Here is a 141024-nt window from a genome sequence, read left to right as displayed (position 1 = left end):
TGGCCATGTTTCTAGAAGACTTAACAAGACGATTTGTTGTGGGGAAAAAAACTTTCCGTTTATCCTGTTTCAACAGCGTCGTAGATAACCAATGACGGATTTGGTGTATATTTTGCAGCTCACACGTAAAAGTACTTTTTTTTTTTACAGCGGCCTCATGTGTAATGAACCATTCAGCCTGGTGTGCTGTCGGCTGTGATGTGATGTCATATGTTAGGCCAGAGTTGTTCAAAATGTATTTGAAACGTATTCTGTTTTTATAGAAATCCATTTATTCAGCAGAGGGAGTAATCCAAAGTGGCACGGGGGATTTGAACCTGTGACCTGTTCATTTGTCAAAAACACTGCCACCGAGCTACACCCATCCTCTGTTTAAAACAAAGTGACATTCGACAACCACATTGGAACTGGAGTGCAAGTGTTCCCAGCCATGAAATAGTCATTCTAAATTAGCACTGGATTTGAATTCATGTTTATTCACACTCCGTGTTAACACAGTGACCCTTTGACACGGTCTCGAGTTACGAGTCGATGACAAAGTGTTTATCCTCCGCACGATAGTGTCTCACGTCATCAGAAAGCCTCTGGCCCAGTTGAATCGGCCTTCAGGGTTGCCTCTGCACCGTTCTGCTCTGCTTGGTCATGACGGCCGGATGGCACCACTGGGGCGTGACTCATCGCACATCAGATCACGCGGGTCGCCTTCCTGTTTCGCAGCTGCTGAGTTTCAAGCCCCTGGTTATGGCGGTGCCTTTCTGTGGCTCTGGTGTGGTCTGAGGCTGGTCAGCAGCGACGGCCTCCAACTCCCATGGTTCCTTGTTGTTTTGGAGGAACTCTGCAGTGTCTGTCCTTCACCAAATCAAACGTACACGTCTCACGTGTGGACATTCCCGTAACGACACCTCTTCGGGCCGTGTCGTAAATGTCGCGCTAATGAAAAAGACTCAGCGCAGTTTCACACGTGACTCCCACCAGCGTCCTGCCGTCTGGTCACATTAGCCAACCGTGTCCTTAACCCACGTCATCCATGTAACGTCGCCTGAAACACCCTGAAGTAAAGCAGTCAGGACGACGAGCCCTCTTGCCAAGCTGTACCGGCAAGTGAACGTTCTAGCAGGCGTTGACAGATTGGGGGCCATTTCGCTTTCATCAGCCTCCTCTTGGATTGCTCATGTTCAGCTTTGTCTGTGATCTTCACCCCCAGCAAGTGTGTTACAGATCATGTCTGACAACGGCATTCTCACATGAGTAGGTGAAGACAAGCTCTCTCACGCAGAAAACGCTGTCAGCTTTATCGCAGCAGGCGGGTAAACTCGTATTCCCCGTCAATGTGCGAATCACATGCACTCACCTTTTTAAACCCCCCCCCCATCATCGTCTACCTCCACGAAAAGCACCCGCACGCAAAAACACACACCCGCAGACAACCCCCCCCCCCCCCCACAACCACTCTCAACAGCACCCGCACACTCCCAGACGAACAAACAAAGATCCACGGCTCCTATCGGATCTATTGTCATAAGCTCCTGCTTGCGAGCTTGGGGCGAGTGAGTGACATGAATACAAATGCACTCCGGGAGGAAGAGGCAGTACTCGATACCCTGACCTCACTCGTGATTAGCTCCACCCCTGTCAGCGGGGCCACGGCTCCATAATGAATGTGCCGGACTCTGTGCCACGGCACGGGCGACCAATCAGGGCTGTTTTTCACAGGAGACGGTTAATGAAGACACTGAGTCGACCTGTCGGGGTGAGTCTGCCGATAGACTGATCGTCCGTTATGGCCGTGCACGTCCTTTGAGTTAGACCCTCGTTTGAGAGATGAGTGTTCCCAAACGAATTGTGCCGCTCCGATCGGGGTCAGCCTGGCAACCAATCAAACGAATTAGTCGGCAGAAAGAAATCCAGTTTTATTTTGTTCCTGTGAAGCCAATTGGCTCCTTGGAGCCTCCCCGATCTCAGCTGGAGGAAACTTTTTTTTTTCTTCCCCTCTCCTCCAAAGTAAGTTTGAAGAGCGCCACATCACTCCTAGGATGGACAGCCACTTGTTCGGCCCTCGAATGATTGAATCGGTCCCTAGGGAAAATGTGTTTTCTCCGGGCCAGCTTTCCCCTGGCAAGACAAGATCTGGTAAGGCTGTGCTATTGTCAGTAAAACAAACGAAAGGACAGAATCACCTGATGTGCTCAACCAAGCATCTAAGCACTGTATTCGTGTCTGTGTTTGTGATTTCTCATATCTCCATATTATAGTTGTTACTGTATTACAGTGTCAAACTCCATCCATGTATCAGACAAAATGTTCACATTTCTGTCAGACATTGAACTATTTCAAAAAGATATACGTGTTTTTATTTCTGTTTCATTATAACACTTTACTGAAGACGGTTATGTCACTGCTACATACTGCCGAACCACTGTGCGTCATACGAAATGTGGCAGTGGTCAAGTGAAGATGAAGCAAAATCAATCAAGGTTAGGTGGAGTCAAGATATGATGGAACTTGTCACTGTCACCGACACTGTCCATGTAACGTATTCAGTGAGAATGGAGTAGTCCCCCCAGACGTGTAAACAAAATCTATTTCATCAACTGTGCCCTCTGGAAACTCAATGAGCTCAATGAGAAGCATGCTAATTCTTCAGACGGCAAAGTCGGATGGGTTGTTGGGCCGGCCTATGCCCTCGGTGTTCCAGGGATGTGAGCCTGTTGGTATTTTGGAGACAAACAAGCAGTGACCTCTTCAGTTCAAAGCTTCTCTCCCTCTCCCACTTCCCCCCTCAGCGACCTGACAGCTGTGCACACCAAGCCAGACGGTTATTCGACCACGTGGTTTATGCCCCCCTGAAGTCCCGAGTCTGCCGAGCATAGCAAAGGTCCTGGCTGGGAAGGGTGACTGCTGTCGCGGGTCGGCAAGGCCGTCTCCATGGCGTATGGAACTCGCCGCGCAGTCGTACAGACTACACTCGTGTGCACTTCAATACCTTTACGAATCCATTCCCGATAGCTTTCCAGCGTCGAGTTCCCGACCGTGATCATTTGTGCAGACCGTGGTCAATTACCGACATCGAGGATATATGCGAAAGGTCATTGCGAAGGGGATTTGGCTGGTGTTTAGACTTACAGTTGTGATTCATTCTTTTGTTGCAGTGAATATGTAGATATTTGCTGAGTCATTGCAATTATTGAACCCCGATTGAACACTGAAATACTGAAGAACTATCAATTTCTAGTCCGTGGTCTTCTGCTGTACCTTCTGAACAGCAGAAAGGATGTATTCGCTGTAAGTCGTATTTGTATGTTGGTTTGGATCAAAACGTCCACGAAATAATTGGGCCTCCATTAAACATGGAACTGTAAGGATGTTACAGAATATTAGACTAGACCACCTCCTATCTATTCCTAATTAAAACCAGAGGCATCCATTTCTATTCCTACCTGTGGTTTTTTTGGTTATTCATGGACCCCCCTCCCACACTCTCGGGTGTTCACAGGCCTCAGAGTTCAAATCTGAAACTGGAGCTGTTCCAGACACTCGCCTCCCCCCCCCCCCCCCCCCTGCACCTCCCCCTACTGAAACCCTGTCTCACCTCTTTTTTGGGGTATAACCCTGTTAATGGTGACTGACAAAGGAGTAAGACCAAAGCTTGATTGGGTCTCCAACAGACCGCAGTGATGTATGATGGACTGTTTTACTATGTCTGACCAAACCAGAGCTGAGAGGACTAGCTGTCACCACCTCAGTCACTACAGTATGAATGATAATGTGGTCATTACGGGTTCTGCCCCCCAGTCCTGGAACTCCAGGGTGCTTGGAAATAAGATATCACATCAGCTTTGATTCATGGTTTCAATTAGCCACTGTTCTTTCATGACCTGAGATCACAAGACAGAGCTTTTTAGCTTTTGCTTCTCCAAACTGTTTGAAAAATGTGTTTGAAAAGGATAAAAGCGGGCGGTTTAAACCGTGAGAATGAGATGAGGGCTGAATAGAATGCACAGAGTCTTATTCAGAGAGACAGTATAAAGGCTTTATCTCTCTGTTAAAGACCTCATTCAGTGCAGAGAGAGCAAAGCTAAAAACATCTGACTGATGCCTGTATCTCTCAAACTGGTATTTCATCTATTGTATTAATCCATAATTAGGCAAATGTATTCACATAAAGACGCCACTGGTGGCGGCATTGAAATTGTGAATCCAGCTCCTTACCGCCACATCCTTACCAGGGAAAGAAAATCACAGTTTAAACTACAAATACCAGGGAACAATCAACCCAAAGCCTGGGTTGCTTCACTCACCCATCTCATACTGGTAAGACTTGCTTGCTGGTCACCAGTTGTTACAAATGTTCCATTTCCATCTATGTGCTGGGACCATACAGGCAGGACTTGTTCAACTGCAGCTGGGGTAGAACGCTATCTCTCAATTGTCTAACCCAGCTGCCATTTCTGAGCTGCTATAAAAAGCAGAAAGGTTATGCGAGCCATGGTTGTGGCCCCTCCTTCCCCAGAAGACAGGAAGTGACATACCCCCCGTGTCTGCCCCCCCCCCCCCTGGGGGGAGCCGGCAGGTGAGGCAGAGCAAGCCCTGGGAGGATGAAACACAGGTGTCACGTCATCCTGTTAACGAAGGGGTTTGACTTGCAGCGCCCCCATTCGTTTACAACCTGACATTTGGCAGCTCCTGATTGGTCGTGACTCATGCTGACTGGGCCAGTGGCAGGTGTGAATGAGTCGGCTGTTCTACCTGTTACACCCCAGGGCTGAACAGAGGAGGATGTCTCGTGTGTGCCAGTGGCTAAGAACAGGATATCAGGTGTGAGAACAAACACCTGGGAAAAAGGTAGAACAGGAGAAATGTCTTTTGAATACTCCTGGAGTTGTGATCTCTGGCTGCCAGACACTCTCACAATGTGTGAACATGAACTCAGCCCTGAAATCGGTAGTCGGAAGATTGCGATGGTGGTGGTGCAGGGTTAGGGACCACTCCAGACACAGATACTTTGAGGATCTCTTGGGTGGTGGTAAGGGTTTTACGAAGACTGGAGTCAATGGTAAGTTTGACTCAATTGTTGAGTGGGCAACAATGCCCGCTCTTGCAACTGCGAAGCAGGCTAATTAGAGGAATATATGTTGCCTAGCTCTGTCAGTCTGTTTTACACCCTCTGAAGGGAGCTCATTCGTATTCCCCCACAACCTTCTCTTGATGTTCATGTTTTGGAAATAAACACAAGTCATACTATCAGGACACACTCCTGTGAATATAATTGGCATGGAGAGAAATGTGAATAAAGACTCGTAGTCTCGCAATGCACCAAAGATTTGAATTGCTAATTCAAATCCTAATTTGCCCTCTCTCTCTCTCTCTCTCTCTCTCTCTCTCTCTCTCTCTCTCTCTCTCTCTCTCTCTCTCTCTCTCTCCACCACTCACTCTGTCTCTCTCACTCTTGCTGTCTCTACCTCTTACTCTCTTTGTCTTCACTTTCTCTCTCCTTCTCCCTCTCCCTCTCTTACACACGCATGGAGACAAATGCAGTCTCTGAATCATCAGTCAGGGTTAAGGGGGTAATTCCTACTTAATCTGTTTCCTTTGTAATTGTTTCCCACAGTTTTCCTGAGTTAACTTCTTAGCACTGTCAGGAGTCAATCAAACCATTCACCGTTAAAGACGTCCTGCATTCCAATGAGAGACACAAAGAATGTGACCTGTCCTTCCGACCGATCGATCATCATTTGGTGCCAGTCCTTTCCTAGACTGAATGTGACTCTGAGCTGAAGTGTTTAAAAAGACAGCCTGGAATGGTTATCTGGCCTCTTCAGTTATCAACCTCTCAGCATGAGAGGCAGGACTCTTCTAGTGTTCATCTCTGCCGTGCTCCCTTGAGTCGGTGATTGGCTGTGGCCAGGGCTTGAACCCCAGGAGGATTGACCTGCGATGGGCTGTTTGCTCCCTATCTTTCACTCTTTCTCCTCGCCTCTTTCTCTCCTTCCCACCTCTCTCTTTCTCTCCTCTTCACCCCTCTCTTTCCCCACCTCTCTCTCTCCTTCCCACCTCTCTCTCTCCACCTCCCCTCTCTTCTCGCCTCTCTCTCCTCCCCACTTCCCTCTCTCAGCCACACCTCTCTCTCACCTCTCTCTCCTCCCACCTCTCTCTCCCCTCCCTACTTCTCTCTCCCCTTGCCTCTCTCCCTCCTACCCGCCTCTCTGTCCCTTCCCCACCTCTCTCTCCCTCACCTCTCTCCCCTCTCCGCCTCTCTCTCGTCCCTCACCTGGCTCTCTCATCTGCCTGCTCCTGTTTGTCTGTCTGTCTGCCTGCTCTTGTCTGCCTGCCTGCCTGCTCCTGTCTGTCTTTGTGTCTGTCTGTCTGCCTGCTCCTGTCTGTCTGTCTGCCTGCCTGCCTGCCTGCCTGCCTGCCTGTCTGTCTGTCTGTCTGTCTGTCTGTCTGTCTGTCTGTCTGTCTGTCTGTCTGTCTGCTCCTGTCTGTCTGTCTGTCTGTCTGCCTGCTCCTGTCTGTCTGTCTGTCTGCTCCTGTCTGTCTGTCTGTCTGTGTGTCTGCCTCGGTCCAGACTTCCAGCCCACAGCCCTCCACACAGCACGCAGCACGTCTCTCTGACACGGCAACAATCTCCGTTCCCCTTCCTAAACCATCAAACAACAGCAAACGCGACGATCGTGTGGCGCCGCGAGCAACCGCGTGAGCGTGTCACGACCAACACGGCTGTAAACAAAGCCTTTCGTGAGGGACAGGGCCTGGTTGTGAGCGTGTCATTGCTCATTGCCTGAGTACACACCATGATAATCCCCTCATCCAGCATGACTCCTCAGGAATGAGAGCTGTGGTTTGCGGCACACCTCACCTTTCTGCTAAGTACCAGAATGCATTTCTGGGAGATAAAGGAAACATGTGTCGCTCACGCGCACTCCCACAAACACACGCACGCACGCACACACGCTTTCCCATGCCCGCCATTTTTGTCCTGGTAAGCTCGGAGACGCGCCTTCCTCGAACCGCGCTCTCGCGGACTCCGACCGAGCGTTGGGTGGAAATGCGACAGGGGATGCGGAGCCCGGCAAAAGGCTAAGCTCCTCCTTCCCCTGCGAGAGAGCCGCCCCGGCGCGTAGGTGAAGGGGCTTTGTGAATGCCGGTGTGCTTCCATCACAGCAGAGCAGAGAGGGGGAGACACGTTGCCGAAGTGTTCCTGTCATCCCCCCCCCCCCAAAAAAACCTCTTCCTTTTCTTCCTCCATTTCCTCTTCCCTCCTCTTTCGGCAGTAGTCCCAGGAGGACCTCTTTAGCGAAACCCCGGCGCTTTCAAGATCAGGGGCTGCTGAGCTCGACGCAGGTGTAAACAGCGAAGCTCTCTGTGTCGTACAGAAGTTATCAGCCGTTCGACGTGGAGCTTGTTGACGTTAAACACTATAATCCCGGCCGCCGAGTGAAAGCTCAGCGCGGTGAAGTCCGTGAACAGTAACCGGTTCATTGTCATCTACCTCGGAATGTTCGTGATAATCTGTCATGTCCACTGCGTTAAATAGATTTGGTTTCCCTTTGTGTCAGGATGGTTCGCTTGCCTACTAGGGTCTCCTACTAGGGCCGCTGCAGGATAACATCACATGATGTTGTATCACATTAGAATTTGGAAACAGACATTCCAGGAACAAATACAGAGGGTCCCTCAACTAAAATGGATTAGCGTGTTACATTAGAGTGCGAGGACAGTGAGACAACAAGAGAGAGAAACAACGATTCATCAGAGAGGGCTAAATCTCTTGGAGGAGATTCAGTGGCACACAATTCCACCGAGAGTAGCAGTGGGAGGGCAAAACATTCTCAAGTATTTTCCTGGCTGGTCTTCGAGACGACACTGTTCGAAAATGCGTTTTCAGTGTTCTCACGCGGCGTCGCCGAGGACCCAAAGCCTCCATGTTGTTCTTATGTAAGACAAGTGATCCAAAGAGAGAGTGGCAGTCAGAGTGTGTGATGCAAGAGTGTGTGATGCAACAGCTACACGCGGCGTTCCAGAAGCTTCTGGTACATCTCTGGGATAACGGGTTGAGTAATAGAACCAAACGACATCACGGCATGCCAGTTGTCCAGGGTGACCATATTCTGAACACCCTAAACAGGACACCTCTTTGTACATCGGGGAGGGGGTGGGGCTTGTGGTGGAATAATAGGGTTCAAAATGGTGTTGCTACGAATGCAAACTTTAATACAGTGAAACATATGCTCTATTAGCATAGCATACGTTATTATATATATAAAAATATAGTTTGGATATTGTTTCCACTTAGCGGTCGTTTGCTGCTAGTGTCAAGCAAGAGAACAGACAGGAATTGGGCCAATGGTTGTTGCAAGCCTCTTATACTAGTTGGTGTGCAAAAAGGCGGGACTTACAAAGAGGGGTTAGGGCAATGCAAATATGTACGCACAGACAATATAGTATTAGACTAGATTCACATCATAATACAACTAAAGCCAAATCCGCAAACTTTGAAATCACAGCCGGACACTTTTTAAAGGTTCCAAAAAAATTCCAGGAGAAAGAGGACACAACCTTACAGTTGTCCCCCCCAGAGAGCGCAACCGTCAAGACGTCACCGGAAGTCCACCCAACTCCGGAAGCTTCTCTAGGGGTTTCTCGGGGACCCAGGTTCACTGGTGTGAATTGGGAGCTCCCCGTGATGTACGGTGTGACTTCAGCTCCTCGAATATCTTGTTCCCCTTCCGTTTCCCTGCTCTCCGTAGGCAGCGTCCAGCCTCCGTGTCTGACAGCTAGCTCTCGTCCGCCCGTCTCTCACAGGCTGGGGCCGGAGACGTGTGAGACACGTGCAGATGTTCCGCGATGATCGTGAAACCGAGATGAAGTCTCTGCCGAGCCGGAGACCCATCTCAGCGGTGGGCAGGGTGTTAATTGGCCGGGTCTGTGCGGGGTGTCTCCCTAGGATGAGAGGAGGAGGAGGAGGAGGAGGAGAGGGAAGGGGGGAGGAAGGGAGAGTAGGAGAGACTGCCGCAGGAGCCGAGAAGCTGGGTGTCGACCGCAGCATCGATTCAGCTGTGTGCGATCCCCTGGGGACGCCATGCAGCAGAAAGAGGCTGTGTTTAAAGAACTGCTCCAAATGCCGTCGCGCCTCCAAGGAGCACGAGGATGTGTGTGTGTGTGTGTGTTATCGTGTGTAAATATATGTGTGTGAGAGTGTGCAAGCGTGTGTGAGCGACTGTGACTGTGTGGGCGAGTGTGTGCGTGCGTGTGTGTGTGCTAGTATTAAACCATTTGTCATGTGTTCTGTTGGTATCTAAACCCCCCAGTACTGCCTTACTGTATCTTCCAGGTTACCATGGCCCACAGGAAACCTGCTCCCCGCCCACCATGTGATCTGCTGGCCTGCAGGAAATGGATTATCTTCATTTGTAATATCTGCAGGGTGACTGTGCTCTCCCTTAGGGGCTCTGTGAGTGCTCTATTAAAACTGTCCATCCTCCTGCCTCTCCATACACCTGTCGCCTGGGCTCCTGCTCTGTACACATACACACACACACACTCATGTGCACACACATGCACACTTCACACAGAGATTTCTTGCTCCACCAGGACCTGCTTGTTAGCCAGCCTGATACAAATCCAGTATATGTATTTTGTGTGTATTTTTGCCTTTTGGAAAACAACGTGTGAGCTAAAATAGCAGGCGGCATTCTCAGTGTGCATCATCCTGAAATCAGATATTAAGTTACGCAACCCTGGGCCGACAGTCCTTTTGTGAATTCTATACGTCCAGACAAAATAATGTTTTTCTCAGTCAAAAAACGATATGAAATAGTTCATTTATGTCTAGGTAATCGTTTAGTTTCATTCGACATGTCTGAAAACTGAAAGGTCAGCTAGCGAACGCATGGGGCAGTCTTCTGTTCTGGACCAGCACCAGGACAAGCCCAGGGTGAGCTCGGTTTCAGCTCTGCTCTGGAGCAGCCCTCGGCTCTGGACGCTGCAGTGAGCCTGAATTAAAGCTGCTGTTTCCTCTTCTTTGTCTTTTTTTTTTTAATCTTTTTCTTCTGCTGCTGCTTTTTCCCCGCCGTTTCCAGAGAGTAATGGATAACATCAGAAGCTCATCTATAACTCTTGCCGCTGCCCTAAAACTGTCACGGTGGCAGCATCCGCCGTCCCTGAGGCCCTGGAAGCAGCTTCTCCCCCCCCCCCCCCGCCCCCCCCCCCCCCCCACACCCCACCCCCCGCCCCAACCATCCTTTCATCTAGTGCTCACAACCAAGGCTCGGGAAGGCTCTCGCGTTTTTAACCAGCAAAACCGTCGCGCCCATGTCCGCCCTATCGGAAATCTTGACGGATGATGCATCGCCGTCGTCGAAGAGCTGCTGCGTCGTAGTGAGGGTGCCCTGCACAGCCCGTTGTCCGGGCGTCAGACGCGCGCTGCGCCACAACGACAACTCGGGTCGCAACGTTTGGTTTGGATCTATCGTTCGTTCACAAGCTCCCTCGTTGTTTTCCCGCGGATCGACGTCAATTACCATTAGCGATGAAGTGTCCAGGTTCGTATGCGTTCACAAGTCACAACCTCCACTACGGGATCCCAGCATTAACAACCAACCATGACACCATCCCCCCCCCCCCCCCCACCACCACCACTGAGGCCTGTATTTTGATTGGTGTTAGGGGGCTGCAAACTCAGCGGGAGGCTACCATTGGCTGAGCTGATGCTGGAGCAGGCGGGTGGGCGAGCCCTCGTCCCCAGGACCACCCTGGCCCCGCTCAGCGGGACTCCAACCAATCAGACGGGCGCAGCTTGCTGTCGCAGCTCCTCCAGCAGCACAGGAGAATGAGTCGAGCGGGACTGAGTTCATCTTCACGAGGGGACCGTACGTACACCACACTGGATGTGTCTTCTAACTAACCTCGATAAGAGAGAGAGAGAGAGAGAGAGAGAGAGAGAGAGAGAGAGAGAGAGAGAGAGAGAGGGGAGGGGGAGGGACAGAATAAAAAATCATGTATGAAGAGAGACAGACCGAGATGAGAGAAAGAGGGGAAAGAAGAGAAGGATGGGACCGTAGGAAAGATCGAGGGGAGACAGGGAGGGGAGAGGGGGATAGGAGGGGAGAGAGAGAGAGAGAGAGAGAGAGAGAGAGAGAGAGAGAGAGAGAGAGAGAGAGAGAGAGAGAGAGAGAGGGGCGGGGCTGAGGGGGAGAGAGGCAGAGGGACATGCAGCTGCAGGATCGCCTCTGTGATTCTGATGTGTCTCCTTCTCCCCCAGGAATCCCTCCGGACACACTGTTACCGCACTGCACATTTCCTGTCTGTTCTCCTCCTCCCCTCTCTTCTCCTCCACTCCACTCCTCTATACCTGCTCTTCCCCTCTCCTCTCCTCCTCTCCCGTCCTCCTCTGCCTCTTTCATCATCATCCCCCAAGCACCTCTTTCCCCCTCTCCTTATTTACTATCCACTGCATTAAATAGCCATATTTCAGATACCAGGCACAGTGAACAATCATTTTTATGCTTTCCTTCCGGCATACTATTGTTATCTCATTTCCATATTATTCTTTTATAGATACCCATCTAGATTATAGATAACTCATCTCACAGTTTTTTATGACGTCACAAACCGGCACGCTTTTGCAATGACCACTACTAACATTGCAGCGTTGTTAAAATATTACATTTACTGTAACGCAGAGGTCCTTCCACCACCGCGGAGCGCCGAAGGAGAAGCGTCGCTTCTTCCGCGAGTGCGAGGACCCCCGTTTCTTCGCCCAGGAATCGGGAGATAACTCGCTGTGGCAGAGCGCAGAGCCCGAGTCTGTACGTACGCCTGGGTGACCACCTGGAGGTAAGCATAGGTCAGGGTCAGGGGGTTTTGAGCCTGATTTGAAACCCATGCACGCAAACATTGAAATGATAAGGAGTTCTAGATGTGCAGACTTGTAGATGCGACTGGGAAGTAATGACTTTGAATGAGCTCTCATAATTCATTGCATTTAATGACGTGATATTGGAATTCACATTTACATTTATTCATTTAGCAGACGCTTTTATCCAAAGCGACTTCCAAGAGAGCTTTACAAAGTGCCTAGGTCACTGATAATAACAACAAGAAAGCCCCAAAAACATTGCGGGTAGCCAAAACATTAAGCACATATTGGGAACAACCAAAATAAGTGCCAAAGGGAAGAACCATAAGAGCATGTAGTTAAGCAAGTTACGATTAAACAACAATAATCGCTATAAGTGCAAGTGTACCTATAGTAAAACAAATATTTCAATCCCCCCGGTCTTCGAGAAACGTGAGAACGTGAGAGTACCTGGGGGACCAGGTCACACTCAGCTGTAAAGGGAAGGCCACATTCACATGGAAACTGACCAGATGAACAGGGGTGGATAGGGGTGAACATGGAGACCTTCTCCAGGGTCCAAGGTTCCAGGCTGGGGAGCTCCAGAGGAACATCTCAGGATGTGTGACGACCAGACTGAGCATGTCATCGTGAGCGAGATACATGGCGGTGTTGCAGTAGCTGGGCTTTGTTTAATTCCACTCGTCAAGCTTTAGATGAATGCTTGCATTACATTTACATTTAGTCATTTAGCAGACGCTCTTATCCAGAGCGACTTACATTAAGTACAGGGACATTCCCCCCGAGGCAAGTAGGTTTAAGTGCCTTGCCCAAGGACACACCGTCATTTGGCACAGCCGGGAATCGAACCAACAACCTTCTGATTAATAGCCCGACTCCCTAACCGCTCAGCCATCTGACCCCCTATTACAGAGACCTCTATCAGACCCAGGGTCTCTTCCCCCGGAGAGATCCTGGAGAGCATGGATGTTAGGGCCCATTGAATAACGAATGAAGCCAGAATGCAGGCAAGCTCCGTTCCAAATCTAGTCACCTCTACAGGGGGGGGGGGAGCACATCTGACAACGACGACAAAAAAACGTCTCTGCTGAAATGGAGTGACTGTTATGCAATCCTGCTTTAATTGTTCTGATTGCAGAGGTCAGACCAAGACACGCGTTTGAAAGGATTAGTGGTAAACTGCTCCAGGCAGAGAACATTCTGGTGGTTCTTGTTCATTCTTCTAGACTGCTCTCTGTGTTTGGGGGAAGAGGATCACTGCGCTGACATGATTGGAAGTAGTTGGGCGAGTGATTTGATCACAAGACAAGCACACAACATAACACTGATGCAGCAACCCAAGCTAATGACTAGCTTCAACATGCCTCCATATGAGCCCAATTTGTTTTTATCGGCAAAATCCAACTGTCAAATGTATTGGATTTGAAAATACGCTGTAACTACCACGGTCTAGCTGGGCATTCAGAGGAAGCTTGTGCGAGCTTTGTCTTTTTATTTTGATTTCATTTTCATCGTTGTCTTTAGTTTGTATAACTTGTTCAAACAACCCCAACGCTATTTCTATATTATATTTTTGTTTCAGTTTACAAGAAAGACATCAGAGTGAAGTATAATGTTGTACACAGCCTACAGTGTTTTTAGATGTCACTGTTGATGTCACAGCCCTGTCAGCCATCCCAGAGCTAGCCTGCATCAGTCTCACGGTTATTCATTTGGTCATTTATCAGACGCTCTCATCCAGAGCGACTTACAGTAAGTACAGGGACATTCTCCCCGAGGCAAGTAGGGTGAAGTGCCTTGCCCAAGGACACAACGTCATTTGGCATGGTGGGGAATCGATCCGGCAACCTTCTGATTACTAGCCCGACTCCTTCACCGCTCAGACTCCTTATTCAAATGAACCAGGTGACTCCCCCAGCTCCCAGGCCACACACACACCAAGGGCATGGTAATGGAGGCAAACCGGTATCGGATAATCGTCTCAAACTGAGACTGATCCGGACCAGTGCTGTCTTCCCCTGGTAGGGACCGATGTGTCCTGGTAGGTGGAACAGGCTGTGCTGTTACTACCGGCGGGGTGTTGCTTGCTCCATCTATTTCGAACTGGATGGTGATGAAAGTAACAGAGAGAAAAGGTGGCTATTCACGTTTTGTTGGTGTTTAATTAGCCGGTGGGGAGCTGGAGTCTTCAAAATGGATGGAATAATCTAGAAGCCACATTTTAAGATGGCGTTTTGTTACCAGACTGAATTCACTTTCTAAAATCCATAGAACTGGTCCTCACGTAGAATAAATACATGTTGTGCTGAAAGACGGAGATACTAAGACTTTGTTCCGGCTGGAAGCTTGAAAGGTAGATCTGTGTTGTTAGCCACACACTTGTTACGAAAGAGCAGGCTGTCATTTCCCACAATGCATTGTTTCTGATGATAAACACATTTCCTTGAGGTATGGATGGACACTAATGACACTTGCTGCCAGCAAGTCTCTCTCTCTCTCTCCCCTCTCCCTCTCTATCTCCCTCTCTCCCTCTATCTCTCCCTCCCGCTCTATCCTTCTCTTCTGCCCTCTCTCTCTCTCGCTCTCTCTCTCTGTCCACCTCTTTCCTTCTCCCTCTCACTACATCTCTCCCCCCCGCTTGTTAGCTTGTGATTCAGGCGCTGGTCTGCCCGGGACTGGAAGGAGGCTGGGCTGATAATGGGGGAAGAATGACACCTCCACTCCCCAGAGTGCTGGTCACAATAAGGCATTGTCCCCCTCGATATCCTCCCGCTGTCTACCGGAGAGATGGCCCGAGGAAGTCGTTGTAACGACAGTCAATGTCTCCTAATTTCTATGCATTACGATAAATGGAGGAGGAGGATTCGTCGTGAAGACTTGCTTCTGACAGTTAGGCTGGGGATCCATGTCTCATTGTCATTGACTATTTATTCAGTAAAAAAAATAAAGAAAATAATGAGAAAGTGTAGAGCGACCTGAGATCCATGGTTCGGTTTTCAGTGACACGGGCATGGGTAAGAGAGCTCGGATGAATCAAATGCGCCCTCCAACCAAAGTGGTCAATTTATGTGTGTTTATGACAATAGCCCTACATTTACGCAACTGGCCACCCATGTTTTTCTACCACCCGAAAGTTCAAAGATGTTTTCATGTCTCCTTTGTGTGACTGATGGCTCACTTCGCACGCTTTATCAGTGAGGTTTGCACGGCTGTGAGACCCGTTTCCTCAAAGGTCGCCGTTTTGATCGAGGCAACCTGTCTTCGGCTGCGCACAGACACAAACGCAAACACACACACTCCCCAGCGTGCGCACACACACACGTGGACACTGGCACAGGCACGCGCGCTGGCACACAGAGAAACACACAACCCCGCACAGTGTCTACCCTCATTGACAGGCATAGCGGGAAGTGTGCCCATCCACTGCAGTTGTGCCATGATTAATAGTGGCAGGTCCTCCCAGTGCCAGCCAAGTCACAGTGGAGGGCTTGTTTGCAATAAAAGCACCTCCTCGGGCCTCGAGGTTAAATACCCATTTAGATAGGGGGATTTCCGTCAGACAGAGATGACACTTTCCCAAAGCCTGTTCTTCAGTTAGAAGGATGTCTGGAAATGTTGCTGGCCTTGCATGGCCAGTGGGACATCGAACAGACCACTCAACACTGGCAGAGTAAATACAGTAATCACCTCCCACAGTGGGCCAGAACACACTGCTATTTCGTGTTTGAGATGCTTTTTACTTTGGACAAACGGAAGCTTTGGAAGTCAGACTGGGTAAATAATGGATGACGCTGAATTGAATGGAGCTCGAGATTCCTCATTTGTTTATATTCTCGGAATCCGTGTGGTTGTAAGGGCTTGTTGTTTAGCGTTCTGCTTTTTTGTTGCTGTTCCTGTCTCTGTGGCTCATGCTAGAGACTGTTTAGTTTGCCGGCAAGGCGCTTTCTGAGCAATTCCTCTTCCCATCGCCCCAATCCCTCAGAGCAGCCCTCATGAAACAGAACACCTACTGGGCCTGTTCTTGGACTTGGTCACAAATGGCAAACACACACCTGGAACTTGAAGAGCTTCAAACGACTCTCCACGACTCTCGTTCTTGCCGCGGGCAAGGTCAAACAGAAGAGGAGACCTTTCCAGAAACCACACGTCACTCTCATGGGACGTGGAGCATGATGGCACCTGCACTTCAGAGAGCCCACACACACACACACTTCAGGGAACTCCGAAGCACTTTGAGCACATTGAGGGACGCCTATCAAGAAGACAGCGAGCACCGCCATGAATAATTCATGCCGTCTGTTACAGCGGTCGATATCTTCCTGCCCATTTTGTTTTGCTTTACATGGAAACGGACTGAGCCTCGGATGGGATTCTGAACTCACATAGCAGCCCCAAACTGCGGACAGGGCGTGTTACACTACAAACCGGGGGGCGTGTTACAACTCTTTTCTTCTTTGATGAGGCGGGTTGAGGAACAAAAGCCCCCACAGCAAGCACAGTCAACTCCCAATGAGTAATTGGTGAAACTGTAATCATGTCTAATCGTTCCTACTTCTCGTTGCCGGCAGTGCGGCACCATCCATCACACGCTGAGTAGGCTGGGTCTCGAGGGCAAACACAGACTAACTTCCGACATCTCCGAGACCAAATTATTCTGAAGAAGAAGAAGAAGAATGCGTTATAATGCAGCTTAACATTGTGTATATGTTGATGAAGGCAAGCGCCGGGTCAGGTGACTGGGTTTGAACAAACGGTGTCATCACAAAGGGTTCCATGTGATGCAACCAGGGGTAAGTAGAGGTACTGTATCTACTGTCTGGGGTAGAGGCATCTACCATCTGGGGTAAAATTCTACTGTCTGGGGTAAAACTCTACTGTCTGGGGTAGAGATTCTGCTGTCTGGGGCAATAGATTCTACTGTCTGGGGCAGAGGTATCTACTGTCTGGGGTAAAACTCTACTGTCTGGGGTAGAGATTCTACTGTCTGGGGTAGAGGTATCTACTGTCTGGGGTAAAACTCTACTGTCTAGGGTAGAGATTCTACTGTTTGGGGTAGAGATTCTACTGTCTGGGGTAGAGGTATCTACTGTCTGGGGTAAAACTCTACTGTCTGGGGTAGAGATTCTACTGTCTGGGGTAGAGATTCTACTGTCTGGGGTAGAGGTATCTACTGCCTGGGGTTGAGATTTTCACTGTCCTGGTACCCAGGCTAAATGTCTAGCTACCAATGCCTGTGAAGCTCTGGGAAGAACTTATGCCGCCAGCACCTTCATGATGATGATCTACATGTAAAAATGGATGGCTGCCGTGATATTTTCAAAGGTTACATGGCTGTCTTGCTCAGCGATTGTTTTCGCAGATTTATATTTGTAAAGAGGGGGGTTGTGGTTGTCAGTGATAACAAATGCACTGACAAATAACTGGGCAGAATGCCATTTGGAATCCATTCTCCAGACCAGGGGAAGATAAAGGAATCCGGCCCGGCTGCTCCGCTCGCTAAATCAACCAGCTGGGCGATGAATCACCGAGGTAAGGAGGTCTCCTTTGAAGGACAACAACACTGGCACCGTCTACTGAAGACGACCTACGCAGAAGTTCATGGTGCAGCCCCCATGCTAGCCCACCTCACTCACCCACCAACACCACCTCAACCCCCCCCCCCCCCACCCCCACCCCAACAGCACGCGCCTACCTGTTTCTGCAGGCACACACAGAACACCCCAAAGATAGACCAACGACCACACAGACCCACCACACACCGGAAGCACGCACAGGCACACGCATACAGTACAGGCCTTTAAAACCCCACTGACAACCTCTTGTCTAGGCCCCACCCACACACACATACAGAGGTCCACGTGCTCCTGGGGGCTCTCGGGATGGGTGTACGTTCTGCTTGATGGCTCGTACAGGCCTGACAGGTGAAGAGTGGTTTCATGGGGCGCACGGCTGGGGCCTGTCAGCCGAGTCGCTGCTCTGCCTGCCTCGCTCCGCCTGCCTCGCTCCGACTGCCTCGCTCCGACTGCCTCTCTCCGCCTGTATCTCTCCGTGTGTCTCTCTCCGCCTGCCTCTCTCTGCCTGCCTCGCTCCGCCTGCCTCGCTCCGCCTGCCTCGCTCCGCCTGCCTCGCTCCGACTGCCTCGCTCCGCCTGTCTCTCTCCGCCTGCCTCTCTCCGCCTGCCTCTCTCCGCTTGCCTCGCTCCAACTGCCTCTCTCCGCCTGTCTCTCTCCGCCTGCCTCTCTCCGCCTGCCTCTCTCCGCCTGCCCTGCTCCGCCTGCCTCTCTCCGCCTGTAGCTCTCCGTCTGTCTCTCTCCGCCTGACTCTCTCCGTCTGCCTCGCTCCTGCCTGTCTTTCCTGCCTCTCTGTGACTATCTCTGTGCCTTGTCTCTCTCTGTGACTATCTCTGTGCCTTGTCTCTCTCTGTGGCCATCTCTCTGCCTGTCGTTCTCTGTCTTTCTTTCCTGTTTCTCTCTTTGACCATCTCTCTGCCTGTCGCTCTTTGGCTATCTTTCTCTGCTGGTCTCCCTCTGTGGATCTTTGCTTAAATGACAAATTAGGGATGGGCCAGACGATCACACAGCCTCTGTGTGGCGCGGTGCACCTCCAGCTGGAGGAGACGTGGGGAGACGCTCCATGGATCTGCTGCCTAGAAGAACTCCTATCTGTGTCTGGAAAGCTCTTTTCAGTGCCCGGAAACCTGCTCTAGCATTAGAGCACTGTCTGCCTGTGTACAGCCTTCTCCTCCACCCTCCCTCCCTTTCTTCCCCAGCCCTCCCTCCCTCCCTCACCCCTCTTTTTCTCGAACAATATCCCTCCAGAAACCGCTGCTTTGCTCATCCTCCTTTTTTGTGCTTTGCAATCTCTCTCTCTTCTTCCTCTCTCCTCCTCCCTCCTCTCCCTCCCTCCCTCCCTCCGCCACCTTCCCCCTCCTTTTCCTCCCCCCTCTCTTTCTCTCTCTGTCTCTCAGAGGAGTGCTCTGGCTGCCCCATTTCTCAGAGCAGTGTCCCAACTTCTTATCTCCAGCCTTCACGACCAGACACAGGCCCTGGCCTGGCCAGCGTCCCTGGCTCAGCGTGGGGGCCAGATGCCCCTCCTGACTCCTTGATCTGGACGAAGGGTTTTCTCTCCTTACATGCGTCGGCTGTGGGAGAAGACGTCACTGCTTTGCATTGGTGGAAAGAACTGGTTCCAGCAATCATTCTGTTGGGTTCCAGCTATTATGATGATTTTTTTTATTGTGTTCACTGTCAGACACAACAATGAGTGTGGCTGCAAGGCTCGGAAACATCTTTGATGCACTCGGGCGCATCATTCACCATGAATCCTTTACGATTAATAACATAACTCGATTATTAATACATTGAAGTGATGCATAAATGATCTTATCTCACAGATCCCTCAGTCAACATGTCATTAGAAATGAGCGAGAATGTGGCTCTGGCTGGATAATTGATGATACCATTTCAACGAAGCCCTGTTATCGTTGGAAAAGTTGAAGATGTAACTGTTATCCTGTTTGAGAAACGATTCTGTGTTCAGTATTCCTTGGGTGCAAAGAGAGGCCTGCCCCCAACTTTGAATTCTGGGTAAACATACGAGACCCTTATCTTGGGACTGAGGACTAAGAAGAGGGGGGTTTGACCTGGAAGCCATACGGGGGCTGCAAATACGTCTGCATGTGAACCAGTGAAGGACAAGGATGTGGAGAATCCCGTCTGCAGAGAAGAGACACAGGCAGAAGAAGTGTTCCTGAGCAGAGCTCCCCTGATCCTAACCACCATCCCTCAGGGAATCTGGTCTGTATCAAAATATAATTATGACACCCACACAGTCATATTGTTGCTACCCCGGCTTTCTATTATACCTAAACAATGTGAGCCTCGGAATGTAAATCATCAACAACAAACGAGAACAAAACGAAAGAAAATAAAAATAAAACATATTTGCTCTGGAAGTGCTGAATAATTGAATTTCTGGGATGAGCCGGGGTAGCTACGGCTTTCAGCAGGGGCTGCAGTGCCATCTACAGGTGGTGGAGAGCAGTGCAGCGGCCATGCGTTTAACCTTGGGTGCTTTCCACCACACCAGCCTCGGCCAATCTGCCGCTTGCTGTCTGCAGCTGAGTGAATGTCACTCCAGGGGAACGTGCCAGAGTGCCGGAGCAGGGTCAGGTGGCGAGCCAGAGGTCCGTGCCCTCCCCAGCTCTGCACGCCAGTCCCCGGGCTGGATATGGGAGAGCAGGGTGCCCTGGGTCGCCACGGGTCTCTGGGTCCGCCAGCTGCGCCGCTTTCTAGACGGTCACAAGAATAACGAGTGGCACAGCAGCTTGTCGGCTGGCCTCCCTGCAGAGTAGAGCAGCCATGCATGTAGTTTCATCAGCGTGTCAAAAACAACAGTGATGATCCTTCAGCCCTTTTGCAGAGGTTCGGCGGGGTTATATAGATCTGTTTCTGACCCCCTTTTACCTGGTCCAGGCCCACCTCAGACCCTCCCGGCTGTCGTCTTCTACGACTTCCTCTCCCACCCTCCTCCTCCTCCACCTCCCTCTCCTCTCCTCCTCCTCCTCCTCTACCACCTCCCTCTCCCCTCCTCTCCTCCTGCACTCCCCCTCTCTTTACTGTCTCCCCCTCCTCCTCTACCACCTCCCTCTCCCCTCTTCTCCGTCTGCACTCCTCCTCCCTTGCTGTCTCCCCCTTCTCCTCTCCTCCTCTACCAACTCAATCTCACCTCCTCTCCTCCTCCACTTCTCCCTTACTGTCTCCCTCTCCACCTCATCCCCTCCCCCGCTCACTCACCATATCCCCCTCTTTCCTTCTCCTCTCCCCCCTCTCCTCTCCTCCCTCAACATCCTCCTCTTCTCCTCTCCTCCCTCACCATCTCCCTCTCCTATCTCTGTACAGTTCCCGAGAGTAGGCTGTTTGCACGGTTCATTACATAGCTGGCCTCCTTGCGGGAACACAGAAACATGACACACTCACACACACTCTCACACACTCCCTGGCCACCGTCATGTCCATATCCCTGCAGGCAATGGCACTATTGATCACACACACACACACACACGGGCACACACACCCAGCCAGCTGTTGTTCTGTCGACCAGTTTGCAGTGCTTACCAGTGGCATTGCTTAAGCTGTCAGCATCCCATCTGCGGCGCCACCAAACAAAGACGTCAACGTCGGCCACCGATCCAGACATCCGTCGCTTCCTTTTTTCTCAGTCTTGCCTGAGTTTGGTGTCTGCCAGTCGTGACAGATTTGCTGAAAGGGAGAACGCGAGACGAGTAAAGTGAGGCCGACGCCACTGCTGTTGCTGTGGACAGGGCCCCTCCTCCACACTTTGAAGCTGTACTCTCCTGTAGAGGACTGTGTGAGGAAGCACTTCACACAGAGAGACAAGAAGGAAACTTTTAATTGGCTACACCGTGCACAGCTGTTTTGTTGTTCTCTCCGAAACCATTTGTCGGAAGTGCAGAGCGCGGTGATATGTAAGGCACAGCACCTGGAGCAAAAACAGGACTGAGGGGATGCTGGGTAGAACATGAGGAAGGTAATCAAGCCGGCGAGAGATTCGATCAGGTTGTCTCCGAGCCAGCAAAGACCTGAAAACGAGGACGACGGAGGGAGCACGAGATTTGCCCAGAGACAGAGGATCTTCATGGAAGGAAGAACCCGGCAAAGCAGTGAGTTGAACTCATGGGCACTTTAACTGCTGTTCCAGCTCTGGTGGGGGAGGGGAGGGGGACATGCAACTCTAACACCCCACTAAGGGGGCTGCTAGTCTGTTATCCCACATTCATGAAGATGCAAATTCCTCTCGGTGTCTCAGAGGAGGAGAGCTGCCCATCTCTCCAGCCATCAGTTGCTGGTCTCCCGCGGAACCTAAACATTATCCAGAAGGCTTTGGGATGGTATCTGTTCAGCTCCCCACAGACGGTTAACTGGGAGGCTCCAAACCACTTTGTATTCCAGCCCTCCTGGATGGCAGAGCAACCCTCTCAGTCCTGGAACAGTAGCCTTATGAATACATAGGTGCCACTGTGTTTCTCTCCCCCTCTGGCTCTCCAGGATTCACTGTCATAAAGGGGAATGAAATCCACTTGAGAAGAAGGCCTCCTGGATCATTTGCATGCGGGCCTGGCTCCGTAATGAAATGAAATATGACACGGCAATTTAATTATGGCTTTCAAATTGTTTCGCCCCACAGCATAAATATTGATTCGGCGCTTTTCTCTCTTTCTCTCTGGTCCCCCGTTCTGTCTTGCTGTCCGACAGTCTATACCACCTCTTTTTTACCTGTCCGCTCTCCCTCTTTCTCTCATCCTCCCTCTCTCGCTCTCTCTCTATCTCCTCTCTTTCCATCATCTCACAATTTCTCAATGCTTTTTTACTCTTGTCCCTTATTCTCTCTCTCTCTGTGTTCTCTCTCTCTCTCTGTCCCTCTCTCTCTCTCTCTCTCTCTCTCTCTCTCTCTCTCTCTCTCTCTCTCTCTCTCTCTCTCTCTCTCTCTCTCTCTCTCTCTCTCTCTCTCTCTCTCTCCCCAGTCCATCCAATCCATATTCAGCAACCCCAGGTGATGCACACAGTGCTTGGGGGACCTGCCCCGGCACCGTAGCAGCTCTCACATTTATGAGCTTCCACCAACCTGGCAACCGGAATGTAATCATCCCAGAGCTATATATATATATGCACGCCCGTGCTCCCCCAGTGATGACCCCGAAAACACTCAGCATCTCCAGAGCAACGGGGGTTGGAAACATGCAGATGAAGCCTCCAGGGGGCTGGTGCACACCTCCACTGAATCCAAGTGGGGGGTCACGGAGAAAGCCGGGGAGATGGGGGGGGGGGGGGGGGTGGAGTGGGTTGTTTCCCATAAACAGCATCTTATGTGGACTTCCACAAAGTCTTTGACCCTGCCACCCCCCCTGGAGCTACTGTGGGTCAGGCTCATATGAAAGCCCTGCTGCTCTCTCTCTCTCTCTCTGTTTTGTAAGTGCTCCTTCCTGGAACAGAGAGGTGTAGGCGTGGCTGTCGCCTGGCCCCGCGCTGTCGTGCTAACCTCAGCACGGCGAGGACAACGACGCAGGGGCACAATCCGCAAAGTCAACTCCATCCGTGAGTTCAACTCCATATGGGGGGATGCCCATTTTAAAAGGTTCGAGAACTCTTAGCTCCGTGGATGAAAGGCTTTTTGGGCCAGTTTGCTCTGCAAGGGCTCCACGGAAACAAGAAGACCACCAGGACAATTGCTATGTTTATCTGTGTGTGTGTATGTGTCTATGTGTGTGTATATATGTTAGTATGTGTGTGTGCGTGTGTGTGTGTCTGTATGCGTGCGTGTGGGTGTATCTGTGCGTGTGTGTACTGTACCAGTCAAAAGTTTGGACACATTTTCCCATGTGTCCAAACTTTTGACTGGTACTGTATATCCAACATGCCAATGTGCATCTGAATTTCAACCAAAAACTGGAAACATCTTCTCTCTCTCTCTCTCTCTCTCTCTCTGTCTCTCTCTCTCTCTCTCTCTCTCTCTCTCTCTCTCTCTCTCTGTCTCTTTTACTCTCCATCTCTTTATGTCTCTCACCCCTCTCTCTCTCAGTCTCTTCTCTCGTGTCTCTCTCTATCTGCACGCCTCGCTCCATCTCTCTTTCAGCCTCTTACTCCTTCTCTCGCCCTAAACCATCCCAGGCGATTAGGAAGCCTAATCTAACCCTAAGCCCTGCTTGCTCTCTCACCCCACTGGAACATTCATGTGAAAAACGACCACACAGCCAAGAGAAGCCAGCATCACGCAGTGTTAACACCATGTCACCAGAGCCCAGCGGAGGGCAACACAGGCCCAGCCAGAACACTGCAGACAACACACCAGGGTCAGGGGTCAGGGGTCAGGGGTCAGGGTTTCCACGGCGAGACGACAGCGGCACATTTCGAAGCTCGCCGTGGCAGGCCGCCAAAATGATTAGAACCTTTTCCGTCCCTTCTGCCGCCAGCTCCTTGGTGAGCAGTGAGAATACATTACAGGAACACAGAGGAGGAAGGCAGGATGAAACAATGTTTTCGCTCGCCATTTGCAGCGATTACTAAGAAGGGAATCCACAGAGATGTCTCATACGTGTTCGTAGTACTAATCTAGGATTCCATCTTTCGGCTCGTTTCCAAGGCCTCTGTTTGGGAGCTGTTTGATCCTCTGATTGGCTGTGACATCTGATTGCAGACTGATTTTAAAACTGAAGGCAAAAACTGTATGTCAGTACACAGGGGTGGGTAATGGATTCACTGTGGACCCCCATGTTAACTGTGTGAGGGGACAGCTACACTAAGTGGTGGACCACCAGACGCCTGTATCCAAAGTAACCTGCAGGTTTGAATCCCCCCATGCCCCATTTGTCACTTTGGATAAAAGTGTCTGCCGAAATGAAGACGTGATTATTATTATAATCGTTCTGTGGATTTCAGACCTTTACATCTTTCTGCTCGAAACTTGTATATCCTCCCAATTTAGATGTTTTCTCTCTGCCTGGAACTTAAACGTTTCCCTTTGGGTATTAATAAAGTACCTACCTGGCCATCTACCATTGGTGGATGTCTGTGTCCTTGATGTGTGTGTCTGAGTATCCCTGACTTCCATACATCCTGCTTCCACCAGTGACCACTTCTGAGGGAACACTCACTGGGACATCTTGGTGAGAGTTTATCCTGACTTGCCATGAATATTGAAATGGTCAAATGTGATTCTGTTAGCTGGGGACGGTACTCTTGTTACAATTCTATGTGTCATGAACCACTGAGTAAAGATGTTCAATCAGTAAAACCTCATTTCGGTGTGTCATTTTCCATCTGTTCTGTAAAGAGTTTTTCCTGACCCCTCAGTGCTGGAACAGCAGTCGGAATTGGCCATCGTGTTCAGACCATAAACTGGAGCAAATTAAAATCTCAGCATTCAAGTCGTTCTAAGGGACACATTCAACCTTGATAAATATTTAATCTTTCTATTCAGGGGCACCTGGACTTGATGTATGACTCACTAAACCTTCCATATTCCTCCTACTCCAGTTCATTACAAAAGATATGCATACAACATGCAGGAAATGTCTTACATTCGAATGACAAATGTCTTACAAATGTCTCATTTTACATTTACAATAATATTCTGAATTAATTATTCAAAATTCAGGCTTAAACCATTACAAGTTACGTTTTAGGGCAATTTAAACATGTTCAGGAAAAAACTGTGTTTTATAAAGCCTAAAACACTGCAGTTCCATGAGGACAGTTCTATCAAATGGCTTATGTCCCGCCTCTTTACATTTAAAATGAAATGTGCCTTTCATTTTAAATGAAAAGAGGCGGGACTTTGATAAAACTGCTTATGTCCCGCCTCTTTTCAAAGGACGCAAACAGGCGCAAATTGATGTGGTTTGTTGTTGGTTTTCCCCAGTGACCAAGAAAGTTCAGCTGTGTCAGCAGCAAAAAAATCCATGTATCTCCATCCCACTCCCGCATGCGGGCAGAAAATATACTTTGGCGACTAAGTCAGAAGTCATGTCTGGGATTTAACGAAGCCAGCAACATCTTTAAGCCTGCACTTACCAGAGCAGAGCGTTCCCATCTATTTGAGCGGCCTGATGTTTAGTAAGCCGTTGCATTTGCCTCTGCAATCCAAACCTCCCTCGGTTATTTACCAGGATGAGGGACCAGGCAGAGGGAGCTATGGGGGCAACCAGACACCAGGAATGCCTCGTCCGCACGGTCAGATGTTGTGGGGAGGTGGGATGGGCAGCCGATGTGATAGGTTGCTTACCACGGTGATATGGTGTTTCGTTGGCTCTTTTTTATGTCCGTTGCATTAACAAGAGAACATGGTATTATAACACCATCACTGGTGACTTAATTAGGGGCCAAGCAGCAAAGCTGCGAATGCACTTATTGTTTTTGTAAGTTTTATTATTATTATTCTGCCAAGGGAGTCTGTGGCAGCCCATAGAACTTTGAATATTACGTAAAGTGAAAATTAACACCAGACCACAGTAAGTTTGCAACAACAAAAAAATCTTTGTATTACGTAAGAAGTACAAAATGTTAGAAGGTTCAAATATGCCAGGTTGACATTGGTGTTCTGTAAGCAACACAGCTACAGCTAATTGATAACGGGTGCATTTGGTTTATAGTAGGCGTGTGAATGATAAAGTATTGACAATAATCAATAGTATTGGTGGCCCTAAGGCAATGGAGGGCCCCAAAATCTAAATTAGCTTGAGCCCCATAAAGGTTTGGGCCAGTTCCAAGGAAACCATAATGTGAAATGGTGTAATGTATTTTTTAATACCAATATCACGACAGTCTGGCGTCCTGTGGCTTGTAATAAAATCATCTCCAATGTGAGAGGTGTGTATTTATTTATTTAACTTGAATTCACAGCTCATGCCTTTTTTTTTACCAATTAAAACAAGAAAATTTCAATAGCCATGAAAGATACATGATACATTTCATAGGAACATTAAATGATCCACTCCTAATGCTGTATTCAGATTCTGGATTCTTCTGTCACACCTTGAGGGACTTCAGCGCGAAGTCACCCATGATCTTGATGTACTGGATGTCCATTTCGATATTGTTGATGAAAGGGATTACCTTACCAAAAAATTTTATTGTGAAAGTGTTCTTGTCTTTCAGGGTTATAGAAATCTGGGGGTACATTTTACAGTATTAGTAGTAGTTTTTGAATGTCATGTTATTATGGAGGACTAAATGTGCCAAAATTAAATACATAAATAAATAAATACATAAATAAATACTTAAATAAATAAATACTTAAATAAATAAATAGACATCTCTTAAGTGATGTTATTGTTAACATGTGGCCTGTTCACAGTCACGTTTATTGAAGCAATCGCATGATCCGGTAGAGGGTCAGAGAAGTGTGTGCGTGAAATGTGCATTTCTTTTCCTTTGAAAAGAGGCGGGACATAAGCAGTTTTATCAAAGTCCCGCCTCTTTTCATTTAAAATGAAAGGCACATTTCATTTTAAATGTAAAGAGGCGGGACATAAGCCATTTGATAGAACTGTCCTCATGGAACTGCAGTGTTTTAGGCTTTATAAAACACAGTTTTTTCCTGAACATGTTTAAATTGCCCTAAAACGTAACTTGTAATGGTTTATGCCTGGTGTGGAGCTGTAGAACGGTGCTGGCACAAGCAAAACACACACACTTCTCTGACATTTTACCTGATCATGCGCTTGCTTCAATGAACGTGACTGAGAACAGGCCACATGTTAACAAGAACATATCTGGTTCAATCGTTTTCAAAGTGGACCATTTGCGTTTCAATAAGATTAAATATGTCTGCTCCTTGATTGACAGCTCAGGTCTGACAGTTTGCTTTCAAACACAGTGTCCATTCACAGTGCTCCAAGAGTAAAACATTGCAGTCCAATAAGAACAGGTCTGTGCAACTGGTTATGGCCCGCCTCTTTTCAAAGGAAAAGAAATGCACATTTCATTTTAAATGTAAAGAGGCGGGACTTTGATAAAACTGCTTATGTCCCGCCTCTTTACATTTAAAATGAAATGTGCATTTCATTTTAAATGAAAAGAGGCGGGACTTTGATAAAACTGCTTATGTCCCGCCTCTTTTCATTTAAAATGAAATGCACATTTCATTTTAAATGTAAAGAGGCGGGACATAAGCCATTTGATAGAACTGTCCTCATGGAACTGCAGGGTTTTAGGCTTTATAAAACACAGTTTTTTCCTGAACATGTTTAAATGGCCCTAAAACGTAACTTGTAATGGTTTATGCCTGGTGTGGAGCTGTAGAACGGTGCTGGCACAAGCAAAACACACACACTTCTCTGACATTTTACCTGATCATGCGCTTGCTTCAATGAACGTGACTGAGAACAGGCCACATGTTAACAAGAACATATCTGGTTCAATCGTTTTCAAAGTGGACCATTTGCGTTTCAATAAGATTAAATATGTCTGCTCCTTGATTGACAGCTCAGGTCTGACAGTTTGCTTTCAAACACAGTGTCCATTCACAGTGCTCCAAGAGTAAAACATTGCAGTCCAATAAGAACAGGTCTGTGCAACTGGTTATGGCCCGCCTCTTTTCAAAGGAAAAGAAATGCACATTTCATTTTAAATGTAAAGAGGCGGGACTTTGATAAAACTGCTTATGTCCCGCCTCTTTACATTTAAAATGAAATGTGCATTTCATTTTAAATGAAAAGAGGCGGGACTTTGATAAAACTGCTTATGTCCCGCCTCTTTTCATTTAAAATGAAATGCACATTTCATTTTAAATGTAAAGAGGCGGGACATAAGCCATTTGATAGAACTGTCCTCTTGGAACTGCAGGGTTTTAGGCTTTATAAAACACAGTTTTTTCCTGAACATGTTTAAATGGCCCTAAAACGTAACCTGTAATGGTTTATGCCTGGTGTGGAGCTGTAGAACGGTGCTGGCAGCCTGGCACAACCAAGACGCACACACTTCTCTGACCCTCTACCTGGTCATGCGCTTGCTTCAATAAACGTGACTGTGAACAGGCCACATGTAAAAAATATCATCACTTTAGAGATGTCTAAGTATTTATTTATTTAAGTATTTATTTATGTATTTAATTTTGGCACATTTAGTCCTCCATATGTTATAGCCCATTTTTTATAACTTTCTATTTCAAGCAAAAGTCTGTATGCATTTTCATTTCCCTCTATCATACTACTAGCTCTTACCGGGACTTCTGAGGACCAGGCCAAGGGGTTTGGAATTCTTGTCCCAACTGGGTCCATGGTTGAGTTGACCACAACCTCAGTGCCCTCGTTGGGATCATTCCAATAACATGTAACTTGCAATCCCATGTTCGAATTATCAGAACCAAGGCATATTGCAAATCTGAAAGCATAGAAGATGGAATTAAGTCCCTGAGTGATGAACTAATTCCTGTGTTTTACTCACAAATAACATGCAGGTTGGCTGTTTTAAAATACAATTTGGTACAAGTAGAAGTTAGTTTTGTTGATTGCTAAAGGTTATGTTTAGGAATCATACTCATCAGACTCTTACTTTTTGGCAGTAGCAGAGATTTTTCCTTTCACTTCCACTACTTCTCCAACAGCCACCGGCAGGTTGCTCAGCTCCAAATTCTGGAAATAGCAATGAGGTATATGAGGAAGGCCATTCTAATTATAGACCCATTGTGTTCATCACTGTATTCTAAATATCACGTGTACAAATACAAAAACCTTACCATGATTTCACTGATGTTAAGTTGCCTTGAACCAGACGGTGTTTGACGTTGTGAGAGAAAAGTATTGGGAAAAATAAGTTTTATTTTCTTACAGCTGTAAAAAACATTATTATGGTTATGAAGGAACTTTCTTTACTGTAAAGTCAATTTAAGTAAGTTCATCAAAAAAAAATCTGACCAAAATAGTAATCCAAAAAGTAATGCAACACACAATGAATACAAATGAATTGGAATCATGTATAGCATGTTGGCAAAGAGTTCAAATAAAACATGGCCGAATGTCAACCCTAGTCATACAACTCACCTGTGGATGAAAAGTATTCTTCTGCGATGGGGTTGATGCTGGGTTCTGATGTGAGGAGTAGAGACAGATCTCAGTTATATACACCAGGCTGGAGGAGGAGCGTCCTAAATTCAACTTTAATCTTTATTTGACCCTCTGATACGGATACATTCTTCATTTACATATTTCCACAGAATTCAGATTGGAGACGTAAAGCAAATATGTGATACACTCATGCAGGGAGTGTCAACAATCCCATTTGCAGCTTGACTGTGACAAAGTTTAGGTCTGAAACTGTGCAACAGAATCAGAAGGGATTTTATCAGAAGGGATTTTATTCGCCAGAGTGTTTGCACAAACAAGGAATTTACTTTGGTAGGGAGGTGCATACATTAAACATATAGGAATGTTGAAACTTAAATATGTGGACTAACTATACAAAAGGAGCAAAGTCTAGCCAATACTAAGGGGAGTCTAGCTAATACTAAGGGGAATAAAAAATACAAATATAAGTAGCCATAATTTACAATTTAACCTAAAAATACCAAAAAATACAGATAGTGCAAACAATACAATAGTGCAAATTGCAATGTGCAGGGTGTCATTGTGCAGATTGAGATTTAAAGTCAGTGTGAGTCCTTGTTAAAGTGGTCAACAGCGGATGGGAAGAAACTGTTCTTGTGGCGTGAGGTTTTGGTCTTGATGGACCGCAGCCTTCTGCCGGAGGGGAGTAGCTGGAACAGGGAGTGTCCAGGGTGGGAGGGGTCGGCCACAATCTTCCTCGCTCGCCTCAGGGACCTCGAGGTGTGCAGATCCTCGAGGGAAGGCAGATTGCAGCCGATCACCTTCTCAGCAGTGCGGATGATACGCTGCAGTCTGCTCTTGTCCTTGGCAGTGGCAGCAGCGTACCAGATGGTGATAGAAGAAGTGAGGATGGACTCAATGATGGCTGTGTAGAAGTGCACCATCATTGTCTTTGGCAGGTTGAATTTCCTCAGCTGCCGTAGGAAGTACATCCTCTGTTGTGCTTTTTTGGTGAGGGAGCTAATGTTCAGTTCCCACTTGAGGTCCTGGGAGAAGATAGTGCCCAGGAAGCGGAAGGACTCCACAGTGTTGACTGGGGAGTCACTCAGGGTGATGGGGGTGAGTAGGACTGTGTTCTTCCTGAAGTCCACAACCATCTCCACTGTCTTAAGAGCATTGAGCTCTAAGTTGTTCTGGCTACACCAGGTCACCAGGTTGTCAGCTTCCCACCTGTAGTCAGACTCGTCCCCGTCAGAAATGAGCCCAATGAGGGTGGTGTCATCCGCAAACTTCAAGAGTTTGACAGACGAATGACTCGAGGTGCAGCTGTTTTGTGTACAGGGAGAAGAGCAGAGGAGAAAGGACGCAGCCCTGAGGAGATCCGGTGCTGATGGACCGGGAGTCAAAGACTTGTGTTCCCAGCTTAATGCATTGCTTCCTGTCAGACAGGAAGCCTGTCATCCACCTGCAGGTGGAGTCGGGCACCTTCAGCTGGGAGAGCTTGTCCTGGAGCAGGGCGGGGATGATGGTGTTGAAGGCAGAGCTGAAGTCCACAAACAGGATCCTGGCGTAGGATGCTGGGAAGTCCAGATGCTGTAGGGTGAAGTGGAGGGCCGGCATCATCCACCGACTTGTTGGCTCTGTAGGCAAACTGCAGTGGGTCCAGGAAGGGGTCTGTGATGGATTTGAGGTGTGCCAGCACAAGGCGCTCAAAAGACTTCATGACCACAGAGGTCAGGGCGACGGGTCTGTAGTCATTAAGTCCTGTTGGCCTTGGCTTTTTGGGCACAGGGATGGTACCGACTTTTATGAGCAGTAAAAGTTGAATATACCCTAAATCCTTGTTTTGGGGCATTCAAGACTTCTTTGAAAATCAGAATCAGAATTTGATTTATTCGCCATGTATGTTACACAACCACGGAATTTACTGTGGCAGGAAGTGGCAAACAATTAACCCATACGGAACTAACAGTTTTTTTCAAATACTTACACACAAATTGTTTTACTGTAAGCATTTGTAGTTTTGAACACAGTATTACACAGTACGAAAGAAAGAGTGTATTGGACATAAACCAAACCTAATTTTGAAAAAGGTGATTATGAAATGGTGTGTGTGTGTTCCGTCGACCGCAAACTAGGAATGATACTTGCGTCGTTGACAAAGTCAATTGCGCTGGATGTAACCCAAATTATTGGCTAAAGTCAAAGGGCACAGCTGTTTATATTGTGAATTGAAACACAAATATATTCCCTGTATTACTGTATATTCCATTGCTACTGAGAAACAGCTGAAGTTATGCAAACACTGCACATCACAGCTGATTCCCAACTAGGAAACACTCAGGTGTTGAGGTTCTTTTAATTGCATGACCATATGGTATAGACAGTAAAGAGGACCTCTTTGGGCTGATCTGGTGTGGAAAAAGAACAATATAGAGCAACACAAGAAAGTAAGAATACAGAAATGCCTGCACAAAGGAGAGGGGTGGGACAAGGGCAAGGGAGAGGAAGACAAGTACCAGGACAAGGGAGAGGAAGACAAGTACCAGGAAAAGGGAGAGGAGTGAGACAAGGGCAAGGGAGAGGAGTGAGACAAGGGCAAGGGAGAGGAAGACAAGTACCAGGACAAGGAGGAGGAGTGGGACAAGGGAGAGGGAGAGGAGTTAGAATGTGTGGTGGCGCTCAGAGAAAGGCCAGAGCTAGGGTAATACTGTAAATGGCAGCTATACTGCATATTTCTTGCAGTATTGTCTTGTTGCAAATGCAACTTTACTGCAGTAATTATGTTTCTGTCTTCTTTTTTTCAATACAGTAACCATATATTCTATAATGCTACTCTGAAATGGGTCATTCTTTTTTGTTCTGAATTTCTGCAGCAAAAGAAACAAAATGCATGCATTTACTAAACCCAACAAAACAAAAATGTAGAGAGGCTTCAAAAGAAGCTGCATTGCAAACACAATCTATAATCTATATACTGTGAGACCTGACACATATAAAATAATGTAGTTTCTGTAATTCCATCTGATAGTGTTTTTTACATGACATTGTGCTATCCATTAGAGTAAATGTTACTGTTGAAAGAGAACGTGTGTTAGAGTTTTGGTAGACATGGTGTAATGTTTAGTGTATTTCTGTGTTATGACAAACAGTGTTTGAGTTTAGTTTACATTGTGTGATTTGGAGCATGAAATTAACAGTTTTGCCTATTGTGTGTCATAGGTGTGTTGGCGCGTTACCTGAGAGTTTAGGAAACTTGTTAGAAGTATTGAAAAAAGTGTCATAGCGATTGTAAAAAACTGATAAGGCTGAAACACAGACTAAATTATCGTATGTAATGATTGACGTAGTCCATGCTATGTCACTGACATGCAGTTGTTGGCACCAATGCATTGCCAGGAAAACAAGGGTAATGAAACACTAATCCAATTACAGCTGTACTGTTACATCACAGTATCACAGTAACCATCACAACTCAGTACTGTCAACAAAGAACAACGAAACAACGTAGTAAAAACCCTCTAGTGTGCTGGATCCAGCCTTGAAAACACTCCACACCTATGTCACAAAAGGCCAATACCATTGCCTGTAGTAAATTGACCCTGGTATATGGGTTTTGGTCATAGACCTTCCACTGCCAAGCAGAGAAAAACTCTAGAGAAAAAGGTTGTATGGTGGAAGACAAACATTTACAGTAAAAATTGCTGGTTGATGTTGAACCATTTTTGTATACGGACACCACGGGTGAAAGCTGACATAGTCCCAAACCACCATTAGAAACAAGTGTGAACACTTTTGAGTCATTGTGTTTTACAGGTGACAACTGTGTTGTAGTTGTGTTTACTGTTTGCTGCCAGTGTTTAACATTTTGCAACACAAGTGCATCACAGCGCCAAATTATTTTAGTGAATGAGAATGTGTTTAGAATTTTGCCAAAAATTGTCTGATTCGACAAATTGGTTTAGGCCACTGAACATTTGATTCAGATAATGGGGTTTTAGCAATTGTGAAAAAATGTAATGTACATATTTTCACTGGATTGTGAAATGAATTGGTCATTGTGATACACACGGTCATGCAGGGAGTGGCAACAAATCTGTACAAATATATGTTTCTAATCTAATCTGAATCCTGTGAAAAGACATTCAAGACTTCTGTGGAAATCAAATATTTGCCATAAAACAAAAGCCAAGACTCACTGATAACAAATTGCTGTAATAGTTTCAGATAAAAACTTTCCCATTCCATGGAACCAGGACATGGCTGGATGGCAATGATATTGATAAAGTTAATGATAGATAGATAATGATAGATAATATATAATGATACAGTTATATATCCCACACTCTCATGGTGTTTTGCTTCATCAATGTTTTTTTAAATCAAAATAAGCAGAAATCCTGAAGAGCTTGCGAGGCCATCCAATAGTTACAAATAATTGAATGTAAGGTATCTGCCACCTTTTGTTCCAGTGGGCAGACGACCCATAGAGACCAAACCAAAAGTTAATCCCACTGGGCAGACATGGCTTATTTATTTTAATAAATAAATACATACATGTATTTTTAATGGAGATAGCTTGTACTTTGTTAATAAGCTAAGGGGGTTAGTCAAGCAGATTACAGTAACTCTGTGGTAAAAATAGTTACGACTGATTTCCAAGGTTAAATCTGCATTGTCTTTTAAAGACCTTGAAACTGTCATCCATGCTTTTATCACCTCACGTCTAGATTATTGTAATTCCCTATGATGGTCTACCCCAGTCCTCAATTGCCCGTCTTCAGAATGTTATCGTCCACTAGAACGTTTGACCACATTACCCCAGTCTTGGCCTCTTTGCACTGGCTTAAGACCACCTTTATGTTCTGGCGTTTCCCACCACTTGACTCGTGCTGTTGCTTGTTTTTCTGTTGTTGACTGTTTTGTATTTTGTTTTACTGTATATTTTATGACAAATGCTCACACACAATCATCATCTTCATAGTTGTTAGTTTAGTTTGACTCATTCGTTTCGTTTAAAATTACGATTTTGTATTGAATACTTTGTCTGAAAATTATGATCTTGGTTTCTCCGGATTCATTGGGTCTTTGCAAATCCACAGTTCCATGGTTCTATTTCAGGTACCAGTTCTAGAAAGCCCAAGCCTTTGATCAAGGAGTTGCTTACCTGTTTGCTTTAGTAACTTGAGGAAATAATGATTGTTAGAACTCACAAAAGAGCAGAATACATAATGAGATCCGAAGGAACACCAAGAAGACAAGGCTAACAAGGGTAATGACACACTAATCCAATTACAGCTGTACTGTTACATCACATATAATAATTAAATTTAAACGAATAATACAGTACATATCCAAGGTTAACGTTGGATCACGTTGCCATGGTTACAGCATGGCGAGAGCTGACTTGCTCTGCTGATGGAAATATAGTTACAAAAAAGACACCATCAACCGACCCTATTACAGATCCATTTGTCCATATGGCAGACTGGTTAAAAGTAGACTGGGGGTTCGTGTACAGAAACGTAAGGAAGAAAATGCTTCTCATTCAGAAACTTTAACCTGTCAGGAAAAAAAATAAAACGGCATAAACATTCATGATTGAGATGTTGCACACTCTCCCAGGGTCCATCGGAAGAAAAAAAGAAGATTCTTGCTGCCAAGGAAGGAGCCTTGATTCACCAGATGACACCAGATGGTGTGCAAAATTACATTTCCCATGACCCTCTGCTTCAGCTGCGAGGCTCTCACATAGAAAATAGGATTTTCATACACAGGTTGAGTCAGATTCCACTCTGTCGCACTTTCTCAAATTTAAGAGTAACCAACATGTATGAGAGCAACTGCAGTCGACAAACTCACATCCAAGTTCAGTGTTGCATTAAGTCTCCTTACATTCAGCCAACATTTTTTTACTATGGATGGTTTGAAGTCTTAGCACGTCTAGCTGTGGTATGACAATTTGCCAAACAAGGAAACTATCAAATCCGATTGATTCCCTCCATTTCTCATCCAGACATAATGAATGAAGGCACAAAACAACAAAAGCAATACACAAATGATCACCCCTGCATGATTTAATAAATCCAACTCTCTGGAAAATAAGATCATTCATTTCAATTTAAGACATTTTATGGGAAAAGCAGGTTGTTTTCAAAAAACAAAACACCCACAAATGTGTACCTCACATTGCGAGATGGGAGATATCTCTGCCACAAAGTTTTCCTGTCCTTCATTCTCCGAAGAGGCCTTGAAGACAACATCAAGTCTGTCAGCAAGCCAAGGCGCAGAGGAAATATGAGGAACAGCAGCTGCTGAAGGACCTGTTTCTTTGATCAATATTGGGGGCTTGATCAAATGATATGACGTGTAAAAATCCCTGTCCGTACTTTGGGGGGACAGTCTGTGACACGGGGAGTCTGAGATGTGTCGCTTGCTGCGCTTCTTCAGCAGCAGAGCAGTGAGATCTGAACGAACAGGAAGAGAGTTTCGAGACGGCACTGTTGTGGTGCTCGGCTGCGTTCGGTTACTGGCTCCAAACCAGGAGAGGCTGTGGAGAGGTAAAACAATCAAGCTCCCTTTCAGAAAGGCTGCAACCTACCTTCGGCGGATCCTGGAGAATCATTTATAAATCATCAGTTTCACATACATCTTATACATCTCTTTCATTCGGCCCAATCATTGTATAGATTGAGGGCATTGAAGAAGACAGGCGACCATCTGTCAATGTCGAGGAGTGTTGTATTTTAGGATGTGTTTTGGGGGCAGAGACTTTAATCAAAAGAGCAGTTATTGTCAAATTACTGACACAAGTTCAAAGATGGATGACTCCTTGCCGATGTGGACTGACAGCTGAAAGAGTGATTAATATCGTTCCAGCCCGAGAGCTTTGATAGCTAGAACCTCAGGCGTCACAGAGCCGGTCTCATCGGGGTGTACGTCAGCAGTCATCTGAATCCACACCTCCCCAGACACCAGCCACAGCTGTGGAATGGGTGATAAACACTCGGAGCCTTTAGAACTGGGAAGGCTTCTGGAATCCACAGGTCACTGACACGACGCTGTTTCAAGGGCCTCAATCTGAGCGGTGACAGGCTTGAGTTATGTGGTCTCTGTCCTGACAGATGCAATAAGAGGAAAGCCCAAGGTTTGTTTTTCTCCTTTCCTCAATACATCACTTTCATACTGACCACAGGCTGAGTCACGCCAGGGCTTTCACGACAGGAGGACGAGGGCCCAGGACAGAGCTCTGCGAAGGGGCCCACAGGCCCAGGACAGAGCTCTGCGGAGGGGCCCACAGGCCCAGGACAGAGCTCTGCGGATGGGCACACAGGCAAAATGCTCAAAATCACACATTGTAAACTAAACTCAAACACTAATTGTCAGAACACAATACACCAAACATGACACCATGTCTTCCAAACACTAATACATGTTCTCTTTTCACAGCAACATTTAGTCAATCATAGCACAATGTCATAAAAAACACTAACATCAGATGGAATTACAGAAACTGCATTCATTTTTGCAGGTATGTGTCAGGTCTCACAGTATATGGATTATAGATTGTGTTTGCAATCCAGGTTCTTTTGAAGCCTCTACATTTTAGTTTTGTTGGGTTTTGTAAATGTATGCATTTTGTTTCTTTTGTTGCATAAATTCAGAACAAAAAATGAATGACCCATCTCAGAGTAGCTTTATAGAATGTACGGTTACTGTATTGAAAAAAACAAGACAAAAACGTACAGTTTTTTTCAATCGCTAAGAAGCGCTTACCCATACTTCGGATACTTTTTCTAAACTCTTAACAGAGACTGACACCTACAAAACACAACTGGCCAAATGTGATAATTTTCTTCTCAAAAACACATTTTGTTAAATATATACTAACTCTCCATTTCAAGACAGAACACATGTTTCTCTGCACACACTGACTTTACCAAAACACTGGAAATCTGACTCAAAATGAAAATATTCTGTCAAAGAATAACACTTGTTTTCACTTCAAAAGGTACATGCAGTCAAACAAAGTACACCAGGTTTCAAAATTCTGGCTATTGTTGACATTATAAAAACTGCATAAACTTATGTTTCAGGTATTTGCATGGAAAACATGCAATCCACCTTTTACACAAAATTTCTTGGTTGGGAACTGTATGTCCACATATACAATAATGTTCACATTCAAACACATTTCAGTAAAAAGCAAATCAGTTCTTTTTTTTCTTACTGTTTACTACGTAAAGGAAGTACAGTAGAAACACAGTATACAGTAATAGAACAGAAAAAGTTTTACAGTAATGCTTACAGTGAACAAAATATTGGTTTGTTGAAAGATGCGTATAATGGAGGCAACCATTGACCGCCTCAACTTGGGTTGCACTCTTTCACCAGCCTCTCTTAGTGAAAGGCCGTGGTTGATTACATGGTCAATGATAGTGGTACGAAGTTCATCACTGACTACTGTTCTTGCAGCCCTTGGAATGCCACCACCATGCATTCTTACACCTCTACCTTGCCCTCTCCTTGGGCCTGGTCTTATCCCCAGCCCTGCTCCTCTCACTGTACCTGCACCTCTCCCTCCATCTCTCACTGGGCCTGCTCGAATCTCCCTGGGCCCCTTGCTCTTCCTCGTCGAACCATTACAGTGTTTGTATTTGTCTGTTTCTGTTTCCTAAATCCAAAAACATCTCTCCTCAAAGTCCTTCTTTTATAGTAATTGAAGGAAATAACCCCTGCCACTGAGTCTAAGCTACACTGGAATCAGCTGTGGTTGGCCCACTTTACCCAACATAAATCAGCTGTGTGTCCATTTTTCAATTGTCTTTTTTAAAAAAATGTATGAGATATGTTGTTTTTGAACTAATATCATTGCAGAAGCAGATGTTTTTATACTGTATCTAAGGTTTGGATAATTGTTTTTGCTATTGTGGGATGTTGTGTGTTAACATTCATAAATACTTCACAAACAATCCATCATTTTGTTGGGAGGTATAGGTTGTCTGTTAAGAAAATGTAAGCGTTGTGGAAATGTCTTCACTGACAGCATATTGTGTGAAAAAGACATGAAATATGTGAATTGTATGGCCAAAAAAGACTGATGCTGTGCTAATTGTGTTAAGAGTTTAGAAAAAGTATCCAAAGTATGGGTAAGCCCTTATTAGCGATTGAGAAAAACTGTAATTGCTGCAGTAAAAGCTTCATTTCCAACAGGACATTACTACAAGAAATATGCAATATAGCTTCCATTTACAATATTACCCTAACTCTGGCCCTTCTCTGAGCGCCACCACACATTCTAACTCCTCTCCCTTGCCCCACTCCTCTCCCTTGTCCTGGTACTTGTCTTCCTCTCCCTTTTCCTAGTACTTGTCTTCCTCTCCCTTTTCCTAGTACTTGTCTTCCTCTCCCTTGTCCTGGTACTTGTCTTCCTCTCCCTTTTCCTGGTACTTGTCTTCCTCTCCCTTGTCCTGGTACTTGTCTTCCTCTCCCTTGCCCTTGTCCCACCCCTCTCCTTTGTGCAGGCATTACTGTATTCATACTTTCTTGTGTTGCTCTATATTGTTTTTTTTCCACACAAGATCAGCCCAAAGAGGTCCTCTTTACTGTCTATACCATATGGTCATGCAATTGAAAGAACCTCAACACCTGAGTGTTTCCTAGTTGGGAATCAGCTGTGATTTACAGTATTTGCATATCTTCAGCTGTTTCTCAGTACCAATGCAACACGTAAAATACAGGGTATATATTTGTGTTTCAATTCACAATATAAACAGCTGTTCACTTTGACTATAGCCAATAATTTAGGGTTTGTACATGATGTTATCTCTTTTGCTGACAGTGTGAAAGCATTGGTACATTGGGCAGTAAAAATCGATTGTTTTGGTCTTGGTTGAGCTTGTGTGTAAAAGAAGTTCAAGCATTTAACATTTGTGTTTACTCTATGCATTTTGTGTCAAAGCAACAAGAAATGTGTTAATTGTACAGCCTACACAGACGTATGTTGTGCTAACTGTGTTAAGAGTTTAGAAAACTTGTTAAAGGTATTGAAAAAACTGTCATAGCGATTGTAAAAAACTGTCATGCATTAGTTGCTGTCATGTACTAATGATGTGGTTTCAGATGTCAACCACCTTCAATCAAAGATATCATTCAGACACTACAACCGTGGCAAAATTCAAGGCAAATAAAATCCCCACCTTTAAAACGGTCCCCCCCCCCTCCCCCCAATTCAGGCCAATCACATCCATTAGCACCCCCTCTGTGTTCATCTGCACTGCAAAGTTGCGGCAGGGGCTGGCGTTGGCATGGAAACTGTGAGTGAGGAAAAGGTTACATCTCTGTTGAACCTGCCAGGACGCACAGGAAAACAGGAGCACTATTATCCTGCTATCATCAGCACAAAGAAGGAGGGTGGAGGGGAGGGAGGGAGGGAGGGAGGGAGGGAGGGAGGGAGGGAGGGAGGGAGGGAGGGAGGGAGGGAGGGAGGGAGGGAGGGAGGGAGGGAGGGAGGGAGGAGGATGAAGGAGAAGGGGTCGGGATGTTTATGTAAAGTTTCCAAATGAATGCACTGTGCTGAATGTAAATCATTTGCTGTATAAAAACATTGTAGGGAGGTTATTATCCATTTGTCCCAATATAATGCCATATTGCTGTAAGTAAAGTTGTTCCTGCATAGCAATACATGTGATGCTATACAATAAATGCATTGCTTATGAGGTGCTTTGACTGCCAAAAACAATTGGTGAGAATACCACGTGTGAAAAGAATATCTCCACTTGTATTTGCCTCAAAAACAATTCCCACAGTTGAACTGTGCCATGTTTAGGTTTTTGACAGAAGATTCACATTAGAATTCTATACAGCTGCTGGCTTGCCTGCATTGCTGTAGGCACCTGCATGATGTTGCTCGGTGGAAGAATCCCAGCCTTAATTCAGATTCACCATGTGGAACAGACCAGACATGGCCTCTTAGTGTTACATTTACATTTAGCAGACGCTCTTATCCAGAGCGACTAACATTAAGTACAGGGACATTCCACCCAAGGCAAGTAGGGTGAAGTGCCTTGCCTAAGGACACAACGTAAATTTGTATGGCCGGGAATCGAACCAGCGACCTTCTGATTAATAGCCCGATTCCCTAACCGCTCAGCCACCTGACTCCTCTAGTGTTGAGTCCAGTCCTGGGAAAGGTAAATGGGTGGGGGAAGTCTGTCCACCCGCCTCTGACCAGAGTGAGCCAGAAGAAATGATGCCTCACTATATATTATGTCCTCTGCCCCACCACACCCCCCACCCCCCACCTCACCCCACCCCCCACCTCACCCCACAGGAGATATTACGTAAGCTCCCCTGAGATTCCTATGGAGCAGGGAGAAGCTGGGAGATGTCTTGGTGACATGGCGCATTCTGCTTGGGAAGGCCTTCTCACTGGAGACACGGGGAGAGACAAGTGACGAGCGATGGCAGGGTGGCAGCCAGGCGTGTCTGCTGCGTCGCTGAGGAGAGATAAGCCAGGGAGAGAGATATCTCCCAAGAGCCAGGTGGCTTTAGCGCACACCCTCGGAAACGCCGCCACCTCGCGACTCGTTTATATCCCCTGCGCGTTCCTTTCAAAGGTTCCTGAGAAAGCTCTTTCACTCAGCATCTCCTGAGTTTTCAACGTCGCAGCCAAGAGCCTTCAGAAGCTCCAGAAGCTGTATTGACAATCTGTAATTAAAATCTGACTTGGGTCTCCAGTGAGGAACACCTTCCATCCTGAGGACAGAGATGCTGTCGCCATCCCTGCCACAGTATCTGATACCGGTTATTGAACTGTTAGCCATCTTGTTTGGAGATCGATGTGGTACAGGCCACCTATTATTTGTCTCAAGAATGACGTTGGTCCTTTTTGTTGATTTGAGAGGGTCGAATGCAGGGTGTGATTTTAAAGAAAGAAAGGTTATGGAAAGGTTAGGAAAAACATACTCTTTCTTTAGAGAAAGTAACAGTCTGTTAATGATGTGGGGTTAAAAGGTTTGGTTCTGACACTATATCAGCAGCCACCATATTTGATTGGTTCTGTATACAGGGGTTCTTAATCCAATATAATTTGTGAGAGTACATAGGGTAGGTTTTGGGAGGTAATTGATAAGGGGATTGCTTGGCATCCGCTTTTTGGGGGAGGATTACATGTTCGGGGAAGTCAGGGGGCTTACAAATATGACAAGTGTCCTGATCCTGAGTCACAGAGTGTGACACATTTACGTTTACATTTAGTCATTTAGCAGACGCTCTTATCCAGAGCGACTTACAGTAAGTACAGGGACATTCCCCCTGAGGCAAGTAGGGTGAAGTGCCTTGCCCAAGGACACAACATCATGTGGCACGGCGGGGAATCGATCCGGCAACCTTCTGATTACTAGCCCGACTCCCTCACCGCTCAGCCATCTGACTCCCTTTTACACATACACTCGTACACGAACAGACGCACCAACACACACATTTGCCCTCATGCACTCACAGATACACACACACACACACAACACACCCAGTCATGCACAGTCTCTACATGCACATCCTTCTGCCTGTTGTGGCTAAGGAGTGGAGTGATTCTCCCTGAATCTCTCCGCAGAATCTCATGCATTAGAGGGAGATGCTGCACAACGTCTCGTGGGAATTCTGCTCACAAAGATGCAACTGAGTAGAAAGAGCCTTGTTCTGCTGTGTTTGGGTTTGACATCATAAATATGCTTTAAACAAGCTAACCAACAGCAAAGCCTTGAGAGGCTCACATTTCTGGTTTTAATAGGCCGGGTCCCCTTCAAGTTGCAACCCAAAAAAAAAGACGATCAAAACAACTGAAACTGAAAATCGGTGCAGTCTCTGGCAGATTGCAAGAGAGCCTGTGGCTGTGTGGAACACAAAGGGATAAAGTCACAGAGAGATATGAACGTGAAGATGCACGCTGTTTGCATTTTCATCGTATCACTGCGTATAAACACAAACACTATGTTCCAGCAGGGGGGGGGACATTTTGGCAGCACTGGTGGTACAAACAATGCTTTGATTGAAAAGTGTGTCAGTTTCCCCAGCAGACACGTCAAAGAACGTTTCATTAAAAGCTGAGAAGAATTCTCCTTGCTTTCTTATGGAGAAAACTGCTCCTCCAGTTTACTGTTCCGATCATCTTCTGCTCCTTCAGCCTCTTCTCTTCATTGGTGGTGACCTTTCACCATAACCTTCCCTGCTTTGTCCAGGCAGCCTTGTGTTTCCTGCATGGCAAACAAACAGACAGGAAGACAGCGTTTGTCCCCAGCATGTGGGCAGTGCTCTGGAGAGGGTCCCGGGTTCCAGCCTGAAGTGAGGAGACCACTGTGCCCAGAGGTCGGCTCAGTCAGGACGTCCAACCCGCAGTTTAGGACACATCGTTGTGCTTCACTGAAACAAGATGACAGCCTGTAGTCCATACAGCCTGACTCAAAAGACAGCCAATCCCGAGGTCTATCTCAGACATGTATGATACTTCAATTTCGCACAAGTGAAGAAGCCAAGGACTCACACTGACTTTAAATCACAATCTGCACAATGACACCCTGCACATTACAATTTGCACTATTGTATCGTTGGCACTATCTGTATTTTTTGGTATTTTTAGGTTAAATTGTAAATTATGACTACTTATATATATTTTTTTTAATTCCCCTTAGTATTAGCTAGACTTTGCTCCTTTTGTACAGTTAGTCCACATATTTAAGTTGCAATATTCCTATATGTTTAATGTATGCACCTCCCTGCCAAAGTAAATTCCTTGCTTGTGCAAACACGCATGGCGAATAAAATCCCTTCTGATTCTGACATGCACGATTCAGACACACATGTTCCTTCATTGCCAGAGCTCAAAGAGCTGCAAAATGGTCGATACTTGAGCTCTATTCCTTTCTGCTTGGCTGCAGCCTGCTAAGCCTACCTTAATGTAAAACCACATGTACCTAGCTCATTTGGCCATGCATTGCCATCCAAGTCAATTTCACCATTCCACAGCAACGAGTTTTTCTCCCTTCCTCTCTTTCAAACTCAATTTGAGAGAATCCTGGGAGACAGCGCTGGGCTCAGACTTGGTCGATCACATTTTCTCATTAATTTAGAGGCGCCGTAGATACCTTCCGATTACGACATGAATAATAAATAGGCCTGAGAACTGTCCCTGAGGTGGGTGGGCTCTGTTTAATTCACTGTCTATCCAGTGGTATTACTGAAACTGCCTCTCAACAGCGCAGAACTCCTGGCACAGGAGGCTGTTGTGCCAGACATAATAGCCCCCAGTCAGGTCGTGTTTCTGGGGGACGGCTTAGAAAACCTGGGGGGGCATGGTGCTGCTGGAGGACTTGTAGCAGTCTTGTAAACCACAGTGATGTAGACATGTAATGAATCATTCACCATTCCCGGATGTGTGTCTGATGTCAGAATGTCCCTGTCTTTGCATAGCCGTCTGATTCTCAGCACTAGAAATGAAGCTGCCAAAAAGCAGGTCTTTACTGTAGTAAAATGTGTTATTGGTAGACCACACAAGTCTGCTACTAAACTGTTGTTAATGATATCTAAAGCTCAGTACATCATCTTCATTCAGTTCAGTCAACTGGTTTACCATAGCATGTTACATGTGGGAATCTTTATTGTCCATATTATGTAGCTCTCCTGGAGGGTACAAGAGGGTAGCTCTCTGGAAACAGTGTTGGAGTGTAAACCTACAGGAGGGTCTCTCTCCAGAAGCAGGGTTGGTAAAGCCAAGAAATTAGATTCACGCCATGGTGTTTTCATCAATCTATATATCAAGGTAGTGTGTCTCCCTCCACAGGTCAACTGAGGAATTACTCTTCACTTTGTAAATCAACAAGACATGACAAATGCTGCCCTGATTGGCAACATAATCAAATAACAATCGGTGCAGCATTTTATTCAGTCAATTACATTTCCCTGTCATATTTAATGACGTGTTCAGTGGAACTGCACCTAATTAAACTTAACGTTTGACTGTGTTGTCGTTAGATGTGAGTGCCATGTGAGTGGTATCTAACAAAAAAACACGGGTATCAGGATGTTGTATCACATCGTACAATGTACCACTTTATTTTTTTAAATTATTTACAAAAGAAGCATCTGTGAATATATATATTAAGATTATAGATTAAAATTAAGAATAACTTTATTGTCCCACAGAGTATAAAATGGGGCTTGGGTTTTTAACATTTTATTTACAATAAACTTTAAAGTCAACTATTAAAATATACACAGCAATGTCTTCAATTGTCTATAGGATTTTTTTTTTACGTCATGCAAATGGAAGAAGGAGCCCAAACTGTTTACATGAGCTCTGAAAGTTTTTCTTTCACCTTGTCTTCAATGTTCGCAAAGTATTTCATCTGGCTAAGAAGTTCTTTAGCAGTTTGAAGCTCTCCTGTTGAGAAAGATGAAGAGTGAAAAATTGTTCAGTCAGTTTAATAGTCTCTCAATGAATACAAATAAAAAAAGAGAGAGAACATGTTAAATGTCGAGTCAACAGCAGTAGGACATTACCTTTCCTCATCGACGTGTCTATCTGTTCAGTCAAGTCTTTTAATCTCTCTGAAACAATGATAAAGCACAGTTTCAACACAAGCTGTTCACAAAGAAAACCTGACAATCTGTTACTAAAACCTGACATTCGTTGATGAAAGCCATATGGCCATCAACGTACAGGCATTATGGCTTAAAAAAAAGAACTTAATTTCACAGGTCACAAAGTACTAATTCCCATATAAACACTGTCTTCAACCTTTAGTGGCCTGGCCGATGGGGTGCACGTCCTCCGGGCTCCGAGCCTCCTGAAGAGCCTCGTTCATCTCCATCAGCTCCAGGAGGAGCTGGGGGTCAGCTCCTGGGTCCGTCCCCTCCTCCAGGTGCATGCTCTGGAGCTCCAACTGAGACACGGAAAAACATGAGTCCCTCCCCGTCCTTCACCGTCAACACAGGCCAGTCAGGCGGCATCAGCCCACAATCAACAACGTGGAGGAACGAGCGGGATGGAAGCTATGCGCGACAAAGTATACGCATTGCGAATCGACGAGACAATGAATGAATTATTCTTCCTCTGAAGAGGTTTTTTGGGCCACTCTTAATCTCGGTGGGAGATGATTTGGGGTTTAGATACCATTCCGGAACAGAATTCCACCTCACCATGTACAGTCCACGACTCAGCGGTTTGAGGAGGGTCCTGTAGGCTTTATTCACCAGAGCCGACTGATGCTCTGAAAACTCCTGTTCTTTCTGTCGAGAAGAGGACATAAAGACATCAACATGGCTGGACAAGTCAACACGCTCGCACGCGGGCCCCCATTGGCTAAGGTGCAGTGTAACATCTCCACTTACGAGGCTAGAGATTGTAGCTCGACTACACAACGGATGTAATATGACACACAAAAGACGACTACGTCATTGGTGGCGCGTGAATGGGATGCGAAAGATAACCTGCGGAGGTCTATCTAGTCTTGCGAATTAAACTGTCACAAAAGCGTGAAAGGGAGAGACATCCTCGCTTCACACATTGCCAAACCTATCTCCGACGCATTTCTTTTCAGCTCATGCATCCACAAGATTCATTCTCCTATGCCGGATACTGGGTCACGTCGGTAATTGGATTTCGGAACAGATCTGGCCACTCTTGAGCTGGACAGCAGGTCTCACCAAGGGTAAGCGAGGAGAGGAAGGAGTGATGTCAGGGAGGGACCAGCACAGAGATGGCTGCTGCACAGACAGCATATCCAGCGCTCACTCCTGCCAGCTCGTGGGGACCATCCATAGCTTCCAGTCAGGGAGTTTTAGCATGCAAACCTTGTAATGATAACCCCATCCATAAAGTTGGGAGCTTAAATAAGGACCAGCCACAGGGCGGATTATTAAACAGAGTCTGGGGTTAGAGGAGGCTGAATACAGTCACAGTGTTGTGTTTTGAGGGGCCCCTTCCCACGTGGGCTTGTAAGATCCTCGCGACAAAAGCGTGGTGGAGGAAGAGGCAGACTGCCCTACTGCAGACGTTGTACATCCATTTATGTAGGGATGATGGACTGATTGGAACACTGGGCTGAACCCTAACGTTCATTTTCTCAGTACCTTGTTCCATCTTTATTTCCATTGTGGAAATGAAGTGCCTAGGGGCCATAATACTGATCTCTCATCGGTCCTATGAACCTGACTGTAGGGCTGCCGAACAGGCCCCAGTCTTACTGCAACCTCTGAGTGAACAAAATGACAGAGTAGCCTACCGCCTTCTTCTGGCTGAAGTTGTCTGGGTGTAAAGAACGTTGGAGATGAAGATATCTTTTCTGTAGCTTTTCAGTGTTGATTGCAAAGGTCTGGTCACTAAAAAGATGCATTAACAAATAAAGGATACAATAAGTGTAGTTTTAATTAGCATTCTATCATTTGATTCTGACAATGGCTTGAGTAGTGACATTGAAAAACCACACAGTAACAACTACCCATATTTGATGCACGAATTACGTTGATACTCAACGTTCATCCCCTTCATACGCCCCCTGGATTAGACGTAAACTCACCAATCCATGATCTGGAAGAAGGACGCGCTCTCGTCTGGAGGTTGCAAAACGTTACAAGACAAACAGAAGAATGCTGGAGTCTCTTCAATAGGTTGACTGCAATTCCAACAGTTCTGTTTCACATGGGTTGTGCTGAACAACCTCTGTGAACTGATAATGGTGGTGTACTTTAACTCTCTCTCTTTCAGTAGTCTCAAACTATTCCTTTGCCTTGTGCCCTTATTGCTGTTGAAGGTGAGGCAATTGTTTAACGTTACATACGATGAAACCTTTGATAGGCATGCTTTGTTCATCCATAACTGATGTGAATGCTGGAGTCCATGAGATGTGAAAATAATCCGCAAATTGTTCAACGACAGCATTGTCGACAGTTTAGTTTACCGTGCTGTAAACTGTATTGCTGAATTTACTTAACACTTGAAATTACTTCCTCGTGAAACATGATTCTTCTTCGACAGTAGTCGGAAGAAAAACTGTCAGGCAAGTCTCCTGTACTGGCGGCACCGCCACCGCCACTTATCGGATTGGCGTACGTTGTCGGCTACACTGTGCTGTACGTGAAACGGATTGACCCGGTCGACATAACACCGACACAGTCAGCTACGTTTGCTGCTAGCTGGTCCGCTAGCCACTTTAGTATCATCAGTCACTTCACCAAATATTTCTTGTAAGCTAGAGGTGTTGGCACGTCGGCATTTATGGCTGTGGACTAAAATCTGTAAGATATAAATATTTTTTTATCCTCGATTTATTTTCATTACTTATCTTGTATTGTAGTTTTCTAGTTTATGCCAACATTAGCCTATGCTAGTTAGCAAGCTAACGGCCTTGGCTAGCTCGCTAGTTACACTGCTATCCACTCCTCCCTGTTTACAGCTTATAGTGAGCTAGCTACGCATAGGCCAGTAGCGTGCAAGACTCAGCATTATTCACAATACATGCCTGACTATAACAGACACTATTTGACACCGAAGTTGACTGATTAGCTGCCATAGAGACCCCTGTAAATCGACATATTGTAGCAGAGACTTTGGTATTAGTTTCTGATAACAGATTTGCACCTGTCAACTAAACCGGCATTTGTTAGCTACTGTACCTAGCTACAGTACAGTATTCTGTTGTAGTTTTGACTACAGTGGCTAAAGCTAACTAGCTAACGACTAGTCTTAACAAGTGTATTTTGTTAGCAAGTGGCAGTCTTGAAATCTATGTATGTGCTTTAGCTATTAGCTTACTGTTAACGGATGGTTGACAGTTAACAAAGGCCTATTAAAATTATATGTTATTCAACGTTAAAATGAAATTTATCAATTGAGTAAGCTAATCTTAACTGGCTACACAAGACTGAGTACACCTGAACGGAGTCCTCATCCCATGCAAATTACTTTGTCAGGTTATGCCCAAATTCAAGAAAGTCACCTTCAGGCCCATGTCTTTTCTAAAGAAAGTAAATCGAGGTAGTTTCCCCTAAATCAAATGTAAGCATCTTGTGAGGTCATTAATTCTCATTTGAGGGTGTTATTTAAGCCCCACAGAGTCGTTACAGAGATAATAAGGCAAGTCATGTTACTTTATTTTTCAGATTCAATACCCATCCCGATGGAGATGCGGGTGAGCAGAACTCATGCTGATTGCAGGGTTCATAGAGAGTGGGATATCCACCAACTGCAGCACCAGACATTGGAGTACAGATAACACCACTGACGCTTGTGGTAAGACACAGTTTCCCTCCACAAAAACAGTTACCGATTTCTGCTCACATCATCAAATAGCCTTTTAGAAAAGAGCGAGTATTGTTCAAACTCAATTGTATGGGTCGCCTAGAGGGACTTTGGCGGGGCGTTAAACTCCTCGACTGCACAGGAAGTATGTCTGTCCTCATCGGTGCGCGGAGACTGATGAGTGCCCAGTCCTTGCAGTGGGTGAGGGTTAGGGAAGCCATGAGGTGAGAGCAGGCTGTTCCAAAGAGACAGGAGCTGGAGACAGTGGCTCCTCTAAGGTAAACAGGATCTCCTCCCGAAGGTCGCAGAGGCACTCCTCAAGGCCACACCAGACAATACCCTGGATATTATCATCGGAAATGGCCAAGAATAGAGCACTCGAGAGTAAAGGTGGCTGCGGCTTGGTTTGAACCGTTTGAGCCAAAGCGCGTTCTGTCCTTTAGGAGTGGGGGGCGGTTGTTAAGAGCGGTGAGGCTGTGTGTTTTGGGATGGTGCAGTAGTAAGAGGCTTCTCTTGTCTCGTCTTCATGGAAGGAGGAGGAGTAGAAGAGCTTGTCGGTTACGCTGAAGTAGTCTGCCTTATTCACGCTCTCGTAAGTAGCCTCATTTAATAGAAAATACATTTACATTTTACATTTAGCAGACGCTCTTATCCAGAGCACAAGTACAGGGACATTCCCCCGAGGCAAGTACTGAAGGGTGAATACCAGTTTCCCCTTTTTCTGTGCACTCCACCTTTTTTATGTGTGTTTCATCCATTGCATGTTGGCACCGGTACCTGTTTAAGGCTGCCAGACCAATAACAGGGCCAACTCTCTTTATTTGGACAGATTAACATCATGAAACACACACTAAAACATCAGTCTCACCCATAATGAATTAGTGCTCCCATAAACTGACTTTGATCTCCAGAAACATATTTACCCAGAGCGATAAAGATCCTGTATAATCACCTACAGTGTTGTAGAGTTATAATAAAAATGTTGTTGTTTTTAACAATGCTGGAATGAATAGCCAAGAATGCGCATTCTAGTGTCTACTTAAGGCCTTGGATCATTACAGTATTTCAAGGGAACCGTTAAGAATGGCGTGATGCATTGCATCATACAATAACCATTACAGTACAATAACCTCATTTGTCATCCTCTCGCTTGGTTGAATAAGCGCATATTCCAATCCTGTCAAATGTCAGAGTGGCATGTCAACCACCTCACCGTCATGACGATCACCGTTCCCTGTGCAGGAACACCATGATCCCCATCACTGAGCTGCGTTACTTTGTGGACACCCAGCCTGCGTACCGCATCCTGAAGCCATGGTGGGACGTCTTCACCGACTACATCTCCATAGTCATGCTGATGATCTCAGTGTTCGGGGGCACGCTGCAGGTCACCCAGGACAAGATGATTTGCCTGCCTTGCAAGTGGGTGGTCAATCAGACCTGCAGAAGGTATTTCAACTCCACCCTCTCGGCCCCGCTGATCCTGGAGCCCAAGGGCATCCAGTACGACCTGGACCGACACCAGTACAATTACGTGGATGCTGTGTGTTACGAAAACAGGTTGCATTGGTTTGCCAAGTACTTTCCCTACCTGGTGCTACTGCACACACTCATATTCCTGGCTTGCAGCAACTTTTGGTTCAAGTTTCCCCGGACCAGTTCAAAGCTGGAACACTTTGTGTCCATCCTCCTGAAGTGCTTCGACTCCCCGTGGACCACAAGGGCGCTGTCCGAGACGGTGGTGGAGGAGAGCGATCCCAAACCGATGAAAATGAACGGCTCCATGGACAAGAAGGCGTCCGTCATCAGCGAGGACGTGGAGGCGAGTGTCCCCATGCTGCAGAGGACCAAGTCCCGCTTTGAGCAGGGCATCGTGGATCGCACCGACACCGGTGTGCTGGACAAGAAGGAGGGGGAGCAGGCCAAGGCCTTGTTTGAGAAGGTCAAGAAGTTCCGCATACACGTCGAGGAGGGGGACATCGTCTACAGACTCTACATCCGACAGACTATCATCAAAGTCATCAAGTTCATCTTGATCATCTGCTATTCAGGGTACTACGTGCACAAAATTCAGTTCAGTGTCGACTGTCACGTGGACATAGAGAGTCTGACAGGCTACAGCATGTACCGCTGTGCCCACCCCCTGGCTACCCTGTTCAAAATCCTGGCCTGCTTCTACATCAGCTTGGTAGGCATCTACGGCCTCATCTGTATGTACACCCTGTGCTGGATGCTGCGTCGCTCGCTGAAGAAATACTCCTTCGAGTCGATCCGGGAGGAGAGCAGTTACAGCGACATCCCCGACGTGAAGAACGACTTTGCCTTCATGTTGCACATGATCGACCAGTACGACCCGCTCTACTCGAAGCGCTTTGCCGTCTTCCTCTCCGAGGTGAGCGAGAACAAGCTGCGGCAGCTCAACCTGAACAACGAGTGGACGCTGGACAAACTGCGCCAGAGGATCACCAAGAACTCCCAGGAGAAGCTGGAGCTGCACCTCTTCATGCTCAGCGGGATCCCGGACACGGTCTTCGACCTGATGGAGCTGGAGGTCCTGAAGCTGGAGCTCATCCCGGACATCACCATCCCCCCCATCATCGCCCAGCTGGTCAACCTCCGAGAGCTGTGGCTGTATCACACGCCGGCCAAAATAGAAGCGCCGGCTCTGGCTTTCCTGCGCGAGAACTTGAAATCCCTTCACGTCAAGTTCACGGACATCAAGGAGATCCCGTTGTGGATCTACAGCTTGAAGAACCTGAGCGAGCTGCACCTCACCGGGAACCTCAGCGCCGAGAACAACCGCTACATCGTCATCGACGGGCTACGGGAACTCAAGAGGCTCAAGATCCTCCGGCTGAAGAGCAACCTGACCAAGCTCCCCCAGGTGGTGACCGACGTGGGCGTCCACCTCCAGAAGCTGTCCGTCAACAACGAGGGCACCAAGCTGATGGTCCTCAACAGCCTGAAGAAGATGGTGAACCTGACGGAGCTGGAGCTGATCCGATGCGACCTCGAACGCATCCCCCACTCCATCTTCAGCCTCCACAACCTGCAGGAGATCGACCTGAAGGACAACAACCTGAAGACCATCGAGGAGATCATCAGCTTCCAGCACCTCCACCGGCTGGTCTGCCTTAAGCTCTGGTACAACCAGATCGCCTACATCCCCATCCAGATTGGCACTTTGACCAACATGGAGAGGCTGTACCTGAACAGGAACAAGATCGAGAAGATCCCGAGCCAGTTGTTCTACTGCCGCAAGCTGCGCTTCCTGGACCTCAGCCACAACAACTTGACCTGCATCCCTGTCGACATTGGCTTCCTGCAGAACCTCCAGTATCTGGCAGTGACAGCCAACAGAGTGAGTCGTGGGTCTTTATGTTTGTCTCACTGCATTCTATTTGCATTCTTTTGATGCTGTAGGTTGTTTTAGTGGACTTCCGAAGCCTCTTGTAGATGCCTTATTTGCCTAAAAGGATCATGTTTCCGAATCGCTTTCTAGAAAGTAATTAAATGATATATTTTAGTATGTACCATGTCAGTCCACCACTCATAAACACGGCTGTAGGAGTTCTTTGTTTTGATCCCTTCTTCCTCTGTTCCACCTTTTAAAGATTGAGACCTTGCCCAATGAGTTGTTCCAGTGCAAGAAGCTCCGTACCCTCAACCTGGGGAACAACTGCCTGCAGACCCTGCCGTCGCGCTTCGGGGAGCTGACCAGCCTGACCCAGCTGGAGCTCCGGGGGAACCGTCTGGAGTGCCTCCCCGTGGAGCTGGGCGAGTGCAAGCAGCTGAAGAGAACCGGTCTGGTGGTGGAGGAGGAGCTCTTCAACACCCTGCCCACGGAGGTCAAGGAGCTGATGTGGAAGGTGGACAAGGAACAGGCCAGAACAGACTGAGACTGGGTGGCTGGGCCTGGTGCACTGGGGGGTGGAGGAGGTGACCAGCCCCTCAGACCGCCTGCTGAGTCAGGGTGAGGACAGGATGGCCTGCTGGGGGGTGGTGAGGTGTGGGGGGGGTCTGCAAATGTCACAATGCCATTTTTCTTTCTTTCCTTTTTTTTTTTTTTTTTTAATGTCTGTCTTGAGAGACCGTTATTAAACTCACAGACTGAGATCAATTCAGGATTAGCTATGAATCAACTTTTGTCCCATGGTCAGGAGGATGACAGCAGGGGGAGGTCAGTTAAAGCGATATCAACAAAGGTCAACGGAGACGAGTAGCGGTCAATGCTTCTATGCTGGTGGACTGGGTCACGAGCACGGGTGTCAGATGAGTCAATAACCCTGCCGAGTCACAACCCACTCATTCAGTGGGGTAGGTCACTGTAGCAGTGACGGGTTGGACCCAGCAGTAGAAATGTGTGCCATGACATGGCGACCGCTGTCAGCTAGCATAGGATGGGACCCTCCCGTTAGAACAGAACTCTCCAAGGCTGCGCTCTTGCGCTCATTATAGTACCATGTGCAGATGGCAACATTATGAATTCAAGTGAGATATACACTAGGGTATTCCTTAACTCTAATTAGGCCTAGATGTAAAGACCAAATATTTGATAATGCTAATTGCTTGACATTTCAGTTGACCTCATTTGCACAGGAATGCAACACGATACAATTGATTTCGACTGGTGTGAAGCCCCTCTGGAACTTTATTGTTCTCCGTAGTGAACAATACTTGAGGGTTTTTAACGGACGGGTAAATTGGCAGCAACGTGTGACGGCCCATTGGATCAGAAGCGGCGGGTCGTTTCAGCTGAAGGTCAGTTCCACACAGGAGAGTCCTTGGGAGTGGTGGAATGACTGTTGAAGGGGATTTCAAGGCACTTAATTTCCTTACGAGAGGCATGGTGTCACTTTAAGTGGCCAACAGATATCGGGTAGATTTGCCTTAACCCTAACCTGTTTTATGTGTCTTGGTTGGTAATATTTGTTATTACACAGTTATCAGTTCAAATTCAACTCGTGGTGCAGCATCAATTCAACCAACAGAATGACCGAATCCGGATGGTAATTTGTGATATGCACTTTCTCAAGAACATGCCATCATTTAGGCCGTATGTTTAAATAGGAAACCCTTTCGCAGACTGTTACCACACAGGGCATCTGTCATTCATACTTTCACTTCATTTACACAAACGGGGACCTGCATGGCATTCATCCTGGCATTATAAGCTAGCTGTTACTACTGTAAGGATTATTACAAATGTTGTTGGTCACTTCTCTTCATGTCATGTATCATGTGTTTTATTCCCATGTTACTCCATGTTCATCCTGTCTTTTGCCATATGCTGATATGAAAGTATGGTTCAGTGTGTTATGGGTAAAAACGTTCTGCCATTTCTGGTTTGCTTAAGTAAGCATGATGTTGCAAAGGGGGGTATGCAAGGCCCCCAAATGCCTCTTGTCATGGTAGAACGTTATAACTATATTATATTGTTTTGTGTTTTAGTAGACTGTACTGAAGCTCAAGACACAATCATAATATACACAGTAGCAATGTAACTGAAATGCAAACATAAGCATTTTTAAAGGATGTCTGTAAAGCTCTTCCTTTCTGGCAACATATTTTGCTCTCTGTTCAACACTAACATAGTTCTCAGTGTTTCTTCCATCCATTCTGGACGCTTTGCCCTTCTGTTGGTCATATTCAGAGTAAGGGAGTAGATGCAGAAGTAGATTAAAAGGGATCATTGCTCCTTTTGCACTGGATGCCATCATGCATCTATAAGGCCCTACCACATCTGTCAAACATATACAGTACATCTATGTTATTTTGATGAAGGCATGAAACTATGTTAACAGTGCACTGCTATTTATAGACAATCAACCTATGTCTAAATGAAAGTGTGAATGTGGAAAAAGAGTTATGAACAGTTATGTTCGTGGATTTTGAGGTGTCTTATAAACACCGTCCCTGAATGTGCTGCGCACTATAACAGGAATTTATTCAGCCAGAAAATTGTTGGTTTATTTGGAAGGCACTTTTCAATGGGAATTATTCCCTCGTGCATGAGACACAGTGACCTCTAATGCCATTCTGATCAGGATAGGAAGTCTCAGACTTAATGCCATTAGATGTTAATTGGAGCAATACCTTTTTAGTTGAATTATTTTAAAAGTTAGATTTCTATGTTTTCTTCAGTATCGACAGCTATCTTTACAATACACTAAAATTTTCTCAGGAAATTGACATTCAGTTTGCATCTTTTTTTATATAAATATATTTTCTTCAATTTCTCAATATTTTTGTTTATTTAAACCAATGTTATATTACACATTTTTGTATTTCAGTTCATTCTTTTCCAATTTGTATCAGTGTATTTGATATTAATTGCAGTTAAAACTACTAAATATTAAGAGAAACACTTAACTACTACTCCACATTATTTGTGATAATGCATTTTTGCTTTGTTGTTTTAAATTCCGAATTCGTTTTTTTTTTGTCAGTAGTGTTGCAAAGACTAAGGAGGTCCAGCTGTGGGAGACTGTCGCATTAGAAATGCCCGCTATTCCATTCATGTTTTTTTTCTGTTTTGGAGATACAAACCAGCCCAAATATACCCATATGTTCAGATCTGACAGTATTTTAGAAATCCATAGCAGTATTAGTTTGTTGCCAAAAGTATTCCAACCCTTCATAGGAGATCAGCGTTATATTTCAATCACATGAATGATGTGAGCTGTCTGTCAGTATACCACAGAGGTGTCAAGCCTTAACCCCACTCCCTGTCACTCCCACCATGAAATAAACAATAAACATTATAGTATTTGTCTTCAGTCACCGTTACTTATTCTCTGGAATTATGAAAGCCACAATATTTGTATTGGTTGCTATACTGCTTTTAGCTACGAAAACACGTAGTTTATGACATTTCAGTGTAATGCAAAATAATTGGTCTTGATTGGATTGGTGTTATGTTGCTTTATGTGACAGTGCGGTCTGTAAAACCAAATTACTTAATAATGTAGTTTGCCGTCTCTGTTAAATTGCGGAACCAGTATTCTGACACTGGATGTAGCTAGTCGGATTTATTTCGTTAACGCACTTTTGGAGATCAAGCGACAAGCGCCTATACAACGCCTGGAAATGGTTAGATGTCTTAACTTTAAACACGATTTTAGCTTTCTACATAAATCAACACGAAGTTACAAACTTGTAGCTGTATAATTGTTTATCGTCGCCGAACTCACTGGTCAATGTTGGGAATTAAATATATCCAGCTTTCCAGCCAATTGTTGGCAGTTTGGGTTGCTAGATGGCTAAGCTAACCATAGAATGTACGCTCTATGCCTCTCCACTGCTGGTCATGTGGTGCTGGAAGTTATTTCAAATAAAATAATCTACTCTTTCGCAGGCAGTGACTCTACACACAGACCTTGGTGAGATAAAAATCGAGTTGTTCTGTGAGCGAGCTCCAAAATCATGTGAAGTGAGTAACTCCATTACCAACTAGCATGCTATCCTGGTTATTGTGTGGCTCAGTCCTACTGAACCAATTGCTACAATGCAACGGATGCACCTCCAACAAGGGAGCACTACATTTAAATGGCATTCAATCATCCAAACGACATGATTGAAAAGTGAACATTTCAGTGACGTGGTTGGACATGGCTATTTCAATATAAGTTACAAAGTAGTGTCTCATTCTGTTTGATTTGTAGAACTTTCTTGCCCTCTGCGCCAGCGGTTTTTACAATGGCAGCATCTTTCATCGCAACATCAAGGGCTTCATGGTGCAGACGGGAGACCCAACAGGTAGTGTACCATCATCGCCCAGATACACAGCTGTTCTGTTCTCAGGTTGGATTGAACATGAGCCTGTCTGAGACAGTTTAATACTGGCTCAATACTATCGTACTCAGTGGTAATGTCTGATGTATTGACTACGTCCTTGTATTAGATTGCAATATTACCGAGAAAAAATATCTTAACTACAAGTGACAATTTTCTCCTTGCAATGTTAAGGCACTGGTAAGGGAGGGACCAGTATTTGGGGGCGGAAGTTTGAAGATGAGTTTAGCGAACACCTGAAGGTGAGTGGTACACTTTCACACTTGTACTTCAGAAACAATTTGATGTTACTTCTTCAGCTATCTTGATCTGTTGTTATCTGTGTTTGTTGACTGCAGCATAATGTACGCGGTGTAGTTTCCATGGCAAACAATGGCCCCAACACAAATGCATCGCAGTTCTTCTTCACCTACGCCAAGCAGCCACATCTGGACATGAAATATACTGTGTTTGGAAAGTAGGTTTTGAAACTGTTTGGACACACACTCCTGACATTTCTTCCATTAATACCTGATGATGTGTTTCATGAAACTTTTTTTGATGTGTAGGATCATTGATGGCATGGAAACCCTGGATGAACTTGAGAAACTTCCTGTCAATGAGAAGACATTTCGGCCCCTGACTGAAGCAAGAATAAAGGATGTGACTCTTCATGCCAACCCATTTGCGGGATAGACATCAACATTTACATTAAAACAACATTTACTTGGTATTAACATTGGTTAATAACGACCTATGTACCTGAATGAAATCATTTTGACCTATTACATGTATCTGGATGACACAGACACACAAATACAGACAAATGTTGGTATTGGTAATGTAAGTAACTGAATTTGTCAGTTCTCTATTCCTTGCTGTATCAGTTAATATGTATTTGGGATTTTGTATGAATAAATGTTTTTTTTTATATTTATTATTTGGGGTTTTGGTCCTTTATCAGAAATCTTTGTGAAGACTCGATAGAACTACATTTCCGTCTCGTTACAATGACGTCAGCACAATACGAGGACATCCCTGGACGATCCACACACCCACGAGTGCAATTGGTTAGCCGCATTTCACAAATTCACATAAGTGTCTAAAGTTAGATAAATTTATAAGCAATGGCAACAAGCGACGCCTTCAAGGTAAGCTGTTCTGTTCGTGTTTGTCTAGTTTGTTAACGCGTCGGTCTGTTAAAATAGTCGATTCCATTCATAGGAGCTCCTATAGCTGTTGTTTTAATAGCAGAACTGTTGTCTTGCCTTTCCAGGTGTCATCTCTAAAGGGGAAAGTGACCCTAATTACAGGCGCTAGCTCTGGCATCGGGGCAGGGACAAGCCTCATGTTCGCCAAACTAGGTGCCTTGCTGGCACTCAATGGACGCGACGTGGAGAATTTAACCAAAATCGCCAAACAATGCACGGATAATGGTGGTCCCGAGGTAGCCTACAGCGCGCACTGTCACGCAGAAACAATGTAACTTCTCGTTTCCGCTGAGTCTCAACTATTACTGTAACATATCTACTTGCGCGTGTGCGTTGTGCAGCCCCTGCTTGTGCCCGGTGACCTGACAGACGAGGAGACGGTCAAGAAGACCGTGGAACAGACCATCGCTCACTTCGGTCGACTGGATGTGCTAGTCAACAGCGCTGGCATCCTAATGATGGGCAGCATCGAAACGACAGATCTTGCCCAATATGACAAGGTCATGAACGTCAATGTCAGGTGGGATTTCCTGGCTTTCAAGTCCAGTTATTTTTTTGATTTTTTTAAGGAAAGGAAATAGAAAACGATACTAGAATAAGTCAAGGGTGGTCTTCTTGGTCAGTTGAAATGTGTCCTCATGTGTTTTAGATCTGTTTACCACCTGACTCAGCTCTGCGTTCCACACCTGATCGAGACCAAGGGCTCCATTGTCAATGTCTCCAGTGTCAACGGACAAAGATCTGTGAGTACCACACAACAGGCACTGTCAGTATGTGTGTGTGTGGGTGTATGTTGCTTCTTCTAGGCCCTGGGATTCCAGATGACCCCGTTCTTTGTTTCAGTTCCCAGGTGTCCTTGCCTATTGCATGTCCAAGTCTGCCATCGACCAGTTCACAAGCTGCATAGCCTTGGGTAAGCGAATCCAATGTCTTACTTGACCAGGCCAGGAGGGATCTGGAGAATAAAGGAGCTGACCGTCCCGCCCTGCTCTTGTCTTTCAGAGCTGGCACCAAAGCACGTGAGGGTGAACTCCGTCTGGTATGTCCGGATGACGCCCCCTTTCCTTTTAGACGTGGATGACGTCAGGTGGAGCCGTCAGTTTTGTTGATGTCCAGTGTCAACATGGCTGTTAGTGAGTGCAGTGTTTTTGTTTTTCCCCCCCAGTCCCGGTGTGATCATCACAGACGTCCACCGAAGGGCTGGCCTTGATGAGGACCAGTACGCTAAGGTACTGTATTTAATTTAATGTATTCGTTTATTTGTCTGGGACAAGGCAGCGCACATTATCACATACATCATTATCACAGTCAAAGCCAGAACAATATGTGTAGATGTGTCGCATAAAAAAAATGGGGGTCAGATGGCTGAGCGGTTAGGGAGTCAGTTGCTCTGGAGAAGAGCGTCTGCTAAATGACTAAATGTAATGTAAAAGGTTTCTAGCCAATAGGCTAATTTGCAACCCCAGTCCCTGGTCTTTGTACACTTGATTTAGAGATGCACAGACTGGAATTAGGGAGCCTGGCATCGCCAGACCAATTCCCAAGTGTGTACTATCCTGGAACCAGTGCTATTTCCGATATCCAAGGGTATTCGATGATATCCGTTGCATAGGTATCAACCGGCGCAGACCAAAAATGCCTCTGCACGCAATTGGACAGAATTTGAATAGGTATAACCAATCAGAGCACCAAAATGGTTGTGATTGGCCTGGCACTTTTCGTGCCGGAGGGTTGTTTGAACGGGAGGGCGGGCCAGACCCATCTGCCAGAGCAGATAAACCACAAGCTCGCAGATGGGTCCGATTCCCAGACTGGGACTGAGGTTTCTGTCAAGGTGAATCTGACTTGAGATGGTTATTGTTTGAGTCCTTCTGAGTGGTTTATCTCCTCCTGTCTCCATCAGTTCCTGGAGAAGTGTAAGCAGACCCATGCTCTAGGCAGACCAGGGGAGGTGGAGGAGGTGGCCCACGCCATAGCCTTCCTGGCCTCAGACGCAGCCAGCTTCATCACCGGGGTCAACCTGCCCGTAGATGGCGGGCGTCATGCCATGTGTCCAAGATAATAAAGGCCGGGTGATCACTGACGGCCCTTTTATGCGCCAGAACATCTCACGTTGTCTGCCAGCTTGTGTCTACTTTTCCATTTCGGGTATAGGACACTTTAAATGGTGAGATGAAAACGGCAACTCCTCACAGTTTTGAAGGTGGTAAGGTTACAGTTATGAAGCGGTAGAGGTCGTTTCTGACCAATTCTGTGGAAGTCATTGGATTCTTAGAGGTTGTTCTGCCGTAGTAGAAGACTGTCCTCAAGTGGTGGTTATGTAAAGTACATTAAGAGCACTGCAATATGTTAAATTACTTGGGATACTACAGTAAACATTACCGGACAGACAACTTTTTATCAAATGACTGAAGATCAGAATAAATAATCAATTGAAAGATCATTATCAACTGGATTTTTTTTTAATTGAACATCTGTCTGTTGAAGAAAGGAAACTTAGACTTGAAGAATCAGTAATTTTTCTAACATAGCTACGATTGTAATAAATTGTGTGTGAGGTTGAGACGTATTCAGATGTTATTGGTAGAATTGGTCCAATTGAGCACCTGACATTCACAAACAAAGTGTTGGAAATGCACCACAAGCAGGCCACGTATTAAAAACAAATATAAAATTAAAGCTTTGATGAAACTTTATACAAAATACAAAATGTTTTGCAGATATGTTAAATTGGCATCCGGTTTAAATGAAACAAATTGCCAATCCCATGGACATTTAAATAATATAAATTAGCATTATGATTCCACTGGGATAAATTGTATACAAAATGTAATAGTTATTATACACATTTTACATTTTTAACAGTCAAATGGTATTGCTTGAACCTTGAGTGAGATTCATACCTAAACAACAGGGAGTAGAAAAATAATTATTTGAAATGGCCTGTTTGAGAATATAAATGATACCACCTGCATTCATTTGCATGTAATTCCCTCAGAAAAGGCCCATAGAACTGACAACAATAATCACGATCAACCATTGGAGTCTGTCATTCATTGTAGCACCAGAATACCAATTTTCTTTATATAACTGAACATTGTTAAAGTATAGCTAGCTGAGTTGGAAGGTAGACAGATGGAGTTAGTTTCTTGTGTGATAAATGACTACAACTCGTAATTTAAACTTCACATACACTTTAAATGGAAAAACTTACCTGGAGACCTGTGTGCATGAACTGTTTGAGTACAGTACAAACCTGAATACCTGGTCAAATGTTGAGATCTCACTGTTGTTACCTGAATTGCTTTGAAAGACTCCGGCGAAAGATCTATTGCACTTTATACTACAACATACGGACCGTTTACATGTATAAACAATGTGTATACGCAGAACAGTTAAGTACTATATGAAAATACATCAATGTCAAACATGCCTCTCTTCGAAAGCATGTTTAGAGTTCATGTAACGATGCTATCAGACCACGAAGGGAAGCATAAGTCTGAGGTGCCGTCTTCGGAGTTACACCAGAGCCCGTCCTCTCTCTTCAGTAACAGGTAAACAAGTTCATGACACAAGCTTATGTTCTCCTCAGGAGGGACTAGTGCTCGACATCCACTGCAGCAGGTCCATCCCTCCCTGTGACCCCCCCCCCTCCCTCTGTGTTTTTGCAGTCCAAGCATATGGTGAAGGTTCGCCGCAGCTCCGTGCCAGCCCCCAGTGTGGACCTGGAGACACGAGGAACGTCCGTCCGCAGTCTCCCCTCCCACCCACCCCCTTTCCCCCCTGTAGTTCTATCAGGCCTCCGGGAACCTCTATAGAAAGCACACAGGCCCAACCTCCAGGTGGTAGTGGGAGCCTGGCTTTGAGGCGGGCAGGTTGAACACGTCCACGATGGGCAGTAAGTTCGGGTCCTGGGTCTGGAACATGAAATCGGTTCGATGCCAGTGGCCATCTTTGATCTAAAAGACAAGGTTTCACGAGAGGGTATGCGAGAGGTTAGCACGTTAGTGTCAAATCCAAAATGGAAAGGACGACCTGTATACATTACTGCAAAAAAGGACAAAACTAAAATTGCTTGTCCCTTTTGTCCCTCTAGAGGGCGCTGACGAGCCCGAGAGGACCGCCGTGACGGCATGGCTTCTCGGGCCGCCAGCGAGCCGACGTACCCAGCAGTCGTCCCTGGTGACTTGGGGCTCCAGGAGGTCTCCTGCCTGGATCACCTCCCCGTTCCAGGCGCGGAAGCCCAGGGCTCGTGAGGAGGGCTGCAGGGAGGGGCCCGTGGCCCACACGGGGGTGTCCAGGCAGCGGACGGTGACCCGCTGCCACGCCTCGGACGTCAGGAGGTGGAGGAAGTTCATCTGGATGCGGCCCACTCCCATCTCCAGCTGCGGACACGCGTGCGTTCTCTGCTCTTAGGGATGCGCTCGTGGTTGTGGTTCGGATCGTGTGCTCGTGGGTGCTTTTGCCGTGTGAATCTCGCCGTGTGTTTTTTTTTTTTTCACGTTTTGCATGTGGAATGTTTGTTTGTCATGGCTACAGCATGGGATAATGATTTGAATGTTGAGTCTAAAGCCACCAGCATCGATGAAACACGAAACCTTGGATGTGCCTTCCCCTGTTCGAGTGCTAAATATTTGCGTTTTGAGGGGCCAAGTATTTGTTTCAGCTGGGTGAGTCGTGACTGACCTTAGACACTGTGACGGGGTTCAGACAGGTGTGGCCTCCTCCGCTGAAGTTGCAGGTGACCTCGATGTTGTCTGCAGAGCTGCCCAGGTTTGGGTCAATCCAGTATGTGCCTTTAGACAAGCAGAACCAGGCGAGAGAGGTTGTGTAAGGGGCTGAACCAGGAGAGAGAGACGGGTTGAGGTAAGGGGCTGAACCAAGTGAGAGAGAGAGAGGATGACGTTGTTAAACCAGGTAAGTGAGAGAGGTTGAGGTAAGGGGCTGTCCCAAGTAAGAGAGAGAAGTTGAGGTCAGTGGTTAGTTTTATATATTTATTTTAGTTTATATATAAGTGAAATGCCTGTCCACTCTATCACATTTTCCCTTCTCTGAAAAGAATCCTCTTGGCACGGCTCAAACTGCTATATGAAACTTGAAACTGGGTATGTTTCCGGGAGCTGTGGAGCTGTGAGGTTCTGCTCTGCTGGTCGGCTGGTTTCTCACCATCAGTCATCTTGTGTTCACAGTCCTGCAGGTCCCGGCAGACACGGGCAGGGTTGTCCTGAGTTCCTAGCGGGTTCCTCAGCCTCTGGACCAGGTCGCTGAGGTAGTGGAGGGTCCTGAATATCTCATTCCCCTGGTTCAGCATGGGGACGTCCACGTCCTGGTAACTCTGGGACCGAAACAACCATCACACTCAGCAACTGACAGGCGTTACATGATATCTCATGTTCCATTAAACTCATGAGGAGGAAGATTGTGATGAAGACTAGATGTGCACCGTGTTGAAAGCGACATGAACGAGTGAATGAATTAGGAGTGTTGTGCATCCTGTATGTCATCCATGACGTTATGAGCTATGCTTGAGACAGTGTGCCCCCTATCTGCCCTTATCTGCCCCTTTCCAACTGACTTCTGACCTCGGGGCAGCATGAGAGTCGACCATGACTTGAAAAGCATCCCTAACGGTCTCCTTTTTCTAGCATAGAAGACAGCCAACATCTCTCCATCAGAACCCCCCCCCCCCCCCCCCCCCCCCATCCCCGTCAGAGTCTATTCGAGCGAGCAGAACTTACGAACGACAGAGGAGAAGGCTGAAGTCCCTAAAGAAGAGAGAGAGAGAGACATCATTGGTGACGTGGTGCCGTGCGAACGGGCATCAGCGCGTTCCCTTTTGCGTCGGCACGACGGGGCGAGTGCGTGTTTGCGAAGAGAGACGAGGACTTACGGGCGCTCCGGGGGCTCCGCGAGGACCGGGAGGTCCCTGAAACACGGAACAAAGGAGTTACATAAGCATCACTTCACCAAGCTGTCATTCTTGTAACCGCTTAAAGATAAGATCATATCCCAAGAGCTGTGAGCTCCCTGTTGTCCCCCTCAGAAGATAAGGATGAAGTACCGTTGGTCCTCGTAAACCCTGTTTGCGGAAAGAGAAAAAGGGAAAACAAGGTTAGGTTTCCGATCAACATCCTCACAGGCTGGATCAGTCGGGGCTGCCGCCCTGCCACGATCCAATTACTCCATTCACCGAAACGGCAATGACGAGCGAGCGGCAAGTGTTCATCTGACCGTATCGAATTTCACCGTGGTTTTTAATGTCACTGTGAATGACACCAAATCAGGACTATAGGAAATTAAATGCGTTTGAAGGGTGTGTGTGTGTGTGGGTGTCTAGCGTCTCCACTAGAATGGTGTGAGGTGTCAGGTTAGGTTCTGGGTTCACAAGTAGTCAGGGAGTCAGATGGCTGAGCGGTGGAGAATCGGGCTAGTAATCAGAAGGTCTCCGGTTCGATTCCCGGCTGAGCCAAATGACGTTGTGTCCTTGGGTAAGGCACTTCACCCTACTTGCCTTGATGAAGGGGGAATGTCCCTGTACTTACTGTAAGTCGCTCTGGATAAGAGCGTCTGCTAAATGACTAAATGTAAGTAATAGAACAACCAGTTGACGGGACAGAGAGTCTCTCTTAACACAAAAAGAAGAATGACCTGTTCAAACACACAGCAATAGTAGCGAAGCCTCTCTCAGAGGCATAAAGTTCAGAGGACGGTGTTTATAGGGAAAAAACGAAGACAACATCATTGACCCCCTGACTGTCATCATAACCTAATATAGACTAACGAGGATAGGATCTCCTGATTGGGATTCAAACACGATTACGAGTGCCACGTCAGAAACCCTTCATGTCGCCCACAAATCCCGAGTGGTGCGTCCCCCCGTGCTAACTCTCTTCTGACGGCACCCCTGACACACGGCATGACACAGCGAGCGGCAGGAACAGACAGGGTTCATCAGAAACACGCACCGTGTCCCCTCCGCTCCCCTTGTCGCCCGGGGGCCCCTGGTGAGGGAGGATGAGAAAAGAGGGGAGGGAAGAAGAGAGTGAGAGAGAGCGAGAGAGCGAGAGAGAGGGGGGGGATAGTCACTCAGTCAGTAGCTAAGGAGTGGGGGTAAAATGTTCTTGGGCAGATTTGCGGGGTATGAGTGACGAGGTGCTTACTGGATTACCACTGGGGCCGATAATCCCCAGGGGCCCCATCGCCCCTCTCTTGCCCTGGTGAGAGAGGAAGAGACACGGTCAGAGACGCAGCACGGGGACACGGGGGTCAGGTGGTGTTGGGTTCCTTCTTACTGTCAAGCCACGAGGCCCTTTGGGTCCTTGTATCCCAGCTGGCCCCGAATCTCCTGGAGGCCCCTGTAGAGACACACAAGCCCATTAGAACAACACTGTCACTCACATCATAACAAAAGAGAGATATACAAGCACATTCTAAAAACACTAACTCTGGAGAGATATACAAGCGCATTTTCTCGACTCTGAAACTCTGGAGAGATTTGCAAGCCCACTGTGCCGGCACACTGCGCCAACACTGCAACTGCGGAAAGGTACAAACATCTGATTTGACTTGATGAAGCATCGATGACATATGACTTTGACCCGTCATTGTTTTCGGAGAAAACCCAAGCTGCATTTCAAGCCAACCCTCATCTGCTTCCCACCCCAGGGACAGTGCTGTACTGTATATCACACTGAAACAGCGGGAAGAGGTCCAGGCCGATCACTGGCAGTTGCAGCACTTGAAAAGGTCTGTAGACCAAAGACTCAGTAAAGCCCTGAAGACTGATGGTTCAGCTGTCTGTCGCCTGCAGAGCAACATTCCTGCCCAGTCAGCAGTTATGGAGCGTGAAGTGAGATTACACACGGAGGCATAAGGGTCGATCTGGCAAAATGTTGGATATACTTTCTCAATATTCGGATTTAAAACTATAAATGATTCTTAACATTTTGAGGGTTTAAGTTCCATGAAAACTCAGAATTAATCCTCAGCCAGTCCTTGATTTACTACTGGAAAGGGGTAATGCTTCTTGTCTATTTATCAGAAACATATTTCTGGCCCGGGCCTTTTAGTCAAACCACTTAATTCCTGTGGGGAAACTTTAAAGATGAGTCACTTTGAATATCAGAGTTATGATCGCCAGCGAGGCGTGAAATGGATGGAAATGAAGGGAGGAGTACCTTGGGTCCCAACATTCCCAGAATCCCTTGGAGACCCTGTTCACCTGTGTCACCCTAACACAACCAGAGAACAAGAACAGTTCATTTAATGGCATGAAGACTGAGAGGACCGAATGAATCTTAGGATTTTTGTGGCTCATTTCGGGAAATACATTCAAGTCATGTCGGGACAGGTGTCGATCAATGTTCAACAGAAACCTTTTCCTTGTGTGTGTGTGTGTGTTCCTGTCGGCACTCACCAGCTGCCCTTTCACCCCCTTATACCCCTGAAAACCTGGCAACCCCATCCCGCCAATGAACCCTCTCCTTCCTGGAGCTCCAGTGTGGCCCGGGAGACCCCTCTCTCCCTGAAACACACACACACATCAGAAATCCAGAGGGGAACGTTCGCATACTCGAGTGGTCGTTGCTGTCGTGTGCGACTCAGGGTAAGACTCCTCACCTTGGGTCCGAACGAGCCCTGACTCCCTGGTCGTCCAGACGAGCCTCTCGTCCCAGTCGGCCCGGCTTTACCAGCGGCGCCCCACTCTCCGTCCTCCCCCTGATCCCCCTGAAACAGAGCTGGAGGTGAATACCAGCCCTGACCCTGAGACGTGAACAGGGAGAGCTGAAAGAAGTAGCATCGCTAGCTGTGGAAGCTAAAGAGAAGAACTGCCGGCTCTTACCTTCAGGCCGTTGGCACCATTTCTCCCGGCTGGTCCGTCGGCCCCCGTCTGCCCCTCGAGCCCCTCCCTGCCCACCACTCCCCTCTGACCTGTTGGACCTTGCTGACCCTTTCAGAGAAGCAGAGGCATTCACGTCTATATCCCCACAGTACAGATCCCTACCAGCTGCTAGGATGAACTTGTATATCAAGCGACCTGACAAAGCAAACTCCTAAAAAGCATTTCCCCTTCAGAGTGAGAATACAGTACTGCGTCGCTACGTACTGTGGGTCCTCCGGTTCCCGGTTTCCCCTGTGGCCCCCGTCTGCCTCTCCTACCCTGCACCACGGACAGGCAGCACGTCAGCATGACAAACAGGGACATCGAACAGAAACCTCATACAGCATGCGCCCACCGAGTTGGTCCTTACTTGGTCACCTTTAGAACCTTTGAGCCCTTGGAGTCCCCTGGGGCCGGCGTTTCCCTGAGACAAAGGTGAGGAACATGTTCTAGAACAGGAGTGAGGAGAGATGGAGCGCGAGTGTGTTATGCCGCGGCGGCGTCGCGTACTTACAGGGGCGCCAGTTGCACCTGCTTTGCCTCGCGAACCTTCCGCACCTGGGAGACCCTGGGGGAAGTGCACATCCGTCAACTTTGGGATTTGTTTACTATTTGTATTTTGTGTCAGGTGACAAACCGATTTCGATTGCGTTCCGACACAGTGCAAGCAGGCAGTATGGAGTGCATCTGAGTGTAGCCGGGGTTCCCCTCACCTGGTAGCCTGGATCTCCTGCCTCTCCCAGGTTCCCCCTTTGTCCTACTGGACCCTGGAGACAGACGGGACACACACTGGATCAAACATCTTCTCACACACACACGAGGGCCGAAGCCATTTAGTTATTCATTCGTACTCTTGTCTAACATCATCTCCCCATCTCAGATACCGGAGGGAGGAGATACACTGAGTTCTGAGAGGAAGACCGGGAGAAGGGGGCGAGGGCACTCGGGTCTGAGCGCTGTAACGAGATGAGACGGGAGGAATCAGGGAGGAACGTGCGAGGAACTCACTCTGTCACCTTGAGGACCAGGAGCACCTTCGACCTTACTGTCTTCTCCGCAGTCACCCTTCCGGAGAAACACACACACGAACTGAACTCAATCCAAAACAATACCCATTCAGTCCATTCAGAGAAAGAGAGTTGAATGGAAAGTGTGGCTTCCATCAATAGGTTTGTTAGTAAACAGGGATCCAAGGTTCCGTTGACTTTATAAGTGTGTTTGTACTGTTTTATTGGGCATGTGCTCTGCATGTGTTTTAGTGACACAGGAGAGGACATGGTGGAGCAGTGAGCTGGAGGATATGTGGGCAGTTGCACAGTATGCTGTTCACACTAGTGTCTCATGAGAGGACAAGGGGAGTTTACCAGCTACACACACAGACACAGGCCTACTGTACCAGCTACACATGGGCCTACAGTACAAGCTACACACACTAGCCTACAGTACAAGCTACGCACACTAGCCTACAGTACAAGCTACACACACTAGCCTACAATACAAGCTACACACACGGGCCTACCATACCAGTTACACACACTACAGTACAAGCTACCCACACAGGCCTACAATACAAGCGACACACGGGCCAACAGTACAAGCTACACACACTGACCTACCGTACAAGCTACACACAGTGACCTACCGTACAAGCTACACACACTGGCCAACTGTATTTTTACAAGTTGTTATTCTTAGCTTAGGTTATTCTCAGTTGGTAGGGGAATTTCTTCGAATTTTTATTCAGACTACTAGTGCAGTGTCCATTCCCACGGTGTATCCGGTGACTAAGAGTTTAATGAGCTGATTCTGTGACATAGTTAGTCGAGTGGCGTGTCATCTGCTCCACTTAGCACACATCCGTTTTGCTTTCATTATCTGCTCCACTTAATACATCCTGTTTTATCCTTCATGAACTTTCATTTCAAACTTTGAGATGCCATTATAGTATGATGAGTCAGTATATTGTCAATACGAATAGTAGCTCATTTGGGAAAATACTAATTTTTTATAGGTTTATAAAGGTCGATAGGAATTCAAGAGCAGCCGGAACAAATAATTCCAATACACCTGCACTTGTCACAAATGGCACATGTATTTGAAAGAGGTACCTTTTCACCTGTAGTTCCATGAAGCCCCAGTGGGCCCTGGGGTCCCTGGTGACCCTGCGGTCAGACAAGGGAACATCAGTGGAAGGGGACATATTGCACAATGTTTGGAGCTATTCAGAGCTTGCCAAGGTTGAGTATAGGTGAGGTTAGCTAAACAAGGAAGTGCATTTGAACTATGTTTGAACTTCATAATGCTGTGGGACATTAACTTGCATCAAAGTACCATTCTAGCTCTCCCTGATCTAGTATGACGTCAATCTAGAAGACCATTTAGCACCTATAGCTTTGTAAAGTAGGAATCTTACCTCATATCCTGTTATGCCTGCTTCCCCTTGCAGGCCCATCCTCCCAGGGACTCCCTGTGGAGACAAGTGGCTCATTTTACTGTCAATCCCTACACACCTTTAACTGGCCCAATCATCTATCTACATCCTCCCACACAGGCATACCATTGGCCCAATTGTTCCTCTCGATCCCTTTGATCCGACAAATCCCGCCTCTCCTTGTTCACCGATTGGCCCAGTCTCTCCCAAGTGACCCTGATGACCTTTGCTACCCTGGATAGTGTTAAAAAAAAAGCATGTATGCAAAGACACCAGGGTTTAGGGTTACAAAGATAAAGGCTGATAGGTGACAAGAGTTCAGGTTTGGGAAGAGACCTCGGCTCAGAGTCACTAATCAGTGTGGAACATTTGATAGTGTAATCCATTTGTTTGTTCATTTCGTTGAGGCCACGGACACTGATTGTTTCTATCAGTATGTAGCAGGTCCAGGGGTGTGAGACAGGCTCCACGGTGTGAGACAGGCTCCACGGTGTGAGACAGGCTCCACGGTGTGAAACAGGCTCCACGGTGTGAGACAGGCTCCACGGTGTGAGACAGGCTCCACGGTGTGAGACAGTAGAAGCCACGTGACGTACCTTCTCTCCTGGTTTCCCCCTGTCTCCCACTTCTCCAGACTTCCCCTCCACGCCCTGGGTAAAGATGTTTCGACATAGGGACAGAGATCATGACTGGAAAACTCTTGTCATATGAAGATTTAAACATCAACAGAATTGATTGTGAAACGGATTACAAGCTAGGAATTTGAATACCAACCCTGACGCCCACAAGGCCTGGAGGTCCGACGGGTCCTTCCTTCCCTTTCGGTCCGAGGTGGCCCCTCTCTCCCTGGGCGCCCTCTGGGCCAGCCTCCCCTTTGTCCCCCTGGGGGACAGACACACAGGCAGGCACCACACATGACACCCCTACACGTGATACATACTGACCCTGACACCCATCCACTCGCTCCCAGGAAGAGCATTAAATCAAGGCCTGGCCCCTGGCCCCCGTCACCTGTCCAGCCTGCCTCCTTCTTCCAAACCCAAGGCCTGTTCTTAGGTGCTTGGTTGTACGGTGCACATAAGCCTACGGAGGGTGCTTTTTAATTCACGCTGCAACGCAAATGATAGTCTTTGCATATGCCGTTGGACAGTGGGAAACATGTATATGTAAAGGTCGCCGCAGTGAGAACGCAGAGTCCCTGCGGTGTTTCTCCTCCCAGACTGCAGCTCCTCCAACGCTGGAGTTTCACCGTGTTCGCGTCTGCCGTTGTATGACATTGGTTACGGTTCGCCGAGCCAGGAGCTGTTAGCGGCGCAGCAGACGTGAAGTCGCTTGGCTGGGCTTCCTGCGCTTCTCTGAATCAGCACTATATTTCTGTCACAAGGCCTGCCAGACACAAGAGCTCTGCACAGGCCTGCTGCCTTACCATCACCAGAAGTTCCACTCCAACTGTCACTTGTCACAATAACATACTTGACTCTCTGACTGTGCTGAGGTCCTAATGAGAGCAATACCGAAGTCCTATTCCAGCACAGCAACATGAGGTCCTATTCCAGCACAGCAAGACTGAAGTCCTATTCCAGCATAGCAAATATGAGGTCCTATTCCAGCATTGCAAAAGTGAAGCCAGATTCCCACATGGCTAGTTTATTGTCCAGGGTCAATACTTGCTATTTGATCTGCTTTTGTTATTGATACATCTTGTGTTCCTTTTCCTCTGCTGCTGTAATAGTGTATTTTTTTTAATTCCAACTTCACACACATGTATTTCAGATACACAAAGCATGTGTTACTGTCATGGCCATGTTTGCAGTTTGAACGTCCTATTGCTATATGTTCTTGCTCCGGTTGAGGTAACATTGAGTAAACATCCAGTGCCTCTCCTCTCACCTTGGTTCCCTCAGGTCCGCCGTGTCCCGCCTCCCCGGTCAGCCCTGGCTCCCCCTGAAGAGGAACACACCCTCAGTAGGACAATGCCAGGTACCAGTGACATCACCAATCAGCTACCACCAACAAGGGCACAAGTGCTATTGTGGGATATTCACCCTCTGACCAATCAGGCCCTGCTCCCCGGTGGTCCCTGCCGGCCCGAGGTCCCCCTGCAGGGCAGGACAGGGAAATGCAACGGTGTGCTACGACTGACAAGGCTGAACATGACCTGTAGCAACACGCTCGGTGTGAACGATCCTACCTTTTCCCCAGGTTCTCCGGGTAATCCCAGCTCCCCCGCCTTTCCTGGCGGACCCTGAGAGGATACGAATGAGTCAGAGCAGGGAACCTATCCCGAGTCAAAGCAGGTTACTCGTATAGGATATATACGAGTCAAAGCAGGTTACTCGTATAGGGTATATACGAGTCAAAGCAGGTTATCTATGTGACTGAGTCAGAGCAAGGCATCTATTTGAGTCAGAGCAGGTTATCTATGTGACTGAGTCAGAGCAATCAAGGCATCTATGCGAGTCAGGTCGGGTTATCTATGTGACTGAGTCAGAGCAAGGCATTCATGCGAGTCAGAGCAGGTTATCTATGTGAGTCAAAGCAGGGTATCTGAGTGCGTTAGTCTTGAAGGTCCAGGTGTGGAGCCTCTCACCTTCAGTCCCATCTCCCCCAGCGGACCCATGGTTCCTGACGGCCCTATCGCTCCCTGTGGCAAACACAAGCATGGCGTTGATGAGAGCATAACAAATGCTCACGTAGATACTGCGTCCTATTAACACCGAAATACACACTAGCGCCTCATAATAACAAGCCAGGTGTGATAACATATCAGCACGTCAAAGACTTATTTCCAAGCTTCTTTCAAAGATGTAATTAAATCGAAATCAGAAGGCAGATATAGCATGGCCAGAAAATACGGAGAGAAAAAAACCTGAAAAGGAACAGAAGAAACTGTGGAATGGAGGAGATAACGGGTGTCTGAGATCTGACGTCTCTCTTTCTGAAGTGTTCAAACCCAGAGCCAGACTACTGTAAGAGATGGAAGCTGCCCAGCTGTTACGAAGACACAGTAAGATCCACAGAAGACGAACTGCAGGAATGCCGTAGATAAAGTAAATACACATCCCTCTCGACCTCACACTCTCTCTCTCTCTCCAAGACTCTCTGTGATTGACAGAGGAATACTTTTTCTCTACTGAACCAACAGATGGGTTTCTAGGCATCAGCATGGGAGAGGCCCCACAGTGGCGGTGCATCGTAGCTGAGGCAGGCTCACACTTTACTAAGAACATAAAAAAGCTCACAGGTTCTAAAGACCCCTCCATCTTTAGAGCACAAAGCCGCATTCTGTTAAAGCATGCCAGACCCCTGCAACCAAACAGGATGATTTGAACACGGTTGCTGGAAGTTCTGGCTCAACGCTGTCTGGAGAAGACAAGAAAGGGACAATGTCATGGACACCTCCAGACTCCAGTAAACAAAGTCTGCAATCAAAGGGAACTTCCCGCTTAGAAGAGGAACTTTCACCCAAACCTGATGTCTCTCTGACTGGTGGGCTTTGCAGGAATTCAAACAAACACCCAGATGCCCTGATTGGAGGCAGTTGTGCTAGGGATAGTGGAAATACCCCCGAATATTTGACTTTTAAAGAACTCACTGGCTCTCCTCCAACTCCTTTGGCCCCTGGAGATCCTGAAGGTCCCTGGGTCCCCTGAGAGGACACAGATAAGCACACTGAAAGTCCTCAAGCTTGTCTTGTCGCTCATGGCCACCCGCTCCCCTGCACTGTGTCCACATCTGTGGCCAGACTAGCCTAAAGCAGCACTTACTGGAAATCCCTTGGGACCAGCTTCCCCAGTCTCCCCAATCTTTCCCTGCAGAACACCAACAGACACACACACACAAATATGTCATGTCAGCATGCTATAAGAGTTACAGCTGCCTCCCTTTACCCCGGTTAGTTACTCCCATCATCACAAGCATATTGTTTGTCAAGACATCTCTCCGGAATAACAAAACATAATAAAAGTTAATTGGTGTCAATTAATCATACTAATTATTTAAATACGGAATGCTGATGATTTACTTGGTTAAGGTAGTGTGGTGGTTTGGACAAAGTGAGTTATTGGTTATGAGCTCCTACCATCTCCCCTTGAAAACCCAACTTCCCCGGCGCTCCGTAAGAACCCTGTAGAGAGACAACAGCGTTGCGTCATCTGACATCCAGCTGTGTAACAACAGCCGGCAGCATGCCTCCCTCTCTCTGAGACGTCCCTCGAGGTTCCTTCCCTCTTTAATGACAGTTTTTTTTTTATAGTGCACGTTGGCAAATCAAGTCTCCTTAAAATGTCCTCAGAAATAACGACAAAATTGCACCCAGTTGCTTTCAAAACTTTAATGAATGAATACCGACTCGCAACTTGAGCCAAAGCCACTGAGTGTTGCGGTATCTTTGTAGCGGTTGTGCTTTCGTGGGAAAGCTTCAGTCACGTGACCCTACATGTTGACATCAGACGAGGGAGACTCCCATTTGACCTTTGACCTATAAACCTCATGCTCACCTGCCGCCCACTGGACCCATCCTCCCCAGCAGAACCGACAGGGCCCGTCGGCCCCTGTGGAGACAGGAAGAGAAAGGAACGCTTTGAAAACGCACTCAAGGAACAGACACTTTTACCCTCTTTCAACTAGACTAGCCCACATGCTTACGTATTCACATACTCAGAAATGAGTTGGAGGTCACAGTTCATAAGCTCATGAAAACAGATCATTGTTGAATCGCCAACGGGTCAAGGTGGTCACAGGTGGTACAGTAACGATCCTGGAGGGATGAGGGGGGGGAGACACATCCCCGGAAGACGCGGTCGGTCGGACGGGGGCCAGATACGGATCCGAGGCGGGTCTGAGAGCCGGGTGATCGCCGCAGAAAGCGCTCTCTCGCCACGCAGTCCGGCGTCTTCCGCGCGCTCACAGAGGCCGGACAGATGTGCCAAGAACACAGTCCAAGCCGTCTTTGGGATGTCAGCAATTCTTTTCCCTGACATAGCAGCGCTGGGGACTGTCTGAATGGGTCTTCAGTTCTCAAGGTTTGCTTCCGTACGGCATTTTGCCGTCCTTGCATCCTCGGCAACACCGCTGCCTTGGGTTCATGCAAACAGGAAGTGTGCATAGAGAGATGAGCCTCTTACCCTCTTGCCTTTCGATCCGATGCCGCCACCGACTCCACGCGAGCCGGCCAGCCCCTACAACAGGAAGGACCGTCACAATCAGTCAAAACTCGCAAAGCAATGAACCCCCTGGCAGTTCTTAGTGACGACATGTTAGTGGCAACCTACTGGGAGGCCTTGTGGTCCCGTTGGTCCATTTCCTCCAGGGGTTCCAGGGTGGCCCTGGTACAAAAATCAATACTACACATCAAGACATCTTAAAAAATAAATAATAATAAACATCTGATGTCGTTCCGTCAATCCTGCTAATAATGACATCTGCCAGTTCCACTGCATCGCTAGGTGCTTGGATACGTCACCTTGGATAAGAGTGTCTTCGAAATAAAGACATGAATAAGACGCCAGTACACAGCTAGAGACGCTAGCTAGAGAAAGTGTGCTATCAGGGTATCGTATCATCTCAGGTTACGTGTGTGTGTTTTACATCCTGTCCGCACTCCTCTCTGAGCCCACTGTGATTGAACGCCTCTCCTTTCAGACTGGAGACCCCAAGGAGGAGAGACCTGGTCCAGACTCACTCCTTACCATGGCTCCCTTCTCCCCCGGAGGCCCCGGCAGGCCCACCTCCCCGCGGTCGCCCTGCGGACACACACAGCTCTAGATCAGGACCCAGCCAGCCATGATGCCGCCCGGCTCAGGATCCAGACATCAGCAGAGAGTCAGGGCCTGCAGAACAGAACACCACTGGTGTCTGTGTGTGTGCGTTGTGTGTCAAACCTTCTCTCCTGCCAGGCCTGAGTCTCCCACTGGCCCGATGTACCCCACAGGACCCTGGAGAGCAGGACAGCGAACGGTTAATCCAGAACTGACATTGAGAGTCACAGAGCACTGATTTAGACGAACAATTGTTGAACTGGCTTGCACGTGCACGAGCTTAACACTCCTACTGTCTCTTTCTTTGTGTGTAGATTTTGGGGCATTTTTGGAGCTTTATTGGATCGTTTGTAAGCGAAGTGTGACAGGAAAGGCAGAGAGAGGGGAAGACGCGTAGCAAAGGGCCAAGGCCGGATTTGAACCCGGGCTGCTGCTGTAAGGCCTCAGCCTACATGGTACGCACACTTATCCACAAGTTATCTAGCCCCCCCCCACACACACACACACACCATAAACACAAACACAGTGAAGTATGGAAGAGTGAGAGAAAGACTTTACCCTATCTCCAAGCTTTCCGACCTCTCCTGTCATCCCACTCTCCCCCTACAACAGAGGAGCTCGTTAACACCATTTGCAGCATTATTAGCATATCCTACGTGTGTGTCGAGATAATTAACCATCTTATAATCATGTTTCAAGACAATTTGCATCTCATTCCAGCATCTAGAGATACCTGGCATGTCATTAGCATAATCCAAGGATATTACAATCTCATTTGTAACTTCAGATTGTTAGCATTTCACGAAAATGCTAACAACGCTTGGAAATAATGAGCACCTCGTTGACATGCTCATAAGACTCGTAATGTGCAAATCAGTGACATCCACGCTGTAAAGGTCAGACCGTACAAGACGGCTAGTGTCGGACGTGCATGCCGTGCGTTGGATGAAGCAGGACGGGCCGTGTTAGAGCGAGGACCACAGTGACGGGGCGCACGGAGCATGCCGAAGCATGCTCAGTCGACTAACCTTCAGTCCTTCCTCGCCCGTGCTCCCGGCGAAGCCTTGCCTCCCAGGTCTGCCCTGAACACAGATCAGAGATGGCCCACAGCCCTCCATCAGCAGTGGTTTCCTAAGCCCCGCCTTCTTCTATATATCTGAAAATATCTGACCACCCCCGCTGTCCTCAAGGCTGCACGCCTAAAACCCTCTATAACCCTGGCGAGCAGCGCACACTCCCAGACAAACTGGTGGATCAATCCAGCCCATACCGAGCAAGAGGACCCTAAACCAGAACAATGTGCTGGAGCATCTCCGTCTGTTAGCGCCTGAAAATCATCGCTTATTTCGATTGGATGTTGTCATTGGCTCATTTGTTTGATCGAAAAGGTTTTACACTGTCTCATCACTCGCGGTTCCTGACTTTGGTAGACAGTAGTTTGGACGGATCCATGTGGCGGGAAGAGGCGTCTGGATGGCAGTAATTGGATTACTCCACTGCTATTGTTTAACCTGGGTCAGCTCCAAGCTCCTTGTGATCTTTGATGGATGCTAATGGGATGTCTCTGTAGCTGGGAGAAGAATGAAGCTGTCAGCTACCGTATCAGAGGCTATAATGGAAGAAATGCAGTATACTATCTGGCTTGTCCACATGGCCAGGTGGATATGAGCCATTCAAGGAGAATGTCCCGTCGGTAGAGTAGAGAGACTGATTTTTATAGGTTTCAGTATAGACAAAGAAGAGAGCAGTATGGATTTCCCAAAAGCCGTCCTGTAACTTGTTTTCCACAGTGCTTTAATGAAGCTATATGACGTTCATTGCCAGTTCTTGGCAGAATGGCTAGGCTCCAAAAGTAATATCTTAAAACAAACGCAAAAAAACAACAAATGAATTCAATCCAATGAGTATCATATTTTACTCCAACTAATATTTTCATTGGGTTAAACTGCAAGCCACAGTTTTTTTTATTTTTATGATCCATGCTAGACTATACTGTTAAACTGTTTTGTTTTTGTGGACAGAGGGTGAGACTATAACAATTTTGCAACCAATCTGGTGCCGCAACTGAGCATTAAACATATCATCAACCAATCTAAACAGCTTTAAAACAATAGGCAACTGTCTCTGCCAAAGTCCGACAGTATATCAAACCAGATTGTGCTGTCTTTATAGTGGCAGACACTGACTTTCCATAGGCGGACCCCAAACAATTCTCATTGTTGTGCTTGTTGGGTTCCTGATTGGATAGCTGTGTTTGCTCTGAACCAATCAGTGCTCACCTCTGGTCCCATGGTTCCGGGTGGTCCTAGAGCTCCTCCGTCCCCCTGGAGGAGAAGATCAGCCGAGTCAGGACCCAACACGGTCTACCCACGTCCCAGAGGGACTCACCCCAACAGGGGATGTCCACATGACAAACTTACCTCTAGACCTGGTGTTCCTCTTGGACCTGTTAAACCTCTGGCTCCAGGCTTCCCCTGGGGATATTACAGATAGTTAAGGTCTACTAACCCTCCCTGAATAACTGATCATTAACACAAATGCTACGATCACCAACATTTAACCGGTTATCAATACTATTACTGTAATAATTACATACTACAAGATACAACAATGTAATTTACCCTTTTAATGTCTCAACCCATTGCCTTTATCTAACAGGTAAAATACTATTATACTATCTAACTAGTCTAACTGTACCACTGACCTTTAACCCCTCTGGCCCGTTGTGACCAGGTGGGCCGATGTCACCTGGGAAGCCCTGAGGAAAACCAGGAAGTTGACATTTTAGTTCTCTGTGCACCTTCAAGGCCGACTGCAAATCCAAAATCACTTCCAAAACCAGTGCTCACGGGAGATATTTAAATCCCGAGTCACTCCTTTGAAAGACTGAACTGTGTCTCTGAAATACTCTCTGAAGCAAGACTGAGGAACATCTTTCTCTTAGACATCTCTGAAGGTTTCCTGGCACTGGTTTAGCTTCACAGTTTCTTCTGTGACGGTGGGTCGGAAGTTCCACATGGGCTCCTTACCTCAGGGCCCGGGGGCCCCGGTCGTCCTTCAGGCCCCTGGTCACCGGACGACCCCTGCCACAACAACACAGCACTGCTGTCACTCATCCCGCCAGTTCCCGCTAGCACAGCTTAAACACACCAACGGGGTAACCATGGTAACGTCGACACCACTCACCCGCGGACCCGGTTTCCCCATGCTGCCTGGCAACCCTGGGGAACCCTGTATACCCTGTGAAAAAACATGCGCGCACACACACACACACGCTCCATGAAGCGGTATGACATCCACAGCGTCCTACAGCGACGTAGCGCGGCTACACACAGACACAGCAGACACCGCAGCACACCTGTACCTTGTCACCCTGGAACCCCGTCTCTCCTGGCTTGCCCGGCACACCGACTTCACCCTGACGACAAGATTAGGCGGGGTTACGAGAGGAATGGGTCATCTGAGCACAAAGACGGCAGCAGGTGACAAACAAATGTTCCGAAATGTACTTTTTAAAGTCTATGTAGCCGTATGAGGAGGCATCCCATGCATTGTTCCTAATGATAAATGGTCAGGTGAGAGGGGTAGACCAATGAGAAGGTATTCAGATCACCTGATCACCTTTCAGTCCTGCCTCTCCAGGGTTACCGGACACCCCCTGAAAAACAGCCAATAACAGATGAGGACTTGTTGCATACTTTCAATAATCAAAGTAAAATATTTGAATTCTGGGAGTTTACCTTTAGTCCACCTGGCCCAGGTATGCCCATGATGCCCATAGACCCCATGTCTCCCTGCCAACACAGAAACACATTTGAACATTGCAGTATGGAGGCTCACGTTTATCAGTTTACCATCGGCTGAGAGTATTCCCAAACAATCCAGTCACTAAACATTTTTTTCACTAACAGTAAAGTATTCACAATTCATGTCAGAGACAAGCAGGAGAAAAAAAAGACCAGCAGGAGGTAGGAGAGACCAGCAGTGTGGTGGACACAGAGAAATGAGAGACCAGCAGGAGAGATGAGAGACCAGCAGTAGATAGGAGAGACCAGCAGTGTGGTGGACACAGAGAAATGAGAGACCAGCAGGAGAGATGAGAGACCAGCAGGAGAGATGAGAGACCAGCAGTGTGGTGGACACAGTAGAGAAATGAGAGACCAGCAGGAGAGATGAGAGACCAGCAGGAGAGATGTGAGACCAGCAGGAGAGATGAGAGACCAGCAGGAGAGATGTGAGACCAGCAGGAGAGATGTGAGACCAGCAGGAGAGAGGAGAGACCAGCAGGAGCGATGTGAGACCAGCAGGAGAGAGGAGAGACCAGCAGGAGCGATGTGAGACCAGCAGGAGAGAGGAGAGACCAGCAGGAGCGATGTGAGACCAGCAGTGTGATGGACATGGCTTCAGATACTCACTATGAGGCCAGGTACTCCACTTGGACCAGGCGCACCCAGCTCTCCCTGGTCAGGGGAGAAGATTCGAGTCATATACAGCAGAGAGAGACTTGCAGTTCCTTAGACTGCTGGGAGGTGTGTGTGCGTGTGTGTGTGTGTGTGTGTGTGTGTGTGTGTGTGCAAAGAGCATGTCTATTCATAACCATATATGCAGATGTCGTGATTGTGTGTGTTAATGTGTGTGCATGTTGTCCCCTGACAGTAGCTTGTGTAATCTGCAGTTCCTAACTGCTGGGCTGAGCTAGGGAAAGAGGTCTGATGCAAGACAGAATGGGGCTTTTTGTTCGGGCTAACTGCCCCACTTCTACATGTCCTGTCCACATCCTCAGCAGGAACTAGTCCCGAAGAAACACCAAGGGAAGAGAGAGAGAGACGGAGAGAAAGAAATAGTGAGAGAGAAAGAAAGAGAGATGTTTCAGAGCTCAGTGTGACCTTCCTGCCAGCCCAGACTCAGCATGAATGGGGAAGATTCAGCCAACTGGTCCTTTCTTGTTCCCCCTCAGAGACAGGAAATGGTGTTGGAGAGGTCAGCCAATCAGGATATTTATATGTGATGTGTGCATATTCAATGTGTTCAAAATGCTCATCATATATGTATGTACAGTGTATATATGTGTGTATGTACAGTGTGTATATGTGTGTATGTACAGTGTGTATGTACAGTGTGTATGTACAGTGTGTATATGTGTGTATATTTATTCAGTGTGGTAGAACTCTAAAGACAGCTGACTCAGGGACGCTTGGTTCCTTACTGGGTTCCCATCGGGCCCCGGTGGTCCACGTTCACCAAAGTCTCCAGGAAACCCCTGGGTCCACACACACACACACACACACAAACACAGAAGCTGGTACAGCAACATGGTGTGGGACACTATAGTCGTTCTGGTTCTAAGGTCAGCAGTACAAGACAAGATGTTCAGACTAAAGATTAACATCATCTTCCAACTAAAGGAACAGCTCCAAAACTTGAAACTTTAGTTCGAATACCGATTTACCAGCCCGTAAACGATGAGCAGGCTTACACCGATGAGTGATGTTCTCACTTCCGAGAGCATGTAGACAGACGGTTGCGGGAGCATTGAAATCAACAAACACGGATTATGCGTCCTTGTCTTCGATGTATTATGAGAGCACACAAAAACGCAGTGTCAGCACACAAACTTCCCCCAACATTGATATTGGCAGAGTAAACCTCAAGCACACACTCTAGAATCCAGTAAACATCCCCGAGCTCCTTTCCCTCGGACGGTCAGGAAATTCCATGGCTGACTTTCCAAGCCACAGAGCTCAAGCTGCCTGCCTGCCTGCCTTTCTGCCTGTCTCTGCTCTTTTGCCTGCCTGTCTCTCTTTCTGTATGTCTCTCTGCCTGCTCGCCTCTATCTGTCTGTCTCTCAGCCAACCTCTCTATCTTTCTGCCTGCCTGCCTCTCTCTCTTTCTTCTGGGCTCTCTCTCTCTCTGACTGCATATCTTCCTGCCTCTGTCTGTCTCTGCCTGCCTCTCTACCTGCCCCTCTAGCTGACTGTGTTCCTGCTTTGCCAGCTGTCTGTCTGATTTTATAACCAGCCGTCTGCCTGCCTACAGTAGCATCAAAACGGGCCGACTGGCTGACTCCAGATCTGCTGATGAGGGATTTTTTCATTTTCTCCTGGCACTCGTGATTCCATTCTAGCCCAGAACACGAGACGTGCCGCCTCGCCCCCCGAGCCGCGCGCTCTCCACGCGTGCTTGTCACCGTGCCAGAGTCAACAGCGTGCTGCCGCGGAGCGCCCCGGCTGCACTGGAGCTGCCGTGGTTACGCGCCGCGGGGCGTACGGCCGTGGGAGAGAGGTGCGCGGCGGAGCTCGGGACTCCCGTTGTCCTGCATGAGACGTGACGCCCGTTCTCTGCGCACGTCGCGTCTAGAGATCGTCTCTGCGTGGCGGCGTGTCGAACGCGAGTCAGACGGCACGGGTCGGATCCAGAGGAACCGAAACGGGAGTCGTCGCTGCCGCGTGCTGCCAAAGGAAATGTGGAAAAAGGCCTCTTCTTTCCAAGAAGGACAGTCATGGTGACGTTCTAAACACAAACACATGGTTCCCCAGAGTTGTACGTTATGTGCTGGATCCTGGGAGGTTATCAGGACAGGTCCCTAACACATCCTTCCCCAGTCCTAGCACCACCCAGCATTCAGATATCCAGTCGGCTCAACTTTAGCACCAGACCATATCCGTGCTGCTGGTGAGAACAGGGTTTGCGTAGCTGGCATGTCTTTGTCACTGGCTATCAACAGTGTAATACACAGAGTACAGTCACTACTGGATGTACAACAGTGCTTGGGAAAATGTCTCGTACGTATTAAAGTTATGATGAGCACTTTAGTTTTCCATGTTAATACAACACTCATGGGAGAATTGAGAGGACTCATTGCGGCGCTGCTCCCCAGCCAGTCTGCAACCCTGCAGTTAGCGGTGGAGGGACTCGGAGCCACAAGTGAATGACCACATGACATACTCTCCCAAACAGATGATTGGGCACGGATAAAACACGTTTTAAAAGCTTCCGCAATAAACGTTGAACATCATGAGAGTCTGTAGTACACAGAGTGCATCGCAGTGCAAATGAAATATCATGAATCTATTCGCTGTAATGAGATGGATATAGAGTCACATGGCTTTGTTTGAAACATCTTTCTCTGGTCCGCTCTGGCGTCGGACCCGGGGACTCCAGAGCTTAAAGACCACAGACTCTACAAAGTGGCTGTGTTGAAGCCACTGTCACATCAGCCAGAAATCGGATCTAAACCTAGTAACAGCCATATCATATTCACCATACGGTTTTATAAGTTACTTTACAAACAAACAAGGTCCATGGCACATGGTATGGCCGTTGATTGGGGTGCATATTGATACCGCATGAAAGGTGCTCTGAAAAGTATGTTGAGAGAAAACTTTACCGGCCTACCCATCTTGCCCTTCTCTCCGTGAAGGCCTGGAAGTCCCTGTAGAGACACCCAGACGAAGAGAGAAGGAGAGGAGGAGGAGGAGGGGAGGATGAGGAGAGAGAATACAGACACACAAGAGAGAGGGTGAAAATGGGGTACAGCTGATATCTTGGGGTACAATTAGTTACATCTCCAGTTTTTAAGCAGAAGTAAGGAGAAGCAGATATACACTAACTTCATATCACTTGCACTCAAAGAGAAGGCTCAACTAGACAATGTTGGTCCATTGTCCTGAGGGATTGTGGGAATCGGAGTCTTGCTGAAGCGAACTCAATGCAGTTTTAAGCCCGGCTTCCTTTCCAGAGCCTAGCTCTGGGATATTATCCTTAACAGTAGGAAAGGTTGGACATATATGTAGGTTTTGATCTTGTCTAAATATTGTGAGCGGGACCAACTGCCACTCACAGTTTAGAGGATGTTTCGGAGCGTGCCTACTGCCCACTGGGGCGTCTGTCCGTGTAATTGCCCCATTATTTATTAGGCTGATAAGATTACATTGTGATATGCAGTACTTGCAGGTGGCGAACTACAACTACTTGGACGACGACGGCTTTCGGGTCCTCACTAACTAGTCATTTTCATCTTTTTCACTTTGCAGATACGAAGCGACACTCACCCGCTCCCCATCTGGTCCAAGTAGGCCATATAGACCAGGGGTTCCTATGTGGCCCTGAGAAAAGGACAGGGTATGGGGGGACAGAGGGAGGGAGAGAGACAGACAAGAGAGAACTTATGAGAGGGGGGGGGGGTGTTGAGAGGAAGCATGGGGATGCACAAGTAAGGTGGAGGTCCACGAACTCCTGTGTCTTCGGGTCCTGATGGATGGATGATGCCTGCCTGAAGACCAAAGCCTTGAGGCAAGTGTATATGCCCATGGACTGCATGGTGCTGGCTTCCACGATGTAGTCCAAGGGCACATACCCCCACCTCAGGGATCTCTGCAGACTTCTGGGACTGGAGCCAGGAGACAGAGGAGGACAGGCGGGGGGTGATACACAACACAGTAGTGACATACTCACCGATGACACAGTTGCTCAAGGCTAACAGCATTGGCATGCGCTCACTGTTTGCGCTTTTACTTTCATATCAAGGATATGTATGATCATGTTTAAGGTTACATGGAGTCAGATGGCTGAGCGCAGCGGTGAGGGAGTTGGGCTAGTAATCAGAAGGTTACCGGATCGATTCCCCGGCGTGCCAAATTACGATGTGTCCTAGGGCAAGGCACTTCACCCTACTTGCCTCGGGGGGAATGCCCCTGTACTTACTGTAAGTCGCTCTGGATAAGAGCGTCTGCTAAATGACTAAATGTAAATGTAATGTAACATGGGTCTCAAGTGAACGAAGTTCCACAAAGAACTCCGTCCCGACAGGATGTGGGGCGGTCCAACGTGGCAGGTTTACGAGTGTGATGCGGCTCTCTTTTCACAGTTCGTTTAGCTTTACTGTGGCATAACTGGGCCTCTCTACCTGGGTTTATAACATGCTGTCACTGACGTGTTTGTGGGGGTGGGGGGGACCGTTAGGCTTGAGGCCTGTGGACGTGCTGTGGGAAGCCATGAGCTGTGTCTATGTCCCGTAGCTCCATGCACGTAGGAGGTATGAATCGTATTTACCTTTCTGACCGAGTCGGATAGCAACATCATACAATGGACTGTCTGCTGTACTGTAGTAAAACAAACTTGCTCACATTGAGCTTCTGACTATTTCATCAGGAGCTTGGTTACTCACCCTGGATCCTTTAGGCCCCATGTTACCCACAGGCCCGGGTAAACCCTGGAGAACACACAAGGCATAGCTATGTTAGCCTCTTAGCACTGTGACCATACCGTCAACACACTGTTAAAGTATTGTTAGAACACGGTTCAAATAAACACAGTGCGGGATTTGAAAGAAATGCAGGCCTAGAGGCCTGGGGACGTCATCTTAAGACACTAAAACAAGGCTTCTAGAAGCTTCCATCCCCCTGGACGTCCAGCAGGGATCACCGCGGTGACACGGGACTCAGGGGGTACAGAGGCAGGCAAAGGCGTGAAGCCGAAAGCACCATAAAGCGTTTTTAACGAGGCGAGCTGGGAGTGATCGCCCAGCTGCGTGGCATTGCACATTTGCAAACTGAGAGAGGAAGCGTGTTTTACTAAGCGTTGAAATCATAACACAGCTCGGCTACAAAGGGAACTTTCCCCTCCAAATCAAATTCCCAGACGTGGAAAGCTGAATGAGGACTCACGGTACGAGCTTGGGAGAGTGATGGAAACATCTTTCGCCCGGGGAGCGACCTAATTAGTCACAGTTCTATTTTGTTTTCTTTCTTCGCGGTACTGCTGACTAAGTAAAACAGTTTCACATTTTATTTCCTGACACAACCAAGGGCTTTACATGTGTGAGTGTGTAGGTAGTGTGTAGGCGTGTGTGTGTGTGTGTGTGTGTGTGTGTGCATGTAGGTACTGTGTAGGCGTGTGTGTGTGGGTGGGTGTATGTGTTGGTACTGTGTAGGCATGTTTGTGCATGTAGGTAGTGTTTAGGCGTGTGTGTGTGTGTAGTCACTGTGTAGGTGTGTGTGTGAGTAGGTACTGTGTGTGTGGGCCCTGCTCAACCAGCACTGCAACACTAGATTTACTGCACCTGCCTGCCAGGATAACCTTTAGCCCCTGGGCTTCCATCAGCTCCACGATCGCCCTGCAGAGATGGAGAGAGGGAGTCAGTGGGAGAGGGATACGGGCAGAGAGAGGGAGACGGGGAGATGGAGAAAAGCAGAAAGGGAGAGAGAAAGAGAGAGAGAGAGAGGGAGAGAAAGGAAGCGAGGGGGAGAGAGGGAGACACAGGGGAAGAGGGGGAGATGTAGAGGGGGGAGAGGTGGACAGAGGAAGAGAATGGGAGGACGAGGGAGAGACGGAGCACAAGGGAAAAACGGGTTGTGTGATTTGTAGCCTCCAATCTCAGGCGAAGACCATGTGAATCCATTCAAATGGAAGCCAAAAAGAAAGAGGAACAATGTCAGTGTTGGCGTCGAGTTCAGAAGGCAGAATCATGCAGGATATTGGGTCTGCCTCGTGGCAGCCAAGCCCACAGCAGTCAGCCTGTCGTGTGGTACAACCTCTGGCTACTTTACTGCTGCACCAGGGGATGTTTGTCTTCAACAGCGTTCAGTCATTAACATGAGTCATCCTCTCCATGGTCTGCCATTTGAATATTATATTATAATTGATTAGCTGTAAATTACAGCCTGTTGGCATTGAAAGACAAACCACCGTCATTAGGCTGTTTCCTGACAATGAGGCCGTTTTGGAAGTTGAGGTTGAGAATGGGAGATGTCTGCTCACTGGAAGGACCCACTACCAATGTCATGGCATGTGAGAGCGCCGCACAGAGGGCAACAGCCCAGATAGGCCATAGGTGACGTAACACACAACTGTGTTGTAATGTTACACAACTCATTACTAGTACAAAAAATATATATATAATATGATATAATCAGATCATACAGTATGTATATATATATATATTTATTATCTATGGAGGACGTGTGTAACATCCTCACTTTTGTGTGTACGTGTGTTTGTATGTATGTATTATATGGGTGTGGATTAACATGGCAAAGGAAATAGTTTCCTTGCATCATCTTAATACAGGTAAAAAGTTTGGTTTATTCATAATGATGAACATAGAATATTCAAACACACTCACTGGATCTCCAGGGTAGCCAGGCGGACCAGGGTGGCCTTTCAGTCCCTGTAGAGAGAGGAACTAGAATGAGACACCACTGAAAATTCAATTGACTTCATTCTGAAGAAATTCACGTGTTCGGGTACAGAATAACTAAGAAAATAAGTCCTAAGAACAGAGGTAAAACCCACATTTGAGATAATATACACGATGGCTGATTATATATCAACATTTGTGAAGCAACTGACCTACTTTGGAATATAGCATAGAGCTAAGTCTATTACTGTTGAAATACACCAAAATGTGATAGTTATTACTGTACAGTGTTTCCCACAGATTAGAAATCTAATTGTGGCGGGGAGGGGTGGGGGTGGGGGGGGTCGTAATAATTCCTTTGTTAATAATTCGTTACACAATAATTTGTTACATTACATATTAATCCAAAATGATTCACACCTTCACAAAATTAACAACAACTAACATCATTTCTGCATTATGCATGTAGCAACGCTAGTGCTAAACAACTATTTAACTGGTCGGCTCCATGACGCCGGGTAAGTAGCTAGCTCTTGAGACTTCTCATCAAAAGAACGAAGGGGAAACTTCGAGTACTGTAAGTCGCTCTGGATAAGAGCGTCTGCTTAATGACTAAATGTAAATGTGAGTAAGGTACCTAGCAAAAAGTAGCCTCAACTTTCCTCGACTTTTAGCTACGGCACTAATGCTGAAGGCTCGCTGATATAGCTGTCGGTCTTACTAGAACGGCATATGTATGCATTGTTGCTAACGTGTGCTGACGTTGTGACTGTGTGCATATGTGAGAAAGACGCATGAGTGACAGAGAGACGGAGGGAGAGCAGGGGAAAGGAAATGCAGCTGAACGAATACGCTGCGTGTTTTAACCTAATTAGCGTTAAAAAAAAATGTTTTACGAAACGCAATGTGTGGCGGCCGGTGTTGATTCTGTGGCGCACCGCCCCAAATTAGTCTATGTGTGGGAAACTCAGCCTTAAACTGATTCAAGTTGAATGAGTCAATATCAATGTATGCACCTAGCAGAGTTACACAAACACACAAGTCAGGGACAGTGATGTGGAGCATGGTGTGTAAAAGACCCTAATTGAACAGGTCCTGAGTGATGAGGCGCTTGCACCACAGAGAACAGAACCCCCCAGTGCTGGATTGAGAGTCTGTCTCATTAGCTTGAAGAAAAAGCTCTTTAAACTGTTTATTTAAACATTTACAGATGATTTTGTCTAGAACCCCAACGTCCACAAACAAAGTTAAACGCTTATAAAACAAGCTAAATAAAGATGTCATCATTCTCCCTTAGAACAACATTGCTTCTAGACTACTCTCCTTACACAAACTCTAAACTTTCAGAATAAGGTAGGGACCAGTATGACTATAACCCCGAAAGCCCTAGCTTAATGAGCAAGCCCAGTCTAGCTTGCTGAAATAGATTAGCCAGGTGTGTCCTTGCTAGCCTAGCTTCGTGAGCAAGCCCAGTTTAGCTTGCTAAAATAGATTAGCCAGGTGTGTCCTAGCTAGCCTAGCTTAGTGAGGAGTCTGGGATTCCTGTGTTTGAGCCAACATACAATGGATGAGCAGGGAGGAATGTCCCTGGGACCTGGAGCCAGAACATCTGAGTACAGTAAAAGTAGGAAGTCTGTATGTGTGTGCGCACGCGTACTGCATCATTCAAATGTCCCTCAGTGTGCCAAACTGCAGAAAGTTAAGTAATAGAATTCTTCTGAGGCACTTTTCTGAAATGTCTGTGCAGCAGCTTTGGACGCATACAGTAATCTCACAGAGTCATGTATCCGAATTTGTATCCCAATTTACTGGGTTTACAGACACAATGCAAGTGACACAATGCAACCTTTCCGCTCTAATCCAAATTATAGAACATTGAATAACAGTGGAGACACAGAGTACTAGTATAACAGTGGAGACACAGAGTGCTAGTATAACAGTGGAGACACAGAGTGCTAGTATAACAGTGGAGACACAGAGTACTAGTATAACAGTGGAGACACAGAGTGCTAGTATAACAGTGGAGACACAGAGTACTAGTATAACAGTGGAGACACAGAGTACTAGTATAACAGTGGAGACACAGAGTACTAGTATAACAGTGGAGACCCAGAGTACTAGTATAACAGTGGAGACACAGAGTACTTGTATAACAGTGGAGACACAGAGTACTAGTCTTATCTGGTCTCACCTGGGTAAGGAGGACATCCAGAGAGACTGGGCTCATCTGGATTCCTCTTGACCAGGGCATATGGTCTCACCTGCCTTCCTCTGGAACAGTGGGTCGGGGAAGCACAGCTTTGACAGACGCACGGAGTCGGAGATGTAAAGAGGAGCCCTCTGTCACCATGTCAACCTCTGACCTCACATCAGTGAGACACTCGGTCATCATCATCTCCCTCTTTCCTAATGAGGTCCACTTCAGCACACAATGAAATAACCTTGAGGACACCAGATGTGCTTTCCCAGCAAGCTGTTTTCTATTATGAAACAAATAGCTGCTAACAACCAAAGCCTGACAGCCCATGACAGCAGATTGTGTACTTTCCGAAAAGGAATAAGCAGCTGTTCGTCCATTCACAAGGTGTGACGATTATTTAGAAATTGCTACTTGGTCAAGGACCATTTAACCTGCCTGGGGCTAATTAGTGAACAACGCATTGCAGTTTTTTGGGAAGTGGACCATTATCTCAATTACAAAATGAGATTCTTCAAATGATGACCATAACATGCCACAGCAATGTCCAATGTTTTTTATTCACTAGAAATGTGAGGTGTCATAGTAAATGTAAAAAACATGATAGGCTACTGTGCACAACCAAATCCTCACAACCCAAAACACTTAAGCTGCCCTGAATCACCCTTTTTCCTCAACGGCTAGTACTAATGATATTACAGGCCAGCTTTTCGAGTGTGACAGAGGAGAAGCGAGCAGGTGCAGGTCTGCACAATGTTAGGCTTCCCTCCAAACATCCTGGAGAAGAAAGGGCTTGGCAGAAGCCTTCCAAACACTTCCTCTTTGAGAATCCCATCTTCAAAGAGATGCCAGAATGGGCCGGTTCTAGGTGTAGTCTGTGATTTAGAGATCTCCAATGTGGTCCATCCTATCTCTCTGAATCATTCAAAGAATATGATTTATGTCTTCTGTGTGTGCGTGTGTGTGTGTGTGTGTGTGTGTGTGTGTGTGTGTGTGTAAAACAGAGCGAAGAGACAACAGCCACAAGCACGACACGGTTTCTCACAAATTTATCGCAATCGGCTGGGCAGCGTGTCGTCTCACAGATCTCGTACCTTGCGACCGACTTGGCCGGACAGTCCCGGAGATCCCAGCAGGCCAAGTTCTCCCTGGAGACAGAGCAGTTTAGAACACCATGGCAACAAACTGGCATCGAGCGAGTCGATCACATAGCAGTGGCTAATCCACGGCACACAGCAGACGACACCTACTTTCCCTCCACTGGGGGCTCCACCGGGTGAGAGGCCAGGGTCTCCTTTGTGTCCCTGCAACGAAGACAGCAACACATGGGCAGGTATGAGCCGTCTGAACCACTGTGAACACGCACCCAATGCGGAGCTTTCAAACGTGTCTCGTAGTGTAGGATCTCTGCACACGAGATGAGGTTTGGGTACTGTGACGTTACTGAGATTTCCATTTGGTGCGAGCAGGCCTATGGGTTTGCCTAGACAAAGCCTTGTACTGTAGTATTTCCAGAAGGATCTGTTTATATGAAGCCACTGAAGTGCTATTTATAGACCTGGCACATTTATTTTCCTTTTCAGGCTTCAAGGTATGGTAGGACTTCTGGACAGTATACTTAGATATCTCCACCTTTATTTAATGTACACAAATCCTCACTACTCCCTCACTGTAATCCATAAGTGCTAATAATCATTTTTTATCAAGACAGAGTCTGGTCTGCTTGATTTCATAAACGGCTGATTTGGCAGTGAACACTTCACAGTGAGCTCACTTCTGGCCCAAAAAAGTAGAACATTCCCTGTCACCCTGCGAAGAGATAAGGGGTATTTTCATTTCAGTCTTGGGGCTCTCTTGCTTGGTTCAGCAGATACTTTAGTGAACAATGCTTCTGTAAAGGCTTACAAAACACAGTCATCTTACTAGGTTTGTGTTAGGTGTAACTGTAAGATTTTCCTTCAGCACCTGTATCACACATTTGAATGTGAGCAGCAGCTTGGCATTGCAGCCAGGTGTTTTGAAACGGTCTGTCTTTAAGACCGACATCTCCCCAGGCTACGTTTGCCAACATCTACACCTGTTAACCACTAGAAACTGCAGTTTAGTTGCACGTGATGTCAACTTGTAAAAATATATAACATTGTTCCCTCCGAGTTCACAGTCAACACCAGTATGTTATGGTTTCCCTGGCGGGAACAGATCTGTCCAAAGGCTGGTGTCAACATTGCAGACATGAAATGAAATATTGCCAACAAACGACAAATGCTATGTACCAACAAGGAACACATACTGTAGCGACATTCAACACAAAAAATAAGGAACACAGCCAGGTGTTTTGAAAAAATGAATGTTATAAAACGTATGGACTTCCCGTGGGTCAGCTACTGTAGATACACACAGCCAAACCAGCCCCGACAACACAGGCAAAATGAGAGACAGATAGAAGATAGAGCCTGCACATTCTTCACAAATAGCCTCAATATTGGGCCCCTGACTGCGATGCCCCCTTGTCAAATCTTATTGTACATACCTTGTGTCCAGACGGGCCGGGACGACCAGGGTTGCCATGGGGACCAGGAGGACCCTGCAACAGAGAGAATACATGAAGCTGAAGAGCACAGAGGGGACTTAGCTATGTTACTTTATAGTATGCCTGTATGTCTGTCTACCTGCCTGCCTGTCTGTCTGTCTGTCTGTCTGCTTGTCTGGCTGCCTTTCTGCCTCGTGTCTGTCTGAGTTTTAACATATGGATGTGATTTCCCCCCCTCATCCCTTCCTTTTTCCACGAGGATCCAGGGGTCCCAGGGTGAAGGCCGTTCGTCCATCACACACCATTTTCCCCTCGCTTTGCCACAAACGGTGTTCTCCACTGAACTGTGAAAATCACCCCGCTTCAGCAGGGAACCAGATGGGGACATTTATCAGCAGAAGTGCATGGTGAAGGATAGCTCCTGGGCTAGCGGAGCATCACCCTAGCTAATGTCTCCACATATTACTGTAGTGGGCATTGTTAACCTTCCTGGGTTCTCTTGTGAACACACTGTATTTTTGAATTAGTGTTGCTGCATGTGAGTCAGTGTTGCTGTTGCGGTATTTGAGTTAGTGCTGCTGTATTTGAGTCAGTGTTGCTGTTGCTGTATGTGAGTTAGTGTTGCTGTATTTGAGTCAGTGTTGCTGTATGTGAGTCAGTGTTGCTGTATTTGAGTCAGTGTCAAACAGAGCAGGGGGCAGAAAGGGGAGACATATGATAAGGAGGGATACAGGAGAGGGGGAGAAAGACCAAGAGGTCAGGAGAGAGAGAGAGAGAGAGAGAGAGGAAGACAGGCAGACAGACAGACAGGCAGACAGGCATTCAGGCCCCATCAGTCACAAGTACACTTCACATGTGGAGACAATGACCAGGAGCTCATCTAAAGCTTCTCCCTATTCAGCCATGCAGGGCATCGCACTGGATTTGGATGACACTGGATGATAAATCCTGAAAATCATCCGATAAAAGAAGGGGGTGAGAAAAGAGAGAGAGAGATACAGGGGAAAAACAGAGACAGAGAGATGGGGAGAGAAAGAGAGATAAAGGCACAAGGAAAGATACAGGGTGGGAGATAGAGAGAGGCAGATAGAGAGATACAGGGAGAGAGATAGAGGGGGAGAGAGAGGAAGATTTGGGGACACTTTGCGTCTCATCCACCTCAGACCGTATGAGTGTGGCATGAGGAAGAGGAAGAAGAGTTGTGCGTTGGTAGTCATGATGTTTAAACAAGGAGTCAGCTGGCTGAGCGGTTAGAGCTATGGGCTAGTAATCTGAAGGTTGCCAGTTCGATTCCCGGTCGGTGCACATGACGTTGTATCCTTGGGCAAGGCACTTCACCCTACTTGCCTTCGGGGTGAATGTCCCGGTACTTACTGTAAATCGCTCTGGATAAGAGCGTCTGCTAAATGACTAAATGTAAATGTAAACTGCAGATCCGCTTCAAATCACCTGCTCACACACACACAGTGTACATACAGATGCTCATGCTTAGCACGCATGTTAACGACCACGCAGCCTCCAACACCTGACAGAGCGCGGTGACGCCAGCGTGTCACGAAGGGAGAACTGCCACCAGGTTTAGGATTGGGGCCAGAGCCTTTTACACGGGTGACACTTGGGCGCAAACGGTTTTTACAGGCCATGAAGCCAGAACAGGCGCTCTTACACCCTCTGGGGTCTCACAGGCTGGAGAGAGATATCATGAACACCAGGTGACGCCAGCACGGGCTGCAATACCCTCCTCCGAACCAAACCCATTTTACAAGTTACGGCACGCTGAAATCAAACGGGGAGTATTTTATAGAAAATGTTGACACATTTGGGACTTTTGACGCAAGTTTCACGCCCCAGTTTCACGTCGCACAAGGGTTTGTTCTGAGAACTACAGTAGCCTCCTCCATAGTTAGCCACAGTAGCCTCCTCCATAGTTAGCCACAGTAGCCTCCTCCATACACTACAAACCGGGTCTCACCAAAGAGGCTGAGTTCAATTAGCATGCCCCACATCTAGTCCTCTTTGCCTCTTATTCTGGGATGGCAACAGTTGCTGGAGTACACCTTATGTCATGGCTTTACAGGTTGAGGGGGAAGGAGAAAGGAGAACCAAGATCAAGCTTTTACCCCCCACATCCGTCAAAATTCGACCCTACTACCAGTGGTATTGTGAGAGGTTTACTAGGGTTGAAGAAAGGTCTTAAATGCTTTTAATAAAATCTGACAAAATGGTCTTTCTTCGTTGTTTAAAGAGATTGGGTTCCCACAGCATAACCCATGGAGGACGAGTCACAGTCTGGTTTGCTGCAGGTAGCCCACAACCCAGAACCCACATCCTTCTTTCACACATAAATAACGTGCCACTGGACTAATAAATATATAGGAAAGTCCAAATTGTATTTACTCCGAAAAGAATTTTGGGGCACAATTATGGATGTGTCTGATTGTGCTGGGATGAATCGGCTAAACCACTTCTGGTTAAGATAAACACTACTTGAACTCAATCTAAACAAATAAATGAAGTACGTCGAAACAATCAGACCATTGTACACAGAGCTAATTTCTCTTTGGCTCCAGGTAGATTACCAGTCTTCCATCCGTTCGCTCTCCAGCTTTTGGAAGCAGACCTTGGCAGCAGCAAACAGTGCTTGATCAGAGCCAAAAGAAAAACCAAGTTCGGAAAGAGAATAACACGCCATAATCCAGACACGTTATTGAGTGCTTCATCAGAAGCCTTTTTCATCAAACTATCGCTAATAGTCTTATTTTTGTGTATTGCTGTCGGAAAACTGTGGGCCAGACCCGAGCCAGGCACCGTGGGGCTTAGTGTAAAGGATGAACTGGGGGGATGAGAGCTTGGCTGCAGAGCTCGTAGGAGCACCAGGGGGGAAACACGGCGAAGACTCACCCGAGGACCTCTCCTTCCTGGCTGGCCGGGCTTCCCCGGAGGTCCCATCTGTCCCTGGAAGGAGAGAGAGAGAGAGGAAGAGACATCAGGCTGACAGAAGCGTTACGTCGCAGAGAGATGGGGCACGGGACCACCGGCCAATGAACCTAATCACCCCCACCAGTGCTGCTCCAGTGTAGAAGACCCACATGACTCAGTCTGCTTCCTGCAGCGTTGGGTAATATCTTACACTAAGGACAGCCTGGGTGAAAAATCGCTTGTGAACTCCAAAGGGCTTCAGTGATATGTTGGCAGGTTTAGGAGTTGTGTTACAAGGCAGTTCGCTTCTACCGAAAGCAATGTCATTTCAGTCCTTTTTCCATTACAACAGGCCATTGTCAGACTCGTACCGGCAAGATACCTGCTGCTGGGACCAGCAAACGCGGCTCATGTTGATGGTGGTGGGTATCATCTACCTTTAAAAAGCACTTACTCACATGGATTAGAAGAGCGGGGAAAGGTCAACTGGAATGAGGGGGCAGCCTAATGGAAAGTAAGGATCTCATTTCCAATATGAGCGAGGAAAAAGCATGCAAGCTTTTCGAAGCCTTCGGATGTTTTACAGTGTACAATGTGGAAGCGCAGCAGAGAAATCAGCCGTCTGATTGGCCTGATAGGGAAACCAGCTCGGCATCCGTCCATTCGGGGCAAATCCCAACTTTTCAGTTGGGCTACTTCTCATCGAGAACACTGGAGGATGAGGAGGGGCGTTGCGTAACAGGAGCAGTGAACGGCACGTTGACGCACGACGCTGGCTGGAACACGGCTCGTCCCCGTCAGCGCAGAGCGCGGAGCCTCGCCGAGCGTGTTCCCCGGCTGGGTGGAGTGTGATGTAATAGTCTGTGTGCGCCTCGTCAACCATGGAAACTGGGGGTAACCCTTCTCTCTAGCAGAGCAACCAGGTTCCTCACATGGCCGCTTTCATTCAACTGGCTAACTGTCAAACTATTGTCCATCTTGTCTATTGTCTACTCACAAAATCGACATAAGAAAATCGTTTAATAACATGTCATCTGAGTATGAATGCAGGCCGTGTTGAATGCTGACATTTTAGAGCGCGCCAGTGGCTAGAATGTTATAGGGCACCTTGCCAAGGCCAAAAGTCAAGGTCCACTAATTCACAATATCTTGAAAAAACAAGCAAAGCCTCAAGCCTACCATCTGGGCACCATAACAACAGTTAAATAGGAAGAAATTACCATTACACTATGGGATATTAACCGCCTGTTACAAACTCAACACTCAAGCTTGTTATAGTTTTGAAAGCTGTTCCAACATTTCAGACGTTCATAAAAAAAAAGTTCATTTATCAGCACGACGTAAAACAGAGGTTTGGTTTCCCAATCATTTCACCACTGTGCTCTCCTATGACTCTATCCAGCGATCTACTCTTCTTCTACGGACTGGCCTTTGCAGTGTTCTGTTCAGCTGAGTCTTCAAACAGTGTTCTAATCTTGTTCTACTGTGTTCTACCCTTGTTCGAACCAGTATTTGCCCTTTGACCTCACGTGTAGAGATGCGTCAGCTCTGACAGCTTCCAGCAGGGCTACTCACACATCCACGATGCCACTTCTACATCCAGTATAACTTTAACTTGACACGTCAAGGTGCGGCCCTGACCTTTGACCTCGCTTTAAATGTCTTCCTTCTTCCCCTTCACCCTCTCACCCTGCAGGAGGAATGTAGCGCCTCAGCGTTAGCCTACCCAAGGGCTATACTAAGCACCAAGTCACACCACGGAGCCTGGCTGGTTCTCTTTATTTGAGGGCATTTCTGCATTATGGCGACAGGAAAGGGAAGAGACAGGAGATGGGAGGGAGGGAGGGAAATGGCCCGGGCTGGATTCGAACTAGGGTCGAGTGCATTCTGTCCAGGGACTTCCAAAGATGGATGACCCTCCCTCCCACTCATCCTCCGGCCCTACAAAACTGTGCGCCACCAAGAAGGAAAATGTTCTAGAGCACCACAATTCTGTCTGACACACCCTTCCTTCGTGTTATTTCGGTGATAATTCCCTTAATGGCAATTAGACGCACAGCACAAGTTCTCCGAGCAACACGGACAGACAACATAAGCCTAGAGTTCTAACACATGCATAGACAGATTCACACCGGCTTTCATATGTCACACCATGTTCTTACCACTGGTCCTGGTTCCCCTTTCAGGCCCGTGGGTCCTGCCAGCAGGGAAAACTGGGTCGGTTCCAACCCAAACGTTTGGAAGCCATCTGTGGCAGCCGGAGTGACGAGGGAAGGCCAGGTGGGGTTGATGTGCTGCACACCCAGCACTTTTGGCTTTGGTTTCTTTGGAAGCACTGCCGTCTGCCTCTTGTGGGTGAACGCGTGCGAAGACGCCATCTCTCCGGGCGCTGCGGTGGAGGACGGTTTCGTCTGCGCCTCAGGTGGCCTGGTGGAAACTGGCGAGGCCATACTTTTCCCCTGAGGTGGCTGCCTTTGTAAACTGAAGCCTGTGTCGCCGGTTTTAGGGCCGCCGTGTCGGGATGTTTGTGCTCCACCGGTCCCGAGGGGGGCAGGAACAGTTTGGGCCTCAGCCTGGAGGGGGTGCTCTAGCCAGGGGCTACCTGTTGAAGGAGCCGGCGTCGCAGGAAGAGAGAGGGACGTGGAACCACGTTTTGGGGTCATCCCACCGTTACTCCACGAGGACAGGTTGAGTAATGACGAACTCTGAGTCGGAAAAAGATTTGTTCTGGTCTTTTCCCCAGTCAGGGTGAAACCAGGGCTAAGGGCCTTCCTGGATGCATCTGTCAATGGCCGAGGGGCTACAGGGGTGACAGTAAAGTTAGGGTCATGGAAAAGAAGGGGAAGGAGCGGGGGTAGATTCGCCCGGTACGTCTCCGCCTCCCTGCACTGTTTCTTAAGGTACCGACAATAGTTATGAGCCGCCAAGGCAGACGGATAAATATCAAACTGACAAATGGCGCCTTCAAACGGCGCATAGTTCTGGTTCATCTTCCCCAGGAGGAAGGAGCCCTCGGGGTCCAGGGTCTCCTCCTCCTTTGAAGGCAAATCCGCGTGGACTCTCGTCCTCCCGCAGGAGGCGTAGAGCGAAACCCGCCGGCCGCGGATGTCCACGGCCAGGTGGTGCCAGCGGCCGTCGTGGACGTCGTAGTCGAAGCTCACAGAGTTCTCCTGCCCCAGGTGCACCAGCACCTGGCCGGGGACCAGCTGCAGGCCCAGCTGCAGCTTCCTCCTCCTGGACAGGATGGTGAAGAGGAAGACGCTGGCGACGCGGTGGGACCGCAGGCTGAGGATCAGGGAGAGGTCGGTGCTGCCGGAGGGGAAGACGGAGCCCACAGCGGTCTGGAGCCGAGCCCGCTGGGTGAGGATGACCCCAGACTTGAAGGGGATGACTCCGTGGGGGGCGGAGCGGGACCCGGACGATGGAGGACTTCTTCTCCCAGTGAGTCCCAACTGCTCCAGAACATCCACATCTACAGGACAGCAGAACCACAGTTACCACATAGTACAATATAGCATCATAGTACCTCCTGGTCGATACAGCCAGGTTGTTAAATACAGATTTGCAAGCATTGATTTTCTGGAGACTCTTAGTACATAATTCATTCCTTTGATTGGATGGCACAGCAAATCCTGTGTAAGAACCTCAATATGATTTAGTTTGGTTTTTTTTAACACTGGAATTCCTATCATTAAACTAAGTGGAAACGACAGGTTGCAATACCATACGTAGTGCATTATCAAATGAGACTACATCATCACTCTAAAAAAATAATGTGGATGAATATGTATGAGGTCATATACATGTTCAACTGCTGTAAACTCCCATGCCTCTGGTAGCAAGCTTCAGTGAGTGAGAGCTAAGGCCTTTCACTTCTGACTGTCCTTAACACTAAGCACACCAGAAGCAAAACGCCTCCCATTCATATGGTTTCTCAGGTAGCACAAGCAAAGCCTTCCATACTGGACAGTTCAAACGGAGCATCTCAGAGTAAATGGACAGAGCTTGTGGACATCATATGGCAGGGTAAGCATAAGAGGACTTTTAATGAGGCCATGCATCCATTTTACCAGCCTGAAGATTATACAACTGGGCTGTCAGCCTGTGTTCCAGAAAAAGTCTAGAAACAAGAGGTCAATGGGTCCCTTGAGGGGATAGTAATTGTGTTTCAGCAGAGACAGGCAATACTCCAGCTGGAAACGCCTGATCTGCTAACAGAGTAAGGATGGTAACTTGACAAGCCAACTTCATTAAGTTGAATTGCAGCAGACTTTCACTCCTTGCTATAAGGCCTGAATGGCCAACTCATGGGAAGAAATAAGGTTACACACACACACACACTCACACACACACACATACACACACAGAAACTACTTGTCACTGCAATCCTGTATGAGTTTAGTTTGTGTATTGTGTCCAGAATTCATCTCTGAATCTAAACCACTTGTACTTAGAGTCTAGACTTGAACTTCCAAGACATTCAATATTATGAATCAAATCAGCTGCACGAAAAGTTTCAGTAACTTATTTGGTTTACAAAATCTCACCGGCAACATTTCCTGTGGAGTGCTGCCTTAAAAGTGTGCCAGACCTTTAAGCGTTGTCAGTGATATCTGTGATGTAAACAATACTTGTTAAAAAGGCACCTGGCTAATTGGCTAGCTGTCGGGAAGCAGAAAGCAGATGGTATATTACAGTGTTTACCTTATGTCAACAAATCCACCCAAACGCTATGCAGAGTGCAAGGTGATTCATTGCATTTCAGTGTCCGATGCTACCCTGTTGTAATTGATACGCTTATGTAGCCTCCCTCTTGTAATGCTAAACAAATGTGGACAACCAAAACCCAAGGACTGACAAGGTTGAATGACTGCAGCAAAGAGAACTGTGGTGACTACAGTATGTGACCATGAGCAGCTGGGCCACGAGTCATGTGTGTGGATAGGGTGGTGACCCTGTCCACGCTGGGCATGGCTTTTCTGTGGACACACACACACACTTGAGCTGTATGGTATGGGCAGATTCAATGCAAGAACAACAAGAGAAAGCCACAGTTCATCTCTGGATAACCCGTTCTTGCATTGACACAACACAGAGCGATACACACCACATCACCTGGGCCAGGCTAACCTGTCCCACCACATCAGCTGGGCCAGGCTAACCTGTCCCACCACATCCCCTGGGCCAGGCTAACCCTTGTCCCACCACATCACCTGAACCAAGCTAACCTGTCCCACCACATCCCCTGGGCCAGGCTAACCCTTGTCCCACCACATCACCTGAGCCAAGCTAACCTGTCCCACCACATCCCCTGGGCCAGGCTAACCCTTGTCCCACCACATCACCTGAGCCAAGCCAACCTGTCCCACCACATCCCCTGGGCCAGGCTAACCCTTGTCCCACCACATCACCTGAGCCAGGCTAACCTGTCCCACCACATCAGCTGGGCCAGGCTAACCCCTGTCCCTCTACATCACCTGGGCCAGGCTAACCCCTGTCACACCACATCAGGCCAGGCTAACCCCTGTCCCTCTACATCACCTGGGCCAGGCTAACCTGTCCGACCACATCAGCTGGGCCAGGCTAACCCCTGTCCGACCACATCACCTGGGCCAGGCTAACCCTTGTCCTACCATATCACATGGGCCAGGCTAACCCCATGTCACACCACATCACCTGGGCCAGGCTAACCTCATGTCACACCACATCACCTGGGCCAGGCTAACCTGTCCGACCACATCACCTGGGCCAGGCTAACCCCTGTCTGACTACATCACCTGGGCCAGGCTAACAATTGGGTCTCGACTCCTCTAAGGACACTTCAGTGTTTCCCAGTGCTGTATAGTATCCCTTCCCGGTCCAACATGCCTGTTATGTTTCCGAGACTGTTAAATGTTCCTCCTGAAAGCCTAACCAGACTGAGTCATCATCACCCTCACTCCCAAAGAGAACTTACCTTCAGCAGGCGCGTGAGCGAGCCCCACGAAACAGGAGCAGGACAGCAGAACCCAGAGAACTAGGGCTCTCCTGGGGGGAGGGGGGGGGGAGAGAGAGAGAGACAGCGGTCACATACAAAAATGCCACAGCCAGGATGAAGCACCTTGGTTTGGAAGAGTTGGATGCCATGCCTGCCGGGAAATGATCCTCATGTCATGAAAGGCTCTGAAACAGTCAACACCACCACGGTATATACTTTCATCGGAAGCCTCCTTTGTTATGTCAAATTGTTATGTCAAAATGTTTTATGTTTTGGTTGTTTTGTTTAACAGGTATGTGTTATTTATTCGATTATCTCCCAGTAGTAGTGTCGAGGTGGTTTTCTGTACGAGATTAAGCCCTCCTTTCTGTGCATTACTCCTGCTCTGCTCCAACACGACCGGCAGCTTCCGCCAACCTCCACAGCTGTTTACAGTCAGTGAGCTGTTTCTTATCTATCCCCCCACCCCCAACACACACCAACACACACCAACACACACACACAGTCTGCCTAGAGAGAACCTCAGAGGCCTAACATCACCATCATCAGGGGGAGCGCCACCCACAGTCCGACCAAAGTAAGGCACATCTGGATCAACACCGTCACTGAACAGATGAGACCAATCGCGTTCAAACAGTGACACGAGTCGACGATGTTCGCCATTGCATTCGTTTAGTCCCTGAAAGAGCCCCTTGATGTGGCCAAGCCAGGAGGCTCTCAGTCTGGAACGTCTCTCGGCAGTTTCAGATGTTGAAGTGTTGAAGTTATGCATCCAAACAGTCCTGAGGATGCTTGGAAGCTGTAACAGCAGTGGAATGATAGCCTGGTAGTGCTACAGTAAAAAAATCAGAGCGTGAGTCCCTTACAGCGTGTGGTTATGGGTTGGATAAGCTACATATCCATCATCTAAGAAAGTTGTTTAGCTTGTGGTTTCGTTCCACCTTAGCCCCTCAGCGACCTGCAGTGAACTACTTCACCAGGGAAAAGAGGAAAACCAGCAGTGAACCACAGGTTTCGGTCACTGAGAGTCTCCTTTCAACTTTCTGAATTACTGCTCAGTTTTAGGTTTTTACACCATTCCAGTGAATGATGTTAGGAGACAGAGCTGTTCAAGTAATGTCTGCTGAACTGTGACCACTAGTTGCTCAAACAGTAATATGATGCAATATTTTAGGAGTTTCCCTGGCCGGACAGCCAACAGGCCGAGAGCAGCTTCGAGTTCACACTGAAGAAGGGAGAGGGAGGAGAGAGGGAGGAGAAAGGGAGGGGATAAGGGGGAGAGGGAGGAGAGAAAGAGGAGCAGAATGAGAGGATCTCTTCCACCTCACACACATCCCATAATTTCCATCCCACAGTAGTGGCTGGCTGCAGCAGTCAGAGGCTGAGGGGAGATGAACTGCACTGACCACATAACATTTAAGATAACGTGCCTGCAGTACTGGTCCAGGAAGACAAACACAAACAAAGCCTTTTAGGGACTCCTTTGGCTTCGCTCAAATCACAAAGCATAAATAAACTCTGCTGGAACATGTGAAAAAGAGGGGGGGCGGGGGGGGGGGGGGCGGCAGTAATTTCATGACTAAGTGCTTTATGAACTTGGCTACGGGTATCATTCATTCATCGACTGATGACTATCACTGAGATAGTCATTGTAGCTGGTCCACTGCCATGAACTCACTTTGTTCGAGATGTATTTTCTTTAGAGACATATGTTTTGGTTTAAACAACATGAAAGCGTAACAATGAGTTATGATGGTCTGCAGTGTACTCACCCCCCGACTCCAGCTGGTCTGAGTTTGGAGTACGGGGCATTGTCCAGATCCATAGCGGCTACTTCATTCTTTTTTGAGAGTTTGTACAACCGTCCAGAGATGGCAGAAACCCGCGAATTATTTACATTCCATGTTATACTTACAGCATTGACGAAGAAGCGAATTACACCAATCTACCTAGAGTAAATCCTTCCTCTCTTTTCATTGTCTTAAGTTAAGTAATTTTTCTTTGTAAAGATGACAGAGAAAACACGGTCCATCAGCGTGTTTTTCTCAGGGAACCGGAGGATGTTGCATTTCAGAAGGAAAGATCCAACTTCTTTACCTTTCCATGAGAACATTAGAATGGATGACGACCGCCTTGTTAGCTGACGTTTCCAATGTGCAAGTTATTGTGGAGTGAGGGAATTCTCTGGACTTAACACACCTCCCTCTATCGCCCTCAGCTGACATCGAAGGAAACAAATGTATCACATGAATGGTGTTTCATTTGAAGGTGTGTCTTCGAAAGCAAAGCGTGTTTTACCTTCCATCGCCACAGTAATGGACTAGTAAAACCACAAGCAGGGTCAACAATGAGTCTCAACTTTCGACACCTACTACTGACACAGCACCTTCAGGTATGAGCACAGCTGTCAAGTTATTTATGGGCCTGTAACTGTCTAGACCTAAAACAAATGGAGGAACCGTTTGTTTACACTGCACACTTGTTTTGTCCGAAGCAAGTCCACAGTGACGATGCAATAATCTGTAGTACCGTGTGTTAAAATTGCAACAAAATTCTAATCTGGGTTTCATTATTTTCACAGATGCGGTGTGTAGTTGAAAGAATAGCTATGATAAGCATTCTCATGGCTTAATTATCTCCACTTAATTGGTCTAGGCCAGCGCTCTGCCCCCTTGACTGACAGCTATCACTTCCTCGAGTGGGGCTCCGTTGGTGCTTCTGCAGTCGTGTGCTGTGAAATTCCTCTGCCAAATAAAGTCCTCGTTGACCCTCCCTCAACAAACACACAGTGACAGTGTCCAGCTAAGCCCCAACAGAGCTTCGATTCAGCTCCTTGCAACTGGATTCCTCCGCCTCGCACAGAGACCCTCACAGTTCTGGCCTGTGCAGAGGCAGGAAGGGTGCCCACCACCTTGAAAGAGCAATTCCCTTCTACCTGTCTAGCTTCTATGTCTGATGGTATATTTAGTTACCCCTCAGACAAGGGAAGTAATGTTTGTGGTCTCTGGGCTGCAGAGCTGCCTGTCTGTGGTGTTTAGCTGCATTGTCTCTGTGCTCAGTTGTGATGCTATTGCACTTGACGGCAGTCTATGCTCGGCCACGGGGATACAGGTGAAAGAGTTCCTGCTCCACTCCGACGAGAGAGACGCGGCCAGCGCGAGATATTTCTCTTTCATTCCTATTTTGCCAAAAGCCCTTTTATGATCAACTCATGAATGAGTTATAGTGGAATAAGTGGACTGGCGAACGGTTTAAAACACATGACGCTCTGAAACTGAAGTTAGAGGGCCAGTTTGTCGTTTTTTTTATGAGTTGAATTTCTTCCATTCATCACGTGACTGCCATCTTGGAGACCTTGTCTAACCATTGACAGGTGTGCAGGACTGTGCCATGGTTTTTATTCCAGACTGGTGTTGGATAATGGAAGTCATCTGGTCTTTATACCCTCATATTACAATAGATATTAGAAGTTCATTGTCTGCAGGAAATTGAAGGATTGAAGGAGTCAATGTGGCCAGCAACCGTATGCCAGACATCCACTGTATAAGGATCCCATGCATTGGACAGTGCAGTCAAGTATACAACATACTATCATCGTTGATTCGCTGTACATTAAAGTAACTATTCATCCGGAAAATGAATGGCTATATCACTGAAACTTAAAAATGAGTCACACTTTGGACAAACTATGCTAATTTCATCCATTGTATCCCTTTACACTGCCTACTCTGTTATGCCCTGCAGCCCCGAGATTATGTCCTAGCTGTCCCAATCAGATGTCTTGTTATAATTAGAGTGATGGAAAATCTTGCATGATGAGCACAAATACCATGTTGTATTCACAAGTCTTGGGGGTATAGTCCTCTGAAGCCTGAATCAGGACACATCTGGACTTCATAAAGCCATCCCACATTCTTTGCCTGGCCATTCCATAGATTAAAACAGGAAATTGAGAGGAAATATCTATTTGTGGCAGAGAAACGCTCATACATACCCCAGTGTTGGTAAACCGCGCTTGGTGACGCTCCTGTGCTGAAGTCTCAATCGTACATTCATCCGAAAGATTGTAGATTGAGAGTAGTGTATTGTGCAGATCGTCTTCCAGCAGCATTTACAAGTTGTGTAGTATGTGTCATATCTCAGAAAGGGAAACCACCTGATAGTCTAATCATTAAGATACCTCACAATGCAGTTTGTGCTGTGGTGCAGTGACAACAGAGTGCACTCTCCCTTTGGAATCGCACATCACACTTTCAAACACTAAGGGCTGGACATGGGTCATGAAGTACCATGTTGATTACTCATGCTGTTAACTCTTCACACCAGACAGATCGAATGGGCCGACAGAAGCTATGCTATGGCGATAGGAGGGGGGGGGGGGAGTTCACTGTCACGTGTACGAGCGAGCAGAGTTCTTTCGTTTTTTTTTTACAGTAGCTCCCATGCCTCCTGGTCAGAAGCGAAGGCCCGTCTGTAAATCTCCCCTCCGTGTCGTCTGGCCGGATCTGTGGTGGCGAGCGGATGGGTCTAGAGAGGAATCTCACTGGAGCGCCGCATCTCACAGATATACAGCCCTGCTGTCATCCGCTGCCAGGCCTGACCACAGGCATGCCCTCTCACGTCCCCGCCTGCCGGACGGCTCAGCCTGCCGCCTCGGAAACCTGCAGCCTCGCCAGCTGTCACGGCCGGGGTCGCGAGCGGGATCGGGTGGAAACACCGCAAAGCCTTTTTATTCACAGGAAAAGACTTTCCTCTGCGTCTCCCCCTCTGTCCCAGAGAAGCGGACGTCTTTCAGGGTGGACTGCAGTGTCACTCTTGCGCCCCTGCTTAAAGCGAATACATTTGGAGGTGAAAACGACATACGGCCTCCCATTGGTCAGGTGCTGCCAGCCGCACGTGAGTGGGACAGACAGCAGGAGCTCAACCAGGCTGGAAAAAGATGCTGCTGTTTTTAAGTCCACTGCTCACGGCTTCCTGTAAACACAAACATGGACCCTGGGGGTTTTAAATGCATGAAGAGAACCGGACACACGCACACACACACATAGACACACACACACACATGTACACTCACGTACACACACATACTCACACACACATGCAGACGCATGCTGTAAAAAGAATGGAAAGCTCCAATTGTGAGAGGGGTGTGTCGTATTCATTAAATGAATGGCCAGGGTCCAGAAGGCTGACATTTTGTCCAGATACAGTATTAAGGCCCAAATAAGAGCTTTTAGATTACATATTGACATTCCATAAATCCGCATTAAAGGATTTCATTCAGAAACGACACCCGTGTCTGACATCCCCACCGTTTCTCAGTTTGCCGACGTGCCTCAGAGCTCTCTGGACGCGTGTGTCATATTTGGATCTTTCCAGAAACGGTCAAGCTCCCTCCACACATTGACCAAAGAGGTGTGTCGTCCTACCGTGCCCGACCGATGCGGGGATCCTCAGAGACACAGGAGAACCTCGCACGTCACACATGAACGATCCCTTTGTAAAAAGACACTGGCTCGTTATATGGTCGTACGGTGTAACATGTAGCTGAGCTGGTGCCCCCCCCCCCCCCCCCCCCCTCCCCACCCCCACTAGGTACGGCCTGCTCATATAACTGTGGCTTGTCACGTAGGTGTAACCTGCGGTGTCGTTGAGTAGGAATCGGCGTACCAGAGCTACAGACGGGAGCAGTTGAGGGAAACGCAACTTCCCAGGCGGACCTGTACTGTAAAAGCTGTGAAGACAGAGTTTCCATAATCACTGCTGGGCAGCTGAAAGAGCCGTGTGGCCGTATAGTATTGATTTCAGGGCAGATTTAAATACCATTAGCTACAGACAAAGAGTTGACTGAACTGAGTCCAGCAGGACCTGAGAGTCTTGGTAGCCAGCTTTGTTCCATGAGATAAATGTTGATTCATCTATGTGATAATGGCCACCCCCTTTCACTTCCAACTCCTGGGTATCATGAGGTTTTAAAGCTTAAAATAAAATATTCAAAAAGATCAAATACAGAGCTTATCTTTTCAGAAAAAATCCACTGTCCTAACAGTCCTATGTGAGGAGCAAGGAAGCTAGTTGTCCTGGTTACAATGAGCAAAGTGTGCACCATTCATCTATTTGGCCTAGCTGCAGAGCTAACGGCTCCACAGAAGGTTCCGGTCTGCAGAAGAGCTGCTGGTCTTTGGTAGCTGCATTTGTCTTGTAATCGTCAGGTACAGGCATCTCATCTCCCTGTCACCCCCCCCCCCCCCCCCCCCCCCCCCCCCCATGACATGTGGAGGGATTGGTTTCAGCACAGTCGCTTTTGGCAACTGTGGACCCGGGCTGATAACCTACTTGACAAGCTTTGATCCGAGTTTACAGTTATTCTCAGAATGTCGTGGCGAAAGAACAAATGAGATTCTGGGCCAAGATTCGAGTCTGCTTTGGTTCTGAAAGGGAAGTATTGTTTGATGCATGAAGAGTCTCAGAGAACACTGAGATGAAGCACCTTGACATGGTTTGTCTTAGTGTTTCGTAGCTTAATCCGGTTTTGATATGGACAAGTGATGACCATTCATTGGCAGCCTTTTTGAAAGGGTGAGCCTGTACTGTAGTTTTTGCTGTCAGATTAAAAAGTGTGCAGCGTGAACACAGACCTCAGAGCACAAATGAGTGGATTCGTTTTATTTGCACACTGTAGACAGGTTTGTTTTAATACACTGAATCTAAGACAGGCGTAACTGATTTTAAATGACTCTTGTCACGGAGGTGTAAACTTCTCAAACATGATATTCCAGAGATCATTAAGCTCTTCTGAGTTCAGTTTCAGGTGTTTCTGGATGAATCAACAGGAAGGGGTGAGAGTGGCTATGAGGTGCGTCCTTCAGGGTGGGCAGAAAAGAAGAGGTCAACCACATAGAAGAAAGGCTTCATTCAAGTGCTCCAAACCACAGCCTAAACCTGCTGAGATGTTCAGATATAATTAAATCAGATCCAGTTCACTGGGCAAGACCTGCTAGATTTATTTTTAAAAGGACAAACTAGTAGCCTGAGATTTTCACTTCCCTGCTTTCCCTTGTTCCCATACAACGTATGCGACACACTCCAGAACATTCCAGAAGACAAAGAAATGTCTCTCCCTGGACTCTCTTCTCTCCTGTGAGACTTCTGCTTCGTGCTCTCTGCTCTGACTCCAGACAGCAGACCCGAAACAAAACGTTTGTCTCAAAGACATCTGACCTCCTGTTGTATGAGACTCATCAGTCCTTCGCTGACCTGGTTCCTCTCCAGACTGAGGTGGTGGAGGGCGGCCTGTCCTCGGCAGAGCAACGCGGTCAGGAGGTCCCCACCCCCGACGTCACTGATGCCATTGCAGTCCAGGTCCACCCTCCTCACGTTCCAGTTCACCATCAGCATGTCCGCGAACAGCCTGACGCCCACGTCTCCCAGGTCGCTCTCGTCCAGGATGATGTGACAGAGGGACGTGTTCCCCTTGATGCTCTGGAACAGCTCTGCCCACGCCTCCAGGTCCCCCGCCCTGGTCTGAGCCAGCCCCAGATACTGCAGCTGGGAATAGTGTCTCATGTAGGAGGCTAACACCTTCAGCCCATCACTGCTCAGCCCATTTCCTCCCAGGTCCAACTCCAGTAGCACAAAGTTGTAGACAGAGACCCCGGAAGCAAGGAGGGAGGAGAACTCGGGGTGAGAGGTCACGTTCTGGTCCGGTTGGATCATCTCCTGCGTCTGTAGCTCCGCTAGTCCGCTCAGCAACGTCAGAACTCCCGAGTCGCCGAGCTGGTTGCCGAACAAGCTGCAGACACAAGGGAAGCAGCATTTCAAAAACTGTCAACACCGTTCGTCTAAAGTGCACTCAAGCACTTAAGTTGTCTGAAGGCTGAAGGGAGGGCAGCATGGACAATGTTAAAGTGGAACCGGGGAGACGAGAGGCAGACGAGAGAGGGACTCACAGGAGAGCCCTGACCTGGGGCTTGGCTCTCAGCAGGTCCAGGAGCACCAGGGAGCCGTAGGGGCCCACGTGGTTGAGGTTGAGGTTGAGGAGAGTGACCTCGGACGGGCTGGTTTTCAGCCCCAGGGCCAGGCTCTGGAGGAGCTCATCCGTCAGGCCCGTGTTCCTCAGAACCAGCTGCTCCACCTCGTCCGACCCGTTCAGCACTGTCATCATGGCGTTCAGCTAGCAAGGACAAAGGAGCGAGCAGTGTTTGCGAGCGTGAAATGTATATGTATTTTGAATTCGACGCAAAGCAGCCAAACATGGCTCTTGTCCCTGATGATGAATGTGAATGTAGCACATCGAGAAATCCAAACAAATGATGTAAGGCTGATAAAAATGTCTCGTGTAAGTTCAGAATCCTCTCACTACCGAGACCAATGGCTCGTCTGCTTATTGGCACTCGTGAAACACAAACTGTCTGCGCCACAGCCAGACCAAAAGCGAGCTTGGATCCCTAATCTAAGTCCAGAGACATTTACTATTTGTCTGTTAGGATAACTCAGGAATCTGCTGGCCTGGCTGTGCTAGGACTGGGGAAGATATTGGTGGGAAGTATGCGGGAGATATGAGACAGGGTCGGGGAGGTCGAATTGGGGAGGCAGGGGCTCTGTTGCCGGGGCTCTGTGGCTGGGGCTACGAGGTAGGGTCAGTGAGGCAGGGTTGGGGAGGTAGGATGGGTGAGGCGGGTATGGTAAGGCAGGGTAGGTGAGGCAGGGCTAGGGAGGCAGTGTAGTTGAGGCAGGGTTGGGGAAGCAGGGTTTGTGAGGCAGGGTAAGTGAGACAGGGTTAGGGAGGCAGGGTAGGTGAGGCAGGGTTGGGGAAGCAGGGTTGGTGAGGCAGGGTAGTTGAGGCAGGTTTGGGGAGCAGTTCTGGCGAGGCAGGGTTGGGAAGGCAGGGGCTCTGAGGCCTTGCTAGTCTGTGTGGTGTTTTCAGACATCTGGATCAGGGGAAGTACCCTCCTCTGAGCCAGATACGCCAGACATGTCTACAACCATGTGACAAACTATGTCCGGCACGATCTCAAGTCATGATTCGGACTTGATATATTTTGGGTTGTATTTCATTCATCTTCCAGGAAGTAGCTAGCCTAACGGATACCGTCAGCCTCTCTCATCTTTCATCCACCTGGGTCTGCAGGTCTTGCTCAGGGACGTCTCCTGGCTTGTCCTCTGTGGCCTGGGCTTCTGGGTGTGTGTCGGGCTCCGGAGGGCTGTCACTCGCCCCGCTGGGCTCCACGTCTGAGCTGGTGGCGTTGGGACCCGAGGTCAGCCTCTTCTGGAGACGCCGTCTCTCCAGGACTTTAGACACAGACACACACACACACATAGAAACGCACACATACAAGCATACAAACACACACAGACACACACACAGAGAACAAAGGCACAACCTGAAATAGTTTCAGGGCTGGCAGATGTCTCTAAAGTACAGCAGCTGTGGACATTGAATCGTGCAGCCTGTAAGACTTTCCATTTACAAGTCATTCATTAGAAAACATTCAATGTATTGTAAGGATCTGTGGTACACTCTGAGATTGGCATGACAATATGTGTTATGTAAAGGATCACAAGAACCCAGGGATATTCTGGCCTGGTTCCTCAGCAGTTACTGACTCACTGTTTGCCTTGAAGCGGGTCTGTTTGTTTGGGCTCAGGTCCAGCCCAGCGCTCATTTCCACACACTCTTCATAGAAGTCTCTCCGTCTTTCCCCACTTCTGCTTTTCTCATTTGATCCCAAATCCCTCTCCTTCTTGCCGTTCTGCTTGCTCAGAGCTTCCTCATCCTGCAATGAATCTTTAAAAAGCAACAATGTGTTCTTTTCCATCCTCGTTCACAAAGGGAATATAAATGGAATTCCCACATAAAGACTGCAGGTCATCTGTATCTTAGCATCAAAGTGCGGCCAGGTTCTTATGATAATATAAAGCTATCCCCAGCAGAACGCATGGAGTGAAAGGATCCTCACCAGAGACCGTGACTGGGTTATTGGACTCCTGGTGGTCTTTCTGGGGGTTCTTGGCTTTCTTGGTTTTCTTCTGTGGGCTCTGTAGTTTCTGGACGGATGGCGCTGGGCCCTCACTCTCGCTTGGCTCTCCTGACCTGTGTGAGCCCGGGCCCCTGTCGCCGCTCTCCTTGCTGTCGTCTCTTTGACCAGACGGGCCTCGGTGCCGTTTGGGCTTCCTGTTGTGCCGTACTGCGGCGCTGGCTTGGCTGTCTGTGGACCTGCTGCTGCCGTCCTCCTTCCTCTGTTTCCTCCTAGGCCTGGCAGCTTTCTCGGGTTTGACCGGGATGAACAGAGGTGAGGAGGGGCACGACCCCACGTCGCCTGCTAACAGGACACCAGAAGGCACGTTAGAACAGCTCCCTAGTGGCTGCAGTAGGCTGTTTCTGTATGGTGTTCTGCTGTGAATTGGGCTCGGTCCAAAATACTAGCGTCACCGAGTCAGGGAAGTTTCAGTAAACCATTTTGTGTTGTTTTTTTTGTTCGTTTTCTTTTTTTTTACCATTGCTGAGTGTTTGGTCCAGAGGAAGTTCTCGGAAGTTCTCTTTAGCGCCATGGTTCAGCTGCTGACAGGAGCTGGATTTGTTACGAACACTCGTACATCTGAACGAGATTGAAACGCCACCTTAATCACAACCGCCAGCCTACAAAGTGCCTACAAAGTGTCCTACAAAGTGAACGTCGAAAGCGTTTGGCGCTTTGCCGGAACGCTCCTGCTTATTGCAATGCACCACGTCAACCGTTGAGGGTCCTGACCTGTAACAGGGCATCCCCCCCGACAGCCACGTGAGTCGGAAGCAGCTCCCACGGCCCTGCTGGAAGCCTGGAGCGTAGCGGTACTCACAGCAGGAGCTGATCCGGGCCGCCGTCATGCCGTTCGCATACAGGCTGGCGCTGAAGGGGAAACTTCGGTGTCTCTGGGAGACAAACTGGAATTGCTCTGGAGAAGAATGATTATTCAATACACTAGCCTGTCAACAGGTGGGTGTGCTTCAAACGTTGTGGAACCCAAAGTCCCAAAGAATTCATATTCAAATGCAAAAAAAAGTATGTTATTGTCTTACAACAGCAAATCAAATCCACCCATGAAAGACATGAAAAATACTCAAATGACATTAAAACAGAACCGTCTACAACAGGGGCGTAGCCAGAAAAATATTTTGGGGTAGGCCTAGAAAAATATGGATAAGGTATCTTTTCATTTTTGTGCATCATTTTTCTGATATATTTTCGTTTTTGGGTAGGCCTCAAACAAATTGGGTAGGCCTGTGCCTACCCAGGCCTACCCCTGGCTACGCCCCTGGTCTACAAATGGAAGAAAAGGCACCTCCTGCTTTCACCAAGCCCTTGAAGACACAGATGTTCTCTCCTCCACAGATCTGCTGGAGCACCTTCAGCTCATCTGCCGGCGAGCCCGACCCTGACCCCGGGTGACCCTGCCCCAGGTAGGTCATCGTCACGGTAACGTTGGACCGCTTAGCCTCCTTCAGTGCTTTCAGGGTACTCTGACAGAGATGTGACAGAGACACGACTGTCTGTCAATATGAATGTGACAAAGGTTCAGCTATCTGTCAAAATGTATTTGGCGAATGTTCAGCTATCTGTCAAAATGTACGTGACCAATGTTCAACAATTTGTCAAAATGTGTGTAACACATACAGTTATCTGTCAAAATGAATGTTAATAATGTACAGCTACCTCAAAATGTATGTGATTAATGTTTAACTATATGTCTAAATGAATGGAACTAACTGCCTGACTAACTGCCTGCTTACCTGTTTCCCGTACTCCCCAGTCCTATGGGAGCCGGTGGAGGAGAAGGAAGCTCTGCGCTTGCTGCTCAGGTACGGACAGGACAGGCTGAGAGGAGCTCTGACCGAGCCCAGGCTGGAGGCCTTGACTGGGATGGACGGAAGGTAAACTGGCTTGTCACCTCTTCCACCACCAGGGGGCGCCACTGCTTTAGGTAGCTACACACAGCAGATGTAGGCATTTAGAAATGTGTTGGAGGAAGTCCTTCAAGGGGAAGTCAACCACCTTAGAAAATCAACCAACCAGTGGTGAATAGTTGAGCCTTAAATGAGAGTCTGATATTTTTTTTGTAGGCTTGGAAGTGAAGGTACCTTGTAGACCTCCACAGTGTCGGGGCTCTCCAAGAGCAGGAGCCTGCTTCTGCCGTTGATGATACTGGCGATAGACTGGACCGTCTTGGCATCTCTCATCAGCTCTCCTGGAGTCTGAGGAGAGAGAGAGGGGGGGGGGGGGGGGGCGGAGATTCCAGGTTAACAAGCCCTTCATCCGTACGTCGTTTGAAAGAAAAACATGAGCGAAATCAATATTTCCCCCGTGTTCTTGTGGCTCAGACACAGCTCTCTACAGTATCTCTCTCCGTACTCACAGGTGTATCCCTGTGTCCGGCCAGGGCGCCCTTACTCAGCAGATCCTGAAGCAGACTCTTGCTGTGCCTCCTGGTGTGTCTCTGAGATTCCCTCTGACGTGACTCCATCTCCTGGGATCCTGTCTGTTGGCAGGAAACAGACTTCTCATCACACACACAAACAACATGGCCTGCAAAGTGCCTTAAAAAGAACTGCCTTTACTCTCCCAAGCTGCTAATTGTACCTGCTGCTAAAAGGTTTGTGACGTAAATATAAATTAATCAGTTAATCACGCAAACACATTTTTTATCATTCAATCGCAGGCTATAATTTGCCTGAGTACTGAGTCCGCCTCCTTCCTCCTGTGTTCATTATCTTTCTCCTGTGTTAACTAGCTCCCTTCTGTGTTCACCAGCTTTCTCTTGGTCCAGGTGAAAAGCCCGGGATCATGTTTAGCCTTCTGCCTACATTATCTTAAACCCGCCATCCCCAAACCGAACGACTCAACCTTACCTTAAAAGGTGCTATCGAAGACGAAAACGTAAAGTCAGACTATAAAACAGCAGAGACGTACGTGTCTGGATGTGATGGAGGTGTACTTCCAACTGCCAGGTATCCGAACAGACGGACGGCAGGTGATGTGATACCCCCTCCGCCTGCTGATCTCCTGTTCTTTGCTCCCGTCGCGCTCCGGTGACACCTGAGCAGACGCCAGCGTTGACGCCAGCTCCTGCCCGCCGACACGGGTCTCATGCATGTTTAAACAGCTCCGACTCCGGCCCGGACCCGCCCGCACGAGCCCTCTTTCAACACCCTCATAGGGCCACCTCGGGTTTTTCATTCATGTGATTAGCAAGTCAGAGATACGCTCTCTGAATGCGTTATTTCGGATATACTTTGGACATACTTTGGACACGACTGTATCTGAAGGCAGTGTACATAGTGCCAGGGTGGATGATCATTCAGTGTATATTTTATAGATGTATGTATCGGGTTGTCGGGGTACAGTTTGGGTTAGAGGGTTGGTTGCAGCACCCAGCAGTGAGCCAGTAACTCCGCAAGCACCTCAACCGATCCAGCCCTCTAAGTATCTGTCGAATGATTTTATTATTCAAAAGGCTTTTCTCCCTCGACTAAGCTGTGTGAGTCTCCCCGTGTCTTCCGGCCTGTGAGGACTCCAAAGTGATGTGGGAGCAACTAGGTTGTGTCTGGCTGGCTTGCTGGAAGCCCGTGCAGCTGTGAAGCGATGCGGTGCTGTGTGTGTGTTTTGTGACTGGCAGGCCCAGGTTTGCTCTCTGCCTTTCGCATTGAGTCACTGGTAGTCCGTTTATGGGGTTAGTGAATGCTGTCTGACAGCTTCGGGCTCTGAGGGAACATGTAAATCATCCCCACAATTAGTATCTCAAATTCAACATTTCAGGACAGATGTGTTTATGATATTCAGCCAGCAGTACATTTTGTAAATGTCCTGTTGAATTAATGACATCTGCACTGAAATTACATTTCTGGCTTTAAAACTGTAACATGGCAATAGAGTAGAGCCTAGTTTAGACAAAAGAGAATAAAGTAGATCCTAGTTTAGAGAATAGAGTAGACCCTAGTTTAGACAATAGAGTATGAAATATCTCGTAGTTTAGAGAATAAAGTAGACACTAGTTCAGACAAAAGAGACTGGAGTAGACCCAAGGTCTGGATCCTGGATGGCAATACCAGCAGGACACCACCGGAGGGCACCACTGTCTCTTAACTCCGTGGTGTTGAGCTGTGGTTGCCTGCTGTCTCCAGCCTCTCTCCAGGTCCTCCTTGAATCATTACCTCCCTCTTCTGTAAACCGGCCGTTTCTGCCGTCAAAGGCCACCAAACACCTCCTTACTGTGTCAGTTCCTGTCCGATCAGGTCGTTAGAGACTTGTGTCACGGAGCAGTCAGCAGGCTTGAGCTGGACTGTACTGCCCCCTGGGGCTTCCCCCGCAAACAGCACCACACAGCAGCCTGGAAATATCCTCACGTAGCACAATCTGGCTTTATGATACAGGGAAACCTGATAACTATGTAGGCGGGGAACTATCTACTGTCTACAGGGAGTCAGGCGGATAGAGCATCGGGCTAGTAATCTGAAGGTTGCCAGTTTGTTTCCCGGCCGGTGCACATGACGTTGTGTCCTTGGGCAAGGCACTTCACCCTCCCTGTACTCACTGTAAGTCGCTCTGGATAAGAGCGTCTGCTAAATGACTAAACGTAAATGTACTACATGCTCAAGATAATAGAGCATATTTCAAACACTATTGGTTTACAAACACGCACATACATATATGTTTGGAAAGTGTCATGTGGATGTGCCCACACATCTTTCTTCTGGAGACAAGCACAACATAGTTAGGATCTCTTGACAAATCCCCTGGCCTAACTTTAACCCTGACTGGACAGAACGATAGGGATATCAGAACAGGACAGGGCATGAAAGATTGAAGTTTGTCATTCTTTCAAATGTTACCCCTGAGTGTCTGATTCAGTATGATCCTCACTCAAGATAAACTAAACTGTCTCCATCTATCAGCCTAACATGTCACAGTTACCTTAGTAACAATAAAATCCAACAGGTTTGAGGTTGACTGTGAAAGATGTATTCTTCTTTAGTACAGTGGCAATAAGCTTGCTATGATCATTTGCTTCTGTTGTGGGAATCAAACCTGCCTTCATACATTACATTGATGCAAGATTCTGTCTCTGTTTAGATGATTGTGCCAGTAGTGATTTGATTTTCAGGAAATGTGTGACCACATACAGTGCTATTGGTGGTAAAAGCTCATGCCTTATATCCTTTACGGTGGCATTCTAATGACAGAGTTGGACTAGTGATTGTATCACTGTCCTGTACCTGACCGAAGTTTCCATGATAGCAGACACTAAGTAGATAACCCTGCACATGGTCCCAGCTCAGATCCTGTAGCTCTAGACTTCTTCAAAGGGGATTTCTTACAAAGAGGAATTTGGAAGACAGTTATCTACAACTGTAGACTTCATTCACACTTAACTATAGACTTGTTCGAGCACCTATATCTTGCATTAGATGCTGTGCTAAAGCTATGGGAATTGTATGCAGTGTTACAAGTATGCTACGCCTACACGTCCAGAGGTTTGAAGGCCTAAAGAAAGTCTGTACAATTCCCATCGAATTGTCTCTTTGGGTTTAACAGCCGTGTTTGGCAAGAAAACAGGACAGGAAGAATTTATTCTTCTGTAGCACAGGACAAGACAGCTGTTGTTCTCCGAGCTGCATAGAGGGAGCAGTCAGATTGACGCTCCAGAAGGCTCGTGTTGCAGCATCTTGTCTCGCTACCAGCTGACCTGTCATCACCGGGGATAACTCATGTTGGCTTCCCTGGGTGCCTGGGTGAAGGTGATACTCTGCTGTCATAGATGGGACTGATTTTTGTTCTTCACCTACGCAGTTTTTGTGACTGAGCTGGCGGTTTTTATGACAGAGTTAAAGATAGTCAAACAAAGCTTTCCTAAAATGTTACCTTTAGTTTCCAGCTCACGGTGTACATATACAGAACACGTGTGGCACAATCCTATCTGTTTGGATGATATCGTCTATCCCTCACGACGAAGCCAGTGGACTGGATGTTCCCCGGCTTTACGACCTGAAGATGTCGATCGTAAAAGACGTATTATTTTAGGGGCTCGACAAAGTTGCCCTCATGTCACCTTTTCCGTTTTCAGAAAGTCAAATAAACAAAGAGATTCTACACAAACACACATTGTACTCTGCCTGGGTCAAACAGGAGAGTGCATATGTCTAAGAATTTAAGATGTGGCGTCGTATCCTGACTTTGTCCGCTTGTGTGTCAGCCGTTGTCGACGGCACACCGGAGTTTTTACTACGTGAATGTGATCTGCTTTCTGGATCGAGTGTCTTCGTCCAGAGAACGTTTGCGTCAGAGCATTTCTCAGCCATTCCTGCAGAACAGGAGTGAGGTGTCCTGTGTACCAATAGAAAAGCGGCTCATGGAGAACCTTTAGCATAGCGTTTCTCTGTTTATTTATTATTTCATTGTATCTGCCTATAACCAGGCTCAGGTGACGGGGCTAGACATTAGACGGTCTGGAGAGAAACGGTGGAGTTCGAATGATTTCACTGACCTGCAGTTTTAGGAATGCCGCAGTGTTTTCCATGTGGCGCTGTGGATGATACTATTCAGACTGTGATGTACCAGCCTTTTATTAATGAAGGCTGTCTTGCGTTAGGATTTCCGTCATCTCAAAGATGTTCCAAGATGAGCACCTAGTGGACTAGATGGATGAGTTCATCTGATCCTCTGTTCAGTTCTGCCAGTCAGTCTATGTCTTGATTGTGGTTGTTGTCTGGTGTAAATAGCGTCTTGCTTTGTGTTCTTGTGCTTTAACACTTTTTATTTATTTATTTCTTTAACCTCTCTGATTCCCTATGTACAAATGCCCTGCTTGTTTTCTTCTGTATGTTGTACTGCTGTGGTTGAGTGCCATTGTGCTTTCAACCTGAATTTTATTCCATAGCCCCCTTCCCCTCTCCCTCAATAAGCTTTTGCTTTTTGCCAGGCCATCTTTGGAAATAAGAATGTCGTTCTTAAATGTTTCTGCCTGGTTAAATAAAGGTTAAATAAAATAAAATAAATGATCTGGTGATATTGATGCAGAAGAACTACGGAAAAGCATTCGGCGCAGACTGAATTCTCATCGAGGAGAACGTTTTATGCGCCGGTGTGTGTATGCTAAAGTGTGTCACTGTGTGTGGGGGTGTCATTGTGTGTGTGTGTGTGTGTGTGTGTGGGGGGGTGTCATTGTGTGTGTCTGCCTGCAAATTGATGTATGGGTGTCCAGATCAGGTGCTCCCAGATGGCGATAGATACTTCAGAGCACAACTAATTAGTCCAGTTACAGAGCAAGTCATGGGTGAAGCATTCCCCCAGAGGCGAAACCTAGACCCCAAAATAACATGGCCTCGGAGGGTGTGTCTCACAGGGGGACCTTTCGGCACGTCTTTATGTTATGACTCGTGTGATTGGCACCGAGAACCAATGCACAGCTGCAGGTGGCTGGGGGCTGTGCTGGAAGGGGCTGGTGGAGGGGGGCTGGGCGGTTGAGGGCTGCAGGGGCAGGTCGAAGGGGGCTGGAGTCCAGCCCAGGAGCTCTTAGGACAGTCGTCGGCGTGGGTCTTTCCCCACGATCACCACCACACCACTGCTTGTGATGCGAATGTTCGTATTCTGTGAGTGGAACGCCTACTGCACAGATGAGCCATCTGTTCTGGAACCAAGTCAACTTCTGAGTTAGGAGTTAGGTGTTAAAAATGGTAGGGAATCGTTTTGTCAGAACTTATACGGAATCTGGATACATTGACTGGCTTTTACTTAGCTGAAGCCCTTTTTAAGGGTTTGAAGTAACATTTGCCCCTATTAAAATACCACAGGCTTGTGACTAATGCCAAGGTTTCCATTACTGTGGTAGCACTGACAAAGTATCAGACACAAACCTAGTACAGCTGCATACAGACCTAGTCCAGCTATAAACACACATAGTACAGCTGGATACAGACCTAGTCCAGCTCTTTCCAGGACAGACATCTGACCTTTACTTCGCTTACCATTCATCAAGCTTATATCTGAGCCATGATCTCACAACATATTTGGCATCGTTTCAACACACACACGCACACGCACACACTGAAAAACACACACAGCACACGCACACAAAACATACACACACACTGTACACGCACACACAAATACTCACTCGCACACAAACACAAACACTCACTTCCCCTACAGTCGTGTGTACACAAACACACACACACACAGGTAGAGTAGTCTTGCCAGCCTGTGCTGCCTCTTGGCCCCCCTCTTGCATGGCTTCCCACAGAACAACAAAAAGCTGCCAAACATTTCAACGGTTCCATCTGGCATAACCTGAGTTTCCTCTCGTCCCTGAATCAGTGACGCAGAACGTGTCACCTTTCATCACTGCTGGATGCTGTAAAACAATTCTCAGTCACTGTCACTTCAAGCCTTCCATCCCCAGGAAAACAAGTGCACAGCCCAATGTACTTTGATTCTAGACCATTGTTGTTGATGGGATTCTGACGTTGTCATCCTCTGCCACACACCTGCTCCAAAACACCTGAACACATCAACAACACCTGAGGACATCAACGACACCTGAACAGCTCAGCAACCCCTCGACAACCCCTCGACAACACCACAACGCCTCGACAAACCCTCGACAACCCCTCGACAACCCCTCACCCCCAAACTTCTGTCCCTCCTCTTCGACTGGAGAGGTTTCAAAAACACACAAAGACATCCCCAGACACCCCGCAGAAGCAAGCAAGGGTCCTCTGACTCGCAAAAGCAACCCCCACCTCTACAGACACCACCTTCACCAGCTACGCCCCTGAAAGGCTAGCTCTACCATGGCGCATGTGGGCGGCGTTTATGCTGAGGAGCGAGATTAACCAGTTCAACTCAGTTACACGACCATGAAATGTACGTGCCAGCGTTTATGTCCACCAACCTTTGGCCTCGCGAAAATGCTGCCAGCTTTACGATGTAAGGGGCCTGCCAAGACTGGGCCAGAACCATTAGTGGCCATATTAAAGGACTTGAGAAGCTATTTGATGCTCATACAGATTCTGGTCTTGAGTAGAGGGCTGCTTCAGTGAGGGAATATCTGAACTAGCAAATACTAAGGAATAGGTAAGAGAAAAGAGAAATAAACCAATTTTAACCCTAAGCCTTCTGGATTACCATAAAGGCCTTGTTGATCCATAACCCGAAGGAGCTGTCGGCTGGTGAGTGTTTAGGTTATTTGAATTCAAAATCTTAAATAATCCAGGAGGCATTCCCAGTTATTGTGTTTTAAGAGTGTTTTTTTTAAGAGGGCTGTAACGAGACATTCCCAGACTAGGCTAGTAACGTGTTTTATGATTCTTTTTTTACGAGGTGCTTTGTAAAGTCAACGGTCTCAGCTCTGTATATTTTATATTGATTTAGTCCTTTAATAACTGAGATGCATTGGTATTTTGCTTGAAAAGCTATGAAACTTGTTGGAAAAATTGAAGATGTAACTGTTATCCTGTAATAAGAATGATTCTGTGTTCAGCATTCCTTGCCAGCAGAGAACCCTCTCCCCCTGCCTTCAAGACTTTTAAAAGATAGAAAATATAGACGTTGACGTGAGAACTCAACCATCTGCACACATTGTAAATCTTTCGGCGTCCTCAGGAACAGACAAATATGGATTCATCGCTACACGCAGTGCCTCTCTCTTGCACTCAGTCCGAAGAAATAGCTTAGGCATTTCTGCCATCACAGAAATGTAGATACGCGGGTCAGAGGTGTTGAGACGTGAGCTGGTTGAGGATGGGGAGTGAGAGGTGGACAGCCAGAGCTGAAAGGGTCTGGTCTGGTTGAAACAGACAAGCTGATTGGGCCAGATGTGTACAAGAGGATCTAATAGGGTTACGTTTGTACAAGAGGAGCTGATAGGGTGACGTCTGTACCAGGGGATGGAGTCCTCGGGGAAAGCGGGACTACTCATGTTTCCCCACTGGGGAACCCTCTGTACTGTCCCTGCCTAGCTGGGTGGATGACTGTCCACACACATACATACACACGCACACATCATTTGAATACAATAAGGCGTCCTTACCATTATTCAACAAACCCCAGTCTAGACAGTGAATCCCAGTCCAGGCAGTGCGCTCCACTGAGAGAGAGAGAGAGTGAGAGGGCTGAGGGGTTCCTGCTAAGAAGAGATTTCAATGTACCTGTTCTCGTACTTCTTGTTCTTGTATTACAAATGGCCAAGAAACCTGAAACTTGAAAACGCGGAACTCGAGTCGAGGCTTCCTGGGGGCTCGTGGATGAGTAAACCAGGATGGCATACTGAAGTTGGTGTGTGGCCAAGGGGTGGAGGCTAGTCTCCATCCAGCTCGGTGGATGTCAGCTGGGTCTATAAGATAGACCTCAGGCTCTCAGCAGTGGGCTGTGTGTACTGCTGCTGATAAGACTGAGACAGAGACTGACCAATCACACCGGGAGAATTGAACAGACCCTATAGGAGAGATGGGGGTGTACAATGAACAAGGGTACTGGAGTATGAGTGTCTATTTGTGTGGGCTGTGGTGAAGGTATATGCCTATTGGTAATTATCTTCATCATCGCTATTATCAGAGTGTGTGCTGTGCTGAACAGAGACAAGTGTTTCTGGACGGGAGAGGTGTGACGAGAGAATTGTTTGTTAATCGTGTTTTATATGTATAGGCTAATATTAAAATGAGATGAAGACATTTGGAAAATGTGAGTTGCAACTCACCCCATTGAACTGAAAATAGTGATTGTATCAGGTTTTGCGTTTCTGCTGTGTCTGTGTTTTCTCTTTAGTGCGTTTGTGTTTTCTCTATAGTGTTTCTGTGTTTCGTCTTCAGTTTTTCATTATGAGCTTCAGTGTTTTTGTTTTTCAGCTTCAGTTTCCTATCTTTTGGTGTTTCTGCTTTTCAGCTTGAGTGGATCAGCGTTTAACCTTCTGTGTTTCAGCTTCAGTGTTTCTGTGTTTGTTTCTTTGTTTGTTTCTGTGTTTCTGTGTTTCAGCTTCAGTGTTTCTGTGTTTGTTTCTGTGTTTCTGTGTTTCAGCTTCAGTGTTTATGTGTTTGTTTCAGTATTTCAGCTTCAGTGTTTCTGCGTTTGTTTCAGTGTTTCAGCTTCATTGTTTCTGTGTTTCAGCTTCAGTGTTTCAGCTTCAGTGTTTCTGTGTTTCAGCTTCAGTGTTTCTGTGTTTGTTTCAGTGTTTCAGCTTCAGTGTTTCTGTGTTTGTTTCAGTGTTTCAGCTTCAGTGTTTCTGTGTTTGTTTCAGTGTTTCAGCTTCAGTGTTTCTACGTTTGTTTCAGTGTTTCAGCTTCAGTGTTTCAACTTCCGTTTTTCTGTTGGCTGGTGATCTAGGGAAGCTCTGGGGAAGCCAGACTCCAGTGTCATGCTGCCCAAAGTGACGAGTAGGTTCGGCCGTCGCCATGACACCCATGGCCCTCTCGCCCTTCGCAGGAAGGGCTGCAAACTTCCACCTAAAGACACATTCAACGACACGATGTACATAGGTCAGTGGTAGACATCTTTACAGGTCTGAGACATTGGCTGTGTCTACAACCGCGTACTTGTGCACTTTGAGCACTGACTTTCAGTGCTTAGGGCGCTTCAATCACAAAACCAGAATAATTCAGTGCACTGAAAGTACCCGGATGGCGCACTGCAAACGGTCTGCAAAAACTGTGTACAACGATGGACACTACTCGCCCTAAACGGGCGCCATCTTGGCTACGTAGCGGAAAAGGAGGAGCCCTTTCGGCAGCTTTTTCCACTTGAGTGGAGAAGCGCGTTTATTTTGGCAGGTTTTGCGGGGTGTGGCGAGCAGATTTGCATCCGTCACTTCCACCAAGTGTTTAACGTAGCAGTGTTCCATTTGAGACAGCACTTATCAGCGACGGAGTGCACTGAATATGTAAGTGCACTGTTTTGCAGGGCACTGTATTGCAGTTTACTTCATAAAGTGCGCGGTAGTAGACACAGCCAATGTGTGCTTTACTGGCATAGTATTCACATTGCAGGGGTACGGTAATTAATCAGGAAAAATAGTTGCAAAGACTGACTGATTATGACAATGAAAAATGTGTCAGGCAACTGGCTAGCACCAAGGGATTAAGGGTTCAGAAAGCTGGCTAGCACCAATGGCTATGTAATCAGACCGCTGGCTAGCAATATGGGATAAATGTTCAGACAGCTGGCTAGCGCCAAGGGTTAAGTGTTCAGGTTGCAGGCTAGCTCAAGTGTGCAGGCTAAAAGAGAAGGAGTCATCCATAAATCCTCCCAACCTCTGAAGGTTCTAGCCTCTAGCTGGTATTTCAGGAGGAGGGGGGGTTATGCAGCTATGAGGCTGCAGATGACGGTCGAAAATAGATGTGAAATTCTCCATCTTATCTTATGTGTTGAAGAGGAGAACACAGGTGTGTGGCTGTAAAAGGGTCAGGTGACGACAAACGATCCTCCGAGATCCGATGCTGGTTGTTATTTGGCAAACAACAAACCCGGTATCGTGCTTTGTAGATTTCAAAACTCCTATAGACGAAACGGATTGGATACTTACAGGTTGCTGACACTGATAGGGGTCATGTTGTTCCCCCGGGGGGTGTGTGCAGTTGGGGGCTGGAGCCAGGAGGACCCATCGTGCCCTGTGGAGCAGTTCTGTCCTCAGTACAACGAGTGGCACATGATGGCCTCCATGATCCAGCACCGTGGGAACGTGGCCGTGGGCACCCTGGATGGGAAGGTCTACACTGTGGGCGGAGACGATAACGTTTCCTGCTTCAGGAGCGTGGAGAGGTAAGTCGGCCGTCGAGGCGGCCCCTCTGAGGCTGCCCCTCTGAGGCTGCCCCTCTGAGGCTGCCCCTCTGAGGCTGCCCCTCTGAGGCTGCCCCTCTGAGGCTGCCCCTCTGAGGCTGCCCCTCTGAGGCTGCGCGTTGCGCTCGGGGAGGCCGGGAAAAGTGAGACGGTGGTGAGCGATAACACAAGGATATAACACATGCTGTTGCCAAAACTCCACTTGAAATATCAATTTTTTTTAGACATTTAGCAGACGATCTTATCCAGAGCGACTTACAGTAATTACAGGGACATTCCCCCCGAGGCAAGTAGGGTGAAGTGCCTTGCCCAAGGACACAACTTCATTTGGCACGGTCGGGAATCAAACCAGCAACCTTCCGATTAATAGCCCAAGTCCCTAACCGCTCAGCCGCCTAATTCCCTGACATGTTTGGGACACGTATCCTTGTCAGCCTAGTCGGACCGGGGTAGAGTTCGAACGGGGAGTGTGTGTGTGTGTGTGTGAGGGGGGGGGCCTGGGGGTCTGGGAACGTGATGCGGGGGATCCCTGGAGCTGTAAGGCACGGTGATAGATGTGGTGATGGATGGGGGGGGGGGGGGGGTGTTCTCAGCTACCTGAGGCCCAGTGACAGTGCGCTGACACTGGGTAAGCCTTTGCTGTGGCATAGGGGATGGATGGTGGGTAACATGAGGAGATAAGGTATAGCCCACCCTTCCAAACGTCTCCCAGCACACTGTATCTATTTGAAGGTCTAGTAACTGCATGCCAATATGATTTTTCAAGGTCTAGCCAGCTAGGAAGCAACTAGCACTAGACTTCTAGCAGTCTGGCAAGCTAGTACACTCAGAACAAAACAGTTCAGTAGTAGACATTATAGAACAACAAAAGACCGCTAAACACTGCAAAGCAGTAGAGAGGGCAGTAGAAAACAGCAGAGGGCAGTAGAAAACAGCAGAGGGCAGTAGAAAACAGCAGAGGGCAGTTGAAAAACAGCAGAGGGCAGTCGAGAGGAGCACTGTGCAGTTGGGAACCTAGAGGGCCGTAGAGTGCAACACACATGAACTGCTTCCTGCCCCGAGAACGGCGGTGCCATTTTGGAAGCAACAGGGGGGAACTAACCTCAGCTGTACCGTATAGCATAAACATTGCTGCATCGCCTCCCCCCGCCCCTCCCCCCCCAGGTATGACCCCGACACCGACAGCTGGAGCAGCGACGTGGCCCCCCTCAGTAGCCCCCGCAGTGGGGTGTGTCTGGTGGAGCTGGACGGACACCTCTGGGCCTTGGGAGGCTTCGACGGCATGGCCGCAACCAACACGGTGGAAAGGTGGGTCCAACGGCCGTCCTCTCGCACCACATGGTTGCCAGGGTGAGGGAAAGCACACCGAGTGGGGGAAAGGGCATGAGGTCACACTTACGAGACTCCAGGTACCTTCTCTTCTCATGTGTCCCTCCTGGAGGTATGACCCTAAGATGAACACGTGGAAGAAGCAGGCTCCGATGTTGACGAGGCGCAGCGGGGCGGCCGCGGCGGCGCTGGACGGACACCTGTACGTGGTCGGGGGAAACGACGGAGACATGCCCCTCGACTCAGGTGGGAGAGGATAGGGGAGGCTCTAGGCACAATCCACAATGTCGGTCTTGGCGATGTATTCTGCAGCCGAGCCTTATCCTCTTAGCTGTACAGACTACAGGTATCTATTTTCATGCGGTCTGTGAGAATTCATTAAGTCTGACAGCACTTATAAATGTCTCGATCGAACATGACCTTTTATTACACACACACACACACACAGACTCACACAATATTTGTGCTGGCTGAGGCTGCCAAAGATAAATGAGTGTGTGTGCTGTACTACCTCTTGTTCGGGCCTATTTCTGTCTGTGAGAAGAAAAACGAAGGAGAATTCCCATAACCTATTTTAGTCTCCATGTTGTTCTCTTACCAGATGCTTTCCAGGAACCAACACAATCTCAGAGTCTGAATGTTTACATTCACTCAGGAACCAAGACAAAATCAAGCCCAAAAAAAGCTTTCCAGACAAACAAATATACGAAATGTTGCGATGTATGTCTGTTTCTTCCTCCAAACCTGTCAGTCAACCTTTTTTCCCCTGTGTGGTGTTTCCCAGTGGAGTGCTACAGCCCAGTGGATGGGACCTGGTCTATGTGCCCCCCCATGCTGAGCCCCAGGGAGAACGCCGGCTGCGCCGTGTTCCTGGGCCGTCTCTACGTGGCGGGCGGCCGCGACGAGCTGCTCCTGGAGCTCAGCGCCGTGGAAACGTACGACCTGGAAACCCTGAGATGGACCCCGGTCAAACGCATGAGGTCCAAGAGAAACAACGTGAGTGTCTGGGTGTCTAAAGCATTCGCGCACAGAGATACACACACACACACACACACACACTACAGATACACACACACACACACTCAGTGACAGCCCTCTACGTGTTCCTCAGGTCTCTCTGATGGTGTTCAACGGGACGTTGTTGGCAGCAGGGGGCTCTGATAACTTCACCAACCTGAAAACTCTCGAAGTGTACAACCATGAGACAAACACCTGGAGGTAAGACGCTCCTGAGCACCAGGATGCAGGACACGTGAAAAACACGTGTACAGTATGACATGGCTAGGATACAAGTGTAGGACATGTGTGTACAGTATGACATGGCTAGGGTACAAGTGTAGGACATGTGTGTACAGCATGACACTGCTAGGCTGTAGGACACGTGTGTACAGGATGACATGGCTAGGATACAAGTATAGGACACATGTGTACAGGATGACATGGCTAGGATACAAGTGTAGGACACGTGTGTACAGTGTGACATGGAGAGGATACAAGTGTAAGACGTGTGTACAGGATGACAAGGCTAGGATACAAGTGTAGGACACTTGGGATTCTGTAAGGCAAAGGGAGAGACTGTTGGCTCCTACGGCACTCCCATTTCCAGTGTGAGTTCTGAGCATCAGTCTGATGAACTAGGCTCATGCAGTTTACATCCATTAAAGTTGTCTATTAAAGACTACAACTTTGCTTATTGTCATTTTCTGACACCTTCTGTTTGCAGACACTTTGGGAGCATGAAGACCAAGCATCCAGGAGGCCAGATTGCCATCATGAAAAGAGAGGAAGGGTACCTTCTCTGAACCGTCCAAACATCGAACGTCATAAATTCAAAGTTTTATTTGTTTCTGAACTTTTTACAGGCAATGTCCAAGAGCTCTTCACATTTTCCCATGAGATGACTGCAGAATAAGGCACAAATGCGTCATGTAAATATGTTAGCACACAAATATGTAATATGCAGAAATGTCTGTAAAGTTTGCCAAATCCAACAACTGCCCCGCTTGAAGTAATCACTGTATTTATTGCTGTAATAATTGAGATTGATGGGATGTCCACTGGGATAGAGTCATGAAACGTGTTGAGAATGGTAAGACTAGTACCAGGAAGTAAGCAGGTTCCACAGGAAGTGAGGAAGGTGTCAGTGAGCTGGTGAGGCAGCTGAAGGTGAAACAGGAAGTACTAATACTGTCATGGTGCTAACGTGTCACATGGTCTGGTGTGTACATGGTTACGGTAGCTGCATTGTCATGATATTATCGTTGTAAATACAGTATAATAGATTTCTGTGTTGACAAATGTTTGCATGAGTATGTTTGTGTGTACAACCCTGGTCCTCAGGGCCCACTGTCCTGTATGTTTCCCTGCTCTAACACACCTGATTCATATGAATGGTTGCTATCAAGCTCTGCAGAAGCCTGATATCAACCATTCATTTGAATTAGGTGTGTTGGATCAGGGAATCATCTAGAACATACTGGGCCCTTAGGACCAGGGTTGAAGACCACTGTATCAGACAAATGTATGACCATTAAACAGATGTTGACTGTACCAGTTGCCAGTGGCCAGGTAAAGTGCTACAGGCTAACATATGACAGTATCAAGTGGAGTTAGTCGGAGCTAAGATGCAAAGACGGAATTCATGTCAGAGAGGGCTATCTTGCTTCTGATGTAACTGCAGCGTTTCTCTCTATCTCCATTTCTCCCTTATTCTTTCACCCTGTCTGACCCCCACCTCTCCCTCCCTCTCTCTCGACTGAGGATTTTTTTCTACTTCTTGTTAAGACTCAGGGAGGATTTGTTTCTGCTTCTTGTTAAGACCAGGAGTAAACTTACTTTGCTGAGGACAGGATGGTTAGCGGCATGTAGAATGAAAGCTGTAGGTCGAGGATGATGTGAAGATCGTATATAGCCTCAGCATCTGAATGACATGTACAGTAGGCCTACATAAGGGTAAAATTGCAATCCGATTAAATTAAGATTTATTCTGTGAGCTGTATACCTGTGGTTGTATGTATCACTGGTTAGTCATCTGTTATTGTGTTTTGGTGCTGCGCTAAAAGTAGCCTACACATTCTTTGGGTGGATCTCCATGCACTTTGTACTTACATCAACAACACTTAATTCACAGGGCAGAATGTTTGCAATTTACCTCAATTTCATCAGTGAGCTTTGACGGAGTATGCCATATTAAAAGAGCATAATTTCATCCCATCAAAGGGTCAAGCTGTTCAGGCCGATAAAATAGGCTACACATATTGCTGTTGTCTTCTAAAATTTAATCGCCTCCCCCGTGAAACAGTTTTCTGTAAAAGGTTTACGATTATATAGCCTGTCCATTAGAAGGGGTTTTAATTACCCTCGTGGGCACATTTAACAGAAGGTAATTTCAAGGTTGACCGGTAGATGGCCGTTGGTCCATGTTGTCATGGATGTGTTTCGTGCGTCCTCCCGTTCCGTTCAAAACACACAGGGGGGAGAGCCAGCGCTGTCACAGCGGATGAAGCCTGGAAGAACCGCTATTGCTGACTATGTTTGCTTTTCAAAATGCATTTAGCTTGGTAATGTTTGCATTCAAGAACATGTCAACTTCAATTACCCTTTCATTAAGAAACAAGACGATTAGGATGTTCTCTTTCGACAAAGCCTTGGTTCCAACTACTCATGAAACGTAGAGGATGCTTGTACTATATTCACCGCGTTTCGGTGTTGGTCGACAGTCCAGTGCCTTTAGTGGACTCAAGTGTGATTTTTTTCCCCACGAGGAAGTAGCATTCACTAACACCATCACATCGAAAACATCCTGTGTGACTCTGCTGGGGCGGCATGGACCATGACCAGCGAATGCTTCCTCAATAATACGCGTGTTGACCATGATGGGACCGCGGATACAGACCGAGCCGGGTAAGTCGCTCTGGAAGGTGGTGGATGAAGGCAACCTGACCGAGGTCGATGTGATGCTTATTGATGTTGTTGCCGTTAGATGTAGATGAATCAACTTTCAACTGGGTCGTTGATGTTGTATAGATTTACTTACTTTATTTTATAGATTTACTTTTTATAAAATAAAGTAAACCTATAAGTTAAACATCATAACTGTTGGAGGTGTGTGCATTTATCGATTGTTTTGTCCGTTGTGAGTTGAACAATTATTCACACTTCCTCCTCTTTCCCCGTAACTAATGTAAATGCCTGGCATCCTCTTTTGTTTATATTCAACCAAGTCTAACTTTCAGATAGGGGTTATATAAGCGGATAAACAATTGAGTTGGTTCACATCATTTAGAGATCCATAGAGTCACTCGGTGTGAGCTGAATGCATCTTTAATCCATCAGTCTGTTTTATCGTTGCATCTAACGACATGTTAGGTGCTAGTCCTAACTGCTGTCAGTGAAAGGGATCTCGAAAAAGACGCATCCCCTTTCAGACCATCTCTTCAGCCAGCCTCCGCCAGCCTCCCCCTCTATCACTGTACATCCCCTCTTCTCTCCTATCCTCCGTCAAACTCCTCTCTCCTGCTCGGTGAACACATGGCCCATCATTATCACGCAGCTTCTGTGTTTCTCCTCTCGTAATGGCTAGCCGACACTCAGCCTCCCCCTCAACTGCTCTCCTTCATTATCCCCCCTCGCCCCCTCTCCTCCTCTTCAGCCCACACGTGTCACCGCTGTGGTGTGTGACAAGGGTCTCCGCTGAGAAGGCAGGCAGGGGGACACCCAGGGTGTCGCAGGTGCCTGACCGAGTGCGTCATGTTCCCCACCCACATGACCCTGCGCTCGTCACCTGCGTCGAGTCATTACCCACTCATACCCGCTGGAGAGCCCAGGAGAGGAGCTTCACGGGGGGGTTGAAAGGGCCTCTACCTGGCGCTTCGGTTGGTACATCATCTGGTGCACGCATTGGACAATGTGTCTGTGACATGGATGAACATCCGGATGAATCACTACCCCGGTGCAGATTGATATCCCTCCCCTTCTAAGCAGCGTGAGCAGAGAGAGAAAATCCATTGTTGCGTGGTCTCATTCCTGGAGCCGTAACTCTGCCAATTTGTTGAGGAATCATGCGGTCTCAAAGGCTGCATGAGGACTCTTCATACTGGCTGTCGTTCTGTTAGAGGATGTTGGTGGTTGCTAATGCAGTTTTATGTAGACCAAAACCCCTACATCCCCCCCCCCCTCCCCCCCGAGGGACTGTGGTAGGTGTTATCAGGCTGTAGAACTCTTGTATGGCAGGAGAGGAGACCCAGGAGGAATGTCTCCAGTGTCTTGTCCAGGCCATCACAGGTGTCAGAGGAGACTCAAGGTACACATGTAATCATGTAATGATATGTGTTTGACTGTCTCATACTCTCTCTCTCTCTCTCTCTCTCTCTCTCTCTCTCTCTCTCTCTCTCTCTCTCTCTCTCTCTCTCTCTCTCTCTCTCTCTCTCTCTCTCTCTCTGTCTGTCTCTTTCTCTCTCACCAAGAGGCAACCATGAGTACAACAGGTCAATCATTGAGTTCCCATGGTGACAGGTAATTTTCCCGCCTCTTAGTTTATTGAAATGTGACATTTGACTGACAAGGAAATGAGTGCATACAGAAGCTAAATGTAGGAGGCAAGTGTGCAGGAGCTAAGTGTGTAGGAACCAAGTGTGCAGGAACCAAGTGTGCAGGGGTTTCTTCTAGCTCTGTTTCGCTTGGTGCACTACCTCTGTCTTAGGTCTCTCAGAGTGGTTCAGAGCCGGCGTCATTTCGTTTTTAATTATTTGAGTTCTATTTACAAACGGGTTTGTCACAGCCCACTGAGCAGAAAAGACAGAAATGAGTAGCATGGATTACAGTAATGTGATTTATCCCCGCGGCAGAAAGGGTTCATGATGATCTAATATTCCAATTCTGACGTCTGTTATTTAGTGCTTTAATGCAAAACCGACTCGGCCTTCATTCTTTTGAAGCTGCGAACGAGTGTCTCCTACTACATGCACTGCAGCAGGAGGTTCCTTATTGGTGACAGGTCCGTTATTGTTCCATAAAGCCTGCAGTGCTGCAGCCAGTATTGGTCTACACAAACGCTACCCTACAGCATTTCATCCAGATGCAAACTGGATCTTTTAATTAGAATCAGGGGAGTTGGACAGCTTAATGAGCATAAAGATTGGTCTAGCCTTGTACACTTTATCTTCGGTTCTCAAACCGAAGCTGTGTTTTTGCACAAATATTCCTTGTGTCACCCTGATCGTGTGTGGGTGTCGTGTCACCCTGCTCGTGTGTGTGTCGTGTCACCCTGCTCGTGTGTGTGTGTGTCGTGTCACCCTGCTCATGTGTGTGTGTCGTGTCACCCTGCTCTTGTGTGAGTGCGTGTGTCATGTCACCCTGCTTGTGTGTGTGTGTCGTGTCACCCTGCTCGTGTGTGTGTGTGTCGTGTCACCCTGCTCTTGTGTGTGTGCGTGTGTCCCAGATCTCCGGGGCCCTCTGAGGAAGTGCAGAACAACAGGAACAGCTCTGGCATCCTCCTGGACATCTCGGCCCTCAGGCTGGCTGAGGTGGAGTCGGAAGTCCCTCCTCTTCCTCCTCGCTACCGCTTCAGGGACCTGCTGCTGGGGGATCAGTCCTTCCACAACGACGACAGGTAGAGGCATACCTGGGTGTTTGTGTGTGTGTGTGTGTTTGTGTGCGAGTGTGGAGCGGCTCTGGTGGGGAGCTGTCCAAGGTCCTGGTTGGAAGGAAACAGATGGAGCCTGGTTCTGGTTGTTGTAGCTGTCCAAGGTCCTGGTTGGAAGGAAGCGGACGGAGCCTGGTTCTGGTTGTTGTAGTTGTCCAAGGTCCTGGTTGGAAGGAAACAGATGGAGCCTGGTTCTGGTTGTTGTAGCTGTCCAAGGTCCTGGTTGGAAGGAAACAGATGGAGCCTGGTTCTGGTTGTTGTAGCTGTCCAAGGTCCTGGTTGGAAGGAAACAGATGGAGCCTGGTTCTGGTCATTGGGAAAGAGGAATTTTGTCAACATCAGCAGCTGGTAACTGCCCAGGGGATTTCCACCTCACGGTGGATATTAACTTAACTTACATGGAAATGGTGGATTCGACTCGATTCGATTTGCAGCAGAGGCTAGTGCCTGGAGAGCTGAGGCTTGAATGGGTTTTCCCAGAGCATGAGCAAAGATGATTTCCTTACACTTTACCTCAGCAAAATCATATGCCTGGTGTATAAATGTTACTATGTTATAAACCCTTAGAGTGTTGTGGATGGATGGACTGTATAAGAAGGTGTTTTAGAACAGTATCATATATTTGGTAAGGCTGTATTTGTGTTTATTGTCGTCTTCTCAGCTGATATCTCATTCTGTCAGAAGGCTGCTAGTACATCTTATTACTCATTGGAAATATGCATAGGCACCAAATTATCATTACTGTCTGTCTGAAAAACATGGACATTTCAATTTGACTAGCAATAAGAGACACAATCAATTCCCAGCTTTATACGACTAATAAATTGTCGACTGGCCTAATTTGTTTGTTATCTGAGTCCAAACACATTTCACCCTCAGGACGGTAACCTTCAGGAGCACCGAAGTATGACAGCCACACATAAATGATTATCTCGTAGATCTACTGTATGTCCACTACCTTGTAACCCCCCAAGGTGAAGCTTATGTAAACTGAGAGGATGTTCACGCTGGTCTCTCTCTCTCCCTCTCCCTCTCTCTCTCTCTCTCTCTCTCTCTCTCTCTCTCTCTCTCTCTTTCTCTCTCTCTCTCTCTCTCTCTCTCTCTCTCTCTCTCTCTTTCTCTCTCTCTCTCTTTCGCTCTACCCTCACTGGAAACTGCTGTCACAATGTTTTACAATCAAAGCTGTTCACATTCACACATCACCCGTACTCGCCATGTAAATATTGTAAGGTTTTCCACTCTCCCTGGATATAGTGAGGCCTGCTGGTTATTTCTTCCATTCGATGACATTCTTTATATTCAGATTCATCTCGTAACCACTGTTTAAAGCGTGGTAAATCAAGAGCCAAATCCACACAGAGAGAACTCTGAATTGTGGCTAGTGTCGTCCTCTTTGGGTTGGTTTTTGGAGGGTAGTGAACAGGCAGGTGGCCAGCATAGCCGCTGATTGACCCCTCAGGTCCGCTTGCACTCGGGGGGTCGTTGTCCAGATGATCCCAGGCTCGTTAGCCAAGGTAATCAGGGAGGGTTGCTGGGCTACTCCCACAGACATCCTTCATTGCTTCCGCTCCGCCCCACTTACAATGGCTCCAAAGGCATACAGTGCCCTCCAAAAGTATTGGAACAGTGAGGCCAATTCCTTTATTTTTGCTGTAGACTGAAAACATTTGGGCTTGACATCAAACGATGAATGTGAAACCAGAGATCAACGTTTCAGCTTTTATTTCCAGGTATTTACATCAGGATCTGATGCACAAATTAGAAAATATCACCTTTTTGTTCGAACCCACCCATTTGTCACGTGAGCAAAAGTATTGGAACATATGACTGACAGGTGTGTTTTGTTGCCCAGGTGTGTCCTATTACATACATTATTCAATCAATAAATACCACTGAATGTCTACACTCAGGTTCAGATTGGGTAAGATAGGTTTTGTCTATGCAGACTGTATTCAGAGGTGAAAACAACATGAAAACCGGAGCGCTGTCTTTGGGTGAAAAACAAGCAATTGTGAGTCTTAGAGAAGATGGAAAATCAATCAGAGCCATTGCAGAAACATTGGCCATAGCCAGTACAACCATTTGGAATGTCCTGAAGAAGAAGAAAACTACTGGTGTACTAAGTAACAGACGTCGAACAGGTAGACCAAGGAAAACATCAGCAGTTGATGACAGAAACATTGTGAGAGCTGTAAAGAAAGACCCTAAAACAACTGTTAGTGAGATCAGCAACAACCTCCAGATGGCAGGAGTGAAGGTATCACTATCTACTGTTCGCAGAAGACTTCATGAACAAAAGTACAAGGGCTACACCAGAAGATGCAAACCACTCATTAGCAAGAAGAATAGGAAGGCCAGGCTGGAATTTGCCAAAAAGTACAGAGATGAACCTCAAAAATTCTGGGACAAAGTTTTATGGACTGATGAGACAAAGATTAACTTTTACCAAAGTGATGGAAAGGCTAAAGTTTGGAGAAAGAAAGGAACTGCTCATGATCCCAAACACACAAGCTCATCTGTGAAACACGGTGGAGGTAATGTCATGGCTTGGGCTTGCATGGCTTCTTCTAGGACGGGCTCATTAATCTTCATTGAGGATGTAACACATGATGGCAGCAGCAAAATGAACTCGGAAGTCTACAGAAACATTTTGTCTGCCAATTTAAGGAAAGATGCAACCAAACTGATTGGCAGAGCCTTCATCATGCAGCAAGATAACGACCCAAAACACACTGCCAAAACAACAAAGGAGTTCATCAGGGGCAAGAAATGGAAGGTATTAGACTGGCCAAGTCAATCTCCAGACTTAAACCATATAGAGCATGCATTTTACCTGCTTAAGAGGAGACTGAAGGGAGGAACCCCACAAAACAAACAACAACTGAAAGAGGCTGCAGTGAAAGCCTGGGAAAGCATCAAAAAGGAAGAATGCAAAAGTTTGGTGACGTCAATGGGTCACAGACTTGCTGCAGTTATTGAAAGCAAAGGATTTGCAACTAAATATTAAGTCTTATTCACTTAAATATGTTTTAAGTATATCTGTTCCAATACTTTTGCTCACATGACAAATGAGTGGATTCAAACAAAATGTGATATTTTCTTAGTTGTGCATCAGATCCTGATGTAAATACCTGGAAATAAAAGCTGAAACGTTGATCTCTGGTCTCACGTTCATTATTTGATGTCAAGCCCAAATGTTTTCAGTCTACAGCAAAAATAAAGGAATTCGCCTCACTGTTCCAATACTTTTGGAGGGCACTGTATTAGCACAAGTGCTATAGCTTTTTAGTGGCAAATGGCAATTATGGTTTTGTTTTCTTGTTATTCCTGAAATGGACTGTTTCCAAGCTGTAGAAACAAAGGCAGAGGCTCACAGGCTCTGAAAGGACCCAAAGCTGGGATTAAGGAGGAGCCCGAGTCTCTCTGAGTGTCTGTGGTTTCCACCCCCCCCCCCCCCAGTTCAGAGCTGTTAGATCTCTCTAAACATAAAAGAGGATTCCAAATTCTCCTTCTTTCCCCCCTGCGCCCCCCCCCCCCTTCCCCCCATCTCTGTAGACGCCTCTCCCTCTCTCTCTCTCTCTCTCTCTCTCTCTCTCTCTCTCTCTCACTCTCTAGACACCCAGGCTGACGGTGATGGAGGAGAAGGCTGTGCGTGCGCCTGGGAGGGAGGGGGGTGGTTGTGTGTTTGTGTGTGTTTGTGTGTGTGTGTGTTTGTGTGTGTGTGTGTTTGTGTGTGTGTTTGTGTGTGTGTGTGTTTGTGTGTGTGTGTGTTTGTGCGCCGGCCCCGCTTGACGCCTGTGCGGGGGGGGGGTGATATTTCCCGTCAGAAATAGAAGCGAGCCGCCCTTTTATGCACTTTGACGTTGACAGAACACAGAACGAACAGCGAGGTGACGGGCTGACTTCCGTCTTCCTCTGTGTGTACAATCCAATTCGTCTATTTCCCTCCATTCCCCCTGGGGCTGTCGACAGTGCTGATGGATTAAGAGGGTTAACAAATGCTAAGAACAGCTAAATGGCCTCCAAATCGACCAAAACGGCTCTGAAACGACTTAGAAGGAGAACCTTCTCCTCAACGCCCGACTCTAATCTTAGGTCCTTTCCCCCCTTCACCTTCTCAGATCAGCTGAGATGTTCAAGGAGCGTGCTCTGGCATGTTCCGAGTGGTTGCTCTCGGCGCCCAGGGACAGGACACCCACTGCTTTGACAGCTGTCTCTCTCTGTCGATGGGCGTCCGGTCGGGGGTGGGGGGGGGGGGGGGGGGGGGGGGGGGGGGGGGCAAGCTGTGCGGACACTGGCAGAGCTGGACAGACAGAGCCTGGAGTCTAGACCACAGGTTGCATTAGTCACCAAAGTGGCGCCAGGCCAACACAGATGAACCAGCAGTGAGTGGGGATGCAGACAGAAACAGCCAGAAGGGGCATCTGGGTGAGATGAGCTCTTAGTAGTACTGTGGTGAAACCCACTCTCTCTAACAGTGTGAGCATGGCTGTGCGTCTGTGTGTGTCTTTCTCTCTCTCTCTCTCTCTCTCTCTCTCTCTCTCTCTTTCTCTCTCTCTCCACTCTCTGTCTCTTTCTCTCTCTCTTTTTCTTGTGTGTTTGTGTTTACAGGGGCCTGTAATGGAATCAGGAAATGGAAGCTGCTGCTTGAAGAGTGGCGGTTGAGTGTGGTGGCCAATTGTTGACATCTGACATCAGTGTTTCCCACAGATTAGAAATCTAATTGTGTAGCTAGCTCTTGAGACTTCTCACCAAAAGAACGAAGGGGAAACTTCGAGTACTGTAAGTCGCTCTGGATAAGAGCGTCTGCTGAATGGCTAAATGTAAATGTGAGTAAGGTACCTAGCGAAAAGTAGCCTCAACTTTCCTCGACTTTTAGCTACGGAACTAATGCTGAAGCTCGCTGATATAGCTGTCGGTCTTACTAGAACGGCATATGTATGCATTGTCGCTAACGTGTGCTGACGTTGTGACTGTGTGCATATGTGAGAAAGACGCATGAGTGACAGAGAGACGGAGGGAGAGCAGGGGAAAGGAAATTGCAGCTGAACAAATACGCAGCGTGTTTTAACCTAAATAGCGATAAAAAAAAATGTTTACGAAACGCAATGTGTGGCGGCCTGTGTTGATTCTGTGGCGCACCACCAAACATTAGTCTATGTGTGGGAAACACTGGACATCCATCGACCCTACTGAAGTTCCCAGGCTGTGGGCAGACCATGTGGGATCGTCCGTTTAGTCCGAAACTGTCAGGGGAGAATTAAGGATTCGTGGCTTCCGATTGCGTTCCTTCCTCTTTGGCGCCGCGTGTCTCTGTGTTCAATAGATCCCGGTGCTTTTACGGCTGTACATGACACTCTAAGCACTGTCTCTCTGCCAATTGAATGATCTGATTGGATGTGGCGCTTTCATGGTGGGGAGGGGGTTAGGGGGCTCCAATAGAGGTCCTCGAGGCCGTTTTGACGATTGAGGAATGCCGTAGTTTCCCCGAGCGAGACGAGGCTTCCAAAGACAGTGCCCCAATCACTTGAGTGGAAAAAGCAGACAGTCACCAGTCGCCATGGGAACGCCTTTACATGATGTTCAATACGCCGTGTTTGTTTGGGGTTTCTTTCCCTCGTCGAAGTGATCACACTGGGATTTCGAGAAAATGTAATGATTGCTTCTCAGGTGCGGAGGGGTGTGTGTTTGAGGTGATTCCAGCTTGGTGAAGCAGGGATGTTTAGGATAACCACCTCCTAGCTTCTGGAACAGTTTGCCCTCTTAGGAACAATAAAGCAAGAGCAGGACATGAAAACGTATCGATTTGAATTGCATATTAAACAGCAGTAGCCCCCCGCCCATAAACGAATGAATTGATAAGATATTGATTTGGTTTGTTGAATACACTTTAATTCACACATCATCTTGCATAATATTATCTATTAGTATATTGCATTATGCTATATTACTATGATTACAATTATTCCCATGTTCTATTGCGGTTGAATTGGTGCGACATGTTATTAGCTGGGACATTGTTAAAGTCTCCTGGAAACAGGAGCAACATTAGCTGTGATATTCCTGTAATGTTTAGTTTGAGTTGTTTGGCCTTGTTACATTCCAAGGAGGACATTGAACAGCAACTCTGCTCAGTCTATCCTGCCGAGTGTTGTTTTATTCATGAGAAGTAGATGCTTCTTCTGTCCTTATTGCCACCAGGGCAATGCTATTGCATAATTTCGAAAATGAATCGTGGAGGGGAGATTTTGCAGACCCAAAAGGGATGCTCAAAGTTGAATTTAAGAAATGGAATTCGCTGATATTCAGCCTGCTGTGTAATATCTGTAACGGATACTCTGTGGAGACTGAGGAGATGGTACAAGCGCAGAGCGCCCACTTTATTAAAAAAGGAGCAGGCAAAAGACAAAACCAAGGCCGGGCAGAAATCGGTACACGTGGAGGCAAGACGACACGGCAAAGGTACCAGACGACAGGGCAAAGGTACCAGACGACAGGGCGAAGGTACCAGACGACAGGCCAGAAGGGTAATCCAGAGACAAACAAGGTCCCGGGCAGGTCAAAAAGGCTGGTCAAAAACACAAAAGCACGAGGTTAATGCACGAACGGCTTGGTACTGAAAGCGATCACAAACGACAACACCTCGCAAAGCACCAAGGGCAGATGGGAGCCCTAAATAGGGAGTGCTCAATGGACAACAGGAGCTCGTACTCAGGTGAGTGTGCTCTATGAGTGGAGTTGCGTTCAGGAGAGGTGGGTTGTGGGGGTGTTTGTGAAGGAGCTGCGGGTAGAGGGCCTGACCGAGCTGGAGGCCGATGGAAGGAAGACCTAACACTATCGCATGACTCGTGGGGTTCTGTTAAAGAAGGCAGGCCTGTTGTAGACCTGGCGTAACCATGGCATGTTGTCATGGCTGTGTTCATATTTGAGTTCAGAGTCCACATGAAAGAAAGAATTTTCTTTTCCTGTGATTTATTTAGCCCTCGGGGTGGGTAGGGTCTCCAGGGTTAGTGTGTGTCTGTGTGTGAATGTATGTGTGTGTGTGTGTGTATGCCAGTGGCATTGGCCGGCCCTTTTTCTCCTCTCTACTCTGGACATGTTATGTTGGAGGCAGCTGCTCCGCTAGCCAGAGGGGGGTGGAGTGTGTGTGTGTGTGGTGGGGTGGGGGGGGCAGAAAAGGCCACGGGGCCACTCCTGCCGTGATGTGTTCTGACAGAGAAAACATTTGTCTCTCCCCTCCAATCTGCGGCACAGGAAATGATGTGCAGCCTTATAGTGATTATTGCATGTTAGGAGCCAAGGTCCAAGGCCTGGGGCCCTGGAACATTCCCACTGACACTTCACTGTGCTGCAATTCAAACACGTTAAGGGGAAAACGTGGGTCGCTCTCCAAGTCTTTGTGTCTGTCGTCGAGTGTGGACTAGTGATGTTGTGTTGAGGTTTGTGTGGACTAATTACCAGTTTACAGCTGATAAGATTCGAACATCCCCCCCGTTGATAGATGCAAATACTTATTTATGGTATGGATCGAGCAGTCAGGTTTCAGACTGCTACGACAGCGGTCTCACAACGGAGATCTCATCAGTGTGGGTGCTGTGTTTGGCACCTGTAGTTTCCCATTCCACCACATGGTGTCTCTGTGAGTCGCTCCAAGCAGGCTGTGTGCATGGCCCTCTCTCTCACCTCAGTCAGTCTTGTTCATCTTCATACAAGCTGCTCACCTGTGTGCTCGCTGTCATCCTTTGTGATGGTAGCTGTAAGCCCCCAGGCGTCTTTCTAGTGTCGGATGCCGTTCTCCATCTTTACACACGCACACACACACACGTAAACACACACACTCACACAGAGAGAGCAGAAGTGTACCAGACACCTTATTGTCACCTGCTTAATATTTCCGTTTTTGGTTTGGTGAACATTATGTATTGTACCTACCTGCATCCTTAATAGTAAGTGGATTGTTCAATAATGTGTGTTATTCAAGTGTCATATTTGTGTTTCTTTAGACCGACACAAGTTGAGACTGTTGGATGGTGTTGGAGTGTGTTATCATTTTATCGCTACCAAGCAAATTCAAGAAACTGGAAATGACCATGGTCGTAAATAATGTAGCTCTCCTGGCATCAGCCCTAACATATTGCAAGTTATATAATTGGTGCAGCCCATAGGCATGCCAAGACTGGTGGGTATGACTGAATGGTTGACGTTGGGATAATGACGTTTAAAGCCGAGTGGGAATGGGACTCCACAGTCTCCAAAGAATGGAGCGCTCAGCCACGAGAGGAACGCTTGGTGCCTACATGACTTTGTTTTAGCAACAAGAAATGTAGAAGCGAAAGGATGCCTGTTCCTCAGTCTGATGGCAGTTCACAATGCGGCTTGCGGTCGTAGCCAATCTCTGAGACACCGACTGGAGGAACATATTGGTTAATCTCTGCTGGTGATAACCTGGAAGAGAGTGGTTATGGCAGGCGCCAAACTGACGCCGTCCCCTTCGGAGATAGACCCAGACGTCAAATCTGCAGCTCAGAAAACTCCTACCGAGCCGACCTGGGTTAATCCTGCCGTGCCGATACGGACCATGGGCTCTTTCGGGAGCGATACCGGCCAGAGGTAGCGCATGTTTCTAGACTGACTTCGATAATAAGACCTGCAGCATCCTCGAAACACCAGTCTTTGAGATAGCGGGAGTGCACGGCGGGAAAACTACTCAAATTGTTGATTATTAGCTTGTCTTAACTGCAAATATTGCCTACGAAATTATCGATATTACAGTCCCACACATTATTTAAATATTCCACGGGAAAGACAAATGTATGGTGGACATAATGTTGCTTGCAGGGTGCTGTTTTCTTCGCTCAGCTTGTAACCCGACGCTGACAGATTGAATGCGCGTTTTATGATGAAGATGTATTAAATAGGGAAGACCGATCGTAGGCTACAGTAGGCTACTAAGCATCGGCAAAGCTGCTCAAATTGGATCCGTATTTGTCTACCCTCCCCCTGTCAGTCAAATTCCTCCAAGAATCATTTAAGCTTTCCTGCAGTGCTCAATGCTTACATAAATCGGAGGATGCTGCAGCACAGGGAGGTCTATATAAATCCATATTGCTTGTCCAGAATGTGTAGCATATAGGTCAGTTGCTTCACTTGTTTTAACAGGTTGAGGTGATGACTTGCATTTTGCTGATGCCATTGACTGCACATGAATGATTTGATTCATTGTACATTGTTCCATTTCCAATGCAAACCACAGGAGATTGGGTGTACACAGTACACCTGGGATTACACTTGCTGTAAGCGCACGGCTTATTTGCAAATCAAATGAGTCATTTGTGAACTTTTTCATTGAGACAAGAGCAATGTTGGCATCACCCAACACCCCTTCACATTCATATTTGGTTACTTTGTGTTTTTGAGTTGTACAGCACACACACACACACATCGTCAACAGATTCCAGTTTACAACTCTTCTGACAGCACCTGCTTGCCTGATGGAGTGATGATGTTTTCACCAAAAATTGCCATGTTGTGCTTGAATTAGATACTTTGGAGGTGGAAGGGGTGTGGCTAAGGCTTTGTACTGGTGCAGGGTGTTCAGTCTGTCAACATATGAAATACATTTACCAGCTTTTTTTATTCACGGTGAGTCATCAGTTCTCCACATTGCATCCAAACCCCTACCCATACCCACACTGTGTACCTACATATTAACACTGTCAAACGCGAACCGTGCACTTTAGGTATTTTTGCAGAGCTCATTGCGGTTTCATGATAGGTCGACTTTCGCTATGCCATCAATTATACAGACTCTGAACTCTGCTTTACACTGATGCACCAAAGTCAGCCCTAAAGACAGCAGCACTTTTTATTATTCACATCCCATTGACCCCCAACCACATACACCCAAACTCTTTGGTCAGAACTGTCTCTTAGTTTACATTTAGTCATTTAGCAGACTCTCTTATCCAGAGCGACTTACAGTAAGTACAGGGACATTCCCCCCGAGGCAAGTAGGGTGAAGTGCCTTGCCCAAGGACACAACGTCATTTGGCACGGCGGGGAATCGATCTGGCATCCTTCTGATTACTAGGCCGACTCCCTCACCGCTCAGCCAACTGACTAGTTTAGTTGCTGTAATGTTTGCTTCCTGACAGAGTGTGCTCTCCTCTGGGGCAGAGGATGATTGCCTGTTGTAGTTCAGAAAGAGAACCTGGTATATGGAGTCCTTCCAACCTCACACCTTGCAAGAACAAGATGGTGCTGCAAAGATGATGTCTCACAGAGGGCTGAGTCAGCGGTCGCTGGAACCATGGCAGATCTCTTTGTGAATGTTAGGAGTATAGGCCAGGTCTAGTTACAGTAGAGGAGGTGATGGTTACAGTAGAGGTGATGGTTACAGTAAAGGTGCTGCTTACAGTACGTAGAGGAGGTGATGGTTACAGTACAGGAGGTGATGGTTACAGTAGAGGTGATGGTCACAGTAGAGGTGGTGGTTACAGTACAGCAGGTGATGGTTACAGTAGAGGACAGTGCTAGCCTGTCTCAATTCGATGCCCGCCCCATCAGTTATCACTTCCTTATTTGATGGCGCTGGTCCGGAAACAATCCAGGCAGCATCTACTGTAGGCTATAAAAGGTGTTTACTTTTACAGACAGATGGCACGCTATCTAATACATACAGTGTCCATGACTAACCCTAACCATCCGAGCTAAGTGCTGCGGAGCAG

At 47.4% G+C, this 141024-nt stretch overlaps 8 protein-coding genes across 12 annotated transcripts; 4 read left to right on the top strand and 4 right to left on the bottom strand.

Annotated features, from left to right (window-relative positions):
• Nucleotides 1–44498: 44498 nt before the first annotated feature.
• hscb (HscB mitochondrial iron-sulfur cluster cochaperone) lies at nt 44499–47490 on the bottom strand. Its single transcript, XM_047015390.1, has 6 exons — nt 46991–47490; nt 46697–46793; nt 45612–45701; nt 45211–45355; nt 44973–45020; nt 44499–44853 (listed from the first exon to the last, which is right to left on the bottom strand). The coding sequence occupies exons 1-6, from the start codon at nt 47350–47352 to the stop codon at nt 44759–44761; spliced, it is 837 nt and encodes a 278-aa protein (XP_046871346.1). The 5' UTR covers nt 47353–47490; the 3' UTR covers nt 44499–44758.
• On the top strand, nt 47136–55475 carry lrrc8ab (leucine rich repeat containing 8 VRAC subunit Ab). 3 transcript variants are annotated; one of them, XM_047015388.1, is made up of 5 exons: nt 47565–47708; nt 48573–48702; nt 49245–49303; nt 49954–52072; nt 52326–55475. In XM_047015388.1, the coding sequence occupies exons 4-5, from the start codon at nt 49961–49963 to the stop codon at nt 52608–52610; spliced, it is 2397 nt and encodes a 798-aa protein (XP_046871344.1). In that variant the 5' UTR covers nt 47565–47708; nt 48573–48702; nt 49245–49303; nt 49954–49960; the 3' UTR covers nt 52611–55475. The 3 variants fall into 3 exon arrangements, with proteins under 3 accessions (XP_046871345.1, XP_046871344.1, XP_046871343.1); XM_047015389.1 differs by lacking the exons at nt 47565–47708; nt 49245–49303 and adding an exon at nt 47136–47224; XM_047015387.1 differs by lacking the exon at nt 49245–49303.
• A 230-nt stretch (nt 55476–55705) lies between these two features.
• On the top strand, nt 55706–57421 carry ppil3 (peptidylprolyl isomerase (cyclophilin)-like 3). The gene is made up of 6 exons (XM_047015368.1): nt 55706–55803; nt 56069–56143; nt 56376–56469; nt 56680–56747; nt 56844–56962; nt 57054–57421. Exons 1-6 carry the CDS (start codon nt 55801–55803, stop codon nt 57178–57180), a joined length of 486 nt encoding a protein of 161 aa, XP_046871324.1. The 5' UTR covers nt 55706–55800; the 3' UTR covers nt 57181–57421.
• Nucleotides 57422–57504: 83 nt separating this feature from the next.
• zgc:101858 (uncharacterized protein LOC449555 homolog) lies at nt 57505–60138 on the top strand. The gene is made up of 8 exons (XM_047015367.1): nt 57505–57635; nt 57761–57931; nt 58037–58215; nt 58345–58438; nt 58539–58608; nt 58698–58734; nt 58861–58924; nt 59599–60138. Exons 1-8 carry the CDS (start codon nt 57612–57614, stop codon nt 59755–59757), a joined length of 798 nt encoding a protein of 265 aa, XP_046871323.1. The 5' UTR covers nt 57505–57611; the 3' UTR covers nt 59758–60138.
• Nucleotides 60139–61479: 1341 nt separating this feature from the next.
• col27a1b (collagen, type XXVII, alpha 1b) lies at nt 61480–101755 on the bottom strand. Its single transcript, XM_047015365.1, has 60 exons — nt 101299–101755; nt 99506–99576; nt 95712–97021; nt 93532–93585; nt 90631–90684; nt 89351–89404; nt 89195–89248; nt 85889–85933; nt 84827–84880; nt 83933–83977; nt 82818–82871; nt 82154–82198; nt 79973–80026; nt 79182–79226; nt 78507–78560; nt 78380–78424; nt 78131–78184; nt 77953–78006; nt 77796–77849; nt 77471–77524; nt 77187–77240; nt 77046–77090; nt 75795–75848; nt 75325–75369; nt 74890–74943; nt 74698–74751; nt 74281–74334; nt 74134–74187; nt 73507–73560; nt 73089–73133; nt 72775–72819; nt 72603–72656; nt 71598–71651; nt 71199–71252; nt 71053–71106; nt 70898–70951; nt 69782–69889; nt 69604–69657; nt 69134–69241; nt 68990–69043; nt 68685–68738; nt 67585–67641; nt 67290–67343; nt 67091–67144; nt 66947–67000; nt 66802–66855; nt 66538–66645; nt 66315–66422; nt 66112–66219; nt 65873–65926; nt 64988–65050; nt 64856–64909; nt 64661–64696; nt 63757–63774; nt 63586–63621; nt 63434–63460; nt 62862–63030; nt 62382–62491; nt 61862–62080; nt 61480–61654 (listed from the first exon to the last, which is right to left on the bottom strand). The coding sequence occupies exons 1-60, from the start codon at nt 101349–101351 to the stop codon at nt 61508–61510; spliced, it is 5043 nt and encodes a 1680-aa protein (XP_046871321.1). The 5' UTR covers nt 101352–101755; the 3' UTR covers nt 61480–61507.
• Nucleotides 101756–106349: 4594 nt separating this feature from the next.
• LOC124463597 lies at nt 106350–110589 on the bottom strand. The gene is made up of 7 exons (XM_047015366.1): nt 110278–110589; nt 110024–110124; nt 109486–109848; nt 109137–109313; nt 108645–108817; nt 107476–107699; nt 106350–107318 (listed from the first exon to the last, which is right to left on the bottom strand). The coding sequence occupies exons 1-7, from the start codon at nt 110391–110393 to the stop codon at nt 106733–106735; spliced, it is 1740 nt and encodes a 579-aa protein (XP_046871322.1). The 5' UTR covers nt 110394–110589; the 3' UTR covers nt 106350–106732.
• Nucleotides 110590–110813: 224 nt separating this feature from the next.
• On the bottom strand, nt 110814–112656 carry LOC124463575. The gene is made up of 5 exons (XM_047015322.1): nt 112474–112656; nt 111920–112042; nt 111645–111758; nt 111297–111491; nt 110814–111026 (listed from the first exon to the last, which is right to left on the bottom strand). Exons 1-5 carry the CDS (start codon nt 112654–112656, stop codon nt 110814–110816), a joined length of 828 nt encoding a protein of 275 aa, XP_046871278.1.
• Nucleotides 112657–118441: 5785 nt separating this feature from the next.
• Nucleotides 118442–126639, top strand: LOC124463677 (kelch-like protein 20). Of its 3 annotated transcripts, none has more exons than XM_047015502.1 (8): nt 118442–118727; nt 120877–121028; nt 122124–122307; nt 123490–123633; nt 123767–123900; nt 124439–124650; nt 124766–124872; nt 125378–126639. In XM_047015502.1, the coding sequence occupies exons 2-8, from the start codon at nt 120908–120910 to the stop codon at nt 125454–125456; spliced, it is 981 nt and encodes a 326-aa protein (XP_046871458.1). In that variant the 5' UTR covers nt 118442–118727; nt 120877–120907; the 3' UTR covers nt 125457–126639. The 3 variants fall into 3 exon arrangements, with proteins under 3 accessions (XP_046871458.1, XP_046871457.1, XP_046871459.1); XM_047015501.1 differs by lacking the exon at nt 118442–118727 and adding an exon at nt 119908–120026; XM_047015503.1 differs by lacking the exon at nt 118442–118727 and adding an exon at nt 120006–120082.
• The last annotated feature ends 14385 nt before the right edge of the window (nt 126640–141024 follow it).

The sequence above is a fragment of the Hypomesus transpacificus genome, unplaced genomic scaffold (genome assembly GCF_021917145.1).
Source record: "Hypomesus transpacificus isolate Combined female unplaced genomic scaffold, fHypTra1 scaffold_30, whole genome shotgun sequence".
Classification (NCBI taxonomy): domain Eukaryota; kingdom Metazoa; phylum Chordata; class Actinopteri; order Osmeriformes; family Osmeridae; genus Hypomesus; species Hypomesus transpacificus.
The sequence above is the reverse complement of the archived record's forward strand: the minus strand, read 5'-3'. Positions and strand labels throughout refer to the sequence as shown.

Bases quoted from the DNA above. Each gene is read 5' to 3' on its own strand.
- hscb (XM_047015390.1), bottom strand. From the start codon at position 47,352: ATGCTGTCGTTGAACAATTTGCGGATTATTTTCACATCTCATGGACTC. The intron at 46,794-46,990 runs GTGAGTTTACGT...GCATCTTTTTAG, and splicing joins TTCTTCCAGATCATGGATTG to TGACCAGACCTTTGCAATCA. The intron at 44,854-44,972 runs GTAATGTCCTAC...CTTTCTCAACAG, and splicing joins AGACACGTCGATGAGGAAAG to GAGAGCTTCAAACTGCTAAA.
- LOC124463597 (XM_047015366.1), bottom strand. From the start codon at position 110,393: ATGACGGCGGCCCGGATCAGCTCCTGCTGTGAGTACCGCTACGCTCCA. The intron at 109,849-110,023 runs GTAAAAAAAAAG...GTGTCCTGTTAG, and splicing joins GGACCAAACACTCAGCAATG to CAGGCGACGTGGGGTCGTGC. The intron at 107,700-108,644 runs GTGGATGAAAGA...TGTCCTTGCTAG, and splicing joins AGCAAGACCTGCAGACCCAG to CTGAACGCCATGATGACAGT.
- LOC124463575 (XM_047015322.1), bottom strand. From the start codon at position 112,656: ATGCATGAGACCCGTGTCGGCGGGCAGGAGCTGGCGTCAACGCTGGCG. The intron at 112,043-112,473 runs GTACGTCTCTGC...TCCTGCCAACAG, and splicing joins CCTCCATCACATCCAGACAC to ACAGGATCCCAGGAGATGGA. The intron at 111,759-111,919 runs GTGAGTACGGAG...CTCTCTCCTCAG, and splicing joins CCGGACACAGGGATACACCT to ACTCCAGGAGAGCTGATGAG.
- ppil3 (XM_047015368.1), top strand. The intron at 56,470-56,679 runs GTAGTGTACCAT...TGCAATGTTAAG, and splicing joins GCAGACGGGAGACCCAACAG to GCACTGGTAAGGGAGGGACC. The intron at 56,748-56,843 runs GTGAGTGGTACA...TGTTGACTGCAG, and splicing joins AGTTTAGCGAACACCTGAAG to CATAATGTACGCGGTGTAGT.
- col27a1b (XM_047015365.1), bottom strand. From the start codon at position 101,351: ATGGATCTGGACAATGCCCCGTACTCCAAACTCAGACCAGCTGGAGTC. The intron at 66,646-66,801 runs GTACGTAGCGAC...CTTCTCTGAAAG, and splicing joins CGGGAACCGGAGGACCCACA to GGTCAGCAAGGTCCAACAGG. The intron at 63,461-63,585 runs GTAAGTCCTCGT...TCTCTTCTTTAG, and splicing joins GCGGAGCCCCCGGAGCGCCC to GGACTTCAGCCTTCTCCTCT.
- LOC124463677 (XM_047015501.1), top strand. From the start codon at position 120,004: ATGGGGGTGTACAATGAACAAGG. The intron at 123,634-123,766 runs GTGGGTCCAACG...TCCCTCCTGGAG, and splicing joins GCAACCAACACGGTGGAAAG to GTATGACCCTAAGATGAACA. The intron at 124,873-125,377 runs GTAAGACGCTCC...TTCTGTTTGCAG, and splicing joins CATGAGACAAACACCTGGAG to ACACTTTGGGAGCATGAAGA.
- lrrc8ab (XM_047015389.1), top strand. From the start codon at position 49,961: ATGATCCCCATCACTGAGCTGCGTTACTTTGTGGACACCCAGCCTGCG. The intron at 52,073-52,325 runs GTGAGTCGTGGG...CACCTTTTAAAG, and splicing joins TGGCAGTGACAGCCAACAGA to ATTGAGACCTTGCCCAATGA.
- zgc:101858 (XM_047015367.1), top strand. From the start codon at position 57,612: ATGGCAACAAGCGACGCCTTCAAG. The intron at 58,216-58,344 runs GTGGGATTTCCT...CATGTGTTTTAG, and splicing joins GTCATGAACGTCAATGTCAG to ATCTGTTTACCACCTGACTC. The intron at 58,609-58,697 runs GTAAGCGAATCC...CTTGTCTTTCAG, and splicing joins CACAAGCTGCATAGCCTTGG to AGCTGGCACCAAAGCACGTG.